General features: G+C 40.7%; 6 protein-coding genes and 1 long non-coding RNA gene across 15 annotated transcripts in view; 5 read left to right on the top strand and 2 right to left on the bottom strand.

Moving 5' to 3' along the window:
• Positions 1 to 9264: 9264 nt before the first annotated feature.
• Positions 9265 to 12694, top strand: gpr182 (G protein-coupled receptor 182). The gene is made up of 2 exons (XM_047369489.1): positions 9265 to 9410; positions 11130 to 12694. The coding sequence occupies exon 2, from the start codon at positions 11133 to 11135 to the stop codon at positions 12219 to 12221; it is 1089 nt and encodes a 362-aa protein (XP_047225445.1). The 5' UTR covers positions 9265 to 9410; positions 11130 to 11132; the 3' UTR covers positions 12222 to 12694.
• Positions 12695 to 14938: 2244 nt separating this feature from the next.
• Positions 14939 to 22933, bottom strand: LOC124870658 (zinc finger and BTB domain-containing protein 39). Its single transcript, XM_047369480.1, has 4 exons — positions 22800 to 22933; positions 20663 to 21913; positions 18496 to 18849; positions 14939 to 17306 (listed from the first exon to the last, which is right to left on the bottom strand). Exons 2-4 carry the CDS (start codon positions 21878 to 21880, stop codon positions 16356 to 16358), a joined length of 2523 nt encoding a protein of 840 aa, XP_047225436.1. The 5' UTR covers positions 21881 to 21913; positions 22800 to 22933; the 3' UTR covers positions 14939 to 16355.
• A 2618-nt stretch (positions 22934 to 25551) lies between these two features.
• Positions 25552 to 74613, bottom strand: agap2 (ArfGAP with GTPase domain, ankyrin repeat and PH domain 2). Of its 5 annotated transcripts, XM_047369095.1 has the most exons (20): positions 60193 to 60693; positions 58462 to 60062; positions 54611 to 54669; positions 47065 to 47152; positions 46795 to 46880; positions 46562 to 46697; positions 44706 to 44840; positions 44432 to 44550; positions 41962 to 42111; positions 41768 to 41845; positions 41398 to 41502; positions 40131 to 40311; positions 37847 to 37972; positions 37609 to 37743; positions 37309 to 37368; positions 36950 to 37101; positions 32198 to 32288; positions 31857 to 32079; positions 30346 to 30610; positions 25552 to 26660 (listed from the first exon to the last, which is right to left on the bottom strand). In XM_047369095.1, exons 2-20 carry the CDS (start codon positions 59537 to 59539, stop codon positions 26454 to 26456), a joined length of 3474 nt encoding a protein of 1157 aa, XP_047225051.1. In that variant the 5' UTR covers positions 59540 to 60062; positions 60193 to 60693; the 3' UTR covers positions 25552 to 26453. The 5 variants fall into 5 exon arrangements, with proteins under 5 accessions (XP_047225051.1, XP_047225073.1, XP_047225080.1 ...); XM_047369117.1 differs by lacking the exons at positions 58462 to 60062; positions 60193 to 60693 and adding an exon at positions 74301 to 74612; XM_047369124.1 differs by lacking the exons at positions 37309 to 37368; positions 58462 to 60062; positions 60193 to 60693 and adding an exon at positions 74301 to 74613.
• On the top strand, positions 32355 to 36502 carry LOC124870447. Of its 3 annotated transcripts, none has more exons than XR_007038777.1 (7): positions 32355 to 32790; positions 33294 to 33568; positions 34788 to 34842; positions 34930 to 35422; positions 35532 to 35596; positions 35785 to 35863; positions 36280 to 36502. It is a non-coding gene; the product is annotated as an uncharacterized LOC124870447 (long non-coding RNA). The 3 variants fall into 3 exon arrangements; XR_007038780.1 differs by lacking the exon at positions 32355 to 32790 and having other exon boundaries at positions 33049 to 33568; positions 34930 to 35192; positions 35270 to 35422; XR_007038778.1 differs by lacking the exon at positions 32355 to 32790 and having other exon boundaries at positions 33097 to 33568; positions 34930 to 35145; positions 35270 to 35422.
• A 1464-nt stretch (positions 74614 to 76077) lies between the features above and the next one.
• Positions 76078 to 83319, top strand: tspan31 (tetraspanin 31). Its single transcript, XM_047379053.1, has 6 exons — positions 76078 to 76253; positions 79025 to 79192; positions 79297 to 79377; positions 79489 to 79629; positions 79858 to 79968; positions 81759 to 83319. The coding sequence occupies exons 1-6, from the start codon at positions 76191 to 76193 to the stop codon at positions 81831 to 81833; spliced, it is 639 nt and encodes a 212-aa protein (XP_047235009.1). The 5' UTR covers positions 76078 to 76190; the 3' UTR covers positions 81834 to 83319.
• A 14245-nt stretch (positions 83320 to 97564) lies between these two features.
• On the top strand, positions 97565 to 118752 carry marchf9 (membrane-associated ring finger (C3HC4) 9). Its single transcript, XM_047378347.1, has 4 exons — positions 97565 to 99038; positions 113991 to 114146; positions 116622 to 116814; positions 117442 to 118752. Exons 1-4 carry the CDS (start codon positions 98706 to 98708, stop codon positions 117771 to 117773), a joined length of 1014 nt encoding a protein of 337 aa, XP_047234303.1. The 5' UTR covers positions 97565 to 98705; the 3' UTR covers positions 117774 to 118752.
• A 6151-nt stretch (positions 118753 to 124903) lies between these two features.
• The window catches only part of LOC124872461 (natural resistance-associated macrophage protein 2-like), a 19885-nt gene continuing 1737 nt past the window's right edge, over positions 124904 to 143051 (top strand). The window contains exons 1-17 of one of the 3 annotated variants that reach the window (XR_007039307.1): positions 124904 to 125276; positions 129966 to 130055; positions 131573 to 131733; positions 131822 to 131944; positions 135929 to 136048; positions 137198 to 137304; positions 137405 to 137475; positions 137592 to 137659; positions 138908 to 139063; positions 139138 to 139296; positions 139385 to 139471; positions 139594 to 139713; positions 139876 to 140025; positions 141284 to 141357; positions 141457 to 141610; positions 142143 to 142333; positions 142462 to 143051. The exon at positions 142462 to 143051 is cut by the window's right edge and continues 1737 nt beyond it. Coding sequence is in view for 2 of the 3 variants with exons in the window: in XM_047372537.1 (XP_047228493.1) it covers positions 125255 to 125276; positions 129966 to 130055; positions 131573 to 131733; positions 131822 to 131944; positions 135929 to 136048; positions 137198 to 137304; positions 137405 to 137475; positions 137592 to 137659; positions 138908 to 139063; positions 139138 to 139296; positions 139385 to 139471; positions 139594 to 139713; positions 139876 to 140025; positions 141284 to 141357; positions 141457 to 141610; positions 142143 to 142250 (1770 nt within the window). In the remaining variant the exon portion in view is untranslated. Of the gene's footprint in view, positions 125277 to 129965; positions 130056 to 131572; positions 131734 to 131821; positions 131945 to 135928; positions 136049 to 137197; positions 137305 to 137404; positions 137476 to 137591; positions 137660 to 138907; positions 139064 to 139137; positions 139297 to 139384; positions 139472 to 139593; positions 139714 to 139875; positions 140026 to 141283; positions 141358 to 141456; positions 141611 to 142142 lie in introns of all 3 variants that reach the window. The other 2 variants (XM_047372537.1, XM_047372661.1) reach the window with 2 other exon arrangements.

The raw sequence follows: 143051 nt of genomic DNA on the forward strand, positions 1-143051 counted from the left end.
GACGGTGTTCTAGAAGTCAAATGCTTCATTCAGATGCAGCGTTGCACACCTAATTTGTGCGGCCATATTTACTTTAGACAGAAGAAACTATCCTTGCAACTCTTACTAAGCAATCAGTCGCACTCATTCTGTTATGAACTTTAACATTTTTAAAATAAGGTCTCATGTTAACATGAACTTACAAAGCATTAATTTATGGAAATATTGGCTGCTGTCTTAAAAGTTTGCCAAATTTGAATGATTCAGACCACAAAACCTGGATACTTTCTGCTTTTCAAAGGTGCTCACACTTGCTGATGATCAGAAGACCCTGGCGACTACCTTTTCACACACTGCTCTATAACGCTTTGGCTTCGTTTCTGTTAAATAAATCACAACAGTCCTTCCACAGGGACTATTAAAAAAGGCTCATGCAAAAACATGTAGGAATTATTGCTGTGTCAATAAAAGCATTTTAATATTTTCTTAAAGAGTTTACTATGATGTTGGAACCTCTGTAGCTCCTGTACAACAGCTTCAGTTATTTTAAAAAGGCTTTCCACAAGATTTAAGAGTGTTTAAATACATTTTTAACAGGTTTTTCTTGAGGCGCTTGATAGGTCAGACACTGATGTTGGATGAGAAGACCTGGCTCACAGTCTCCTCTCTTTGGACGATTTGGTTTGGACTCGGTTCAGACTGTCAAGTTCTTCTACACCAAACTCGCTCATCTATATCTTTCTGGAGCTTGCTCTGGGCAAGGGAAGAGGCCAGTCCCAAACGGGTCCCACAAAGTCAGAAGCCTGAAATTGTCCAAAATATCTTGAAAATTTCAATTCACTTTAACAAAGCCCCACATCATAATCCCCCCTGTACCAAACTTTGCATCAACACAATGCAGTCAGTAATATTTGAGTTAATATCAGTTAAACAAGCTGTGCCTCGAGCCCAGTTTTTGTACCATCTGCAATTTTCTGGCATAATTCTGGCTGGATTTTTGACCAGATTTTTGAGTCTTTTTAAATTGGTAAGTTTCCTGAAACCAGACCCAGTTTTTAACCATAGTCTTTGTATTTCTATAGGGTTAAGCTTAGGGATTTGGGAAGACTGTTTCAGAGGCTTAATGCATTTATGGTTTTTATGATTTAACAAAACCAGTTTGGATCAGCTGTCCTGTGCCTCCAGCTGTGGATTTGAAGTGAAGTTGAAGAAATGTGCACCTTGTGTAAAGCACCAGTACCACTGGCACCTGAACAGGCCCTCAGCATGATGCTGCCACCACTGTGCTTTACATTGTTCTTAGGATGGAAAGTCTTACTTTGACTTAACTAAACATAGTATTTAAAATAACAGCAGTAAAAAAAATAGATATATATCAGAAATTCTGCCGGAGTATGTAAATAAATATCTGTGCACAACTCTACCTTTGTCTGCTTTGACCATCAAACTTTTCCCCAGAAAGGATTTAGTTTGTACATTGGGGCTGTTGGAAATGTTCTGGTTGAAGTGCCGTTGCTTCTGTGTTGGTCAGAACCCTTTCAGTTCATTGCAATATAAAACTGCCTTTGCCTGAAACCAGAGGTCTGCAGCCTGTGGCTCCAGAGCCACCCTTTCAGTTCATTGCACAGGCGCACCAGAGAGACGGGGAAGATGTGCAGCAAGTGACCTGAGACAGGGAATCAAACCCAGGACACCCGCATAGCGCCGCCTCTGGACAAAAAAGAGCTAAGGAGAAGGTGGCTCCTTGGCATGCGAGTGTTGCTGATTCCTGCTCTAGAAAGTGATTCTGACGTAGCGGTTTCCAGTTTATGGCACCCTGATCACTCTAGCCAGTTACCTTTCACCTGATGAAGAGTTAAGATTTTCTTCTGAACTTTCCAACAAGCTTGTTGGGATATGTCAAAGAATGAGTTTCTGCTGACCGTTTCCTTCCCATTTAATCAGAGGAGAGCGGATTTGCTGACAGGTTCCTACTTGTCTCAACAGAAAACAGAAGTGGAGTCAGACAATAGCCTTCGGACAGGATGAGACAATGATGCAGAGGAGTGCTTCAAGGGGTCAGCAGTTGCTGATCTGCAGGGCCAGTGGGAACACTGGGCCCAGGGAGCCTCGTCCTGTTAATCAGGGTGGAGATAACACATGAACGATGTTGGCTGAGTTCCACCCTGATTAACAGGACGAGGCTCCTTGGGCCCGGTGTTCAGTTTTAACCTCAGCTCCCCCCTTAATAGAAGGAGGCCCCTCCGCTCAATCAAGAGGGGCTGCTCCACCATCGTCGTCATTAGATCAGAGGACAAACTACAGATGCCATAAAAGAGTTATTTAGTCCCAGCACCCGAAATGAGTCCAAACTGGAGCGAGCATTGATCTAACCCAGTGATGATGTGCGCATCTGTGTTTAGGTGAAAGACCCCCTCCCTCCTAAGCCCTCGCTCCCTCCCCCAGTCCACTCTGCCTGTCACAACTTCCTGGCATTGTTCTCTCCTGTCATAGATTTGTTCCTCTTCTCTGCAAGCAAACACAGAATCCTACAAGGTCATTGAGAAAAACAGCCCACCATCAGAGAGTTGACGCAAACATAAACAGAACACAGTTTTCTTTCGGTCTGCTTCTTCTGCATCGTAGGTAAAAATCTAAACTTCTAGGCTTGGTTAAAAACTAAACGGTTGAACGTATCTTCTGTAAGATCACCTCTAACTTAGCCGCTTGGTATTTAGTTTTTATCCTTAACTTTCATGATTTATGTTTTACCTTTACTTTGCCTTGCAAAAGTGTACGCACTGAGTGAACATTTTCAGTCTTTGTAAGGATTTTATCTGATTAACCAACACAAAGTGGTTGGAAATTATACATGGTTTTAAATTTAACAAACTCTGGGATCGTGTGTTTTGCGTTTGTATTCAGTCCCCTTCACAGAGATGCCACTAAATAAAATCCATTGCAGTTGCCTTCAGAAGTCACCTATTTAGTAAATGGAATCCATCTGTGTGTCACTTCACCTTTATACAGTGGGGGGAACAAGCATTTGATACACTGCCGATTTTGCAGGTTTTCCCACTTGCAAAGCATGTAGAAGTCTTTAGATTTTATCATAGGTACTCTTCAACTGAGTGGCAGAATCTAAAACAAAAATCCAGAAAATCACACTGTGTGATGTTTAAGTAATTAATTTGCATTTTATTGCATGACATCAGAAAAAAACTTAATATTTGGTACAGAAACCTTTATTTGCAATTACTGATATCAGAAATTTCTTGTAGTTCTTGACGAGGTTTGCACACACTGCAGCAGGGATTCTGTACCACGTCTCCATACAAATCTTCTCTAGATCCTTCAGGTATTGGGTCTGTCGCTAGGCAATACGGACTTTCAGCTCCCGCCAAAGATTTTTGATTGGGTTCAGGTCTGGAGACTAGCTAAGTCACTCCAGGACCTTGAGATGCATTTTACAGAGCTATTCCTTAGTTGCCCTGGCTGTGTGCTTCAGGTCGTTGTCATGCTGGAAGACCCAGCCACGACCCATCTTCAATGCCCTTACTCAGGGAAGGAGGTGGTTTGCTAATACATGCCAATACATGGACTCATCCATCCTCCCCTCAATACTGTCCAGTCGTCCTGTCTCCTTTGCAGAAAAGCATCCCCAAAGAATGATGTTTCCACCTCCATGCTTCACGGTAAGGATGGTGTTTTTGGGGTTTTGGGGTGGTACACATCCTTCTTCCATCCTTCAACGCATGTCCTGGGCCTGGACATGCGTTGGCTGGAGCAGGAGGACCTTGCTTGTGCTGCAGGATTTTAATCCATGGTGGCGTAGTGTGTTACTAATGGTCTTCTTTGAGACTGTGGTCCCAGCTCTCTTCAGGTCATTGACTAGGTCCTGCCTTATAGTTCTGGGCTAATCCCTCACCTCCCTCACGATCATTGATGTCCCATGAGGTGAGATCTTGCGTGGAGCCCCAGACAGAGGGAGATTGACCTTCATCTTGAACTTCTTCCATTTTCTTAGAATAGCTCAAACAGTTGTTGCCTTCTCACCAAGCTGCTTGGCTATTTTCCTGTAGCCCATCCCAGCCTTGTGCAGGTTTACTATTTTATCCCTGATGTCCTCACAGCTCTCTGGTCTTGGCCATTGTGGAAACCTTGGAGTTTATTTGAGTGTGTGGACAGGTGTCTTTTATACAGATGACAAGTTCAAACAGGTGCAGTTAATACAGGTAATGTGTGTAGACCAGGAGGACTTCTTAAAGAAGAACCAACAGGCCTGTGAGAGCTGGGATTCTTACTGGTTGTTAGGTGATCAAATACTTATGTCATGCAATAAAATGCAAATTAATTACTTAAAAATCACACAATTTTCTGGATTTTTGTTTTAGATTCCGTCGCTCACAGTTGAAGGGAACCTATGATAAGAATTAAAGACTTCTACATGCTTTGCAAGTGGGAAAACCTGTGTATCAAATACTTTTTCTCCCCACTGTATAAACCCAGCTGTTCTGTTTCTGGCCACAGAGGTTTCTTAGAGAACATTAGAGAAGAAGCAGCATAATGAAGACCAAGGAATCCGGCAGAAAGGTCAGGGAGGAGGAAATGTTTAAAGCAGGGTTATGTTCTAAAACAATATCAGTATAGTCTTGATAATATCCCAGAGCTCTCTTCTGGACAGACCAACTACAGACCTTCCCAAGACAGTGTTGGTCAGAGAAAGCTATGGTGACTCTGGAGGAGCTGCATAGATCCACAGTTGAAGGTGAGAGAATCTGTTGTGGAAAGGAAAGCCATAAAAAGACTCTCCATAGTTTGACAAAAGGCACGTACGGGACACAGCAAACATGTGGAAGAAGGAACTCTGGTCAAATGAGATGAAATTCAAGCATTTTTAGCCCACATGCGGCTGCACAATGGAGCAGTTGGCAGCACTGTTGCCTTAGGGTTAGGGTTAGGTTGTTACTTTTCAAAGAAAAAGGAGGAAACTGCAGTTGTAGTTCCTTAGTTTTACTGTATTTATGTTACTGCACAGAGGTTTCGGGAAGTATTTACAGAACAACGCAGTAGTCATTAATCATATTAAGTATGATTAATAAGCACTAGAAAAATTTGCATTTCCTGCGAAAATGCAGTGTGAATGGTGTAAACTGAATTTTTTAGCTGATAGCTGGCAGAAACAAGCTGAAATTGACTGCAGAAAATCTGCTGAAATCTGATAAATTAGTAGAAATAGCAGAAACAGCAAAGAAAAACTGTCATCTGATCTGTTTGAGCAGGAAGACTATTAGCTATAAAACAGCTTAACAATCTAAAGTTACATCAAAACTACTTGTTGAAAGAGTTCTTGAAATGCAAGAACTGACAAAAGCTTTAAAAAAGCAGGAAAGAGGTGCCATAGATGAGCTGAAAAACCAGACTGAAGCAAAAATATAGCCTAAGAAGTTGAAGTCAGTGCTAAAATGCATAAAAAATTGCAGAAAGTTCAGAAAAAAATTAACTAAACACAAATACGCTGAAGAAAAACAAAAACAAACAAGAAATTTCCTAATAAACGCAAAAATGTTCTTCAGCTAAGAGAGAAGAGAGGAGAAAGAGAAGCTAAAATGATAACATTAGCATATTGGCTATCACTAGCATGAAGGCTGATATTAATTTAACCCATCTACTATGCAAAAACCAATGTATAAGCTAAAATTAGCAAATATTTTAATGCTTACTACAGCGTATATTCAAAAGTCTATGAAATTGGCGTTTAAAATGATTCACTCTTCAGCATTCACACAATAATAATAGTAATAAAATAGAAAATTTCTGAAGAAATTTAGACGGGGCCTACCTCTTGGCGTGTGCTTCTTGGACCAGAGCCAAATGTTGTGGGGCTGAGGTACAAAACCAAAGCAATAGAACGGTGTGCATCATGATTGAGGGTAGAAGGTTAAGATGTCTATCTAGACCTGTTCTTGTTTCACCAGTAATCATGCGTCCTTGCATTGCTTTGGCATTCGCCAATAAATAAAGAGTCCAGTTTAGAGATGTGTAGTAATAGGTGCCACCAGGCAATGGCATGGGAGTCAAGCCACTCAATGTTCTCCCTTCATTACTGTGGCAGGCGCCAACTAAGGAATGTTGAGACTTTTATTTTGTAAATATCAGTGAGTTTATTTTGAAAGGATAAAGTAGATCCATTTCCATCACAGAGTCCCAGCAATAGTGTTAAGACCAATGCTGCAATTATTGCTGTGTGAAATATGAAGGCGTTTATTTTGTAGGGTATGTCTAGGTGTTGTTTTGAAAGTCCAGTATAGTTGTCCTTTTAGGTCTGGCGTACTTCCACTAGATATAAAGAACCTGTTTGCTATTCTAAAATCATTGTCTATGCTATTATCAGCTTAAAAATCATTAGTGACTATGGAAGGTTGAGGCTTTTATTTTGAAAATTTCACTAAGCCTTATTTTAAAGGGCTGACCTGATCCTATTTACTACACTGGATGAGCTCCAACATTAGTGTGAAGCCCAGTGCTGCAATTTCCTATAGTTTAAAATGTAAAGGCTTTTATTTTGTAGAGCATGTTTTGTCTTTTTTTGAAAATCTAACAGGTTTGTCCTTTCAAGTCTGGGTTATTTCCATTAGTCATATAGAACCTGCTTGCTTGTCTGAAATCATTGTGTATGCTATTATCAGTTTAAAAAATCATTTGTAAATGTGGAAGGTTGATGTTCAGTGTGAAAAAAAGTCTTTTATTTTGTAGAGTATGTGTAGGTCTTATTTTGTAAATTTAGTGTGGTTGTCAGCTATGACTGACTTATTGTGATCACTTATGAAAGCTTCTGGCCTGAGCTCAGCCTCAGAGCCAGTCTCTGTCAGAGGTTACTAAAGTTCACTGGTAGCTGTGTTTTGTTGCTATGGTAACTAATGAGCGCCCAACAACTGCTGTTTCTCACTCGGCACCTCACTTTGTGTCTCATCATGGCCTGGCTTTATAACATGGAGGCGCATGCTCCCGAACTACTGCCCATAACTCGGAAACCGTAAGGGCTATCAACGTCATTCTTGGACCGTTTTTCTCAGAACGGACAGGGGAACAAGAATATTAACACGTTTTTGTTGAAAATATAATAATAAAGGCACAACACTGGGTGAAAACAGAGGGAAAATGGAGAAAAACACAAAAATGCCTGAACATGCGCTCGAACAACATCTAATAACTCGGAAACTATAATGCTATCAATTTGATTCATGCACTGTATTAATCAGCAGGCCATGTTGAACAATCATGGAGCTTCTCAGGTTTCTACAAAAATCTGTCTGGGAGGTGTGACTGTGAAAAAGTGGATCACTTTGACCATTTTTAATCTGAGTGAAGGTGAATTTTTCTCTTTCAAACAAACCTACTTCACGAGAAAACGATAAAAGGTATCCAAATAATTTTTGGACCGTAAGTATCAGCAGGGATCGGTGAACAATCTGGTATATTTTCATGTGTCTACATAAATCAGTGTAGGAGATGTGACAGTGTAGAAAAGTGGTTAATTTTGAAATTTTCAAATTTCATGCGATTTTGGGAAGGACAGTTTTGGTACTCCTAAACAAACCTTTTTTATGACAAAATGATAAAATGTATCAAAATAATTCCTTCACTGTGAGTGCCAGCAAGGTCTGAAGATTAATTGGTGCAAAGCTCATGTCTCTAACTTGAACGGTTTAGGAGCGGCGGCGATTCGAAAACATGTGAGTTTAAGGATTTTTTGCTCTGATTTGTTCTGAAATTCCTATAGGTTTTCCATTCAGGGTGTGTTGACTTTGCGTTGCTCCCGGGCGTCTTGCATGAAATCTGTTAGTCCTACATTAATGAGGGTGACATTTTCTGAATCGCAAAAGAGCATCCTACATTTTGATACATAATTTGTGCCAGTAGAGTGAAAATTGAGCGAGTGAGGAGAGTTTGTTCGTTCTTTCTCAGGTTATTCAAAAACCTAGAGCATACACTCTACCAACTGGCGAATTCCGCCATAGGATTACATTATAAAATGAAAAACGTCAAAAATCTTGCCTAAAATTTGAATCGCAATTGTAGAAGAACCGTAATAGATATCAAAAAGCTGAATCATCTGAAGATAGCTTAATGTCTTGTGAACATTTTAAAAGTTGAATGGTCTAGCTGAAAGTATGCAGAAGTAGTAAGCTGTGAAAAAGCACAAAGTTTTAGCTGAATTTTGCGGAATTGTTATGATTTTTCGTTCATTTCAATGGGCCAAAAATCGGCACAAAAAGCTGAATATTTTAAAAAGTATAAAAAGTATTAATACCAAAAGTCATAGCCGTAATGTAATGTCCTAAATGAGCTGAACATTTTAAAAGTTGAATGGCTGAAATAGCACAAAGTATGAAGGAGGAGATAGGTGCCAAAAAAATGTTAGATATACATAATAATAGTAAAGAGAAACAGGATCTCACACAATTAAGTCTGATTATCAAGACTTGGTACCTGGATCATTCTCAACCACTGTTTTTATAATCAAGATTATTAAAACTTACTGACATACTTAAACAGGTCTACTAATTTATGAAGGTAAAAATAACCAACTGCCAGAAAATATCTAAATCTAATTTACCAGAAAGGAAGGGGTTTAAGAGTTAATATCAGACACAGATGTTTAGAAGAAGAAGTTTCTGTGTTTCTGTCTGTGATGTGAAGCTTTGGATCCGTCTAAATGTGGAGCTTCAGCAATGTCCACACATGAAACCGTTTAAAAAGATGATTATAGATGTAAATCAGACTTGAATAATAATTATCACAACATTATTACCATCTTATAGTATTGTACATTGTATTATTGTCTTAAGATGATAGTCACATGGGTTTATGGCATGCACTTTATTATTTTATTACATTTTTTCTTTCTTACTTCTTTTGTTGTTGGTTTGATTACAAATTTGTGTGAAACTAAGTATGTTTTTTGTGATGAATATGAAGTTATGGGAGAAGGGTGGGGTTATTATAAGTTTATGCTTCTGCCCACTCCTTTGAGCATGTAAATTGCATTGTATATAAGCAAATACTGCTGCTGTTATCTACTGTTACATTGAATAATATTTTGAAATTAATACACTGCAGTTCTTCTAAAGACACAAAATGAAAAGAAAAAGAGGATGAAACAGTCATATCATCAATTTTATTGAGTTTTCCTGGAATTCAGTCCCACTTCTCATCACTAACTGAGGATGTCCTGTCAGCTATCTGTCTGTGTGTGTGTGTGTGTGTGTGTTCACTGGAAGTGGGAGGGCAGAGACTCCTGTCTGCTTGATCCCTCAGATAGTCCACAGCATCAGAGCTGGAAGGACACATCTCATCTGTGAGTTCTCCAGTCAGGGGGGAAAAAACCCTGCAGAACAAAAACAAGGATTCAGGAGGAACCGGTCCAGTAAACCAGCTTCCAGAGCAAGGTAGGATGTGGTGTAGTGTTTGGATCTGAGGGTGGATCTCTGAGAACACCACCTGATTGGTAATCCTCCTACAAGTTCTCGGTTTTAGCTGAGTATATGAAGGAAATTTCCTTGTTATCCTTCATTAAAATGCTTGGAATCAGATTAATCTGCCCATATCCAACCATAACACTGGATTTGTTTTTGTGTTTGAGGTCAGAGCAGCTTGTAAGTTGCTGAAATAGCCAAACCAGCATTTTTTCAATATTTAATCAAATATTTGAGTTGGTAATTTTATTTTTTATATATTGTTTAAATCTAAAAATAATAGTCAATGAAACTGATATTGTTCCAGGCCAGGTTTTGTTTTCAGCAGTAAGAAGTCACACCTGGGAAACATTTAGTCATTTCCAGGGATGGATTTTATTTAGGATTTTATGTGATAGACTAACACAAAGTAAAGTAGGGCTCTGATAACAATCTGCAAATAAAAATCTGAAAAATGTGGCCTGCTCTTGCAATTGACTCTTGAAGAATCGCTTTTTGCTGTCATCACAGCTGCAAGTCTTGTTGGGTATGAATCCACCAGGTTTGCACGTCTAGATGTTTTCCTTTCTTCTTTATAGAATAGCTCAAGCTCAGTGGGCTTATTTGACCATTTCTGAATCCAGGATAATCCCATATTTCTATCTGCATTGATCTTCCAATCAAATGCTTCCCTGTGCCTGCTGAAGAAAAGCACTTCCAAAGCATGATGCTGCCACCACCAGGTTTTATGGAGGGAATGTTATTTTTTAGGATGATGCGTACTGATCGATTTCCACCACACCTAGTGTTTTGCATGTCTGACCAGAGCAACATCTTCCACATCCTCTACATGATATTGAAAAAACTGACAAAAGAGCTTCTTAAAACTTTCTTACAACAACGGCTTTGTTCCAGGAAGCCATAATTTGGTGTACATGACCGGTGGTTGTCCTTTTAACAGATTCTTCAATCTGAGCTATTGATCTCTGCAACTCCTCCAGAGATACCATGGGTCTCCTTGTCAGATTAGGTAAACAGTCAGTTCTGAGGTTATTTGTGGAGTGATACCCTTTCCATTCTCAGGTGATGAACAAAGCTCTGTGAGATGTTCAAAGCTTGGGGTGTAGTTTTATAGCCCAATTGTGCTTGAAACTTCTCCACAACTTCCTCCCTGAACTGTCTGCTGTCTTCCTTGGTCTTCTTGATGCTGTTTGTTCACTGATGTTCTCCAACACTCCTCTAAAGCCTTCCGAGGGCATCTGCATTTATACTGAGAGTAAATTACAAACAGGTAAACTTTATCCGCTAATTGGGTGACTTCTAAAAGCAAAAGGTTGCACTGAACTTTATTTAGGGGTATTAGAATAGAGAGGGTTGATCACAAATGCTCAACTTTTTTGAATTCAATTAGTAAAACTTTTTTCTTCTTTTTCACTGTCACTTTTTGTTGGTATTTCCTGTAAAATCTCAATAAAAATCCCAAATATTTATGGTTTTAATTTGTGAATATGAAAAAGTTGAAGCAGTATGAATACTTCTGTGAAGGTATGATTATCCATACCACACCTTTAAGTCAGGGTTCTGAAATGACCACCCTCCTCCACCTCCTGCGCCTGTTGTTGTGTAACGTCTGAACATTTAATCAGATTAACCCCAAAGTAAACCTAAACTCTGTCCAGATATGAAGCATTTTTCCTCTGCCCTCCCTTTCAGACCATGGCCCTCGAGCACAACCACTCACTGGACTTCTTGAACGGCACACCATGGTTCATTTACGAGTGCACCATCGAGCTGGATGCCAGCTACAGACGCATTGCCCTCTTCCTTATCTACCTGTTCATCTTCATGGTGGGCCTGCTGGAAAACCTCCTGGTTGTCTGGGTTAACTGGCGCCGCCGGCACTCAGCCAATGGTGTGCTCTTCTGCATCATTAACGTGAGCCTGTCAGACCTGATGGTGATTGTGATCCTGCCTTTCTTCATGCTGGAGGTGACCTTGGACAAGGTTTGGTTGTGGGGCGGCTTCCTCTGCAAGGTTACCAACCTCATCTATGTGGTCAACTTCTACAGCAGCTCCTTCTTTCTGGCCTTCATGACCCTGGAGCGCTACCTGTCCCTGACCAGACCGTCTCTGCCAACCCTCCTACCTGTGATGGGCCGGCAGCGCTGGCTGATCTGTGGAGGAATGTGGTTGTTTTCCCTGTTTTTGGCCCTGCTGGAAAATGTCCACGTGGAACTCCTTGAGTGGGACGAACCGGGCTGCTACATGCTGCCTGAGCACAACTTCACTGAGTGGTTTGTGTCCGTGGCCTTCCTCTGTACGATCTTCCAGTTCCTGGGCCCGGCTGCCATCATCATTACCTGCAACGTGTTGATCGCCCGTGCAGTTAAAACCGCCCCGGATGTGGAGGGCCGGCGGGACGTATGGTTGGTCCATGTGTACTCCCTGGTATTCGTGGTGTGCTGGCTGCCCTACCATCTGGTCATGTTGCTTATGATCATAGACGACCTTGACCCCTTCGTGTTTAGCTGTAACACTGTGGAAGTCCTTTACTTCTCCTTCATTGTGGTGCAAGGTCTCTCTCTTTTCCACTGTGTCGCCAATCCAGTCCTCTATAATTTCCTCAGCAAGAGCTTTCGGCGCAACCTCATCAACACTGTCATAAGCTACATCCCAAGGGAGGCACCAGCAGAGCAGGGGGAAGTAGGGCCAAAACCCAACACTCCCAATGGGAGCAAAGAAGGCCCGGGTAAGCAGCGAAGGATGAGCAACGCAAGCACCAGCCAGTCTGATGTTGGATCATAAGAAAGAAGCTCAGATCCTCGTCAGGAATGAGACATTTTGATTAATTTCAGTAAAATCTGGACAAAAGTCTAATTCAGCTGGGCGCTTCAGACTGGCAGAGGCATCTAATGGGCACAACTTCATCTCATATCCTACTTCCTGCTTGTTTTCCCTGCATGAATGTCATCAGTTTTAAGTAGAGCAGGGCAGGAAATATTTGTTTTTTCTACAAAGCTGCTCAGCTCCCACAGGACCTTGGGCCAATAACTAATCTTCCAACAAATGGGAAGAATAGTGCCACACCAGGAATGTGTGTAAACAAATCATCTGCAGAGTCAGTCACTTGCAGCCCATATGTACTTCTAAACTTGTTGCAAACAGAAATGCAGCTGTTTATTTTCAGATCACATCATGACATAGATCACTAAATTCTTATTTAACATTTCTGATGTAGTAATGGTCTGTGTACATGGAATAAAAAAACTTTAAACATTGCCTGTGTCTATTTAGATTGGAAAATCTGGGTTAAACTTCAGCAAAGCTGATATAACTTGAAAAGCTGCTTAAGACATTTTGATGGTTCCTGCTAAATAGTGCGCACCGCCCAGCAACTTAATAAGGGGTTTTGTTGCTGAGATATGTCCAAAAATAGACATGTTGGGCGTTGAAGTTCCTCAGGAACATACTTACATAATGTGGTAATAATTTACCTTTGTTATAAAAAACGTTCTGTAAACTTTAATTGGAAAGGCCAACAGAATCTCTTTTTATGCCATTTAAGTCAATATTGTTCAACCAGGATTTACAGTAAGCAAACTGGCATAAGAATGAGACTTTTACTTTGAAGAGAATCTTTACTTTACTTTGAAAGGGTAACAATTACAATTTTAATTTCTTGTTCAGTTCTGGAGTAGTGCTGAAACTACTTTTGCTATAAAACTACTTTTGAAATGGTGAGGTTATATTTTAGGGAGTATTTGAAAACTTTTATAATAAAGTTTAATTACTACCTTGATCGCTGGTTTAACCTCATTTGTAACAATACCATTTGTACTATCAGTGCAAACAAAATGCAAGACGGGAGCACAGGGGGTATCTGCAGCTGAGTGAGGGAGAGAGAGAGAAATCACTTTTTAAGCGGCCCGAATAAACTGACTTTGCTGCCTGAATTAGGAAAGTGGAATGGTACAGTGTCAACAAGGGTTCGTCCAAACTAAGATGTTTTAGGATTGATTTGGGACCTTTACATTTTCAGAGCTAGTTATTAGTTGTTCTGTTAATTTATTCTTGTGATATGCACAGACTTTTGGTCTTTGTCCACTCAGTTTGGACATATGAAAGTTCCTCACAAAAAATAAAGCAGTCCATAATAGGGAAACTGAATGAGGCAAGAACTGCATGAACTGAGAATGATGAGGAGGGAGAGATAATCACCTTGTTAAATGTGCATTTCTTCTGTTGTATTAGCTTTTAGTTCCAAGTAAAAAATAGTTGGGTTTCTTAGTTAAATGTAGTAATTTTGGCATTACTAAAAGGTATCTGAAACAAAAATCTTATTTTATTTGTAAAAATTTAATTTACATTTAATACGTTCTGTTTTTGGGGAGGATTGTGATTATATTATATGTCTCTGTTTTAGAAAAGTGAGAGACTGATAGAAGAGGAGAGGAGAAAAACAGAAAGAGAATGAAAAATTTGAAGAGTTAAAGATACAGGAGGAAATTAGGCTCATAGAAAGAAGTTGAACTAAGAGGAAAGTGCTAGAAAGAAGAGGAAAGAGACAGACATTACTACTACTGCTATTTATTCATTTTATTACTCTTTGGAAATGCTAACAGTATGGATAGACATTTTCCTGCTATTACAATTGATTTTATATTGTTTAATTATGAATAAATATTTTAAAATAAATGAAACTTTAACTGTACCGATGTTTTCATTATATCTTGGTAACATTTAATTATTTTAATCTCTGAGCTGGAAATGTTCCCGGATTTGACTTTAGACTAACACTAGCATGCTGGATAACGTTAAGACAATCAAGACTGACATTTAAGCAACGTCTATGCTAAAATGCTAGCTTTAGCATGTTAGCTAACATTACCTAACTATCAACTACAACAGCAGCTATCATTAGCTAAATGCTAATTAACCAACATGCTAACACTAATATGCTAATAGTACAAATTATGACAATATTAAGTATATCATCTAATATGCAAACACTAGTATATTAATATTGTAACCAGGTCAAGTTTAGGGAAGAAAACTACATTTGTTTCTGGTTTGAATTAGAATTTAGCTGTTATTTTCAACAGTTCAATTTGTGTCACAATTATGTTTACAAAAAAAAAAATATTTCAGGTGAAAAATGTGTCTCTAAGCAATTCACTGCTCTTTATTCAATGCTATTGGAGGCACCAAAGATGCTGAGCAACATGTTAGGAAGCTTAATGTTTATTTTACAAGTCATTCTACTGATCTTTATAACATTAACTTCAATTTCTGGAATGTTCCAACAGTTTGGATGATAAGAAAGCAGGAAAGAAAAGGGGAAGGGGGTCATCAGTTCATGGTTGGCACAATAGCAGGAAAAGACCAGGCTTTAAAGGCCAGATGTCAGGAGAGAGAGGCTTCGAGCAGCATTTTCCAAATGTTCATCAGCAAAATTCTGATGACGGAAAAGTTTTATGGTGTGGGACACTGTAAAACACGATAAATCAGATAGAACAAAAATGTTCCTAGAAGCATTAACTTTATTCATTTTTAAACGTAGAGATATGGAAAAGTACAAAGGCATAAAAACAATAAATAACTATACATATGAGTTAAGACACGTGTCTCCCACAGAAATGTGTTGATGGGCACTGAAACATGACAGCCCTACAGTATGAACAGGTTTATCATTCAAAACAGAGGCAGTAGCAAAACTGACTTTGCAGCTTTCATTCTGCAAAGTCAGAAAAATACATAAGAAAAGCATTTTCTCATGTTTACTTTGAAATTTAAGAAATTCAACTTTAGAGTGTTTAACAAAAATATGAAAACCGTTCCTTTTGGATGCTACAGTGTGAAGCTACTCTGAGAACAGTGAAATTATCAGTCACTGACAAAGTAAGGCCGGATTTGGGTAAAAACATTAGCTTCCAGTCCACAAACAGACACAAAACCTCCAGGTTGAACCTGATTGGCCTTCTGCATGGTAACATGTTCACCTGTTCAAAAATCTACATCTAACATAGAGCTAGGGGTTTATTGGCATACATAAAAACAAGTTTAAACAGGCACAGGAGAAATTAGATATTCCAGGTGGTTAAACCTCGACTTAAAAGTGCAACTTGACTTTTTCCACAAACATCACAGAATACATGAACAACAACAACGGATCCTCCAAACAAACAATGTAAAGTGTTTCTGATTCTAGCTTATTATTTGTAACTGTCATGTGGTTTACGAATAACTGTTAAATACATTTAATGTTTGTATTTTGGACAACAAAAATCCAAGTAAAGATGTCCTTTTTTATTGTCTGAATGATTGATTTCTCAAAAACCTTCCTAAAATTTATCATCAGGTCAACATTCCATATTTTTCCAGATGCAAGTTCCCAGAGTCCTCATTCCAAGGCCATTTGAAAAAATATATTTAAATACAAAACTTTACTATGAATTTATGGCAGATGTTTGCAAAAATGACAAGGCTTTAAATAGAAAAATGTTTTTGATGGACAACCAAATGCATCAGTGGAAAAACAGATGCACAGATGAATGGACAGATTGCTGGAAAAATGCATGAGACGAATAACTGGACAAACAGAGGGTTAAAATGATGCATGCATGGATAGAAAAATGGATGAATGGACAAATGGATCGAAGGATGGAAGAACTAACGGGTGGATAAACAAACTAACAGATGGACATACACATGTTTCAATGGACAGAGGCAATAAACGGATGGTGGATGCATGACTGGATGGATGGATAGATAAGTGAAAGCAGAGATGGATGGACAAATAGTTGGAGGATGAACAATCGGAGGGATGGAAAAATGGATGAATGGATAAACGCAGTCTTTAGCTGCAGCTGTGATTTATAATAAGTGATGGCAGTTTAGGATGAACCCAGACCCAGAGGGCCTGTCAGGTGAGGGGCCCCCTCAGGTGTCCACGGTCGGCAGCGGCTCTTTGGAGTGGTCATTGTACATGAAGGTCTGCTCGATGTTAAAATTGGGTGGTAGGTGGTCCTTGTGGAGCTCCATGTGGGAGGACACCAGCTTCAGGGTGGAGAAGTAGAGACCGCACACAGTGCAGCGGTACATGAGGGCGCCGGCATGCGTCTTCAGGTGGCAGATCATGGTGGAGCGGCCCCTGAAGAACCGTAGACACACCTTACACTGGTAGGGTTTCTCCCCAGTGTGGATCCGGAGGTGGTAGGTGAACTCCCCTGAGTGGGCGAAGCGTTTGCCGCAGTAGCGACACCGATACCACTTCCCACGGACACTCGATGCTCCAGCAACGCCTTCCTGGCCCGAGCTGCCGTTGGTTAGGCCCCCAGAGGAAAAACTGTGCACTGGCCCCTGGAAGAACTTTTCTGGCATGCTGAAACCAGTCCCCATACCCAAACCCAGGTTAATCTTAGAGAGGCCACCTACGTCCGGTGGAGATGAGGAAGAGGAAGATGGAGGACACTCCAGAGACTGCTCAGCTTTACGCTTGCCTAAACAACCATGCACCCCGAGTCCACCCCCATCACTCAGGGACTCCGTGGTGTGCAGACTGAGGTGGTACTGAAAGGCAGAGGGGGAGCGAAACATCTGTGGGCACAGGAAGCAATGCATCTCCTCCTCTCCTCCCACTATTTTGTGGGCCCCCAGCGCCAACCGCTCCTTCTCTTTAACTGCTGCCTCATCAGCGTGAGTGGTCATGTGCCTGTCCAGCAGGGGTCGCTCTACGAAGCAGCGAGCACAGTGTGGGCAGGTGAAAACAGGCAAAGAGAGGTGGGCGAGGGCGTGCCACAACAGAGAGCACAAGGAAAGCTGAGGGAGGTGACAGACTCCACAGTTCAGGGTCTGCAGACACACGTGGCTCAGCAGGTGGTCTCTGAGAGTCTGCCAAAGACCAAAAACACAAACAGGAGGCTTCAGTCCTTTTCCACACAGAGGTAGAGCCTTAAGATCACTGTATCTTGTCATTTACAGTATCAAACAAAAGTACAACATCATCCACATGTACTTATACCAGAAAACCCCAGATTTCAGTTTTTCATCTGGTTCTTATACCACTTCTAAGATAAAACACCTGATAAATGCTTAAATCTTCAACACTAGCATAAAACAGCCCAGATTATAAGCCCTCCACTGCCGTGCTTAACAGTGGTTTAAGGTATGTGCTAACTCACACTGGCCAGTAAATTAGGTCAAACGTGTCGACATGTTGGTTTGTTCACATGTAACTTTGCTGATTAAGGGTTTCTAACTCGTTCATTTGGTTGTTAATTATTTTGTCATAAACCAACATTTAACAGGATTATAGGGCTAATTCAGATCCAGTGGAACTCTTGGCTTTTTTCACTGTAAAATGACAGACTTCAAACATTTCTGAAACAGCCTTGCCACAGACCTCCCACTTACTGGGTTTACTGGGCCATTTAAACACATAAATAGGTTTCCTCTACCACTATACCCCCTGCCAACAGGACCACCCGCTCCCTTAATAAAGTCACGACATGTAGTAAATTATTAAATGTCTGTATGTGTTCACAAGTTACCAATTTACCGCGGCAGGAGAGGAACTATATTGTTTCCAAATTATGGTGGAGGAACACACCTATTTTGGTCCTGATGTAAGGCTGTGTTGTGCAGATGCACACACAAGGAGCAAGGAGGGGGAGAACATGGAGAAACATCAATGTTCCCCTGGTAGTTTTGTTGGAGGGCCGAGGCAGAGCCCCCTTCCTCTGACAGTCAAGTTAATCTTTTCTCATTTATTTTCTACATAACACTGGAGAGTGCGGAGAGGAGACATCAACCATGGAGGTTTATGCCCTTGTATGGAAGCTCCTATGGGCCAAAACTGTTATTTACCTGCTGCTTCATGGACACACTTCAAATAAAGCTTAAATGCTGTTTTTACCCAGATTGTGCACTCGATGCCAGTTTGATGCCAGCTGGGGCCTGTATGTTATTATCATGTCCCATAATACACTTCCAGAGCAGCTACTTTCTCTGTTCACATCACTGAATACATGTTTCTCCATCAGGTTAGTAACATCAAACTGGCCTGTAATTCCACATTTACCTGGAAGTCCTTGCTGATGGTTTTAGTACACACGGCACACTTCAGCTCTGAGCTCAGACCTTGGCTGCTGCTGAGCAGCGCCCCCTGGGGTATGCTGTAGGTGGAGGCCGTCTGGTGATGGTGACGCAGCAGTTTGCTCTGGCTGCAGAACTCCTGGCGACACATTTCACAGGTGAAGAGCTGAACGCTTACGTGGGAGAGGGAGTGGGCAACAGCGGCAGCCCGGTCAGGGAAAGAGCCCCCGCACAGCCTGCAGAGCCCCAGCTCTGTCAGGTGGCCCTCAGCGTGTCTCTTTACAGCAACCGGGTCTGCAGGGAGCAGCGCTGAGCAGGCTTTACACGACAGTGTGTTCACCTGCAGGAGCAAAACGTTCTGCTCAGTGCACCAATAATTACAGCCAGGAGTCTACATACATTCATTGTTGGTGTTGATGCTGCTATTGTTTAGATTTAGTAGCAATATTCAGATGGTCCGGTCAGAATTGGCATCCAACCCAACCTGCAGCAGGTTGCAACAACTGCGTGATGCTATCACCATATTAAACAGGTTTCTAGGATTTCCTTCTTTCATCTCCGGAACATTGCCAAAATTAGAAATATCCTGTCCAGGAGTGACGCTGAAAAACTAGTCCATGCATTTGTTACTTCAAGGCTGGACTATTGTAATTCTTTACTATCAGGATGTCCACAAAATGCAGTTAAAAGCCTTCAGCTGATTCAAAATGCTGCAGCAAGAGTTCTGATGAAAATTAAAAAGAGAGATCATATTTCTCCTATTTTAGCTTCCCTTCATTGGCTCCTCACATTTAAACCCCTTAATGATCTAGCTCCATCATACATCAGAGATCTGATTGGTCCATATGTTCCTAACAGAGCACTTTGTTCTGAGACTGCAGGTTTACTGGTGGTTCCTAGAGTCTCTAGAAGTAGAATGGGAGGCAGATCCTTTAGTTATCAGGCTCCTCTCCTGTGGAACCAGCTCCCGGTTTTAGTCCGTGAGGCAGACACCCTGTCTACTTTTAAGACTGGGCTTAAAACTTTCCTTTTTGATAAAGCTTATAGTTAGAGTGGCTTAGGTTATCCTGCGCTATCTCTGTAGTTATGATGCTATATGCTTAGGCTGCTGGAGGACATAATGACCACTTACACTCTCTCTCAACAACATAATGTTCACCCTCTACCTATGATCCACATGGCCCTGTCTTTCAATGTTTAACCCTATTTTTCTCCTAGACATAGCTACTGGCTGAGCTTTTACTGGAACTAATTATATGTGCTCTCTTTCAGACTCTAACCTTGAAAACTGGCTCAGAGTTTATCTGTTCTTACTTTCTAGATGAAACGACTAAAGGAGCTACATCCATTAACATTTACTTTTCCTTCCCATAGAAAGTACTCCTGGATCAGTGCTTCTTTGTTGTCTTTGTGTCTCTGCTCTGTTCTCTCAAACCTGCAGTCGGTCGTGGTAGATGGCCGCTCACACTGAGCCTGGTTCTGGTTCTGCTGGAGGTTTCTTCTTGTTAAAAGGGAGTTTTCCCTCTCCACTGTCGCTACATGCATGCTCAGTATGAGGGATTGCTGCAAAGTCAACGTCAGTGACTGTCCACTGTCTCTACATGCTCATCCGGGAGGAGTGAATGCTGCAAGTCACTGACTGGATGCAATCTGCTAGGTTTCCTTAGACAGGAAAACCTTTTATCCAATTTGAATAAATAACTGAATCTGACTGCACTGTTCAATAGTTACAATTAATTGGAATGTATGAACCTGACTTTTGTGAAGAACCTTGAGATGACGTGTTGTGAATTGGCGCTATATAAATAAACTGAATTGAATTGAAAACTAAATGTCAATATTGACCAAAATCCCTGAGAAATGTTTTCGACACCTTGTTCAACCTATGTTGAAGGTAAATGGTTATATCAACTGGTACTAGCAAGGTGTCCCTTTAAAATGGCCCTTTTAAGCCTGTGTGAATTACATAAAATCCACAATAAATTTAAAATTGCGCACACACTTCTTGTTTCTTAAATTTGTTGAACTTGTATAATCTCTCCTGAAAAAACGAGTTTAATTAAAAACCCGAAATTATCCAGACATTAACGTCGGTGAAGAATAGATCCAACATGTTGATCTGAGTTTATCTACTGCTAAGAAACAGTGTTTACCAGGCTGCTTGTCTTCCCTTCGTCTCTGGTACCTCCATTCTCCACACACACCAGATCATCATCATCATCTTCCTCCTCCGTGTAGGTCTCATCATCACTCAGCTCGATGATCTCTCCTGCCAGCTGTCGCCACTGCTCCTCCTCTGTTCCCTCCTCCTCTGCACCGTTACTCTGCAGGTCCTCCATTTCATTTTTACTCTCTCTAGTCTCAACCTCCTCAAACATCAGCGCGGCATCCCTCTTCTTACTAATCATGGCCCCCTCCACTGGTGCCACCTGCAGGCTGTCTAAAGGCTCCCCCGAGGAGGACGTCGGAGCGCAGGCCTCTGCTCCGAGCTGAGCAGAGGAATCTGGGAGGGAGCAGGAGTCGGAAGGTGCAGGATTGCTGCGCTTTGTGCTCTCAGAAAGGATTTGGCAACGTGTCACACAGTCCTCACAGCTCCCTCCTGTCCCTCTGTTGTCCAGGCTCTGCTCAGTTTTCAGCTGGAGCAGAGGGCGGCTGCTTGTTAACAGAGGAGCAGCTTGTAGCTGAAGATCAGCTGCTATCTGCCCGTAGCCAATGTGGGACTGAAAGTCTTCAGCCTTCAAGTCCAGAGTAAGAACTCCCTCATGGACTTCCCGGTCTGTCCTGGCTGTCTTGGGTTGGAACAGAGGTAAGGGAGCTGCAGCAGGTGTCGGAGCAGCAGACTGACCGACTGATGAGGACAGAGAGGAGCAGGAGGCTGCAGGGGAGCACACAGACGAAGCAGAGGCTGCAGAGTTGGCTGTCACTGTTGAGGCAGCACCAACCATCCCTGAATCCAGAGGAAGCTCTCCGTCTTCGCCTGCTTTTGAAGACACAGAAGCCTGCAAGTCAGGGAAAGTGGCATGGCAGGCCCTGACCAGCTCACCAACACCGAGCCTCTCAGCCAGCTCGTACAGCACCCCCACATCGATGAGATCAATCAAAATCTCCCCCGTGTAGACAAACGTCAGCACCTTCTCAAAGTTTCCTGGGGAGACGAACTCCAGCGGAAACACAGGAGAGGATGTGGCTGGAGACCGACTGAACAGGTTGTGAAAGTAAGCTCCTGCGCAGGCCAGAACTGCACGGTGTGCTGCAAAGGTCCGGCTGCCGATCTGCAAGAACGCATCGCAGTACTGACGGGTCTGCCGGCAGCGGTTGAGCTCTGCGAGCAGGTTGGCAGAGTGTCTGGGACCCTTCAGCAGGATCCTCATGCCTGTCGCAAATCCTGCTATCCTACACACCACCTGCAGACAGGAAAAATAGAGAAATATGGAAACAAAGATCGTCCTAAAAGTTCATTTCATTTCTCTCAATAAGGTAATTTGTTATCTAGAATCTTTATGAGCTTTGTTAATTTGTATGATTATGGCTTACAGCTATCAAAAACCTCAAATTCAGTCTCTCAGTCTCTACATAAAAACAACAGCTGGCTGTTTCACAGAGCGTTGTATCCAGGCATATCAATGGAAAGTTGAGTGGAAAGAAAAACTGAAGTAGAAAATTATATAAAAGCAACAGAGATAACCGCAGCCTTGAGAAAATTGTGATGCAAAGCTCACTCGAGAGTTTTTGGGAGATTCACCAGCCTTAAGACTCCAGCTGAACTCAGAGCCTCGAGAGTCACTTCACAGCAGTTCTTTTTTTTCAGCACAGTACTAATACTTGTTGGAAGCCTTTTGCATGAAGTACTGCTTCAATAGAGCCTGGTGTAGAGGCAATCAGTTTGTGGCTCTGCTGTGGTGTCAAGGAAGCATTGAATACTTCATTAGAGGTCTTCAGCTCGTCTGAATTGTTGACGCTCTCATCTTCCTCTAGACATAAGCAACAGTTTCTCAGTGGAGTTAGATCCAGCCAGTGTGCTAGACAATCAAGGAAGACAATACCATGATAATCAAACCCAGTATCTGTTCTTTCAGCAGTGTAGTACCAGGTTCTACTGGAAAATAAAACCAGAATATGAATATTGTGTCTGTTATTGTACTAAACTCTGTCTGTACGCCTTAGCTTGGAATAAAACTAACGGAGCTCAAACACATCCTGACAACTCCGCTTACAAACAGCTAAAACCCGCAGTTTCTTCTCCGTTATTCACGATAATAAAACGCCGCCATCATCATTATCAGGACTCACCCATTAAAAACAGCGTCTAAGCTGAGAAAACTCGCCTGTTTTCTCTTGTTTTCAAACAGACTCTGGTGGTTCTCCACATTAATTACAGCCTGTTTGATGACCAGTCGCATCTTAGTGACGCATGACATTGAGACTGCACACATCGCCCCCTACAGTCTGGAGGCTGCACTGCAGACAAATAACTAAATAAATAGTAGTAGTAGTGTTGTTCATATATTTATTAATTTAGACCATATAAATTTTATTTAGCATTATTTATTCAGTTACATCCAGACCCTTACTATATTTATTATTTTAATTTATAATTATATTTTATTTATATTTGTTTTGCAGAAATTAATATTGTGAAATTTTTTTTTACATTTTAAAAACAGGGAAATTATGAGGCAAAGCTAGAGCAATAGCCAACAAAGCAATAATAAAAAAAAAACATTCTGTTGAACTGAAATTACTTTTTCTTTCTTTTAGGTTTTGCTTCTTTTGAATGGAGTTGGATGTCTTGCTTCGGTTGTCTCCCAATAGTCTCCATATTCCCCGATAAAATACAAAAAGCAAAAGTAAAGTGAGTTGACAAATGAAAAATGTTTTACAAACAATGGGAACTGTGTGCTGTCATGTAAAAATTTAGGACATCATGTGAAGTTCTGGGTTTCTCTAAATTACCATTACAAGTGAGTGCGTGTGTTCATTGTTGTTTGTCCTGTTTATATTTGTGTGGCCCTGCGGTGGACTGGTGACCTGTACCGAGTGAGCCCCACCTCAGGTCTAATGACCGCTGGAGATAGGCACCGACCCTTGCTGCTGCCCTTATTAAGGTGATAAGGGTCACTTGAAGCAGATTGAACATGCAAGAAACTTTCCCACACATAAATACAAAATATGATTAAACATTAAATTTTTTTGGAAATAATAAAACCAACTATTTAACAAGGTGAACAAATTGTTTTCACAGAACTGTTTACCAAAGAAATGGGAAGTACCGCACCTTACAGGGAAGCAAAAACAAACCACAGGGCCTGAGATGCAGATGACTTTTCTTTTCAAAACAGAAGCACAAGATGTGTGATTAACATAGTCACTCAGATTGATTAGAATGATTAGAAGACACATGTTCTAGAATGCTCACATATGACATCTATCCAGGACTTTGGTCAGCCGGGCTTGGCTCATCAGAACTTAAAATCGAGCGGAGACTTCATCATCTGAGACAAAGAAGTTAGAAAAGGAACACAAACACACAACCAGTAAGCACTTCAGAACCTTAGATTCGCTTACTGGCCCGCCTAAAAAAAGCTGGAAAACCAAAAATAAAAATAACGCAGAGGTGAAAAGAATGGACTTTAGATCTCAATACCTTCAGACAGTAGATGGTTTCAACAGACAAAAACAATCAAACAGGCTGAGTGGTTTTGTACTCAGACTTTTACATCAACATTGTGCAGCATAGAGACAGACACTGGGATTCAGGGATGAGGAACAACCTTTTAAAGACAAAGAAGGAAAGATGTTGGACACAGAGGGGAGTTGAAGTCAGCTCCTCTCAGTCTGAGGTCGTGGTTCTCAAACAGAAAGTGCAACTCTCCCTCTGGGTTTAAGGTGGGAGTCTGTCTCAAGTAGAGGACTCTTAGTATCTTGGCTTCTTGTTGAGGACTGATGTCAGGTTGAAGAAGCAGATGGAGAGGTGGATCATTGCTTCATCTGTTGTAATGTAGGAGCTGCTCAGGCCTGTTATGGTGAAGGACAGACTGAGCTGGAAAGCCAAGCTCTAGATTTACTTTCCAACGTTCACCTGTGGACAGGAGATTTGAATCATGACTGAAGGAACGATCTGAAATATGTGTGGTTGAGCTTCCTCTGAAGGGTCACCTGACTGCACCATAGACACAAGATGAGGAGCTCAGAGAGGAGTTGCCGCTTCTCCACATCGATAGGAGTTGTCTTTGGGGTTTGGGGGATCTGGTCATTGTGCACCCTGAAGATTTCCCAGGTACAGGACAGACCCAGAACTCACTGAACGTACTGTAGAACCATTCTGGCTTCAGAACACCCTGGGATGAGGAGCAGCAGGGGGATGTTTGCCTTCCTGAAGCTGTTAGTTCTGCAACTCAACCTCGGTCTGATCAATAATTCATCGTGCACAGTTGGGAGCAAATGCCCTATCTGGCGAGGGTGTGTCCTCTATGTGTGTGTGCAGCGTTGTGACTTTTCCTCCACTGCAGGAACCAGCTGGCAGGTTACAAGGCTCACCAGGAATTAGCATCAAAGCAGTGGCAGAACCACCAGAGGATCGGCAGATTGTTTCTCTCTCATGGAGGTAAGCAGGCTCCTTGCTACTAGAACATTGCATCTATTATGCAAGTAAACTACCTTTCCTTGTCTCTGTGTTTCCTGGATCCTGATCATCTGTCTGCCCACATCGGAGCTAATCCCCATATCTGTCCAATCTCCTCTGACTGCCTCCCTGCCTGTCGCTCAGGTGAGCCCATCTTCCACCCTGTGTCCAAGCCGCACTAACATCAATTCCTCACAAGTTTCATCTGCTTCATCCAGTCCTCCTAGGTTTCATCCTGCAAATAGAGAAGAAACATTATGAAATTCTTGTCAATAAACTTCTTAAAACCACTTGCCACCTCCGTAAAACCGAAGTGACAGATGTAAGAGCAAGTCCATCTCAGAAGGGCTCAAAACCTGCAAAAGTAGAAGCATGAAGGGGACACAATCACAGAATGAAGAAAACAGACAAACAAAACAATTCGGTTATTGCTAATAAAAACTTTTTATTTTTATTTAAGTCATATGGAATTCACAGGATCCACAAAGTGTCCAAACTGCTTCATACTTGACTTTTAAATCAGGGGATCAATACACAACAGTAATATAAATGTGAATAGCATCTTCATGTAGTCTCTCTTCGAACCTGAATAAATGTTTCAACACATGGTTACATACTACATGTTCACATCGGCTCACTGCTTCGTGGAATGTACGGCAATAAGAAATTAAAAAAGACAATGAAAAACAAACCCGACATACTTTTCACAAATCATTTTTACAAAGCTGAGTCCCTTTGGGTGCATCTTTGCGATGTTGTATAGATTTTGCATCTAGGGGTAGGAACACAGACTTCATTTTTTAGATCAAGCTGCATTTTCTCGGCTGAAACTGTTTATTTCGGCTGAACTGACACATACTGGAGGTCAGGGTTTCATCTTTAAAGCCAAAGAAAAAACAAAAATTTGGTCCAGTCACAACAAAAGTTGGAAGAAAGTCGTCGGATGATGAGCGCACTGTCGGCTGACACTGTTCACACCCAAAACCGTTGCTCTTCATCGACAAAGCTGGATTATTGCACTTCATCAGAAGGAAGTGAAACAGAAGCAGACAGACAGCTGGACTAAGAATGACAGAAGACCGCTACAGTTCTACAGGACAGTATTTCAGCAATATGTCAGTGATGGACTCACTGGATGAATATTGCTATCATGTTGTTTGATATGTTGTTCAGTCTTCAGTAACAGTTTTCTTTTCTTTTATCCTTTGCATTTTGTTATTTAGTCCCGTCATGATGTGGCACCACAGTGTGCTCCGCTTTTTAACGGATCTCTAAACTCTGAGCGTCCTCTATAGCTATAGCGGTACCATGATCAGTCCGGGCTATGACACCCACTTCCTGGAGCTGGTTCGACCCAGGCTGGCAGTGCTGGAGCGGCGGGAGAGGATCGGAGTGGCGGCGGTGGGGGACGTCTCATTGGAGCACCCGTGTTGGAGCAAAATATCCATGCAGCCTTTGCTCCCGGTCTTTCTTGCAATCATCATGGGGGTCTGGCCCTGGCTGTCCTTCGCTTTCACGTCGATTCCATACTGTGAGAGAAGAGATGGAGGAGAAAACATTTAACCCTGTTTAAAGATTAAATATTTAACATTAAAAAAAGGTGAGTAGTGCATGCAATACCGTATGACATTTACCCAAGAAATCCAACAAATTAAAATATATTATTTCCTATTTTTCCCTCTCCAGTGGTTTCAGTAGGAGGAGATCAAACCTGTCCAGTTTTTCCTTGATCGGCTCTGACTCGTGTTGGCAGGTAAAACCCTGAAAAATCAGATTTTATTGCTGTTCCACAAATGGTAAATGGACTGAACTTATATAGCGCTTTTCCAGTCATACAGACCGCTCAAAGCGCTTTACACTAGAGCCACATTCACCCAATCGCACTCACTAATGCTCACACATTCATACACCGATACGCAGATCGGTAGGCAACTTGAGGTTAAGTGCCTTGCCCAGGGGCACATCAACATATGGCAGGAGGAAGCTGGAATCAAACCCACAACCTTCTGATTGCAAGACGACTACTCTTCCTACTGAGCCACAGTCGCCTCAAAACTGAAAACACTGTCTTCAGCTTGGTAAGCATAAACTTACATTGATTCAAAAATGACTTTAATCAAGATCCCTGTAGCAGGCTTTTTATCTTTAATGTCAGTTTCTGTTACATTAAACTGTTAAATTAAACTAAAGTTTAAACAACTAGGTTAGTATATGTGCTGGTCCTGGCAGAGAAAAACCAAAACGGCTAAAATCAGAATCGGCAGGTCAGACCTTAATTGGCAGTTGGCAGAAATAAGAAAACCATCGAGCAAACAAGCAAAGATTGGGCCTAGAGACCTACATCTTACCATTTGTTCACAAAACAAAATGGAGAATGCACAACTGGCTCTTTTGCTTGTGTGTGTTGTACCACGTTGTAATTGAAACCCAGCAATCTGCAAGGCAGGTGATCGTAGGGACACAATTAACATAATAAAAAGGTAATAATAAGCAATAAGGAGGCGGTCAAAAGCCAAAACGCTTCCTTCTTTAAGGGGTTTTAATAAAGAATAAAGTTGAAACTGAATCCAACATACATGAGGTAACACCTGTTTGTTCAATACAGAAACTGGGATTTACTTGATAATCTATTAATTTAATAAAGAAGAAACTGTTGTTGTAAGATAAGGTAAGTTTATTTATATAGCGCTTTTCAGTAACGAGACACTCAAAGCGCTGTACATACAAACACAAAGAAAATAAACACAGAAAAACTAATCAAATGATACTACAATCCTTCTAATAAATCTAAAAATCTATGAATCCTTCTGAGAAATCTAACACTCTCTGGCCAACATTACAATGATACAGATAGCATTAATAATCCTTTGGGTTTTACTGGTAAGAGCTGGTTCTAAAACAATCGTTTTAAAGATGTAATGTAATGTTGTAATGTAACAACCAGAGAGTTGTTGCCGTGGTAATTTTCACCTTTTCTGGGGAGCAAAAGGGAGCAGGACCGCATCGGACGACTCCTTTAAACAAAACTTGATCTTCATACAAAACATCGCTGTGCAAAATCTATGAAATGTACATTTTTATTGGTCTACAGTGTTTAACATAGGAGATATGTATGGAAGTAAATATGTGCCATCAGGATTTGAATAAAAAATGCCTCTGAAATTTGAATGTTGTATATTAGTGCTCACTTTTTCAGCGTTAAAATAAATTCAGAATATATTTTTAGCCTAAAAAAAAATTCAGCGTCATTATTTGTACATGGTTGCAATTTTCATTTGTTAAAAAAATTCACATTACTATTTCAAAGTGATCAAATTTTCAATATACGCACTTCTACACAGCCATCATTGAGTCCATCCTCACCTCCTCCATCACCATCTGGTACGCCGCTGCTACAGCCAAGGATAAGGGCAGGCTGCAGCGTGTCATTCGGTCTGCTGAGAAGGTGATTGGCTGCAGTCTACTGTCGCTCCAGGAACTGTACACCTCCAGGACCCTGAAGCGGGCAGTGAAGATTCTGGCTGATCCCTCCCACCCCGGTCACAGACTCTTTGAGACTCTCCCCTCTGGCAGGAGGTTGCGGTCCATCCGGACCAAAACCTCACGCCACAAGAACAGTTTTTTCCCATCTGCCACCAGCATTGTTAACAAAGCCCGGAAACCACATTGACACCCCCCCCCCCCCCCTTTTTTTTTTGCTGACAGGACACCTGTAACTTGTAACTCTATGCGTTACATTAACGCTCAGCTTGGTCTCCTGCTTTACTTGCACACTGATCACCTGCACTGTTGTATTGCTCTCGCATCTTATACTGCTCTATATTTACTCTCACTCACTTAAAACTGTGCACATATATTTATATTATATTGTAGATATGTTTATACTGTTTAATTTGTACTGTATTGCACCGACTACGCCAAAACAAATTCCTTGTATGTCCAAAAACGTACTTGGCAATAAAGCTTTTCTGATTCTGATTCTATTTTTTCTGTTTAATTTTTCAGAGTTAAAAAATTCACCGTATAAACAAGTTAACTTTTCAAAATTCAAATACAATAGTTTCACTGTCCTCAAATTCAACTTGCTCAAATTCGCTGTCTCAAATTCAGTGTCTAACAATTCGCTGTAAAAATGGCAAGGTTACTTCAGGTCACAGACATTAGCAATGGATGTCAGATTCCAACACCCAGCCAATCACATGACGCAACCGTCAAATTGAAGAAATACCAGCATCACCGAGGCTGGCGACCATGGAGGCGAACGCAAACCCTACGGTGTGTTTAATGCTTTCATATTTCTATAGTATATTTTATTTTGCACATGAACTTTGATACATTATCTTAAAGCTTGATTTAAAACACGGGTTTGGGCCGTTGGTTTAGACACTGAATTTGAGACAGCGAATTTGAGGACAGTGAAACTATTGTATTTGAATTTTGAAAAGTTAAATTTTTTTATACGCTGAATTTTTTAACTCTGAAAAATTAAACGGAACAAATAGGTATATTGAAAATTTGATCACTTCCAAATAGTAATGTGAATTTTTTTAACAAATGAAAATTGCAACCATGTACAAATGATGATGCTGAATTTGTTTTTAGGTTAAAAATATATTCTGAATTTATTTTAACACTGAAAAGGTAAGCACTAATATGCAACATTCAAATTTCAGAGGCATTTTTTATTCAAATCCTGATGGCACATATTTACTTCCATAGATATGACTAAAGAGACCAGTAGCTTCTAAGATAGAAAAGAAATTAGCGCTAAAATATAAAAGGAGTGAATTAGACTTTGGGTTTACAAAGTCCTACAGCAATGAGAGACTGTAGGAAAATAGACACAAATGTCCATATTTTCATGTATCCATTTAGTTGTAGAGGAGTAACTTATCTGTTGAAATTCAAATAAATGACAAATATCTTAATTGTGATTGTGTCAAAACTAGAACAGGTATTAAAATAACAAAGCAAGCAGTGAAAGTCTAACTGTTCATGACTCATTTAAACCTTTAATGTTGTTTCTACAGTTTGTCTGTGATGCAGACCTTCAGAGAAGGCTGGACTTTGTCAACCTCGTTGTATAAATGTTAATGTTGTTTAAAGAAGGGAAAATTTGTTCTCCTAAAAATAAATAATTCAAGATATCCAATCTCACATTTAGAGCACTGGACAGTAAAAAAAAAAAAGGCCACAGAACATAAATAAACCCACCCAGACAAGCAGCTGGGTCATGACCACGTCTCCCAGTTGGCAGGCAGCGTGCAGAGCCGTGCGAGTGGGCGACAACGTTGCGGCCAGCTGGGTGTTGATTTGCTCCTTGGTGCTGTGGGCCAGAAGAAGCAGCAGCCGGGGCAGATCCCTCTCGGTCACTGCAGACAGAAGTGATCCTGGCATGCTGTCATCAGAGGCGGGCCGAAGAGGAGCCACAAAGGCACGCTGCTCATACTTCGCTCGGATCCACGACTCCCTTTCCTCTCTGGTGACACAGAAACAGCACAGAACCAGACAGAAACAAATGTAAAAATAAATACATGTAAACAATGTAAAGAGGTAAGGAAAACCTTCGAGTTTAGATAAGTAGGACCTGTAAATTAAAGCACTTTAACAGTTTTGTTCTTTGTCATTTAAAGTGATTTATAAAATGTATTAAATTCTGAATTCTTTCAGCAACAATATCCTCCTGTCCTTGCAGGGTTGTGGGGGGTTGGTGTCTATCTCCAGCAGTAATTCGGCGAGAGGTGGGGTACACCTGGGACAGGTGGCCAGCCCAACACAGGGCAACACAGAGACACCCAACCCTACACTCACTTACACCTGTCGCCCGGCATTTTTTATGGACCATTTAACCTGACAGTCATGTTTTTGGGCTGTGGGAGGAAGCCAGAGTACCTGGAGAGAACTCAGGCATGCAAACTCCGAGCAGAAAGAGCCTGGGCTGGGATTCGAACCCATAAACATTTGTAGAATTAATGTCTGCAGACAACTGACATCATAATAAAACAGCCTCAGACTTATTTATTTAAGTTAATAAAAATAAACATAAAAATTTACTTTACAATTTCAAAAACAACAATGGTCAAAGTCCATCATACTTGCTTTATTGGTTTTCAGATTAAACTTGCCGATTATTTGTGGCTAGTTATTGCAGCATCAGTTAAAAATAAAAGACCGTTTCTACAAAGTTAGGAGTGTGAAATTGTCTAAAATGTCTTGGTATGCTTCTGAAAAACCCCAGACTATATTTCCCTCTGCACCAAACATTTGACACAATGCTCTGAGGCAAGAGGTATTCTCCTAGAAACTACCATACGGGTTTTGCATTTCACTTGGTGGGGTAAGGCTTGGGTGCAGCGGGTTGCACATGAAACCCGTTTCATTAAACTCACTGCGTACTGTTCTTGAGCTAATCTGAAGGCCACATGAAGCCATACGCTGACCCTGCACTGTGACTTTCCGTGGCTCAGTTACGACTGTGTTTCCAGTTACTTCCGCTCTGCTACAACAGCAGCAGCAGAAATGCGGTGGAATATTTAGTTAGAAGAAAATTTAGCAACTGGACCCAACCCATTCAGAAATCAATCTGGGTCAGGAAAAGCAGAATGGAGTTTCTTTAGTACCCACACTAAATACACGTAACCATTTACTACTAAAAGATTTATTTATCAAACTGAAACACTAAATCACTTTAGTTAATAATGAAGTGTTGGTTAGGTTTAACCCACCGCGTTGCGTTGGGTGTGGGTTTGGTTCGGCCCTGGGTGCAGCTCTCCCACACGCTGTTGGCCGTGTGGTTTCCAATGGCAGCCAAAACCTGCGTGAGCTCCCCCGGCCAGTCGTCCAGGTCCAAAGAGCGAACGCGAGACAGATGAGTTCCCAGGTTCCGATGGATCCCAGAGCACTCGATGCAGATGAGGGCCCCCAAATTTAAACTGGCCCAGGTGGGATCTGCCAGGCAATGAGAGGTGAGTCTGGTTGCAGCCCAGGAGAAGTAAAATAACCAGGAAGGTATGCAGGCTATGGATGGTAAATCTGGATTTTTGTGCACAGTAAAACCTGAACTTACTTAATGCTTCACAGTCCACACACAGATTGTTGCCTTTGGTGTTTCGGATGGCCTGCAGTGCCACAGCCTCGCTCTGACTGCTCCTCCGTGCCTGCCCACAGAAAGTATTAATCATTTATATCACACAAGAACATATCTCCTGTTATACACATAACTGGGTAATTTTTTCTTGTTTGCTACAAAAAGGCATTTAAGATCCCCAACTTTTCCACAAAAAACACTGGAGCAAAGTTCTTTAAGATCCTGCAAAGCGCCAAGTTCTTTGGAGTATGCATGCACACTGTTTTTCTTTCCCATGAAAAGTACTCCTGGTCAGGTGCTTCTGTGTTTAGTTGTGTCTCTGTCCTAGAATGAGCTGATGCTTCTGTGCCTCTGTGTATATCTAATCTCCCTGCTTTTCTTTTCTATAGAAGGTACTCATGCTTCAATGTTTTGCTGTGTATGCTCTGTCCTCTCAATCACCCGACCTGTCGTGGCAGATGGTCGCTCATACTGAATTGAACTCTGCTGGAGGTTCCTGTTGAAAGGGAGTGCTCCCTCTCCATGGTTGCTACAAGCTTTCTCAGATTGCAGCAGTCAGGTACTCAATGAAGGTGAGTGGGCTTGGCACTATATGACACTATGTGATTACCCACGAAACATTGGACGTCTGATGGACGTGCAGATCAGGTCTATAATGTCTGTCTGGCCAAGACCAATTCTGGACGTCTCCGTGACGTGCAGACAAGGTCTGCAATTTGGCCGCCTAACGATGACCCCTCTTGTACGTCAATAGGCAGTTAAATGTTTGAACGTCAGACTTTTGGAGGTCATACAGAAGACATCCCAGACAGGGACAGATTTATTATTACATAACATGAATAATTACGAAAATAAATTATTTCAATGTAAACATAATTGAATTATTTATTTATTTATCGACTGTTATTTTTTAATACATTTTATCACATTTTCTTAACTGTTTTATTGTTATTCAATTAATACAGTTAAAATCAATTCAAGATAATTTCTACTGTGGCTGACTCTGCATGGTTATACACTCATGTACAGTAGGTGGCGATATGTACCGATGAAGTTGTTTGCTTTCCGTCATTAGTTAAAAGACGAAGAAGAAGAATTGCATTCAATTCGCGGACTTTGGAGCCACAGCGTTGTAATTTGGACCACTAAACGCCACTCTGATTGGCTCAGGCAGCACGTGATCACGACCCAACCAATCAAGGGCGGCCTTGCTGAGCAGCCCGGCTGCAAAACAAAGGAATAAATAGAAGCTCGCTTCATTTAAAACCTTCTGCTATTCGGTGTTCATGTCTGCTTGAGCTGAAGAAACTGGCCGCGCTCGAATCACTGCAATCCACTCAAAAGTTGAAGGTAAGTGTGATTCTGCTTAGATTGTGTTTCAGGTGTTAACTTTGTTGTCTTAAACTACCAAACCTTGCTGGCTGTATTAGCTTGCACCTCTTCAGCTAACGTTAGCTTAAACGGCTGTTTACATCGTCTCTTCTATTTTCTTGTATTTCTAGTGGTAGATCAGAATCAGAAAAGCTTTATTGCCAAGTACGTTTTTGGACATACAAGGAATTTGTTTTGGCGTAGTCGGTGCAATACAGTACAAATTAAACAGTATAAACATCTCTACAATATAATATAAATATATGTGCACAGTTTTAAGTGAGTGAGAGTAAATATACAGGTCCTTCTCAAAATATTAGCATAAAGTTAATTATTTTCCATAATGTCATGATGAAAATTTAACATTCATATATTTTAGATTCATTGCACACTAACTGAAATATTTCAGGTCTTTTATTGTCCCAATATGGATGATGTTAAGGCAGGTACCAGTTTAGAAAATTATTTATTCAAACTTTTCAGTACGCGGCAAGTCAAGGGAAGTTTATTTATATAGCACATTCCAGCAACATGACAAATCGAAGTGCTTTGCAAGAAACATAAAGTACATTGCAGTAGCATGATCAAGTAAAACAAAGGAAAGTGGAGAAAAGTTGTGCTACAAGCTAAAAACAATGAATGCACTCGATGCTTTAAGGGGAGGAGGCGACTCATTTGTTTATATCTAAAGAATTGGGGTTTTAACCTGTATTTAAAAGAACTCTGTGATTCAGAATTTTTGCAGTTTTCAAAACGTTTGTTCCAGATTAGTGGAGAATAAGAACTGAATACTGCTTTCCCATGTTTTGTTTCGATTCTGGGGATGCAGAGTAGACTTGAACCAGATGAGTGATCTGGCAGGTTGATACTACAACAAATCTTTAATGTATTTTTCTTGCTAAGCAATTCAGGGACTTATAATCTAACCAAAGTATTTTAGAGAATAATGAAAGAGGGCGGTTGCTTATTGCTATATTGCTATATTTTCATTGTCTAGTGGAAGACACATCAGGCCTTGTCCACACATTTCAACCACTTGGATCAGGCCTTTGAGGAGACAAAGAAACATGCCTAATGACCTCATTTTAACTACCGTACGTTCAAATGAAGTTCAGCACCAGTCCACATTTTTTTTTAATGTTTAGACAAACCTAATTTTTAGTTATGCATTTTTAAATCAGTCTTGTCTTTTTGTCAGGTGTTTTCATTCTGGATGTGGAATTTGGTATCCTACCCATAACCACCTTAATAAGGTAAGTGTTGTGACCTCATCCTCCTTTGCACATTGCTTAGTCCTATAAACAATGACTAGATTAACGTAGATTCACATCTGCTTACAGATGACTTTGAGAATGAGAGCATGGCGAAAAGGCAAAAGGGACCTCGATCTACATCATTATTCTGACGGCGAGGATGATCATCGAGACATTGAAAATAATTGCCACAGTGTCCCTGGGAGTCAGAGTAGTAGTTGTAGCAGTAACAACGTGTCTGAGACCACACATAGCTTTATCAGTGACAGTGTTATTGGACAGACACAGCGATGACGCCACCAGGTCCAGAAAAATACAGATGCTGATTACAAAAACGATTAACCAGCTGGGTAGCCTGGTTAATTATTATGGCTATCGCTACATTAGGTAGCAATAGCCATAATAATTAACAGCCGTTTTATTTCAGTGTTCCAGAAAAAGGTGTTAAACTTGCTGATGGAACTTGGCAATCGGCATAAATGAGCACAACCCATCTCTTCAGCCGTACACGTTGAGAGAATGGTGACCATCGAGGATTTAGAGAGAGGAGGAATGTGACCCAAAAGCCTTTGATGCCTTGGTAAGTTTTAGAAGTCTGGAATAAATAAATAGCCCATAGCATAACAAAGTACTCACACACTGTTAGGTTCTCTTGGGAGTGTCATTTACCTGTGCACTTATTCCAACAGGTGCTGCAAATTGCCAGAATCGGAGGAAAGAACACAAAGAACTGTGTCCACAAAGTTCTTGATAGGTATGCTATGCCTCTACACACAATCCTCACAATTCCCTCCAACCGACTAACCATTAGCAAGCCCCTCCCCTCCACCACAACATTCTGTGCACTTTAGTCCCATTTCTCCCATAATAGAAGTTTTCTGACATGTATAATATTATCCTTCATATATTCATATTGATTTATAATTTTGGTTTATTCTTCAGGCTCTTCACCAATTCAATATGAAGGGGAAACAAGGCAAGAGATCTTTGGAGAAGACAAAGGTTTATGGAGCAATAAAAGGTAAGCTGATGTGTTTGCAAACTTTGTAAGTGTTTGAATTGTGCTGGGATTAATTCTAAATGTGTTTTTTAAACTGAAGGTGTGAAAAGTGGTTCAAAATGTACAAGTATTTAAAATTATGCAAATGTGCTAATGTTTACCTTTCGAAGTTTTTTTTCTTTCTGTTATTTAATGTGTCTTAATTATGTCTGTGCAATCCATGTATGTCTTTAGAGCCTCAACAACAGTGTCGTTATGGTGACACGACTAAAGATTCTTAATTGGCAAAACCTAAAATATAAAAGCCAACTGTCATCACAACATTTGCAGAGATGGTTTTGTATTTATCCAGTATTGCTAGGGGAGGCAACAGCAACATTTTTGTGCATTCCAGATTACCTTTTGCATATTACTAATTTGTATTTCTACAAATGCAGATGGAATCATGACTAGTGATGAAGCAGCCACAGAAGACTTCATAAGAATACATGCTGCAGATCATCTCAAACATGTACTGCAAAGAAGTGGAGGACACAAAACCATCACTCAGGACTGATTAGGGCTGTGGAATTTTATATTTTTATTGGATATACTTTTTTGTTTGTAAAAACGGTGTTAATATGAAACTTATTCATCTGTGAGTCCAATTAAAAAAAAGTTGCAAAGGGATGTTCTGTTTTAGCAGGTGTTTCCAGTTATCTGCCGATGGGATAATTGAATAAAGCTATGGGTGGAATGTGGTTAGGAACAGCATGGAAGGAGCATCGCACCGTCTGAAATGAGTTCAAATTTCATGTAGAAAAAACGTATACAGCGATCACATTTGCACTACAATTGGCGGTGCTGAGGACGTCAAAAACTAGACGTCCGGGGAAAAGACGCCGTCTGCACTTTCATGAGACCCAAATTAGAGGTGCAAAAATGACTTGGAAATTACGTTGTTTCGACATCTGCGCAGGGGGCAGAATTCTGACCAAACTGGAAACTATATAATTGGAAGTGAATTGGACCTTTTTGTGTGATACAGTTCCTTGAGACTATAACTGACTGGTTTATAAGTTTCCATTGATTTTACGATCTGTAAATCTGTCTGGAAAGGGATTTTACCTTATTTCTGCCGCTCTCACAGGACTGCAGGCTTGCCAGGATCTGGCTCTCTATAGCTGTCACCCATGAGTCCCTCTCTTCCAGGCTTGGAGCCTCAAAGTGCCATGTTTGGCCAGTGAAGGAAACTATAATAAAGTCTGCATTCTCTTCCTCTGCAAGTAAAAGAAGTAAGATTTATATTACTATTCATATTTATAGTGGGATAATCTGTTGAGCATTTTCAGAAACACAAACAGCACAAAGCATAAGATTGACAGATGAAGAAAGAAACACGTTGGGGTTATTTGGATGAAAACTGGTCCAATGAACACATGCTTTGGATGGATAAAATGGCATGAATCGGCATCCTCATGTGTTACCTGTCTTATTTATGTTTCTCAAGCTACCAAAGCTCTTTAATTTCCACATTTTGCGTTTGGCTGCAGAGCGAGACCGCACAGGAAAAGGGAAAAAGAGAAACAGAGACGGACAGTAAGCTGTCAAGAAATCTTTAAAGAATAACAGCTATTTGATCATCCATTTTTAGACTGCAGAGACAGACAGCAACTCCAGGCTCTAGGAATGAGTTGTTGGTAGTAAAACAATAGCCTCTACAGAGAGCACTCAAGCAGAAAATTCCCCCAAATGTTTGGATAACTTCCCAATAAAAGCAGCATTACCCTCAGCTTGGCCAACAGCGGCATCGCCTTTCTGATTCATGCTCTTCTTCCTCCTGTTCTTCTTCCTGTCGCTCATTGGAGATGCTTGGCCGGGATCTTTTCCGGCAAATGTACCGGCAGTCACTTCAAGGCCATCTAACAATTGGAAAAAAAAAAAAAAAAAGTAATCAAGAACACAGGAAACTATTGTTGTGATGGTAGCAAAGGTTTGAGGTTTAATTTCACGTGGTCCACTTGCCAACACTTTGTGCTTTAGCAGACAGTGATGAAGGGCAGCGTTGAAGTCCTCTCTCGCCACCTTGAGGAGACAAAGCACCGGGCCGGTCGTCAGCAACAGATAGCGTGGAAGGACACAGCTGAGGAACTGACAACCAGAGACAAAATGAAGGGTTAATATACTGCAGATCTTCTGTTTATCAGGTTCATTAACCAACTGTTTCGCGATGAGTAAGACGAGTAGGAATAACACATTTCCCATAGAAAGTACTCCTGGCTTGGTACTTAGGAGTTTATCTGTTTAAGTATTTGACAGTCACAGAGCAATTCCTGCCAATGGATGTGTGTGTTCTTAGTTTTTCTTTCCCACAAAAAATGTTCCTGGCTCAGTGTTCCTGAGTGTAGCTGTTTCTTTCCTGGTATGTAATCACTGTTGGAGTTATTGCTGCCATTAACTTTATAGATTCTTTGTTTTTCAGAGAAACATAGAAAGTTTCCATAGGCTACAGTAAATACATTTGTGTTTAGGTGAGCTTCTTATCTTAATCACACATAAAGTAATGGCTGCCATTAACTTAGAATGTTTTGGTTTTTTTCTCCCATAGAAAGTACCACTGGCTCAGTACTTCTGAGTTTAGCTGTTTCCTTCCAGGACAGAATCACAGAACTTTTCCTGTAATAAACTCTATATACAGGGTTTGGACAATGAAACTGAAACACCTGTCATTTTAGTGTGGGAGGTTTCATGGCTAAATTGGACCAGCCTGGTAGCCAGTCTTCATTGATTGTACATTGCACCAGTAAGAGCAGAGTGTGAAGGTTCAATTAGCAGGGTAAGAGCACAGTTTTACTCAAAATATTGAAATGCACACAACATTATGGGTGACATACCAGAGTTCAAAAGAGGACAAATTGTTGGTGCACGTCTTGCTGGCGCATCTGTGACCAAGACAGCAAGTCTTTGTGATGTATCAAGAGCCACGGTATCCAGGGTAATGTCAGCATACCACCAAGAAGGACGAACCACATCCAACAGGATTAACTGTGGACGCAAGAGGAAGCTGTCTGAAAGGGATGTTCTGGTGCTAACCCGGATTGTATCCAAAAAACATGAAACCACGGCTGCCCAAATCACGGCAGAATTAAATGTGCACCTCAACTCTCCTGTTTCCACCAGAACTGTCCGTCTGGAGCTCCACAGGGTCAATATACACGGCCGGGCTGCTATAGCCAAACCTTTGGTCACTCATGCCAATGCCAAACGTCGGTTTCAATGGTGCAAGGAGTGCAGATCTTGGACTGTGGACAATGTGAAACATGTATTGTTCTCTGATGAGTCCACCTTTACTGTTTTCCCCACATCCAGGAGAGTTACGGTGTGGAGAAGCCCCAAAGAAGCGTACCACCCAGACTGTTGCATGCCCAGAGTGAAGCATGGGGGTGGATCAGTGATGATTCGGGCTGCCATATCATGGCATTCCCTTGGCCCAATACTTGTGCTAGATGGGCGTGTCACTGCCAAGGACTACCGAACCATTCTTGAGGACCATGTGCATCCAATGGTTCAAACATTGTATCCTGAAGGCGGTGCCGTGTATCAGGATGACAATGCACCAATACACACAGCAAGACTGGTGAAAGATTGGTTTGATGAACATGAAAGTGAAGTTGAACATCTCCCATGGCCTGCACAGTCACCAAATCTAAATATTATTGAGCCACTTTGAGGTGTTTTGAAGGAGCGAGTCAGGAAACGTTTTCCTCCACCAGTATCACGTAGTGACCTGGCCACTATCCTGCAAGAAGAATGGCTTAAAATCCCTCTGACCACTGTGCAGGACTTGTATATGTTATTCCCAAGACGAATTGACGCTGTATTGGCCGCAAAAGGAGGCCTTACACCATACTGATAAATTATTGTGGTCTAAAACCAGGTGTTTCAGTTTCATTGTCCAACCCCTGTAGACTGATTTATTTTCCATACAACATTTTTTAAGTTATATTTTCTTTATTCCTTTTAAGGAAAAAGTTAAGAAAAGAAACAAGGAGCTGATTTAAGGTAAAATGTAACATCTAAAAGGTAAAACTCCATAGGGTCTTCAGTCACAAAAGAGAATTTAATAAAATTCTGTTCTCAACAAAAACACAACTATTATGCTGAGTATAATTTTTAATTCTGGTTTATAAGCATCTGTTTAAAACGTAGGCCAATATGGGGAACTGATTCAGCATTTGCAATAAAGAAAACCTGCTGAGAGCCTCAATGACGAGTGAACTCAGTTTGCACGTGCAGGCATTAGGAGTACCTGTGCTGGTGCCATCAGCTGCTGCCGGGTCCTTGCTGAGCCCATTAACTCCAAGTAAAGCAGCTGGGGGCACAGGTGAGGGGCCGGCAGGTGCAACGGCTCTTGGAGGACGTTTCCCGGGAACTTTGACTGTCACACGGAGCAGGTCGATCTCCTTCCCATGAATATTCATTGTGTGGTCCTGAGATGGATGAGATGTTGCACATTTTTACATTTGAGAGACATGTTTAGGTTGTCTGAAATGGTGCATTTAACCCTCCTGAGGACCTGGACATATTTTGTGCTTCTATTTGCATTTTTGCTATTTCCATTCCAGTTGCATAACAACTGGTCAGGATCTGTAGTTTAGTTAAGTTTTAATTTTTTTTCTGCAAGTATCTCATATTCCTTTGAAACTAGTAAGAACATGACTTCCAAACTTTTTACCATAGGTCAAAATCGTCAAGTCAAAAGAACTCGCGGGCCACCAACTGTATTTTTTGTTTTACTATTAAAAATGCAAAAAATTGTAAATCTGCACGGTGGCGCAGTTGGTTGCACTGTTGCTTTACAGCAAGAAGGTCCTGGGTTTGACTCCTGGCCGGGGGTCTTTCTGCATGGAGTTTGCATGTTCTCCCTGTGCATGTGTGGGTTCTCACTGGGTACTCCGGCTTCCTCCCACAGTCCAAAGACATGACCAGTTAGGTTAATTGGTCTCTCTAAATTGGCCTTAGGGTGTGGTTGTTTGTTCTGTATGTCTCTGTGTTGCCCTGCGATGGACTGACTCTGCTTCAGGTAAACACCCCACAATCCTGCGATGCATCTTTATCACTTTCACATGGCTTAACAAATACCACATGACCAACCGCCGTTATTTTCCAGACTGAGTAGAAACCCTGAAGATCTGTTTTAGAAATTGTCCAGGAACTGAAACTCTACAGTTGCTCAGATAAATATATAAACACACAGTATCCTAGATTTCTGTTTATAGCATTTCATTCAACAAATAGGTCCGAAGCTGCTTATTTAAATGGTTTTCTTTATCAATAGAGAAGAAGCTTTTTTTAGGCAGAAACCCTTCTAGCCCTGTGGTATGAGATCCATCAGTGTTGTGTTTGAAATGAGAAGAGCTTGTTTTAGTGGAGCAGCAGAAGAGGAACCTGGAGCTGGACAAACGGAAATGAGAACGTGTCCTCTAACGTGTCGTTACTCCTGTAAATCTGCAGATAAGCTCTCTCTGGGGCTGTTCTTTATGGCTGTATCGATCAGTCCGGGCTGTTTTTCTTACACTGTTGCTGGAGTGATAATACAGCGTGCCACTGTTGGACAGGGTGACATATTTCTTTTTCCACTCCTTGTTCAGAGAATTGCCACTCCTCTTGAACAGGATGCCCTGAGAAAAACAAGACATTAGCAGTTTTAACATGAGACAAATTTAGAGAGAGAACAACAATTCCTTCAAAGCGCTGCAGCTCAGAGCTTCTATATTAATAGAACACCCTGAAGAAGGTTAGAGAAGATGAAACAAAAAGCTGCTGTTTAGACAGACAAATTATCCATTATTGTTCCCTTCTCCTTTCTGAAAAAGTGAACCAGCAGATAATGTTTAGCAGCAGCTTCTCTGAGTTCTGTATTTTTGTTTGTAAAGAAACACAAACCTGTTTGAGGGGGACGCCCCCCCGCACGCCACTCTGGTCCCCCTTCGAATCACCTGGTTTTTTGTCCGTGTCCCGGTTCTGCAACAAACCCAATAAAACATGATTTTTATCCCAACAGAGACAGTCAGGGAAAGCTGGATGGCATGGAAATGAGAGTGAAATGACAGGAGACCAAACCTCCAGGGAGGACTGACCTTAAACAGGGAGGGTCGTCTAGGTATGCCCTTCAGACGCGAGCTGCCCCCCTCCATCTGAGCGGTCCTCAGATCTCTGTGACCCACCACGGGGGTGGAGGGGAGGGAGCAGGCGTAACCGCTACTAGGGCCATTACTGGCCTGAGAAGACTGGTTTGGGGGGAGGGGATCAGGAGGTCAGGGGGTTAAGATGGGAATGGAGATGACAGGAAGGAGATGGAGAGAGGGAGGATGAGTTTGCGACTGCTGTGATGGAGGAAGTGGTAAAACGTGCCTGAGATGGTGTAAAATTTGACTTTGCTTCCCTTTTATTCAAAATCTACGATTCAATAACCAATATTGATCAGATCCACCTTAATATAATTGTATTCTACAGATCTGACTTCATTGCAAAAATGGGCAGCAGAACAACAAAAGGTCCTGGCAGTAACAGAAACGTTGCGTTTTGCAAACTTTGCAGCTTAAGTTGTTGTACTGAAAATAAATTGTTAATATTTAGAATGAGACAGCAGAGTGAGGAATGCATTATATTATTTAAAAGACCTCAATTAGCTTTGTATTCTATGTATGCAAGGTTTTCCTGGTCAGCTAATTTAATAAAAATCAAAGCTTAAACAAAGCTGTTAAAGAGTCCAGCAGAAATCATTTGATTAATCTAATTAGCAAACCAACTGGAATAAACGAGCAGCAAATGAGCTGAAATCATTGCCTCCTTCACTAAGCTGCCATTGTCACTTAGCTTCAAAATGGCCTCACATCACTGCTTAGAATATAACAGCTAAAAGAAAAGGTTTCTGGATCATCAAGAACATTGAAGTTCTGTTTCATTTAAGAAGGCTCAGGATTTACACAAGTGTTCAGGAAGCACCTGAACCATCTCCTACTGAATATCATGTCGCCACCAGCGCAGAGCTGGCACAAACATTGCAACAGGCTCATTTGCATGCAGAGAAAGCCACTTTGGTTCAAGAAAAGCATCAAGGGCACAATGTAATTTTGAGGTTGGACAGCAGAAGACTGGTGCAAAGTAGTTTTCTCTGATTAAACCTCCTCTGGATTGTTTTGAACACCTTAGGAAGAAAAGATGAGGGCTACCATGAGTCCTGTGCAGTGATAACAGTGAAGCATCTCATCCAGTGGACTGGACTTGGATACAGAGTGGGATCAAAATGTCCTGCAAGATCATCTTCCAAAAATACAAGAGCAATATGGTGATCTGTGGATTTTTTTACATGAACTTTAAAACTTCTGGAGCTGTGGTCAGCAAACTCCACAGACCTTAACCCCACTGAGAAGCTGAGGTATGTTCTCTGAAAGTCCTCTGAAAGCTGGAGGAGAAACAGAAGCCAACAAAAACTGGGATCTCCGAGCGCTCAGAAGATAAGAATGGATCATCTCTCAGACATGGCCATCAGCAGAGATTTGGTCCAGACGTTCAGAGTAAAGTACAAAAGGTTATGAAGAAGAATGGTAAAAACTGGAAAATATCTTCTCTACAAATTTGATTGATGTGATGAAATACCTTTGAATTAGATTTTTGTATTTCTTAGTATATAATATACAAGCAATCACAAAAATAACTAAGAACAGCACCTACAGCACTACTGGTCTTATTCGGGTAAGGCTGTTTTTCATGATTCATCAATAAAAAAAGAGAAAGACCAAAAATGGCATCCATGTTTCAAGGCCAAAACCAAAACATAAATGCTGACCTCACACATCTTTCCCCAAAAACATCTTGATGATCCCCAAAATGTTTAAAAAAACATTATTTGGGCTGACAAGAAAAAAAGTGGGGCTTTTATAAGGCTTTTATACATCTGGCATTGAACTACCAATACACTCAAAGATGGGGGTGGTAGTGTCATGGTGTGGGGCTGTTTTGCTGCTTCAGGACATAGACAGCTTGTAAATGGATGGATCCACAAAGTCTGCTTTCTATCAGGAACTCCTAAACAAGGATGTAACCTTAAACTCAAGAACACTGGGATTATGCAGGGTGACAATGATCCAAAGCCTACCAGCAAGTCCAAATAAAAATTATACAATGGTCTAGTCAAAGTCTAGCCTAACGTTTGATTGAGATTCTGTGACATGACCTTTAACAGACCATACACGATGAACAAACCTCCAACGTGGCTTATTTAAGGCAATCTTGCAAAGAAGAGTGGGCCAAAATTCCTCCACAGTGATGAAAAACGTCAGGTTTTAGGTCCAATAGCTTTTTGACATAGGACCAAGTTGGTTGGGTAAGCTTCTTTACCCTTGATAAATCAAATCATCATTTGAAAACTGCTTTTTGTATTTATTTGAGGTTTTATTGGTATTTACATTAATATGGGGAGAAGAAATATGCAAGGGAGTATATACTTTTTACCACCACTCTAAATGCTCAGATCCTGTGGTCAGGTGATGTAATGGGATGAGACTAATGTTAGAAACCACTCTGTAACTGTGGGGGATGTGGTACCTGTCCAGGCAACGACGCTGATCCAGGTGTGGAGCCTCCAGAGTGACTCGGAGAGTTGGGCAGAGATTTACAGGCCAGCAGTGCTGCCTGTTTCTTTTGTGCTACAATCTTCTGGGCAGCTGAAAACCACACAGAGCTCCAAATGAACTGTTTCATCATCAACATCAAGTCTCAGGTTTCTTTATAACATATTTAGAGGGGCTTTATCCACCCAATGAAGCCCTGGATGGATAACTAACTGTACTGAAAGCACTGATGAAATAAGCAAACTCACCTTCTGAAAAGACTCGATCGACGTTGAACCCGTAGGTGGCGCAGGTCTCATAAAACAGCGAGTGTTTTACATCGATACACAGCTGTCTGGCTCTCTGATCCTCGATCACTCGAGGGTTGGTGCTGCTTATCTTATCTGAACATACAGGATGGGCCAGAAGAAATGAGGATTAAAGTGAAATGGTGCTACATACACAGTCAGAATAACGTTAACATAGCTTAGCTCAGCCAGAGGTTAATGACATGTCCATGGTTATTACAAAACACAAATGGCAACTGGAAAATTATAATAAAGTCATGAATAACTTTCAAATTATGAAAGTACTTTACATTAGTAATTTTGTCGTAGTTATATTTATATAGACATTTTAATTATAACATTTCATATTTTGCAGATTTCTCAGACCCATATTAGCTAATTTATGGTACTGAAACAGAAGGTCCCTCTGAGTTGATGGATGGATGGATGAATAGAAATCCAAATATTCCTCCTCTTTTTTTTGTTTCTACATTTTCAGGTGTCAAAACTATACCATATTTATCCAGAATTTTTCTGGCTGTTTGGGAACCCCGATCCGGCTGTGTGGGATCCCTGATCCGGCTGTGTGGGAACCCCGTTTCGGCTGTGTGGGATCCCCGTTTCGGCTGTGTGGGAACCCCGTTTCGGCTGTGTGGGAACCCCGTTTCGGCTGTGTGGGAACCCCGTTTCGGCTGTGGGGGATCCCTGATCCGGCTGTGTGGGATCCCCGATCCGGCTGTGTGGGAACCCCGTTTCGGCTGTGTGGGATCCCCGATCCGGCTGTGTGGGAACCCTGTTTCGGCTGTGTGGGATCCCTGATCTGGCTGTGTGGGAACCCCGTTTCGGCTGTGTGGGATCCCCGATCCGGCTGTGTGGGAACCCCATTTCGGCTGTGTGGGATCCCCGATCCGGCTGTGTGGGAACCCCGTTTCGGCTGTGTGGGAACCCCATTTCGGCTGTGGGGGATCCCCGATCCGGCTGTGTGGGATCCCCGATCCGGCTGTGTGGGAACCCCATTTCGGCTGTGTGGGATCCCCGATCCGGCTGTGTGGGATCCCCGATCCGGCTGTGTGGGAACCCCGTTTCGGCTGTGTGGGAACCCTGATCCGGCTGTGTGGGATCCCCAATCCGGCTGTGTGGGATCCCCGTTCCGGCTGTGTGGGATCCCTGATCCGGCTGTGTGGGAACCCCGTTTCGGCTGTGTGGGATCCCCGATCCGGCTGTGTGGGATCCCCGATCCGGCTGTGTGGGATCCCCGATCCGGCTGTGTGGGATCCCCGTTCCGGCTGTGTGGGATCCCTGATCCGGCTGTGTGGGAACCCCGTTTCGGCTGTGTGGGAACCCTGATCCGGCTGTGTGGGAACCCTGATCCGGCTGTGTGGGATCCCTGATCCGGCTGTGTGGGAACCCTGATCCGGCTGTGCAGGATCCCTGATCATGCCCTGTGGGAACCCTGATCTGACTGTGTGGGAACCTGATCATCTGTTATTTCATGTGAAAATGTATTTTCCTTCTAAATGAAGCCTTCCATCCACTTTACTGGGAAACCATCTGAAAGCAGTGTCAGATTACCTTTAAGTGTTTCCCCACAAGCAAGAATTACTTTAAGGAACTGAAAAACCAACTTTGCTTTAGATGAAAGCTTAGTATTGCACGTTGGATTTAGAATAACTCTGGAACAAAGTGTTCCCTTAGCAGACACAGAACCTGGAATCAAACCAGTCAGTTCTGACTGAAGAACTGTTTATTTGTGCTACATACATCTAGCATTGTGAGTTAAGCCAAGGTTAATCTTGGAATTGTAAACTAACTTCAGGTCATGTGATTTATGAGAGTACCTTGGGTTCCCACAACAATGACTTGGATGTCAGAGCGGTGTGCACTGAGCTGGCTGTAGAGCTGGTAAAGCTCCTGGAAACTGGCTTCATTCTCCAAACTGAAGACCATGATCACTGCATCGACCCAACTGCAGAACTGGAAAACCAAAGCAGGGGGAGACATTAGATCCGTACAGATGATTTAGGTGTTACGGGCCTATGTTAAACACACAAGCACACCACACAAAGAGCACCTGTGCGTCAGGCGCTCCAGCTTCCTCTCGGATCAGTAGTAGATGACTCTGACCGTCCACCAGCACTTCCTTTTTATACCTTCCACCTGAGAGGAGCAAAGGAATTAACAGACAAGTTGTTTAGCAGATCGGGGATGATAACATGATCGCATGTCATGCTGAACAAAGAACACAGACACATCTCTGCAGAGAGCTGTAAAACAGCCAATCAGAGAGCTCTTCACTACTTTTAAAACTGCACAGGTTTAAAAAACAAACCACAGTTTTTACCTTCAGGCTTCTCAATTGCAGCATAACTGCCTGTGATGTATTTGTTCACCAGTGCAGACTTTCCACTTTTCAAGCTGCCTAGAATACCCTGAGAGGGAAGGAAACACAACAAGAAAAGGTTCTTCAGGGTCAATGATGAAGAACATCTCGAACTGAACTGTCAGACTTGATTAAAACCTTTAAATCAGACTTTCAGTTTTTTTTTCACATGTTGATTTTTGTTGGGACCCCAGCTTAGGGGACAACATGATAAGAACTTTTCTGGAACTTTCAAAAGAAGTCGCATTAATTTTGTCTCTTACTGAAGCTCTATTTTTGCTGCTTTATATCATTTACATGGCGTGTGTCAGATCATGGACGCAAGAGTGACACTACTGTGCTAATTACGTTCCCTAATGCAAGGAGGCATCCTGTTTTTAACAGTCTAACTGTAAACCACTCATTACTAAATAATATTATTTATAATTTTAATATTTTCTAATGTACAGGTACAGCTAACTCCAAAAATTAGGATATTGTGAATTAAGTTAACTATTGGAAAGTCATGGTGTCACACTTAATCAGCTAATTAATCCAAAACACCTGCTAAGCCTATAAATAGTCTCCCAGTCTGGGTCAGTAGGCTAAACAATCATGGAGAAGACTGCTGACTGGACAGGTGTCCAGAAGACAGTCATTGATACCCTCCACAAGGAGGGTAAGCCAGAAAAGGTCACTGCTAAAGAAGCTGGTTGTTCACATAGTGCTGTATCCAAGCATATTCATGGAAAGTTGAGTTGAAGGGAAACGTTTGGTAGAAAAAAGGGCACCAGTAACAGAGATAACTGCAGCCTTGAGAAGATTGTCAAGCAAAATCCATTCAGGCTGACACTGGAGTCTGTGCACCAAGAGCCACTATGCACAGATCATTGTACACATGGGCTACAAATGTTGCGTCCTCATGTCAAGCTACTCCTGACAGCGTCAGAAGCATCTTACGTGAGATGAGGAGAAAAAGAACTGAACTGTGGCTCAGTGGTCCAATTAAAGTTTCCATTTCATTTAGAAATCAAGGTCCCAGAGTCTGGAGAAAGAGTGGAGAGGCACAGAATCCACATTGCTTGAGGTCCAGTGAGACGTTTCCACAGTCAGTGATGAATAGGATGCCATGGCATCTGCTTGTTCAGGTCCACTGGGTTTTCTGAAGTGTGGACTCAATACAGCCATCTACCAGAATGTTTTAGAGCACTTCATGTTTCCTTCTGCTGACAAGCTTTATTTTGATGCTGACTTTCAAGCAGAACCTGGTACCAACCCACACTGCCAAAAGCACCAGAAGTTGGTGTTACTGTTACATGGTGTTACTGTGCTTCATTAGCCATCAAACTGTCCTGAGCTGAACACTACAGAGAATCTATGGAGTATTGCCAAGAGGAAGAGGAGAGACACCCAACAATGCAGATGACCTGAAGGCTTCCATTACACCTCAGCAGAACCACAGGCTGATCGCCTCCATGCTACGCTGCACTGATGCAGTAGTTCATGTAAAACGGGCCCCAATCAAGTATTGAGTGCTTAGAAATGAACATACTTCTCTGAAGCTTGACATTTTTTGTTTAAAATATAATTTATTACTTGTTATAGATTTAAATAATATTCTAATTTTATGAAACACTGAATTTTGGGTTTTCATTATCTGTAAGCCTCAATCATCAAAATTACAAGAAAGAAAGGCTTGAAATATTTCGCTCTATGTTATCTATAAAACATATACGTAGATGACAAAATAAATGTGGCAGTCCTCCCTGAGGAGGGTTTTTTCCAAGTAAGACAACGACTGGTCCATCCTAAGGACCATATACCACAACAGCAAAAAGAGCAACCTGGTGTGTGCAATCAAATGTAAGCAAGGCTAAAAATACCTCTGTACTTGGTAAACAAAACAGGAAAGAAAACTCCTGGGGCCAGGACTCCGCAATCTACACCCACCTGAAGCAGAAACAACGGTTCTGAAGATCAATATGTTTATATTTTGGACAGAGGGGACAGGTGATTCAAAAGAGGAAAACCAGGGAAAAGTATTTTCTATCCTTCCATCACAAACCTAAATGTGTGGAAGTTTCTATGGGAACCATGTTAAGCCAAAATTGAGCTTTTCTGTAACAAAAACTCCACGTGGGTTTAGGAGTTTGTGGATTTATACCACTTGCCTACTGTTAAGTATGGTGGAGAATACGTAATGCTTAGGGCCCGTTTTTAATCCAGGGACCCTGGGAGCCTTTTTGGAGTGCATGGCATCACTCTTTACAAAAGTGAAGCATGTTTATTAAATACTGATGTTCGCCAATAAACTGAAAATGGGTAATCTCTGCTTCTTTCGGTAGAATATTGATCCAGAACATCCATCCATCCATAGTCTTTACCCGCTTATTTTTGCAGGGTCACAAAGAGGGGGACTGGTGCCCATTTCCTGCAGGGTTCACCCTGGACATGTTGCCAGTCCACCCCAGAGACACACAGAACAAACAACCATGCACACACACTCATACCTAAGGGCAATATGAAGAGACAAATTAACCTGATAGTTATGTTTTGGACTGTGGGAGGAAACCGGAGTTCCAAGAGAGAACCCACACCGGCATGGGGAGAACATGCAAACTCCACACACAGAGACCTCAAGTGAGATTCATACCCAGGACCTTCTTGCTGCAAGGTGACAGAGATAACAGGGGCTTCACTCTGCACCCTGAAGCAGCAGAAACTTGCATTTTAACGTTTAGATCAGGAGTGACGTTATGTGGAGTTGTTTTTAGCAGTCAGCATTTTACACGCACATGACTGCAGTCTAGACAACCTTCAGTTTGGATTTTACCAGTAATATAACCTGCTGTTTATATGTTACAACAAAACCCACAGAACATTAGAGTCTTCTATAACATCTCACAAGGTTGGTGCACACAGAGAGAGGGGTCATTCTCTCTGGATTATTGGCTTCAGACCTCTTTCATCAAGAGTGAATAAGTCTAGATCAAGTATCTTATTTAGATTTGCTCGTATTGTGACAGTAAACTTTGTTCTGCAAAGTGCCCTTTTTGTCAATACTCAGTCAGTCAGTCAATCATTTTCTACCGCTTCCTCCATAGTGGGTCCAGCAGTCTATGGTCAACATACTTTTGGGAATTATTTTTCTCTTTCTAAATCAGCCTGAAAACTCATAAGATTATTACAGTGAGTTATTTTAATGTCTTCAGAATCACTCTGTGTAACCTTTTTTAAAATGAGTCATTTCCTCCATAATTGTGTTGCACATCTGAGCTGAAAGATGAAATATTTTTCTAACTTTTTGGTCCAGGATGTCCACAAGGTTTGATTCAGGATACTGCATGCGTCTGTTGGTCTCATTATGAAGAGTGAAAATGAGTGCCGGCAATGCTGGGTGCAAAATAAATAAATAAAGTGAATTGTTGTTACTTCCATGGAAACACTCAATATGCAGATATTTGTGTAAAAGCAGCACATAACAAAAATTAAAGTTAAATTTGTCCTTTTAATTATCTTAGTGTGTTCCAATATTTGCAAATATGTTTATGGTCTCTTTGGCATTAAATCACCGAACCCTGAGTTCTACAGAGCCCCAGATTAGGATTCACTGCTCCAGATCATCGAGACTCCTTGGTCTTCTTTAAGGTTCTTTTCGGTTATGTTCTCCCCCCCACCCCCACACAGCTTTTCTCCAGGATTTAGTTCTGGAGGTGGAGATGGTCATGGAACAGGCTGATTTAAACCCAATAAAGACAAATTCTTAGTTTACTGGCAACGTGCACCTGATTTATATTCAGGAAGTCCAGTTATTTTAAAGAGATGCACTCTAACCAGGCTCCTGAGGCATTTTGAAGAGAAACAGACCCACAGCTTCACAGATCCTTCAACTTATTAGCAGTGAGAAAGAGATATTTTTCCTTGTATTCATGCAATAATTTAAACACACCCCACCTGGAATGTTTATTCCCAAAAGGGTAAATTTTGGTCCCATCTGGTCAAAGCACTAAGTTAACGTAAAAGTCTCTTTAACATTTAGCAAACTCCACATGTTTATCATTATTTGCTAAAAAACAAACAAATGGTATGTAGACATCATCTTATGGCTACTAAATGATCTTAGGAGATGTTTGCACGCCTCTTCTAACCTTATTTGTCACAGTTGCTGCTGTTTTAAAGATTTTAATCATTGCTCTCACTGTGGATATGCACAATTACATACTTCCCACATCTGCCTTAATTGAATGGCATGCTCTCTTGTTTTGCCTGTTTTGAAGAGGGGATAGGAGACAGTGGCCTTCTTGGCATGCCATGGATTGCCAGTTAATTCATCACTTACTGATCAACTTAAAATTAATTTAAAAGAACAATTTTTTCTCAATGTGAGATTTGTTTTCTCTAGTGAATAAAATGCACCCAAATTAAAGGCTGAAGTTTTCTATATTTTTCAAGATGAGATTGTAATTCTGCAACAAACTGGGATTTTATTTTAAGTCTTTTACAGCGGATGGTTCTTTGTTTAGAAAGCCATGGATTAGGTTAAAAATTAAAAATAACTTGGACAGGTATTTTAAAGCTGCAGTCAGTACATTTAAACTGTCAAAATATTTGAAGTAATGCTAAAATTTGACTATCTGACCATGTTCTATGACGTGAGGAAGGTAATCTGTGAGAATAATAACTTTACTGTAGTCCCTCACCTGGCCTCTTCAGCTAAACAAATCTGAGACACGTTCCAACAACTTTGACCTGTAGACTTGTGTATTCATTCGGCCGGAGGCATCAGTCAACAGGTTTGTGCACAGTGTGCATGAAAGGGGTCCCGCATCTCAGTTAGCCTGAAGATTTGAAATGGAGCCCAAAACTTCGGCTTCTTTCTACTTCTCAGAGAAAGTTTAGACAGAGTAAAAGTCCTTTGTCAAGTACGAAGTCCATTGCCAAAAAAACATAAAAACGTACTTTGCAGTGGCATGAAAAAAAGATGGACTACAGACTAAAATTAATGAATGCACATGATCCTTTTAGGCCCATATTTTTTTAACATAAAATCAAACATGTCTCTTTGGGGACGAGGCAACTCCTTAGAGTTTTCACCCATTATGCATCTCAATAATGGGAGAATATTCCTTTTAAAACTGGTCCATGTCTGGACCAAGAGTCAAAGATTTCCTAGTGCTCTGTACCTTCCTCCTAACTTCTTCTAGGAGAGCGCAGCTCAGCCCACAGTCTGTTGGAGAGAGGTCTTTTACAGTGAACTGCTTTTCACCGAGGACAGCGAGGTCCTTTACGCTGTCTGTTCCAAGATGGAAAATCCTAATTAATCTTTAACCCTAGTAGAAACTTTTACCAACATGTTTCAGTTAATAGTTTAAATAAAACAATTAAAAGCAAATCAAAACAAATGAGTTTTTAACCTTGATTTAAAGGAACTCAGGGATTCAGCATTTTTGCAGCTTTTTAGAGGTTTGATCCAGATTAGTGGAGCAGAAAAACTGAATACTGCTTCTCCATGTTTGGTTCTGGTTCTGGGGATGCAGAGTACACTTAACCAGAAGACCTGAGTGGTCTGGAAGGTGGATACAACAGCAATAGATCTTTAATGTGTTTTGGTGCTAAGACGTTCAGTGAGTTATAAACTAACAAAGGTATTAAAGGCTATTCTCTGATGTCCAGGAAGCCAGTGGAAGGACTTTAGACCTGGAGTGACATGATCTGCCTGTGTTCAGGGTTTTTTGAGTTTTGAGTTCTGTTACTTCTCTTCACTGTCATGTTCGACAATTGCTTTATTTCAGTTCATTCAGATTTATTAGATTTATTCTGTTGTTAGGTGTGTTGTTACTCTCCTGGTTAGATGTGTTGGTTTATATTTTCCTCATAGATCTGGTTTTCCCTTGTTAATGTTCTTTAGTTAGTTGCTTCAGTTCATTTGGATGTTTTTTCTGTTACCTCCCCGCACTCCCTGCTCATTTGTGTTAATTAGTCACTCTCCCTCAGCATTATTTAGGCTCCTGATTCTTTCCCTAATTAGCTTCCTCAGTTCATTGGTCCATTCCCCACTTCCCTCAGTATTTATCCTCTCTGGGTTTCATTGTTTGCCACTGGTTCCTCCTGATTTCTACCCTGATGCTGCCTATTCCATGCCTGTTGACTTCTTACCTCTGTTGCCCCATGTTCCCAGAGCTGCAGGATTTCATATTGTAGGTTTTCTTTACCATTCATCATTAAACCCGTTCAAACAGTTTTATGCTCCGCTTTGCATTTGCATCCCTTAAAAACACAAACATGACACTCTACTCTCTTAGTTCTAGTGAGGACACATGCAGCAGCGTTCTGGATCAGCTGCGGCTGTCTGATGGACTTTTTAGGCAGACCTGTGAAGACGCTGTTGCAGTAATCAATATGACTAAAGATAAATGCATGGATGAATTTCAAAAGGTCCTGCTGGGACATTTATCATTTAATCCCGGAAATGTTCTTCAGGTGATAGAAAGCTGACTTAGTGATTGTCTTTATGTGGTTCTGAAGGTTCTGGTCTGAGTTCATCACTACACCCAGATTTTGGGTCTGATCTGTGGTTTCTAGCTGTTATTGAAGCTGTGTGCCGACCCCTCAAAAAATAATGACCTCAGTTTTGTTTTTATTCAACTGAAGAAAATTATGACACATCCACACATCGATTTGTTCCCATGCATCTATCTAACGCTTAAATAGGTTCATAGTCACCTGGTGACATTGTAATGTAGAGCTGTGTATCATCTGCGTAGTCATGGTAACTTATCATGTTGTTTGTAATGGTCTGAGCTAGGGGGAGCATGAAGATATTGAATAGGAGGGGTCCTAGGATGGAACCTAGGGGAACCTTACATGTGATTTTTGCTAACTCTGATGTAAAGTTACCTATTGGCACCAGAAAAGTCTGTACTTTGAGTAAGACACAAACCAGCAAAATGCTGTATCAGAAAGACCGACCCAGTTCTGCAGTCGCTCCAGTAATATACCATTATCAACAGATTTCAGTGAGTTATAATGACGATATTCTTTTAAATAACACAAATAATGCTGTAGATTAATGTAGTATGCTATGTTTATAATAGGCCAGTATGGCGCCAGCTTGAATGCTCACCAGATCTGCATTACATGTGATGTCAGTCTGTAGTTTGAACACCAAGATAACTGTGGAAGAGGAGGGAGGGGAGCCAAATGGGTTCATTTTACAAAAAGTCCTCTCTCTCTCTTGGTCTAAAGAAAGGTATGGACTACAGCTTTAACTTACATTGTTAAGAATAGGAAAACTGCTTTACTATGGAACAGTTTTTATAGTGATGTAACATCATTTAAACACAAACAACTCAGTAGACATTATCTGCTGAAATGGTACCTGTTGTGTGGGACTGTACAAAAAAAATAAAAAATAAAAACACTATCTTCTTTACAGTTGTTTCTCTACAATGTTCCTACACAGAATCAGTTTATTATGAACAAACTGGGAACTGAGTGTGATCTATCAGTTGCAGTAATGGGCACTCACCAGTCTCAGCTCCGGAATGGATCGGCTCAGCATCCACTCCTGACTGTTGGCAATATTTACTATAAAGACAGGCAGAGACAAATATTCAGTGAGCTGCAAACACAGGGAGGGATTCATCATGTTGATTATACGCAGTGAGGATGGCAGCCATCTTAACTGCCTATTGGAACGGGTGATAAATCACACATCTGCAATATGGGGTACACGGGTGGTCCTGGAGGTCACTGTAATGAATATAACCTTTCACTCACATCAGGGACTCCAGTAGGGCGCAACCATACTGCTCTTTATCCTTTAAACGAGAGACAGCTGTGTGTTACTGAGGTCTTACTGGGTGGTTTAATTTATCTGCTGCTCAAAATGTTTAAGATTTTCACACTATCTCTCTTCTCGAATAAAATAACATAGGCCTAATTGATAATTATACGTATGCCCTAATAGAACGATCAAAATAACACTGAGTCATTGTAAAGTGGGCAAGCAGAAGTGAAACAGACTATAAAAAGTGTTTGAAACTTCCCCATAACAGAAAAGTGATCTCCTTGTTTTTATTCACAGTAATTACTAGAAGGAAGGAGTTTTTTTTTTTTTTTAGATAGGTTCTGCCGAACATCCAACACATGTGCCAAGATGGAAACGGCCTTTGAGCCCGGGAGTAACCTCCCTGGGTGGATGGCAGATGTGTGAGCCAGGGCTGACCCTCTTTCCAGCCCAGAAAAAGAGAAAGAGCAGATGGAACCCAAGCTGGACCCAAGTGGAGAAACTCCTCCTTACTGTCCTATGACTAAATCTGCTTTCTGGCATCAGAACGTTTCAGAGCTTGGTGATTTTCACCTGTTCTTTCCAAACCATCCTTAATGTTGTTACAGGTATTTAGAAAATGTAAATACTGAATTTAAATACTGCTCAGAAAACTTTGAGTTCGCTTGTCATGGAGAGAGACTATTTGATAAAGTTAAATCATTAATCAACTAAAGATGATCTGAATGTTCATTCTCCACACCCTCACAATCTCCCTTTAGGTTGTTGAATTTCATGTTTATTTGTTTGTGTGTTGTTTATTAAATCATCATTATATTACTGTGACTACTACACCAATTAACCTAACACTTTTGGTTGGGGATTTTTTTTTTTTTACGTGGGAGGAAGATGGAGTACGTTGAGAGAACCCAGGCATGCACAAGGAGAATATGCAGAAAGATCCAGGCCAAGATTTAAACCCCAAGGTGTACCAAAACCCATATGGTGCAAAAACAACTGTCCTCAACAAAGTGACCCAAAATGGCCCCCTGCTGGCCAGCATCTTCTAAAAAGGAATAAACATGACGTATAACTTCAAAACCTACTCATATGACACAAGAAGCTTTGGATGTAGGCCTTTGGACAGCTCTGTATGTGGAGTGATGATGCATCATATGGAACAGCAGATGAAAATAACTCGTTTCTCTGTGGGTGGCCATTGTGGTATTCTGCTACAGTTTGTTTCTACGTTTAATTATGTTTTCACACTACAATACATAATTATACACTCGCTGGCTATTTAATTAAGAAACCATTTTCAATTGCTTATTAACCCAAATAGTAAAGCATCCCATCACAGAGATCAGTGAGAAATGGGCCGACTAATTCAAGATGACTGAAAAACTAGACTGAAAGTAGTTTAAAGAACCCCTTATAAAAATCAAAGTTTGCATACCATCTCTGATTGCAGAGAATGTGATATTTGCACCATGGATGGGACACTAATTTGACTTACTTTCACCCCAGATAACAGAAACTATTAATAAAAACAACATTTTGTGGCCTTTGAGTTTCTGGGTTCAGATCCCAGGCAAGCCCCCAATAATTATCACCTGACTCTTAAGGTACACGTCCAAGCACCACTGAAAAATGTGTGAAACTGATAAAATATGCCCCTTAGCTTCAGCATTTTATAAAGGTGGGGATGCAAACAGATTATCTACTGCAGTTGGAAAAATTTACTGGTCATAATCTTTCTGAGTCAAGTTTTTGTGTGTTTTTTTTTTTTGAGCCAGAATCATTGCAGTGATGTCCAAAGTCAGTCCTCAAATCTCCTGCATGTTTTAGATGTTGCCCCGATTCAGCACACCTTCATCAAATTCATTATTTATTATCAGGTTTCACAAAACTTGGAGAGGAGGTAAATCAGTCATTTGAATCAGCTCTGTTAGGGCAAAGACACATCCAAACCTGCAGGGCGCCAGATCCCGGGGCTGGAGTTGGACACCCTTGATCTACTTGTTGGCAGTGGTTTGGTACCTTAAAGTGAATCCTAATTCTTCCATGTCAGCTCCCAAACAAAGGCCAGAGACACAAAGGCCTCGGTTTCAAGGAAACTGTCTCAATCCAAGAAAGATCCCGTGGGTGTTGACTAGTTTTATCATTTCTTATTCATAATAGTTTTCAATATTTACAAAAAGATGATGGAAAGGTATGGAACAGAAATATTCAGACAGGAGATCTGGGGATTTTGTCAAAAAAAAAGAATAACAGATACAAGGCCTGCTGTACTCTGTGTTATTTGTGTCGTTCCAATACAAACAGTGACTAAAACTGAGTCTGATTATAAATCTGTGGAGATGCCAGACGAATGCAGCCGGTGAAAACAGGCTTTCATGTGATCTGCTGCTGCTGTCTGCCTCTTTGCTAAAAAAAGGGCAATTCCTACCACAAAACACACACACACAGTCTGTCTCATTGTGTCTTTCTAACTGAAAGGCCTTTTTACGGGCGGGTGCTGGAGCCAGAAGTGATTAGACAGTGAGATCCTTCAGCTGCTTCGGTGCACACATTTCCACAGGAAGCCAATTACCTCCACTTCAACCATCCAGCAAACATGTGACCAGTGGCTGACAGTGAAATTTCTGTAAAACCTTGAACTCTCTCGAATACCCTACACCATGTCACACAAACCTCCTCTTCTTCCCTCCACGAGCGGCAGGTCTGGTGGTTGCCATGGCAACACTTCCTCCTGCCTGGAGCATGTGCGTGCATGTGTATGCGTGCATGTAGGGCTAGACTTGTTACTTGTATGTGTGCATGTGAAACAGCGGGAATACACAATGAGTGAATGAATACTTAAAAACCCACGCTTGCTCCGTCTGTAAAAGGCACGCTCTGTTAGACGCTACAGCTGCGTACACAAATCTAAAAATCTATTTAATTCAAATCCTTGAAACGCTACATGTGCTTTTGCTGTGAATTTAAATAAAATCTGACTGCAACAAAGAGGCAGAGAGGGGAGAAAGGAAGCTCCAGCTGCAGAAGGTGCGGTGGGTGGAATATCAAAGATGGGATTAGAAATGTTCTCGATTGGCTGTGGAGTCAACAAATATTCTGTGCCAGTGCAACTGGCTCCTCTCCTCTTTGCCTTCATTATGAGATTTAAACCCACACAGGGAGAAAGCTGCTGAGGTGCATCTGTTTGAGGTGTCAGTGTCAATGTGTGTGCGAGGGCTGATTACCCCTGTAGCGGTGTGAAATCTGCCCCAGCTCTGACGAGAATTAGATTAAGACCGTTCAACACATTCTTTTGTCAATTCTCGCACCAAAGCGTGTTTCGAATATCACTGGGATCCAGCTGCACATGGCGGCAGGAAAATGGCCCTTAGCCACGTGACAGAATTACAGCCTGTAAGCGCCTTCTGTATCGGGTTCTTTAAAAAGATCAACCCCACCCAATTTCAGCCTGTCTTGTTTCAAATGGATGCCTCTGCATCTATGTTCTGATGATGTACGGCAGTAATACCCTGCAGATAAGACTAACGGAGGTTCATGAAGGGTGGGTTTAGAGCCGTAGAGGTGACAGTGATGTGTTTGTGACCTCCTACCTTCTTCCTCACTGGAATCTCTCTGTATGTAGACAGGAGGTGCTGTGGATGTTGGCCCTCCTGCCCCAGAATTGCTCTTTGTGAAAATGCCACTGATGAATTTGAGCATCTTCCTGTCTTTAGCAGAGCCCCGTTGACCCTGCTGCACCGGCTGGCCATCTCTGGCCAGCCCCAGCTCCTCAGAAAGGCTGTTCAGGTCGCTGTTGTCCAGTGTACGGCTTTTACCTTTGCGTGCTGGTTTTGGGACTTGGTTAGCAGGAGCAGGTAGAGAGGCTGATCCCGTCTTCAGCCGATCCTTCCTCGGGATGTCTCTCATCACTGCAGTCACACCACCTCCTATGTCCATAGACACCCCAGTTTGAACCTCAGCACGTAGATCCCTCCAAGCTTCGGGCCGGCTCGCCTCGGCCCATGAGGCCCTGCAGGGGCCTGGCGACCGCGTTGTTACGCGGCAGTCCTTTCGATCGAGGCTTTGGGCCGAGGTAGGGCTACGTTCCCGACCATCCCTGGAGTCACGGCCACGTGTGGCCACGCTGCTGTGAGACTTCAGCAGACTCACAGGCCGCTGTCCTGCTGGACGGATGGGGAGGCTTGTCCTGGTTGGAGTGCAGCTGGGTTCCGCCAGTTCTGTTGGTGGTGTTGTGATCAGTAATGGAGACCGGCATTGCATTGACTCAACTACATCTGAAGACTTTTTTTGCTGAATTGTCCCTCTCTCGGCAGGTAAGGGGATAGAGAGGTTGCGTGGTGGCTTTTCAGGAGCTTTACCTGCATCATCTATGGCATCTCTCTGAGGACTGAGATGTTTTCTCTCTCCATCCTTGAATTCATCAACCTTTGCCTCCTGACCTCTTTGTGGTTCTCCTCTAACCACCCCGGCTCCATTCTCAGCCAGTGCTGGAACTCCAGCTTCAGCCTCAACCTCTTCCCCTGGACTTCTTCCTTGGCTGGACTCCCCCTCCTTCTCCTGGGTGCTTTTCTTGGCCTCCCCTCCATTCTCCTCTACAGCCTCTACCTTCACCAAGGTGAGGGAGATGAGGTAGGTGGTGCGTTGCTGCAGGGCGCCTCCTCCACTCATGTGGTCAGGCTTTAGTGGATTCCCGGTCAATGAATGAAACTGGACAGAAGACCATGAACAAGTTTGCCAGTTTGTTGAGGTATGAAGGATTCCCACAGCACAACGGAGACAAAAAACTTAGATAGAGGAAGAGGAACTTTTTCTTTGGAAGACTCAACAGCAGAGCAACCCTTGGTTTCATCCATCCCCCAAATTCCTGCTTTAAAGTTTCTTTATTTCGGTCCCTGATTTCTTTGCTGATCTTCCTCCATCTTCAATATTTGAACAAAACTCTATCAGCTTACTGCTGGTGCAGCTCAGGCAGCTCTTTTGTTTCTGGAAACAGCCAGTTAAAAGATATCACTGCAGACGCAAACCACTTCTCAGGCACACGTCTTCATCAACATGCCCGATGAATCCTTCTTGATGGCAGGTTTTCATTCAGCCTTTTTTTCATGTGCTGCATCCCATTCTTGAGAGCTGCTGAGTTCATCTTCTTCACTTGCAGCAAAAAGCCTTGATTCAGATCAGAATAACAAGTGCCCTGCAGTGTACGTCATCAAGAACGAGAGGAAGAGCAGCTGTTTTAGTGGACAGTTGAAAATTCATTAGCAGCATGCCACAGAACACACAAACTGTAATGCAGTCAAGCTGAGATCATGGGTGAGTCTCACATGTGTGTGGACAGCAGCATCCGTTCAGAGCGTGCAGCCTCGCTGATGAGGAGGACTGGAGGGGATCATGAGGAGAAGCCAGCAGGAGCCCCGGTGGAAATGTGGAGCTGTCCATTACGCCCCTGCCTCGGACTCCTGGAGCACCTCAGTCCTCCGAGCGCATCAAGCGTTGTTGCTAAGCATGGCAACATAGAGGAGGCGCTGAGGTGAGTCACCTCTCCAAAGCCCTCCACCCGAAGCACTGTCACTCAGATTCAGTGGGTCCGGTACACATCACACACCCACCCTCCTCCTGTCTCTTTTCTCCTCTCCCTCACACTAAGCGTTTCACCAGGAGTCTTCAGTGCCCCTCCCTCAGCAAGCCCCTCCTTGATCCAATATGGAATCCATACAATGCGGAAAGATTCTGCTTCTCCTCTTTGCTTTACCTACCGTTATTTTCTCTCTGACTCTGTTTTCTCCTGCTTCAATCAGACCAGCCCCACTTTTTATTGCTCATCACATCTCCATCTCCTCCCCACATGCCAGGGAGGCGGGAGAAGGGGGGGGTGGGGAGGGTTTGGTTGGCGGGTAACGACTGGTGGTTAAGCAGCGCACCCACACACAGGATGGAAAAGCTGCTAGACGAAGGGACACTGCGGGAAGAAAGATCAGTGACAGGGAGAGGCAAGCAGGCAAGGTTAAGTAGAAATGACAAACAGAAATAAAGGGAAAGGCAGAGTGTGTGTGTTGTTTCTTTGTGCATCAACGCCGCTGCTGCGAGAAAGGTTTCATCATCATCCTTCATCTGTCTTCAGCTGCCTCTCTGTGTTTGTGTGAATAAGTGTGTGTATTCTTCTGCCTGTGGTCCTACGTGGCTCCTCCTTAGTGGGAGGCTTGGCTTATTTGTTGCTAAGGTGTTACAATCTTCCTGGCTATGGTGGCACAATCATCTCCTCCGTGTCCTCCTCTTCCTCCTCATCATCATCCTCCTCCTCTCCCCTCTGCCATCTGTAGACTCTGTATGATAATTTCTCCCAGGGTATAAAAATGGTGTTTGTATCTGTGAGCGTGTGTGCTGCTTCGGTGAATGAAAGAGATTTCCGGTGAGTTTATTGATCTGTAGGCTATTGCTACTATGGTGTGTGTTCATTAGTCAAAGTGGGTAAGCTCCTGGCTCTCAGCGTGAACTGGGCAGTAGTGTGAGACAATGGCAACAATATTAAAACTAAACGATGCACAATAATAAAAAACACACACTGTATAATTCCTCCTATTTTTTGTTTTTTTCACCACCAATTCATGTAAGCCAGTGTATTTTTTACTTTGTGTACAGTGCCTTGTAATAGTATTTATACCCTTTGCGCTTCTTCTCACTTTGTCACCCTACAAACACAGAGTTAAATTACTGTCAGTGGACATGTGTAGATTTGTATTAAACCCATATTTACTGTGATACCCCTAAATAAAGTCCTGCTCAACCTTTGCAGTTGCTTTCAGAAATCATCTAGTAAACAGCTATGTGTAATCTAATGTCAGCAAAATGCAACTATTTTCGGCCCTTGGAACGATGTTTTCATTGAAGTCAAGAAGAGTACAAATTTAGCCCACCAACACTTGCTGTTTTTATGGCGACTTTCACTGACAGGTTCAACTTAACATCGAAGTGTTAGGTAAGTATTTGGTTTTTGTTACCCCATTTTACCTTTATTTTCATTGAATAGTAAACAGGTTCATAAACATCCAGCGACCTTTATGCAGAAGCAGACTTGGGTGCAACCATTCATTGCACTTTCACAAATACAGCAGGCGTTTTAGAAGAAAACGTGACCCAAATTTCATTTTAGTAACTTAAAACACATTAAAAATAGGAAACAATCAATCTAAAAAGATTTGGAAAACAGATGCATTTTTATGAACCCTTTAATGTTTTATTTTTACAATTGTTTACAGATCCAGTTTCTAATAAAACCAAACTGCATTGTTCATTTCATTTAAGTATCGCATTATTTTAGTTTTATTGTTGAGCAGGTACAAATAAATAAATCACATGAAAATTGTCACAATTCTTAAGTATTTGGGGTTTTCAGCATCTGTTATTCTTTCCTATGATTATCATTATTGTTTTTGATTCTTCAGGTGGTGCTTTATTTGTTTAGCTTCTTACTTATTCTAGTATTCTGTTCTTGATGAATTTTAGTTTATGTTCTGTTACATCTGTAAGAGTTTCCTTTGATTAGGTTGTTTTGTTGCATCTCTACTCAGCTTATTCATGTTTTAGTTACTGCCACCGTCATCTTGAAATCAGTTTCATTCATATCACCTGTGCTATGCCAGTCCGTCTCCCTGCCTCACCTGTTTGTTGCATATATGTACTCTTCAGTTCTGTTTGCTCCTTGCTGATTTATAATCTTTTATTCATGCCATATATTCATATCTGCTTCTGCCAGCTCATGCTAAACTGTAAGTTTTCACTTTCTTTTTTTTATTATTAAACTGTTGTACTCATAGGGCTGCACGGTGGCGCAGTTGGTAGCACTGTTGCCTTGCAACAAGAAGGTCCTGGGTTCAATTCCCATCCAGGGGTCTTTCTGCATGGAGTTCGCATGTTCTCCCGTGCATGCGTGGGTTTTCACCGGGTACTCCGGCTTCCTCCCACAGTCCAAAGACATGCCTGTTAGGTTAATTGGTCTCTAAATTGCCCTTAGGTGTATGAATAAGTGTGTGCATGGTTGCTTGTGTGTTGCCCTGCGATGGACTGGTGACCTGTCCAGGGTGTACCCTGCCTCTCGCCCATATACTGCTGGAGATAGGCACCAGCTCCCCCACGACCCACTATGGAATAAGCGGTAGAAAATGACTGTTGTACTCATCATGCTGCTTCTGTCTGCATTTGGGTCCACTTCAAGAGCCCTTCCTTGGCAGAAAATGTCTTTTTTTTTATTTAAAAAATATGTATTTTTGTTCCCCTAACTGCTTTTAACTTGACAAGTTTGGCCTGCATGGCAAAACGTTTAAACAGGACTGCCTCAAAGGTTTCAGAGAACATCAGTGAAGAAGCAGCATTATGAAGACCAAACAACACAGCAGACAGGTCAGGAAGAAAGCTGTGGAGAGGTTTAAAGCAGGGTTAGATTAGAAAACAATATCCTAAGCTTTGATGATCTCACAGAGCTCTGTTCAACCCATCATCTAAACATGAACAAAGGATAGGCCAGCTGCAAACCTACTAAGACAGGGGCGTCTACCAAAACGGACAGACCAAGCAAGGAGAGCATTAATCAGAGAAGACCCATGGAAACTCTGGAGGAGCTGCAGACATCTACAGCTCAGATGTGGGAATCTGTCGAAGGGACAACTATAACTCATGTAAATGTAAATGTTTTGCACCTATTTACAAAACGCTGTGTAACACAACAAACCAATGTTGTACATTGCCCTAAACACACCACCCACATGGTGGTGGCAGCATCATGCTCTGGGGATCCATTTTTAACAGGGACAGGGAAGGTGGTGAGACTTTATTGGAATTTGGAGGGAGCTAAATACAGGACAATCCTGGAAGAAAACCTGTTAGAGGCTGCAAGACTCGAGACTGGGGTGGAGATTCACCTTTCAGAAGGACGACAACCCTGAACATACAGCCAGAACTACAATGGATCTAAGTACATTCATGTGTTAGAACAGTCCAGTCAAAGTACTTTGTGTTTGGCAAATAAAAATGGGAAATAATGCCAGTCTTTTCCCAAGCTGCTAGAGATATTTCCACAAATACTTGCAGCTGTAATTCCAGCCAGAAGTTGGTTTACAAATTCATCACTCAGGGAGGTTAAATACAAATGCACATGCAATTAATTATTTTTGCAAAAATCAAACCATTAATTATTTTCCTTCTGTATCCTTTTATGCACTACTTTGGGTTGTTGTCTATCAAATAAAATCCTAGTAAATTACTTAGAGTTCTTTGGTTGTAATGAGAAAAAATATGATAAGCTAAGGAGGTCTGAATATGGGACAGTACTGAATTAAGCAAGTTGGCATACAGTATATTTTATAAGCCGTCTTCTCAGGATTATACAGCATTTAGCCATCAAATCATCCAAGAACAGTGAAAAATGCACCAGGTGATCCTTATTAATTGTTTTATTTACTGCAGGTAGAAATTCTCAAAATATACAGAGCAAATATTCGGCATTTAAAGAACTCAAAGTAACTAAGAAGAAATCTTCATATTCTTTTAAATGATCAAATAAATATTCTGAAGGTTTTTCTGTAAACTAGATCTTCAAAAATAATTATACAAGAGGAACTGCTGCAACTACGCTCTGTGCAACACCAGACACACTGCAGCAAACATGATTACATACCCATCACTGGAGTTATTACCGGCTGAAGTTCATGTTAATTACTCTCAGGGGGAAAAAAAATAAAATGATGGATGTGAAATATGTCCTAACACACCAGTGCACACCAGCCACAGCCTCCTGCCATCTCCTCATAATACAGGATGTGACAGTCCACCTGCTCAGCCTGGTCCCCGTCCCTCCCACAGTCAGGGAGAGGGCAATAACTGCTCACAATGAATACAAAAGAGCTCTGAAAAACTGCCTTTGGCTCAAGGGGAAAACCTGCGTCCTCAGAGGAACAGAGTTGTGAGTAAACAGAAAGCGTAAGCTGTGTTCCCTTCTATAAAAATCCCCAAACTCTTTCAGGCTAATTATATGTGCATTGCTGCACTGTAAAACTGTCCTTATTGTGACACATCTGTCTAAATAAAACATGCCTACAGGCCATCTCTTGCATCCAAACAAAACTGCCTCCCCAACACACATTTACACATTTGGTTGGGAGCTGTCAGATGGCCAGAAGCCAAGAGCAGTGGTCATGTTGGGTGATTTTTCATTTCTCCTTCACTGTGAGCTGTCTACGCCATATTTCTCCACTCTATCTCTCACTGTGCCGCCATGCTGCAGTGAACCCCACACCATTCAGATTCATATTTAAATCTCTTTATAGCTCCATTGAGCACATCCTCATTTTCTATCTACTAATTTGCTCTTTTTCTCACCCTTCCCTTGACATCCAGCCGCTTGACTACATGCAAGAGAGGGGTTGCTTTCTTTTAGCACCAGTGAACGTTGCACACACAGATCCAGGTCCCAGCAAAGATACTCCCAGCTTTGTTCCTCAGAAGCTGGAGTTTCCTCCTGACACTCAAGCAGTCTAATTAAACAAAAGAAGGTTTTTACACATGCCTTTCACAATGTGTGAACATCAGTCAGATCTTAAATAAACTCAAAGCTTGCCAAATCTGTCCTGGAGCTGACCTTTAGTTCTAGCAGACTAGCAAAACTCCATAAACCTTTAGGAAATCAACTCATTGTTTTGACTTCACCGGCAGTGCATTTGGCTTCCTCAGAACCCAACCAAAGTCGTAAACATTGGGAAAGAAAAATAAAAGCGTGGAACCTGTTGGTTTATTCATGTATCATCTTTTTTGGCATCCTTTTAGGAAATATTTATTACGTACAACTGCTTAAAATGCACAAGTTCAATAAGACCAAACAGAGATGTCATATTACACCAATTTAATTTCCATGGCCCTTATCATCTGAACTTGAAAAGCTTTCATTGCTCTATAAAAGTAATGGCTTTGGACCTGACAATACATCCAATTTGTTTATGTTTTATGAAGCACAGGAGGAGCTTTTTGCTAAGTTTCAGATTTCAAACAAAGTCAAAATCCATTTACCATACCATCCTGTTAGGGGTCACAGGGTAGCTGGGGCCTTTCCCCAACAGTTCAATTCAATTCAATTCAATTCAAAAATACTTTATTAATCCCAAAGGGAAATTAAATGTTGTTGTAGCTCATATTATGAAGGTTTCCTCAAAGAGCCGTTGTAGATGCTGATGGCTGTGGGCAGGAAGGATCTCCTGTAGCGCTCCATCTTTCAGCAGATCTGAAGATGCCTCTGACTGAAGACACTCTGTTGTTGTAGGACAGTCTCATGAAGAGGATGATCAGGGTTCTCCATAATGTTCTTCATTTTATGAAGAATCCGTCTTTCCACAATGATCTCCAGAGGTTCCAGAGGAGTCCCCAGAACAGAGCCAGCCTTTTTTATCAGCTTGTTGAGCTTTTTTAAGTCCCTGGTTCTGATGCTGCTTCCCCAGCAGATGATGGTAGAAGAGATCACACTTTCCACAACAGACTTATAGAAGATATGCAGCATCTTGCTGCAAACACCAAAGGACCTAAGCTTCCTCAAGAAGTACAGTCTGCTCTGTCCCTTCTTGTAGATGGCTTCACAGTTGCATCTCCACTCTAGTCTGTTGTCCAGGTGAACACCGAGGTATTTATACTCCTCCACCACCTCCACTTCTTCTCCCATGATAGTAATAGTTTTTGACTTATTCCTGTTTCTCTTAAAATCTACAATCATCTCCTTTGTTTTAGTCACGTTCAAAATGAGATGATTGTTTCCACACCATGCCACAAAGCGGTCCACCACCTTCCTGTACTCATCTTCTTGTCCATCTCTGATCCGCCCCACGACTGCAGAATCATCCGAGTATTTCTGCAGATGACAGGAGTCTGTCTTGTACTGGAAGTCTGAGGTGTACAGAGTGAAAAGGAATGGTGAGAGTACCGTCCCCTGTGGTGCTCCTGTGCTGCTGACTACCTGGTTAGACTCACAACCCTTCAGTCTCACAAACTGTGGTCTGTTTGAACGAACGGATTAAGTTAACCTAACAGGCATGTGTTTGGACTCCAAGTAGGGGTACAGAAAATCCATGCATACACAGAAAGAACATGCAAAGTCCTCACCAAACGGCCTCAGCCTAGACCTCAGTCTGGACCATGTTGGGATACTGCAACAGCTTTAGCAATTGCACCACTGTGCCTGCCAGATGAACACCTATTTATTTTAGTTTGGTGCATTTAATGTATATGGACAAAGTTTGATATTTCTTTTAAACCTGAGGTTGTAATATTTCTCTTCCATAATCTTCTCATGAATCATTGCGGTTGTGCAAATTTATCTTCGTGAAGCCAGGAGGATTGTAATATCATGATGAGGGTGATTTATTAAAAATAAAACCAACAAACTTGAAAGCACCAGTGGAAAACAAGAAGCAGACATCAAAAACGATGAGAAACACAAGACGAGCAACTGAGAGCTGAAACAACAGGACAACAGAGTTAAAACAGGAATGAGAACGGATAACCAACAGGAGAATCTGGCAAGGAATTGGTTGAACAAAGAAGTATTTAAATGCTGGGTAGATGATTATAGGTACAGGTCCTTCTCAAAATATTAGCATATTGTGATAAAGTTCATTATTTTCCATAATGTCATGATGAAAATTTAACATTCATATATTTTAGATTCATTGCACACTAACTGAAATATTTCAGGTCTTTTATTGTCTTAATACGGATGATTTTGGCATACAGCTCATGAAAACCCAAAATTCCTATCTCACAAAATTAGCATATTTCATCCGACCAATAAAAGAAAAGTGTTTTTAATACAAAAAACGTCAACCTTCAAATAATCATGTACAGTTATGCACTCAATACTTGGTCAGGAATCCTTTGGCAGAAATGACTGCTTCAATGTGGCGTGGCATGGAGGCAATCAGCCTCCATGCCACGCCACATGGAGGCGTGGCATGGAGGCCCAGGATGCTTCGATAGCGGCCTTTAGTTCATCCAGACTGTTGGGTCTTGAGTCTCTCAACGTTCTCTTCACAATATCCCACAGATTCTCTATGGGGTTCAGGTCAGGAGAGTTGGCAGGCCAATTGAGCACAGTGATACCATGGTCAGTAAACCATTTACCAGTGGTTTTGACACTGTGAGCAGGTGCCAGGTGGTGCTGAAAAATGAAATCTTCATCTCCATAAAGCTTTTCAGCAGATGGAAGCATGAAGTGCTCCAAAATCTCCTGATAGCTAGCTGCATTGACCCTGCCCTTGATAAAACACAGTGGACCAACACCAGCAGCTGACACGGCACCCCAGACCATCACTGACTGTGGGTACTTGACACTGGATTTCTGGCATTTTGGCATTTCCTTCTCCCCAGTCTTCCTCCAGACTCTGGCACCTTGATTTCAGAATGACATGCAGAATTTGCTTTCATCCGAAAAAAGTACTTTGGACCACTGAGCAACAGTCCAGTGCTGCTTCTCTGTAGCCCCGGTCAGGCGCTTCTGCCGCTGCTTCTGGTTCAAAAGTGGCTTGACCTGGGGAATGAGGCACCTGTAGCCCATTTCCTGCACACGCCTGTGCACGGTGGCTCTGGATGTTTCTACTCCAGACTCAGTCCACTGCTTCTGCAGGTCCCCCAAGGTCTGGAATCGGCCCTTCTCCAGAATCTTCCTCAGGGTCCGGTCACCTCTTCTCATTGTGCAGCGTTTTCTGCCACACTTTTTCCTTCCCACAGACTTCCCACTGAGGTGCCTTGATACAGCACTCTGGGAACAGCCTATTCGTTCAGAAATTTCTTTCTGTGTCTTACCCTCTTGCTTGAGGGTGTCAATAGTGGCCTTCTGGACAGCAGTCAGGTCGGCAGTCTTACCCATGATTGGGGTTTTGAGTGATGAACCAGGCTGGGAGTTTTAAAGGCCTCAGGAATCTTTTGCAGGTGTTTAGAGTTAACTCCTTGATTCAGATGATTAGGTTCTTAGCTCGTTTAGAGACCCTTTTAATGATATGCTAATTTTGTGAGATAGGAATTTTGGGTTTTCATGAGCTGTATGCCAAAATCATCCGTATTAAGACAATAAAAGACCTGAAATATTTCAGTTAGTGTGCAATGAATCTAAAATATATGAATGTTAAATTTTCATCATGACATTATGGAAAATAATGAACTTTATCACAATATGCTAATATTTTGAGAAGGACCTGTATAATGAATGCACTGCAGCAGTGTTGGGACATGAACTGAGGAACAGATGGATAATAACTACCTAACTGAGGAAAGAGAAAATACCTCCAAAACATAAAAATTGGAACAAGAACAGAGCCAAACCAAAAATTGTGACAAAACCTGCATTTAAAGAGGAGTAAACATGTAAACTCTACATTGTTAGTGAGATCTTTCCCAAGAAATAATTTAAAGAAATGTCATGCTTTTCTTTATTCATCGGTTTTAGTATAGCTGTGCTTTTTATTCTGTCTGTTACATTGCGTTGGGTTATTTGCAGTAAGAACAAAACCCAGGTTGATGTTTTCCTATTATATAAGGTGTTGTTTAGTCCTGTATGTCCTATCCTTAGTTAATAATCTTTACCCAGTGCTTGACTTCTACCAACTAAATTTTGTATATTAAAAAGGGCTTTACATTATCAATAGTGTTCCAGTATTCCTGCCATGCTATATGAATATACTTCTTGATGGGGGTCTTGACTTCTCCTTTGCATGATGGAGTTTCTGTATGTATTGTGTTGCTCTCAGTGATTGGACTAAATTGTTGAATTTTTCATTGGGCCTAGGAATCCAAAAAAAAAAACAACTTTAATCTACAGTTGGAAGAGCATCTGAAATGTTTCCCACAAAATATCTCAGCTTACTTCTGTTTCCATGCTTTGGAAAGGCTTTTGATATTCTTGTTATTACTATTTGACCACTGCAGTGCTAATATTGCTCTATGTTACATTGTGTCAAGTACTAAATGATCATTTGTTCAGTTTTTTACTGCTACATTACATTTTGAAGTTAAAACACTGCTCCAGTGTGTCCTTTTTAGGATCCACAGAATCACCTGCAGATATAGTAGGATTTTTCAAATAATGTTGGTTAACATAAAACTTTACTATCGCCCATAATAGTTTTGAATTGAATCGACCACCTATAGCATGCAGTTACAGTCACTGCATTAAAAGATTGGCACTAGCAAACAAAAAGGCAACACCAATATAAATTCCCCATTCTAAAGAAAATGAAGATTCCTTTGGATAAATTTTGGCCATAAATAAAAGGTGACAGCATAGTCAACAACACACATTATTATGAAAGGCCAGCAGGAAACTCCTGTGGTCACAAAAATGAATAAAACTGTTTAGAAATACAAAATTTGAGGGAGTGCACTGGCCCTCTCACTAATGTGTTAAAATGATTTACAAAGTTGTCGCTGAGTGCAACATTACATCATCTTGCCCTAATAACATCTCCTCATTTATTGTTCTGTGAATTTTAGTTATGTTCACTTTCATGTACAGGTCCTTCTCAAAATATTAGCATATTGTGATAAAGTTCATTATTTTCCATAATGTCATGATGAAAATTTAACATTCATATATTTTAGATTCATTGCACACTAACTGAAATATTTCAGGTCTTTTATTGTCTTAATACGGATGATTTTGGCATACAGCTCATGAAAACCCAAAATTCCTATCTCACAAAATTAGCATATTTCATCCGACCAATAAAAGAAAAGTGTTTTTAATACAAAAAACGTCAACCTTCAAATAATCATGTACAGTTATGCACTCAATACTTGGTCGGGAATACTTTGGCAGAAATGACTGCTTCAATGCGGCGTGGCATGGAGGCAATCAGCCTGTGGCACTGCTGAGGTCTTATGGAGGCCCAGGATGCTTCGATAGCGGCCTTTAGCTCATCCAGAGTGTTGGGTCTTGAGTCTCTCAACGTTCTCTTCACAATATCCCACAGATTCTCTATGGGGTTCAGGTCAGGAGAGTTGGCAGGCCAATTGAGCACAGTGATACAATGGTCAGTAAACCATTTACCAGTGGTTTTGGCACTGTGAGCAGGTGCCAGGTCGTGCTGAAAAATGAAATCTTCATCTCCGTAAAGCTTTTCAGCAGATGGAAGCATGAAGTGCTCCAAAATCTCCTGATAGCTAGCTGCATTGACCCTGCCCTTGATAAAACACAGTGGACCAACACCAGCAGCTGACACGGCACCCCAGACCATCACTGACTGTGGGTACTTGACACTGGACTTCTGGCATTTTGGCATTTCCTTCTCCCCAGTCTTCCTCCAGACTCTGGCACCTTGATTTCCGAATGACATGCAGAATTTGCTTTCATCCGAAAAAAGTACTTTGGACCACTGAGCAACAGTCCAGTGCTGCTTCTCTGTAGCCCCGGTCAGGCGCTTCTGCCGCTGTTTCTGGTTCAAAAGTGGCTTGACCTGGGGAATGCGGCACCTGTAGCCCATTTCCTGCACACGCCTGTGCACGGTGGCTCTGGATGTTTCTACTCCAGACTCAGTCCACTGCTTCCGCAGGTCCCCCAAGGTCTGGAATCGGCCCTTCTCCACAATCTTCCTCAGGGTCCGGTCACCTCTTCTCGTTGTGCAGCATTTTCTGCCACACTTTTTCCTTCCCACAGACTTCCCACTGAGGTGTCTTGATACAGCACTCTGGGAACAGCCTATTCGTTCAGAAATGTCTTTCTGTGTCTTACCCTCTTGCTTGAGGGTGTCAATAGTGGCCTTCTGGACAGCAGTCAGGTCGGCAGTCTTACCCATGATTGGGGTTTTGAGTGATGAACCAGGCTGGGAGTTTTAAAGGCCTCAGGAATCTTTTGCAGGTGTTTAGAGTTAACTAGTTGATTCAGATGATTAGGTTCATAGCTCGTTTAGAGACCCTTTTAATGATATGCTAATTTTGTGAGATAGGAATTTTGGGTTTTCATGAGCTGTATGCCAAAATCATCCATATTAAGACAATAAAAGACCTGAAATATTTCAGTTGGTGTGCAATGAATCTAAAATATATGAATGTTAAATTTTCATCTTGACATTATGGAAAATAATGAACTTTATCACAATATGCTAATATTTTGAGAAGGACCTGTATGTGCAAGCAGCTTGATACATCTTTCTTTTAAATTGAAACTTTTTATGTCATATATTTTTCTTTGATAAAACTTTGATAAAGACCTCAGCGTCTCCCTCCTCTAAGGTAATGTCTGAAACGAAAAAGTGATGTTCAGGTGTTGAAAGTGAAAAGAAATCCTTCTTGTTTTTAAATGTTAAAAAGCTGATTTCCATTTGAACAGCCACACCCAAGCCTGTAGATTCAAGAAATCCCTGGTTTAGAACATGCCTGACATGAAGTTGGCTAAAAGATTTCCAACAGCAACATCATGTCCTAATCTAAAACAATTCAAGAATAGATAAGAAACAAAGTCATTGACATCTATTAGTTTTTAAAAGATTACAAAGTAATTCCTATGGCTAATTACTCTTACAAACTACAGTGAGAGCCATGATCTACAAATGGAGAAAATATGGAGCTGTGGTGAACCTTCACCACAGTGGCTGGCCTACTAAAATTACTCCAAGAGTGCAGCAAAGACTCATCACAAAAACCCAGAACAATGTCCAAAGTACTGCAGACTCAGATGCCTCAGCTAAGGTCCGCGTTCAAGATTTAAAAATAAGAAAGAGACTGGACAAAATTAATATGCCTGGGTGAGACCCAAGGGCAAAACCACTGCTAATGAAAAAGAAGACCCTTAAAAATTTCTGGTAAAGTATTCTATGGCTACACAAGACAGCAGTGTAGCTTTTGGTGGGGTAGTACAATGGTTTGGGGCTTTTTTACTGCATCACAAACTAGATGACTTGACGTAATTAAGGGAATCATACATTCTGCTCTCCAGCAGAAAATTCTAAAAGGGATGTCCAGTCATCAGTTTGTGATCTCAAGCACTTGAGTTAGGCAGCAGGAAAATGATTCAAAGCACACCAGCAAATACACCTTTCAAATGGCTTTTGGCCTAGTCAAAGATCAGCTTTTGAGATCAGATTAAGATGCTTTGGCATGAACTTAAACAGATCATTCATCCTCCAAACCTTCCAATGTGAATGAATTGAAACAGTTCTGCAGAGAAGGGGATGTCTAAATTCATTATTTGAAAACTACATTATGCATCTTGCACGCCAGGTTTGACAAAAACGTAAAAACAGAGGAAATCTGTAAGGATTGAAACACCTTTTCACAAAACTGTAAGGTGCTATAAAAGTTGAAAGTAAGGCATAAATATGTAGCATACATTCATAATAAAGTTCAGCCAGCAAATCTTGCAGTGCAATTATCTTTAAATTAAATAAACAACAATGTATTCTTGCAGGAGTATTTTACTCCTGTTTTCTGGGTTTACTCACAAGCTGACTTGATTTTTATTTCTAAAGCATGTAAAGTCCACATTGGAGTAAACTGGTCTGCTTACACTTCAGTTATAAAGAACTAAACGTTGCAACTAACACTAACTGCAAATTTAATGCAGTGTGTATAATGTATGTACTAAAGTAATATACGTACAGTAAAATCAAGCTCCATCTATGAATTACACATTTGTTAAAACAGACAAATACTGTAAGTGCGATTTTTTTCAGCTTTCCTCTAAGTTTTTATAATTTTAACTTTCGCTTTGAGAATTTCTTTTATCTGTAGGTCACTCGTGTTAGCTCCACGGAAAGAAAATGTGACATTCAGTTCTAAAGAATCCATCTATCTCGCATTTTGTCACTTTAACAAGAAATGTAGGAAGTACCGATGCAAGGATATGATGTAAAACTGATCGGCTTCAAGTAAAAGCCCTACTTGTATGAGAGGAAGTGGCTTTGAGGGCAGTTGCAGATTGGCAGACAGGAAGTAGGCCATACAGCAGGTTTCATCTTACTGCCATGGCGATGGCTGCTAAAGGATGTTGCCATTGGCCTCTCAATGTCTAAAGGACAACTGAAGTCTAATGCCACTGCTTAACAGGTACCAAAAGCTGTTTTTTTGTACTATCGGGGAGGAATGAGAACAAAAGTGAACACCTTAACCTCAGGAAAACAAACCGAGTGATACAGAGACTGACAGGAAGCTGAAAGGAAGATATCAATCACCCACACAGTCTTGTTTCCTTGCACCACACCATGATAGCTGAATAAAAGAGTAACTATGTTGATATATCCATGCCATTTGTTCCTTGTTATTATGTTAAGAAATAAAATTAAATGGAGAATTTTAAAGTTGGAACAGCTCTTTATGTACCTCAACAGGCTGGGATACAGGTAATTATATCTTTCTACACAAACAATAAATGTGAGTCACAGAGACCCACAGAGCTTATTAAAGATGAGCTCACCTTGAATGCTGTGGAGATAAACTTTAAGGCCTGAGCGCAGCTTTTGATCCTCCACCTTTTCAAACTGCTTGAAGAGCCTGTTGATTGCATTCTGGAGGGATTCATACCTCTTGATCTCTGCTTTTATTGCAGAGGAAACAACCGATTTACTGTTGCTGGTCATCCTCATGCACAGATAGGTCGTGAACTGAAGCAAATAAATGCTTTAGCCCATTTGAGCTCTTGACTGCTGGTTCCACATGAAGAACTCGGACTTGAAACAAAGAGACATCAGAAAACGAGGTGAAGGCAACTCAGGGTGTCGCTCTCGCTCTCTCTCTTTCTAGACCACAAAAGTCACATCGTGACAATGTGCTCAGTTTCCTCTGCAGGTCTGAGCTGAACTGAAATCACTTCCCTGTTTAAAACTGTGTTCTTCACTGCACGCCAAGCCTAGCTGCTGCAGTGAATAAGTAGTGAGTTAATTTTGTGAGTGCAGCACAAAATTTAAAAAAAGAAAGAGGACATAGCAACTAAAATCCCCCAGATCGCACAAATTTAACTTTCATGGGAAATAGGCAAACTTTGCTCGCTAAAAAAAACATGAGGGCCACACTGAATTCTGGCATAGAGAACATAGATAAAGAACAGAACTTCTGGAATAATGTTCTTTGAACAGACAAGTCTGAAACTGACACCAGAACAGAGGACCTATTTGGCATAAACAAAATACAGTCAGTCAGTCAGTCAGTCAGTCAGTCAGTCAGTCAGTTAATCAGTCAGTCATTTTCTACCGCTTATTCCATAGTGGGTTGCGGTGAAGCTGGTGCCTATCTCCAGCAGTCTATGGGCGGGAGGTGGGGTGCACCCTGGACAGGTCCCGAGTCTATCGCAGGGCAACAAAAACACACAACCATGCACACACTCATTCACACCTAAGGGTAATGTAGAGAGACCAATTAACCTAACAGTCATGTTTTTGGACTGTGGGAGGAAGCCGGAGTACCTGGAGAGAACCCATACATGCAAACTCCATGCAAAAACAAAGTCGAACCCAGGACCTTCTTGCTGCAAGGTAACAGTGTTACCAAGTGTACCACTGTGCACCCCACACAATATATCAATTATGTATAATTTAGGAACTATGATTAGACTTGTGAATGATGAAGTTTCACGTCTCCACAATGCATTTCTTGAATCCTTTGACTATACCTGCTTATCCTTGCAGGGTCATGGGAGGTCTGGTGCCTGTTCCTTGAGCTGTATTTTATCTAGTGCATGACTTCAACTCATATATTGATTAAAATCTGTCCAAATAAAATGTATGTAATTTGTTACCCCGGTTTTACTGGTTCAAATCTAAATTTCTGGTTTATGACTGTGTAAAAAAGTTTGATGCAAAAAGAAAGTGGCAAAACTGATCACGAATGAAAAGAAGAATTTACAAATCTCCTGGGTCTCCTTTTACATAACAGTTTGCCATAGAAAACCCCATAATGGTTAAACAATTTTCACATAACACCAACACTTATGTCTAAACTGTGTGATTTCTGACAGCAAGCAGCATGCAAAAATAGGCCTACAGACTTCAGAACATGACTTAAAAACTGTGATGAAAAGGTTAGTTAAGTTAAGGTTGAAAAAATCTGGACTTAGACAACCTTTTCAATTATAATATTATAATGATACAGAGAGGCGGTTAGCCGGGGTTACCCGGGTTTGTTGATGCACCCGGCCGCTTGAAACCTCATAGAAGACGGAGGTTTAAAAAAAACTCTGACGTTATGCGTCAGTTTGACGCAACCAGCCACGCCCTCCCCGCTGTTTGAGTCCAGAAGACGTCGGCGCAGCTCAGAGCCGCATAGTAGACATTATTCTTCAGATCATCTGAAAACATTCGTGTTTTTTAACATGGTTTGTGGCGGTTTCACGTGTTCGAAAAACGCCCTCTGTTCTCTGAATGTTGTTTACATGGTGAGTGTTGATACAGATGCTAAGTTTCGGTTCAATGCTATGCAGCAGCCGCTGAATGAAGAGGCGTAATGCTAACCAAAATCTAGCTAGCAGCTAACAGCTATTTTAGCTAACGGGGCCAAATAAAGTAGTGATGATGTTAACAATTTGCACCACATGCATTCTGGTTCTATTACACAATTGAATGGTATGTATTCTACTAGTGTATAAGTATAAACTCCCAGTGTGTGCGTAGTTTGCGTTTCTGGATAGAAACGTAGAGTAGCGACTAACATTAGCAAGTTAGCATTAGCCGTTATGCGAATAAAAGCTACCGTTAGCTACGAGGCCATAGGCTGAGCGACAGTCTGAAGCTCGTATGTTTAAATTGGTTATCTTTACTTCCACTGTGCTAACAGTCACACAGTGTGGTCTAAACCTGATTTAATCTGCTCATGTGCCTGACTTGTTTTCTAAAAGGAGGGTTGTGTTTAGCTAATGAAGCGCAGTAAGGAGTAAGTTTGTTAGCTACATTTTCTACAGAGTTTTATGTCAAAAAGACGCACTCAGATTTAATCTGAAAGGGCATTAAATTAACTTTGAAATGATACCGATAACATACATGCAGGCTAAAGCCTTAAACAGCCGCAGCTTATGAGATGATGGATGTCTGTTTACTGTGACCCAGAATATTCAAAAAGGCTTGATTTGGAAGGTTATGTTTTCATGAAACGTCCAACAAAACGACCTTTGATCAATGGTTTACCTTTAGTGGTTGAAAAATGTCAATCAACTGGCTTTTAATGGTTCTTGATGCAGCTGAACGCCATGTTCATTACTGAAGAAAATGGCATTTTGATGAATATACTGCTTTGGTTTCAACACCTTTAATCGTGTAATTGACTGGTAATCGGTATGTTGGTAACATTTTCAAACGAAGTGTGTGGAAAAGCTAATTATTTTGATTTAAAAGACCAATAATAAATGTTACCATGGTCATGTATAGAGCCGGGGTCCGGTTTTAGATGTCCCACTGGTTCAGCCGAATCACATAATTACAATAGCAGGCTTAATTCAGCTGTGTTGGAGCAGGGACACATCTAAAACAGGCAGGACCCGGACCCTTACGTACTGGAGTTGTATAACCCCGGTGTTTGGGTAGATTTATTTAAGATGGTGCAATATTTTAAAAGATGACTCTCTTAGATCATTTTCATCCCTTCATTGTAACCTGTAATGTCAGCTGAATACTGATTGATAGTAACTTACCTAGGTAATACTACGTGTGTTAGCACCATTTTCAAAGGAATTGTCAGTCATAAAGGATTTATTCTGAAAGAACATTAAAGCAACTTTGAAGTTACACCAAGATCATATGTGTAGGTTGACAATTAAGGCAATTGCAGTGTATTAAATGCTGAAATGTTTAGGGTTACCCATTTCCCCCAAATTATAATAAAACATGTTAAAACCGTTTTTAACCAACATTTTTGAATAGCTACGTTAAATGCCAAGAAATTGACTTGCAGTTCTCATTTTATGAAATGTTTAATCAAATTATACTCATATAGTTTTGTATGTCTAAATATGTGATTTTCTTTGGGAACTGCTTTTAAAAGCCTTTAAATCAAACCAAGATCACATATCTAGGCCATGTTGGATCTTTTACTTTGAATGAAAACATTGGAAAATGTTCCAACCCAAAACAGAAAGTTTGTCAGGAAGAAGGTGACAACGTTTCTACAAGTTGTCTGCAGAAATGAGAGGAACTGTTCCAGATATTTTTTAGGCCAGAAAAGAGTGTGCTGATGTGTCAAATCAGTTGGTTTTGGTAAATGACTTCTTGAAAAAATGTTTGCCAAAATATTATTATGTTATTAAGCATTTAATACACAAAATTCAGACACACTGTAAATCCCACTGCTTGACTGTAATTACGTTTTAGAATGTTGTGTGATTCAAAGCTTCCCTATTTTGATTTTAAAAGCAAACTACCAGTGAAAATGTTATGTTATAAATGTTATATCATGCCATGAAAGGATTTTGTTAAAAAGACTGTAAATAAAAAGAAATGCTGAAGCCCAGCAGCCTCAACATGCATTATTTCCAGGCCAAACTGAATACATATCATAAACTGAAACTGAAACTTGGCCAATTTTAATTGGAGACTATATTTTTAAATCCTGCATGTCTGATATTGCATGCTGTTCTGTGTAACACTTTTAAATGACTGTTATAAATCTGTCTTTGTGTAACTACTGCACATGTTACCAGTATGTACCGAGCTGGATGTCCCTTTTAAACACATTGTATGCATTAAAAAACTCTGACATGTGCTTAACTCAAACATGTTATTGACGACTGAATCACTGGAATGCTCATAGCCGACTGAGTCACTCCTGACGAGTACAAAAGCTGCAAACCTGGTTCTTAATGCAACTTCAGCTAAATGCATAGAGAAATGTTATAGCAAAAAATAACTCGCTGCCATATTATTATTATTATTATTAGAAGGGCATATGTACTGTATATATGTGCAACTGATAAGTAACCAATGAAAGAAGCATAACATGTAACTACAAAGTCAGCTTTTTTGTGAAAGAACACCATGTGAAATATTTGCCACCGTGTCTGAAAGTTTTAATCGATCTGTTTCACAAACATTCAAAAGGTTCCATTAAGCCTGAAATGCTTTATGTAAGACAAGTTGGGAAAATCCGTGGAGTGACTCTGTGCTCAGCTCCAATCATTCCAAGCTGACCGAGTTAACCTCTTTCCTTCTGACTCTCCAGCTGGTTGGGCTCCTGCTCATTGCAGTTGCAGCATGGGGGAAGGGTTTCGGCTTGGTGTCGAGCATCCATATCATCGGCGGCGTCATAGCAGTGGGCGTCTTCTTGCTGCTCATCGCCATCGTAGGACTCATCGGAGCAATACACCACCACCAAGTCATGCTTTTCTTTGTATCCTTTCTGTGGACTGGCATTAACACTCAGACTCAGAGGGTTATGCTAGGTGTAAGTCAGTTATTTGTTGGGGCTGCATTGTTTCTTTAACTATTTCCCAGTACATGGTAATCCTGTTCATTGTTTTCCTGTTCCAATTTGGAGTTTCCTGTTCCTGCTTGGCAATGAACCAAGGACAGCAGGTTAAGCTAACACCCTGTTTGATTTAAATGCATAGAAAACATGATTTATCCCTGTAATAATTAATCCTGAAGCTAAACGGGTATTCTGTTTATCAAATTTCCATTTTCCAGGTGGTTCTTCTCAACTCCACCTGGGGGATGTTGGAGAATAATACCAAGACAGATCTGGAGAGCCAGCTCAACTGCTGCGGGCTGCTGAACGTCTCTAACAGCAGGCCACAGTTTGAAGCAGACTTGGAAAACTGTCGTGCTGTAAGTCTGAAATGGTGTCAAACTGTCCATTCATAGTGCAGGAGCAAAGTATTTATTTTTTACTTTCTACAGAGTAATTCCAGTGTGTTTGTGTTAAAGTGCTTCATTAAACCATTAAGAAATAAGATGCTATAACACCTTAGCTGATAAAATGCCGACTCATCCTGCCAGGAAAACTATATATGGATTATTTTGTTCCTTTTCCGGCTTTTTTTTTTTCCACTCCAGCCATGCAAAAAGCAAGGTGACTGTTCGACCTGTGGGGATAAGATGCTGAATCATGCAACAGAGGCTCTGAAGATCCTTGGAGGCGTCGGGCTCTTCTTCAGCTTCTCAGAGGTGAGAATCTAATTCCCAAACACACGGTGGATGCTGTTTAAGGTTACACCGTATCTGCATTGATGTATGTAATTGGATGAATAGATGTGTACCTGCATCTTGGCCTACTATTAGCTCTAAGATGGTTTTTTTTCCTGCAATGACTGTAAAATAATGTGATGAGTTTGCTTCCTGCCTACAGTGCATCCAGCAAGTATTCACAGCGCTGCATTTTTCCACATTTAGTTATGTTCCAGCTTTATTCCAAATGGTATCAAATTAATCCCCTTGCTCAAACTTCTACACACAATTCCCCATTATGACAAATGTCAAAGATGTTTGCTTGAGATTGTTGCAAATTTATTACGAATAGAAAACTAAGAAATCCCTTTTACATAAGTATTCACAGCGTTTCCCATGAAGCTCAAAATGGAGCTGAGATGCCTACCGTTTCCACTGAGTGTCTGGAGCCGGCCGGCCGTCTAAACTGCGCGATCGGCGGAGAAGGGCCTCAGTAAAGGGGGAGACCAAGAACCCTATGGTCACTCTGTCAGAGCTCCAGCATTCCTTTGTGGAGAGAGGAGACCTTCCAGAAGGACAATTATCTCTGCAGCAATCCACCAATCAGGCCTGGATGGTAGAGTGGCCAGAAGAATGCCATTCCTCTAATAAAAGACACCTGAAGGACAAAGATTGAACTCCTTGGTGTGAATGCCAGGCGTTATGTTTGGAGGAGACCACGCACCACTCATCACGAGACCAATACCATCCCTACATTTGGAAAAATGCTGTAACATAACTGGTTGTGGAAAAAGTGCAACGCTGTAAATGTACCTCAAAGGATTACGTGAGTTTATGTTAAAACAGGCGTTTCCAGTTTTGTTCCAAGATATTTTTTTAAATTGTGAATAATCTCCTAAATTGCTTTTTTTTGTGGTATTTTCTGCTTCTTCTTAGTCTTCTATAGTTGGTTTTAGAGATCATTATACTGAATGTACAATAAACATATTGAATGTATAAAGGACAATATTTTTTCTACAGAGTCTGAATTATCTCTAGAGTCTTTAGCCATTGTCATCTAATTTGCTTGAAGATTAGTTTCTACCATGTGTTCGTAAATGCATCACTCATAACCCGGCGCCTCACTGGAATAGCCTCTCTTCAGGGTTTAGGTATCAGCTGAGCGGGAGCATGGCGGCCTAGAAATGCTGAATTATTAGACAAGTGATTAGTTTAAGATTGAAAATGGCCTTGAATCCAGGAGTGGTTGAGATTTAACAAGGAAGAGACCTTAAAGAACACCGCCTTCTGGAGCAGATCCTGGTAGCGAGAGACGCCAAACTGTTGCCATCGCAATTGTTCTGGTTTTCTGAAAGCTACAGTTTGGCTGAGAGGTAAAAGAAATGAGGAAATTTGACGGTTTAGCCACAGTATAGTACGTATTATCATTGTGTATTTGATATTCAACAAGTAGATCTGGTCTTGTATTTAATGAAGAAGAAATTATTATTAGACAAATGGGTCAGATGATTACCTTTGTTTCCTTCAATAGGCTTTTAGGGAATGCCAGTCAGGAAAAGTCTGGAATTTGATCTGAACTATTTTTAATGTCTGGATAAGCATGGAAGAATATTTGTATCTCCAGACTTCTTTTATCCATCCATCCGTCATAAATTCATAGTGAACTTTTGTATTTCTGCTAAAACGTTCTGTACCTGCCGGTCGTCCAGCATGGACCTCCTGATTTATTGTTCCTCCTGCTGATGAGCGCTTCATCTCAGAGCATTAAAACGTCCGATGTTTGATCACAGATCCTGGGAGTGTGGCTCGCTGTGCGCTACAGGAACCAGAAGGATCCACGAGCAAACCCGAGTGCTTTCCTATAGTCTGTTCCACGCGTCCTTTCTTCAGACACCCTGGTACAACACAGATTACCACACACACACCCAGAGGCAGACATTTAAAGCCACAGCATCCACAACAACACACACGCACAACGGATGAGCGCACTCAGCACCTGGCCGACACTGAGAAACAAAATGTACAACCGTACTGGAGACTCAGAAACTACAACAACCTTCTCAGACCTGGAGACTCGTGCATGAACGGATGACTGGTGACACTGGTGAGTTCTACTGGTTCAGCCTTGATTTGAGTCCCAGAGGTTCTGAATGCAATCTGCTAATAAGAGGTCATGAGAGATTTCTGCATGTGCACCCAGATAAAAATCTCCTCCCACACACCAACCAATGACTCTAGAACTAATAACCTGTATGCACCTTGAAATGTTCCTCTTGTCTCTAGTTTAGTGCCACCATGTAACGGCTAATGTTCCCCTCTGCTCACTGCTGTCAGTGATATGCACCTAACCTGTCCGTTGTGATGAGGAGAAACAAGGCCCTGTATTGGAGTGGTGGTGTAAAGTGGTCCTTGAACCATGTGTAATTATTTTTGCTCCCCACTCGTTGCAGATGTTGGGAGTTTAGAAGATAGATTTTAGGTAACCGTTGCTAGTCATTCAGTTAGTTTCAGGTGTTTGTGAACTGTAACTGAGCCAGCTAACTTATCAGTCAGCGACATTCACATGCCACAGACTGCAGCCTTGATGTTGTACATATTCTTATTTAAAATCCTGTAGCTCAGAAATTTGCAGAAGTAGTCGACCATGCTTCCCTGTGTTTGACCCGTTCCTCTGTGTGGCACAGTGATGATGTGTAGTTTAGATCCTGGTAGTAGAGAAGAGCATTCTGGTACGGGCCGTGACCTTCTCTGCAACTGTAGGAAATCCCACAGTGAAGCGTTTTAATGTGTTTGTTTCAGGAGAAGAAAGAAAAAAGAATTTTAGCCAAAGCGGCTTTTTGAAAATCCGTTTTTTTCCTTTTATTGTGTTAATTGTGATAATGTGCTTCTTGTTGCAATTTTAAAACCTTCGAGAACAACAACAACTCTTTATTAGAGTTCAGTTTGTTTCTGTTGCCATCAGTCTTTGTATTCATCAGTGTTACTCGCTTTGTAAAAATATACAATAATGCTTGTTAAATATTTTTGGAATCTATTTAAGATTAGTGCACATTAAGCAGATGTTGATATAATTTGACATTTCCTGTTGACGGATAATTTTTATTTTTCTCTTATGAACTGATTTTAACTTCAAGGACTAACAAGCTGTAATGAAACGTCTTACTTGAACCCGTCTTCTTTGCTGATGTGGATTTCTTGCTGCTGGTTTGGGTTTCTCGTTGGTGTAAACATTCAGACAGATCTCAACGCCATATATTACCTGTATTCACTTTGAATTTGTGTGCAATTGTTAATGAAATGTATGAATTTTTGAGACTTAATTTTCCAAATAATAAAACTTCAAATTGGAAACCGAGTTCCTTTGTTTTCTCTGTTCACAGCCCCGGAGCTTATTCGCATATCGCCACATTCTAGCTCCAGACTTTAATGCGTTTTATTAGGATTTAATGTGATCGACCAACACAGCGTCGAGTTGTAAAGTGAAAAATTCTCAAACCTGTGGCGTGAATTAGCACAAGTACAGACAACTCTTAATAAAACAGCTGAAGCTCAATCCATTTGGATGGAGAGCAGCTTAAGTCCATAGATTTAGGTCTGGACTTTGACTGGGCCATTCTAATATGTATGTCTAACCCAGTGGTGTCCAGAACCTTTAGGTAAGTAGAGCAAAATAACCATGTTCAAAGACATTCAAAGGCAAAAATAATATGAATTGCTTTTATTTGTTTATTTCTATATTTTATTGGAACAAAGCTTAAAGTCTGATTTTTGTGGATGTTGATCATCTTGGAGATTTTCAGCTAACATAGATGCCTGGATTGAACAGAGCTCTGAGACGTTTCAAGCTTTAGATACTGGTTGGAACCTCTCCCTGCTTTAAACCCCTCTAGAACATCCTCCCTGACCCGTCTGCTGTGTTCCTTGGTCTTCATGAAGTTGTTTGTTCTCCAACGTTCTCTAACAAACCTCTGAGGCCTGAAACAGAACCCCTGGATTTATACTGAAGTTAAATTACACACCGGTGGACTTTATGTAGGGGTGTTGTTGTAAATGTTGGTGGGATACAAATATACGCCACTCTTTTAAGTCTTAATGTGTAAAAAAAAAACCACATACACAAACACTTCTTCCTCCCGTTCACAGTTTCCCACTACTCGGTGTTCGTCTGTCTCTGGGACCTGCAGCTCCAGGGCCACAGGGGTCTCTTTGGACCTTCCACACTGGCTCTTAACTTTTGCTGAAATTATAAACAAATGATGTTTTAAAATATAGAAATAATAAAAGAAAATACCAGTTTTGACCTTCATCAGATGCTGCATCTCTCCTCAGTTTGGAGACTGCAAACGTTTCAAAGCAGCTGTCATTTCTCTGGTATTTCCTGTAGTGTTTTTATGGAATAATTGTATTGAATCTCCACAGAATAACACTAAAAGTACAAGTAATATTTTTAGATTATTATTATTGGGTTGGAAACTATGAGCTTTGTATTTTTACGTCATTTTCCACAAATAACATAACTTAAAAAAATACATCCATCCACAATTTTGCAAATTTTTTCCAAGTGTCATAAAATGGGATTTTAAAACTGGAAACATGGCAAACCGCTGACTATTACCCCCTTTGACCACATGATGGCAGTAGAGGGCATCTGACATTTGCTTTGATGCTGGTTAAAAACCTGCAGAGACACAAAGGATTTATATGCACAGGTGCCTTTTTTCCTTTGACTTTAATCATCCAGAATGATATGATCCCAGCTGAGGTGTGGATGTTATCGACATGCCACGTGTAAAATGAATCTACTCTGTATTCCCTACGATTTACTTTTTAAAAGGCCATTAATCCTTTGAGCTGGGATGGATCCAGGAATGTGTGGAGTCGACAGAAGGAGAGCTCAAGTACACTCTGATAGGGGGATAGAGACGACGACAGGGAAATTATCTTGCTACCTTTCAACTAAGGTTGCTCTGAATAAGGATAAACTGTCACTGAGCTGCCCACACCTTTTATAAAAAGCCTAATCTCTGCCAAACCCTGAAGGATTGTCTGAGTGAAATGTGCTGGCTAATATCTGCGAGTCTTCAGTGTTTCCGGTGGATATGGACCAGCTCTTATCCCCTCTCATGTCAGCATGCCCTACTGAGGGCCCGGTGCCCGTCCACACCTTGTGATGCATGCCCATATGCCGGGTGTATTAGTTTGGAGAAGCTGTGGAGAGTCGCACCAACAGGGATGGCCATCTGTCATTTCACCAATATAGCTTTGGCTCTGGAAGCGCATGAAGACAGGATCTTAAAACATTTGGTCCCCTATAATAAATAGGCTGGTTCCTATAGGTTGAATTAATTATGCATCGCTTGTTATCATGAGGTAAGATAAGGCTGCATTCAAATCCGCAAGGACAAGCAGGATGTTATCTGTGATGAATGGTTGGGTTCCTTACAAAGTATTTAAATATTTCACTGTAGCTGAAGTAGAACTCTGATAACTGTAGTTCACTAACAACACCTGCCTGCAGTAGCTGCTCTATCTGGCTTAAGCTACTGTAGTTAACTAAGAAATCAATAAGTGTGCTGCAAGCTGCGACAATTAACAGAAATTTAAAGTTTAACATATGGAGAGTCCAGATGTTAGATTCACAACATCTTAAATCCATCTAGTTTTCAGACAAGTTGCTAAGTACAGTGCCTTTCAAAAGTATTCCCAGGTCTTGAACATCCATCCATCCATTTTTTATAATAATTTCTTCCACACAGGGTTGCAGGGGAGCTGGTGCCCATCTCCAGCGGTCTAAGGGCGAGAGGCAGGGTACACTCTGGACAGGTCGCCAGCCCAGAGACACACAGGATAAACAACCATGTACACACCATTCACGTCTAATGGCAATTTAGAGAGACCAATTAACCTAACTGGTCATGTTTTTGGACTGTGGGAGGAAGCCGGAGTTCCAGCAGAGAACGCACTCATGCACGTGGAGAACGTGCAAACTCATTGCACAAAGGTTTTTGGCTGGGAGTCAAACCCAGGACCTTCTTGCTGCAAGGCAACCGTGCTACCAACTGCTCCACCATGCAGCCTCAGGCCTTGAACGTATAACCACACAATCTGTTTTAAAGTGATTTTTATGTGATAGACCAGCAGACATAATTGTGAAATTGAAGGAACAGGTAGCAACATTTTATTCCTTTACAAATGAAATTTTGGCTTGTATTTATTTTCACCTTCCCAAAGTCAATACTTTGGATAACTTTGACTTTGCTACAGTTTCAGCTGCTGGTCTTTTTGGATGTGTTTATGCCAACTATGAACTTGTTCTTCCCATTCAGTCTGACTGGATGGAGAGCGCCCTTCCACGTGTTCAAGTCTTGCTAATTTCATTTAAGTCTGGACTTTGACTGGGCCATTCTAACGCCAGGATATGGTTTGATTTAAACCATTACTTTGAAGCTGTGCCCCTAGTTTAAGTGTTTTGCGGCCTTTGACAGGCTTTCATCAAGGATTGTCCTTCAGCTGCATCCATCTTCCCATCAACTCCGTCCAGGTTCCCTGCTGAAGAAAATCATCCCCTCAGCATGATGCTGCCACCATGCAGCAGAAACAAATAAGCATGAGTTCATGAAATGCAACAAAAATCAAATCTAAATTTGAATGTTTATCTGAAGCTTCTCAGGTTGATCTCATAACATTCTTTACCAAATCCTTTTTCAGAGTTTAAGAAAATAAATCTTATATTTTTTTGTGATCGAAACACTAAATTTGAAGAAATTATAAAACAAAATGTATTTTGATTACCTGATGATGGTGTTTGAGTATGATGTTTCAGCTTCTCAGCAGTTTGTGGTTGTGGTATGCGACATTTACTCAAAGTATGTTGCAAATGTATCTTTAAAAAAAGCAACCATTTTCTTTATAATCTAAGGAAAACTTTGGACATTTTCTTACTTTAAAATGGATACCTGTTGTTGATTGTTTACTCATGATGGCAAAACATAGCTGTCTAGAAGAAGGGACAGAACACACTGGACTTTATGAGGAAGCTTAGGTTGGTGTTTGCATCAAGATGCTGCAGATCTTCTATAAGTCTGTTGTGGAAAGTGTGATCTCTTCTGCCATCATCTGCTGGGGAAGCAGCATCAGAACCAGGGACTTAAAAAAGCTCAACAAACTGATAAAAAAGGCTGGTTCTGTTCTGGAGACTCCTCTGGAACCTCAGGAGATCATTGTGGAAAGACGGATTCTTCATAAAATGAAGAACATTATGGAGAACCCTGAGCATCCTCTTCACGAGACTGTCCTACAACAACAGAGTGTCTTCAGTCAGAGGCTTCTTCAGATCTGCTGTAAGACGGAGCGCTACAGGAGATCCTTCCTGCCCACAGCCATCAGCATCTACAACGGCTCTTTGAGGAAACCTTCATAATATGAGCTACAACAACATTTAATTTGCCTTCGGGATTAATAACATTCTTTTGTTTTCAATTAAAAATTTACGCCAAAGAACAATTTAAACATTTCAGACAGGCTAATGTTTTTAATGATAAATAAATAAATATGAAGACGATGTTTATTGTATTAACCGTTATTCCAAATAATTTCTGTAATGCACTACGACATGGTGGATATAAATGTTTGGACCAAATCCCGACTGACTGTGACCCGTTCTTGTCTTTAATACTGTGGATTTGATCCCAGTTTGTTGGCTTCTGTTTCTCCGCCTGCTTTTAAAGACCTGGGGACTGTAATGAAGATCGTCATAACTTGTTTTGAGACACCTTTAAAATATTGATTTGTTTTGAATATTGCATTAAATCAAATAATTACACAATGAGAAACTGAAGTCTTATTATTACAGTTTGTGGTTATGCTTTGGCAGCTTCTTCTCAGCTGGCACTGATGAAGCCCTGTCCTGTGAACAAAAACAAATAAATGGAAAACAAGAAGGAATGGTTTCACCAATCTGAAATTTCTTGTGAAAGATTCATTGTTTTATAACCTATTGTGGTACTGGAAAGGTTCTGGAAGAGTCCATTTATTGATTGAGAAGGGGGAACAGTAAATGGTGCACTTTAGGGTTTATTATTCTAAATTTTTTAGATATTTTCCAGTGTTGGATAATATTTATTAAGTAGAGTGTTGGGATGTTTTAGTCATTTGCTAGATTTTTGTTAATGCATACATATGTTTGATTCCCCTGTTTTATGGTAGGTCTGCTAATTTGAGGGTGTAGTAGGTTGTATCTACACCTGTTCCCTGTTTGGTAAATAAACACCTGCTTGGTCTGCGCCTTATCTCTGCCTCAAGCCTCCCGTTTAATCTAGATGCTAAAGGCCATTCTAACAGAGAAGTTTTGATCCCACTATTCAAGGCAGGGTCCTTCGGTAGAATTAGAAGGAAGCCCGGTCTCTTGGATCAATGAGAAGTAACCCCCACACATGGATTGAATCAGGATATTTCATTTCATTGTTGGCACCACAAAGGACTCATGACAAGTACAATTATTCTCTCCCAGAATCAGAAGGATTTTTATTTAGCTTTGCACCAATCTTCTGTTGTTTGTACTTCCAGAAAAATGCGTGCACCCATACCCACTTGTCAGGTTGAATAAGCTCTGCTCTGGTGGCAACATAATTATTTAGCGCTCCCCCTCATCAGGAGATTGTCCTGAAGCTTTGCTGGACATTCTTGGCCATTTTGAAGCCTTCTTTACTGCAAATCAACTAAGTTTGACGTTCCTGATGATCCAGAAAAAAACAATTCTCTGCATGTTGGTGCAAAAATAACAATTGCACAGTTACACTCTGGAGCTGGGGTCTCTAACTCCAGTCTTAAGAGCCACCACCCTGAAATGTTTAGATGCAACCGTGCCCCAATAAATCTAAATCAAATGGCAGAATTACCTTCTCAGCATGTCCTCAAGTTCTTCAGCAACCTGGTAATGAGCCATTTATTTGATTCAGGTGTGATGGAACAAGGAAACATCTAAAAGTTGCAGGACACTAGAACAGGAGTTGGAGACCCCAGCTCTGCAGACATCTGTCGCTAACACAAGAAGCACATCTGATGTGCTTTTACAGCAGCCATTCTGCTAATTAGATTGATAGAGTGAGTTCAGCCGAACTCTTTCACAGCTTTTCCTGTGCTGATGATATGACTGCACTGAAATCACCATTTTGCACAAAAATAGGGTGAAAACGTTTTTATATAATAAAATCTAATTTTTAAGATAACGAAGATCAAAAAAAACATTTTTGGTCACCGCTAAGAAAGTTTCATGCTGGCAGTTCTAAACAGAAACATATTTCCGCTCCTCTGGCATTAATATGTTATTTACTTGCTTAATTAGATAGAAATTATCTAATTATCTAACAGTTATCTGTTAGACCGGTTAAACTGCAACAATTTTTAACAAACTAAGGTCCTCTTTACTGCCAGTGTTTCAGTTCCTACCATAAACATTTGTTTTCTCACTGGCTTTCCCAGATTAGGTCTGCTTTAATTGTGTGTGTGTGTTCGTTTAATTGTTTCCCCAGGGACGATCGATTTTTCTTAGCTGTTTCTTTTATTACCTTAATGGATAAATCAGGCTGACTTTGTTTTCACTATGTGTTTAATTTTATTTAGTTCTTTAAAGTTGGGTGCTTGTCCACTGTTTTGCTTTTCTACAGTAGCTTGGTTGGTTTAAATGTAGAGAAAACTAAACTGACTTGAACAGAAGCATTTTGCAGACTTTCAACTGCAGCTCTCAGACTGAAGTTGTTCAGGTAACGTCGAATAACTGAACGGAAGCTGAGTTCCTGAGTGAATGAGTTCAGCTCTGTGTTTCACACTGTGCAGAAACAGGAAATATGTTTCGTTTTGTGGCTCCATCCTGCTTGCATCAACACTGTGAACTGGATCAACATGAGAAGATTTAATGGGGCTGTGTCTGAATTCTTCTTGCAGCGTTGCGAGACGAACAGGAAGGTGAATCATTCCCATACGTGAAGAGAGACAAACAGGTCAATAAGGCCTATCAATAATGAAACTAAGCAGAGATGCATGTTGGCAGGCGCCTTCTGGAACAGAGGTGGAGGTTGAAGCAGTTGGTTATATTGTTTAAATACTTTGCCACAACTTTTATGACAAAATATTTTATTTGCAACAAAGGAAAGGGAAAAAATTGAAGATATTTACATCAAATTATGCTCTGATGCTTCTACTAAAATACTGAAATACCAAACCTGCAGTTTGCAAATGCACTCAGAACTCAGAGCCTAATGTTTGGAGACATGTGCTGTGGTCTGATGAAACTAAAATGGTCATTATGGTCCAAATGATCATTATAGCAGCTGTTGTTTTAATGACCATTTGGAGGAAAAAGGTGGACGCTTGCAAGCCTGGGATCATTTTGAAATACGGGGGTGGAAGCATCATGTTGTGTGAGTGATTTGCTTAAGGAGGAACTGGTGCACTTTAAAAAATAGATAGCCTGATTTGGATATAAAATTAAGTGGAAATATTAAAGCAACATCTAAAGACATCAGCCAGGAGGTTAAAGCTTAGGCACAAATGGGTTTTCCAAATGGACAGTGACCCAAAGCATACTGCCAAATTAGTTGTGGTACAAAGTGGCTTAAAGACAACAAAAGTGATCATCACAAAGTCCTGAAGTCTCAGAAAGTTTGTTGGCAGAGCTGAAAAGGTGTGTGCGAGCCAGGTGGCCTGCAAACCTGACCCAGTTACACCGGTTCTGCCAGGCGGAGTGGACCAAAATTCCAGCAAACTATAGTAAGAAGCTAGTGGAAGGAGGTCCAAAACATTTGAACAGAAATCATACAGATTAAAGGGAATTGTTTCTAAATATTAAAGAAATGTAACAAACTTCTGACTTTGAGAAAAGTATTTAAAGAATTTATCTCATTATTCTAGTATTTATTAAGTAGGATTAATTTCTGTAATCCAAACTGATTTAACACAGAAAAAGATTAGTCTGATTCAAAGTTTGACTGTGAGAAGAGAAAAGTTTATCTGTGGCAATAAAGCAAAAACATTTTTAGACAGCACCCATCACAGGTCAAGAAGCACAAACTCAATTAAAATAAAATATCTCCATAAAAAATAAAGACAAAGCAGATAAAGGTAGTGATTATTCAATTCCATTCAAAAATACATCATTAATCCCAAAATCTCAAATGTTTTTATGCAGGGTTGTTGAAAGAGTTGCTGAAGATGCTCATGGATGTGGGCAGGATGGGTCTCGTGTAGTTTTGTGGTTTGCAGCAGATCTGAAGACCAAACGGGTGTTTTTTTGAGTATTCCTCAACTTTCCCAGTCTTCTGTTGCCCATGTCCAGCTTTTCTGGAACATGTTGCAAGCATCAAATCCAAAATGAGTGAAAAGTAGCAAAAAACAATGAAGTTTATCAGTTTAAACGTTAAACATCTTGTATTTGTAGTGAATTCAATTCCTTATAGGTTGAACAGACTTTATTATATTTCACTGAAGCAGGGGAGTTAAAGATGGTTACATCTGAAATATGAGCTGGCACAACCCACAAACAAACTAAGCTTAGGGCCCCCAAACCATCAGGGGCCTCCTATATACTGTATGCTTGAATGTTAGCATGGACTACAGATCTGAACTGTTTGTATTAGTTTATTCAACCTGATTCTCAAACTACACCTAGATTTTGAGTAGTTTTGACATTCATTCAGTGTAGCTAAATCCTCTAATCTAGAAATAAAATTTGTGGGACCAAAACAAAAAGACTGGAAGTCTTTCTGAAGGACATTATGGCCCATCTACTCAGCGTTATTAAAGACTCACTCACTCACTCACTCTAAGGGACTGTGGTTATGTGATGACATAGAAATATAAAGTTGTGTATTATAAGCAGAGATATAATAATAATAATCGGAGGTATGGAGAGCATGTACATAATGAATGAAAGTGGGCAGAGAATATTGAGGAACCACATGTGATCTTTGTTCGCTCATATACTGTATTTAGCAGAACACAAATCCCTTTTGGTCTGAGTTCATCTTGCACTTTAGATTTTTTTTTTTTCAGCTGGAAAAGCACAATGTTAGTTGTAGCTGATGAGTAATATGAAAGAAACATTGATGAGAACATGCAGGACATGAAGAATTAACCAAGAATAAAAGAGACATTGTTAAGAAAATAATGTTGTTCCCCCCAGAACATCAATGTTGCTACCCAAACCCCCCACAGCGTCATCATAGATTACAAAAGGCCTCCCACACAGTATAAACATGTATTACTCACACTACTAAAGCTGTTTATTTCTATAACGTGGAATGCCATTTTTGTGCTGTTGCCTGAAATCTCTCATGAGAACATTGAGAGCTGAATAAACTCATTGCTCCTCTGTTTGAATGGTTGAAGGTCAATGAATAAACTATCAGGCTAATCCCGCAGCCCTTGTTTCTCTCGTGTGAAAATGATTGAGTGCAGCACTGGACATATAACATGGGATATTGGCTGAGACCTGCAACAACAAGACTTTTCTTCAATATAATTTAAATGCCTGAAACAAGCAGAATGTGAGTGATCAATCAGGATCAATGAGGCGGGGGATTTTGTAGGAGGTGTTGCCATGGTGGGGAATACAGAGCAAATAAAAAGCAGGCAGCTGCATCTCTTAAAATGCTAATTAAAGTGACCCTTTGACCCTAGAGTTTTAGGATTTGTTCATTACTGCCCTGCATGGGCTGATACACTAAACACACTGCAGTGAGTGCACTTTTCTAGTATTTCTTCATATTTTTTGTGACTAAGATTTACACAATTTACCATTTTTATTGTTGTTACTTGTTCAGTTCGGCTCAGTTATGGTTGAGGTGCAAACACACACTCCATTTCTGCTACCTGTATGACCCTTTCTCTTTTCCAATGGTTATAATCAGTCTGACAGAGGGAGGTATCCCAATCCTTGTGGTTTTTAGTATAACAATGACCATCAGTGGGCTCTAGATGGACAAACTGTCTACTTTTAAGGCTAGGCTTAAAACTTTCCTTTTTGATAAAGCTTATAGTTAGAGTGGCTTAGGTTATCCTGAGCTATCTCTGTAGTTATGCTGCTATAGGCTTAGGCTGCTGGAGGACATAATGACCGCTTTCACCCTCTTCACTACATTCTCACACTACTCTCCAATTTTGCATTATTTGCTGTTATTTCAGCTTTTAACCTTGTTCTCTCTTTTCTCTTCCTAGAAGCTGCACCTGGCCTGGCTCTGTGTCTACCTGTGACACCTTTCTAGAGAGGGGCATTGTCCAAACTGGCAACAACATAATGCTCACCCTCTACCTATAATCCACATAGCCCTGTCTTTCAATGTTTAACCCTATTTTTCTCCTAGACATAGCTACTGGCTGAGCTTTTACTGTAACTAATTATATGTGCTCTCTTTCAGACTCTAACCTTGAAAACTGGCTCAGAGTTTATCTGTTCTTACTTTCTAGATGAAACGACTAAAGGAGCTACATCCATTAACATTTACTTTTCCTTCCCATAGAAAGTACTCCTGGATCAGTGCTTCTTTGTTTTCTTTGTGTCTCTGCTCTGTTCTCTCAAACCTCCAGTCGGTCGTGGCAGATGGCCGCTCACACTGAGCCTGGTTCTGGTTCTGCTGGAGGTTTCTTCCTGTTATAAGAGAGTTTTTCCTCTCCACTGTCGCTACATGCATGCTCAGTATGAGGGATTGCTGCAAAGTCAACGCCAGTGACTGTCCACTGTCTCTACATGCTCATCTAGGAGGAGTGAATGCTGCAAGTCACTGACTGGATGCAATCTGCTGGGTTTCCTTAGACAGAAAAACTTTTTATCCAATTTGAATAAATAACTGAATCTGACTGCACTGTTCAGTTGTTAGGATTAATTGGAATGTATGAACCTGACTGTTGTGAAGTGCCTTGAGACAACATGTGTTGTGAATTGGCGCTATATAAATAAAACTGAATTGAATTGTTGATAATTGTTTTATATGAACTGCTCTTATTGTTTATACAGAAGCTAAGATACAAAGAAGTCAAGACAAATTTGTGTACCACAGTATTCTTACTCCTTAAACGTTTTCACATTTTGTCACATTATGACTACAAAGTTCATGTGTTTTTGGGGTTTTGACTGTTCTGGAGAGTGTGATCTCTTCTGCCATCATCTGCTGGGGTAGCAGCATCAGAGCCAGGGACTTAAAAAAGCTCAACAAGCTGATAAAAAAGGCTGGTTCTGTTCTGGGGACTCCTCTGGAACCTCTGGAGATCATTGTGCAAAGAAGGATTCTTCATAAAATAAAGAACATTATGGAGAACCCTGAGCATCCTCTTCATGAGACTGTCCTACAACAATAGTGTCTTCAGTCAGAGGCTACTTCAGGCGATCCTTCCTGCCCACAGCAATCAACATCTACAACAGCTCTTGAACATGGAAAGAGGATAGCAAGACTGCAATCTGAAAAGACATGAATGACTATCTAAACTTTAAGGCTGAGCAAGGAGATCTTTAATTAGAGGAGCAGCACAGAGGCCCATTGTAACTGGAGCGGATGTAGAAATCCACAGCTCAGGCGGAAGAATCTGCTGGCAGGACAGCTTTCAGTCATCCACAACCTTAGAGTTTAGGGAAGAGAGACCAAAACAAGTCTTTGTTCCAGCTCACAACAAGTGAAGCATGGCCATGACCCTATGGATCAGGTGTGGTCAGATAAGACCTGGCCTGCAAAACATTATTTCTAGCAAAACACTAACACACTTAACACACCATCCCTACATGGGAAACATGGGGGTGGAGGCATCATGCTGTGTGCATGCTTTCTTCTACAGGAACAACAAAACTAATCTAAAGGACTAATATCTCAGCAGGACCTTGAAAAACTCATTCATGCGTTCATCTTTAGTAGAATTGATTACTGCAACGGTGTCTTCACAGGTCTGTCTAAAACATCAATCAGACAGCTGCAGTTGATCCACTGGCCGTCCTCACTAGAACTAAGAAAGTGGAGCACATCAGCCCGGTTCTAAAGTCCCTACACTGGCTCCCTGTAGCTCAGAGAATAGAGTTTAAAATATTTCTGTTAGTCTATAAATCACTGAATGGCTTAGCACTAAAATACATTACAGACTTGTTGTCAGTGGATCAACCACCCAGACCTCTCAGGTCTTCTGGCTCAAATCTACTCTGCAGAACCAGAACCAGAGCCAAACATGGAGAAACAGCTTTCAGTTCTTATGTTCCACTAATCTGGAATGGCGCCGAAACCCTAAGTTGCTTTAAATCAAGATTAAAAACTTATTTGTTTAGAGTGGCCTTTGACTGGGCCATCTAAACATTATTAGTTAAGTGTTCGGTCCAACTTTCCTTTCATTTTCTTATCCATCATTTTATCATACATTTTTTATCTAATTTATTTTTTTATTATCTTTTTAATAATTACTTTTTTATCCTCTTTAATTATTTAATTACTTTTATGCCACTGCAATGTACTTTTCCTATTATGTCTCTATCTTTTTTTCATGTACAGCACTTTGAACTGTCTAGCTACTGAAATGTGCCTTGAATAAACAGTACAACAATTGTAAACATACAAAGTAAAACATATTCATGTGTTAAAATGGCCCAGTCAAAGTCCGGACCTAAATCCAACTGAGAATCTGTGGTAAGGTGTGAAAACTGATTTTCACAGACATCATAGATTGGGAAAAATGCATCATATCAAAACCACGGCTGAGCAAAAACAACACAAAGACCTATCCAAAATAAGGAAATATATTGATAATCCAGAAGACCTTAGGAAAAATACTCTGTGGACTGATGAAATGAAACATTTCAGAAAAAGAAACTATCATACTGGCAGTCAAACAAGAGTTGGTAGCATGATGGTCTTAGGCTGTTGTGTTGTTTCTGGATGTTCAGGACTTGCCATAATTGATGGAAACAAGAATTCTGCTCTCTACCAGAAAATCCAAAAGGATGATTACCTGGAAGCTCAAGCTTGCTTGGGTCATGGAGCAGGACAATGATCTGAAGCACAACAGCAGGTCTAACTCTGAATGGTGGATGAATGAAGGACCTAGTCTAAATCCGGACTTAAATATGATTAAGATGCTATCTCGTACTCATACTTGTCGAGACACCCAGACGTCCCTCTCCCCACACACCTCCTCCAGCTCCTCCAGGGGGACCCCGAGGCATTCCCAGGCCAGCCGAGAGACATAGTCCCTCCAGCGTGTCCTGGGCCGTCCCCTGGGCCTCCTCCCGGTGGGACGTGCCTGGAACACCTCCAGAGGAAGGCGTCCAGGAGGCATCCGGTACAGATGCCCGAGCCACCTCAACTGGCTCCTCTCGATGTGGAGGAGCAGCAGCTCTACTCCGAGCCCCTCCCGGATGGCCGGGCTCCTCACCCTATCTCTAAGGGAGTGCCCGGCCACCCTACGAAGGAAGCTCATTTCAGCCGCTTGTATCCGGGATCTCGTTCTTTCGGTCATGACCCAAAGTTCATGGCCATAGGTGAGGGTAGGAACATAGACCGACCGGTAAATCGAGAGCTTCGCTTTTCGGCTCAGCTCTCTCTTCACCACAACGGACCGGCACAGCGCCCCCATTACCATGGCAGCCGCACCGATCCGTCTGTCGATCTCCCGCTCCATTCTTCCCTCACTCGTGAACAAGACCCCAAGATACCTGAACTCCTCCACTTGAGGCAGGACCATGTCATCTGCAAAAAGAAGAGACAAAATCCAATAGTCCCCAAACCAGACCCCCTCCAGCCCTTGGCTGCGCCTAGAAATCCTGTCCATAAAAGTTATGAACAAACGGCAGCCCTGCCAGAGTCCAACATGCACCGGCAACATGTCCAACTTAGTGCCAGCAATGTGGACCAAACTCCTGCTCCGCTTGGACAGAGACCGGATGACCCCTTAGATGCTGTCTAATGACTTAAAATAGGCCTTCCGTACATGAAACATTTAAAATGTGGCAAATCAGGTCAGAATTCCTCCACAGGGATGTAAAAGACTTATTGCCAGTTAACAAACAAACAAACAGGCAATTACTTTTTCACACAGAGGCAGATTGCTTTGGGTAATTCTTTCATTCCCTTAATAAATCAAATCATCATTTAAAAACGAGGCTGCACATTTGGTAGCACTGTTGCCTTGGAGCAAGAAGGTCCTGGGTTCAAATCCCGGCTTGGGGTCTTTTATGCATGGACTTTGCATGTTCTCCTTGTACATGCATGGACAGTCCAAAAAACATGACTGTTAGGTCAATGGGTCTCTCCGTCTGTCCTGAGTGTCTTCCTGGGTGTACCCTGCCTCTTGCTCCTGGAGATAGGCAACATCCAGCGACCGTGCAAGGATAAGCGGGTAAAAACAGTGGATGGATGGGTCATTTTGTATTTGCTGTGATTTTTAAATTTGTTTGATGATCTGAAACATGTGAAGGTGGCAAAAGAGCAAAAAGGGGATAAATACTTTTCGTACAGCACCGTTTGAGCTCACAGCAGAGCAGCATTGGGGGTTGGTGGTGGGGGTCTTGGTGCGGTTTGTATTTCGCGGGCTCCCATTTCATGTGGCGTCCACGTCATCAGTGAGGAGGGGGTAGGTGGCAGGGACTTTCAGCACCCTGGACAGCGGTCGGTCAATAATAGAGCCTCCAGCAGAGCTTCTTCTCCCCTGCTCAGCCGGCAGCCCAGCGAGAGGCGCTTTCCCCCACTGGAGGATGGATGGATGACCACAGAGAGAGGATGGCTCGCTGTTTACAGGATGACTGGGAGAGTTCTTCCCCCTCCCTGTTCCGGAAGTAGCGGCTCAATCTCCAAGCCGACCATTTCGAGGAAGAAAACCAGCGCCAGCAGTCTCATCAGCATCACATATCTGTTCCAATAATCACGCTGCGTGATTTCGCCACGAGTCCCCCTTCCTCTCCAGCAGTAAGCTGTCTTTTGTCTCCCTGCGCCTCTCTCTCTTAGACGTGGATCGCTCAGAAACGCTGATGGACATCGAGCTGAGACTGAAAACATGGGGCTCCTGAAGATGCGAACACCGAGGGACGTGTTTTTCATCTCGACGTGGATTGTCGAGGGGAATGGCTCCGGTTCTTCGTGGGTCGACCAGGGTCGCTACAACAAGAAGATGAAATAGGGAGGAAAAATAGTAGAAAAAGAGGGGGGACCATGATCTGACACTGAGAGACAATAAGAAAATAAGAAGATATAATCACATCTAAAGCAAACTTCTATTTCATCTTTCTATTTTCCTTCTTTCTGGATTATGTTTCTTGACAAGAGTCCCAGATGTGACTGTGTGGATGGCATGTCGTTGTTTTTTACACCCCATCCTCTGTTTCCTGGCTCTGTGCTGCTCTCTCTTCCACTAGTCCGCTCTCTCGCAGTCTTCTGCTTCGGGTAGCAAAACATGTAGTCTATTTTGTATATATATAAATATTAGTTGCTGCAAGCCCAGCAGCGTTTCTGGAGGAAAAAAAAAAGAAATAGCAGCAGCGAAGAAAATGGACACCAGTTTGTGATGTTTACTGGGGTGCGGTGGGAAATGCATGTAGACAATGTTTGCTGAGTTGTTTCAGTGATGAATATCGAAAGAGTGAGTCGGCCAGCTGAAAGGGAAAATCTTTCATCCGCATTGGCTTAGACACACATGCCATCAGTAGGGCCAAAGCCTATTGCTCTCAATGTGATAATAAAGGAATAAAAATAATAATAATAATAATAATAATAATAATAATGTTCAAGTATCGGATTCGCATGTTTTTCAATGAACTGAAGGTCCTGGTGTTTATGCGATCCGATTCACGGCAGTCCGGCTCAGACACAGATCGACGCTCCAACGCCATGCGGGGTCTGGGGATGGGCGGCTGCGGCTGGCCGCCTTTCGTCGACTGCCATTCCCGGGACGACGAGGAGGAGTACTACGGCAGCGACCCGAGGCCCCGGAGCCTGGCGTTCGAGGACAAGGAGCCCAAGCTTCAGGTGGGCCTGGACGCCGTGTCCCTAACCAGCACGGCCAGCAGCCTGCGGACCCCCCAGTGCAGGATCTGTTTCCAGGGCCCCGAGCAGGTAAAGACGCGGCTCCTACTGCTGTGTGTTGGTTTTAACACGTCTACTTTTAATAATGCATGATTTTATTCTACCTAACCTACATGTACTTTTTTATTTGTTTTCTGTGATCCTGCAAGAACTCGCCTCTTACGATCATCCTGTCCTACATTCCTCCTTCTAACGCCCACCTACTCCTTACCTACTCGACAAACCCAGGATTTGGCCTTTGTTTCTGACAAGCATTTCGATTTTTAATAGATCAAAAATCACAGATCACCATTTCGCTTCCAGAGCTTGTACACTCTGTGCCGCACAGCTTCAGTTCACAGACAACTATTGTGTTTTTTATCCTTCAACCTCCTCCCCTACTCCTCTAATAACATGATCCGGTTATCTCAATAACACTGTTTTCACAAGTAATCTAGTCAGCGGCAGAGAGGCGGCATGTTTCCCACACAATCTGAAATCTGGCCAGCATGGCAACAAAGAAAGTTAGCCAATTAGGTCTGCTGCGGGATGACAAACAGGGTGAGAGGGACTGAATATACATGAGTCACAATAATCCTCCAAAGTGTTGTTTCTGCATGTGTCACACAGCATGATGAGCAGCCAGGGATCATGTGATGGTCACTCATGTTTATGATGTTGGCTCTAATGTCAAATTATTTTAATACATCAATGTGTGCATAATTGTGAAGTGGGAGGAATTTCTTATTTACAATCTTGAACAAACTGAAATCTTAAAAGTGTGGCGCACGCTTGTATTTTAATACGAAACCCTTTAATAAAATCCAGTGCAACCAATTAATCACCTAACTAGTAAATGCAATCCCCTTTTCAGATAATATCCCAAGCTTTGAGCATCTCATGGAGCACTGGGCAGTCCATCATCTGAAAATGGAAAGCATTTGGCACCACTAAGACACTAAGAACTTACCAAGACAAGGAAGTTGACCTAAACTGACATTAATTCGAGAAGCAACCCAGAGGCCCATGGTAACTATGTAGGAGCTGCGAAAATCCACAGCTGGACGAAAATGTTAACGGGACCACTAGTAGTTTTCCACACATCTGGTCCTTATGGAAAAGTGGCAAGAAGGCATTCTGCTCACTGTTTGCCACAAGCTATCACATCAAACATCTGGAAAAAGGTGCTCTGGTCACACAAAAATAAACGATTTGGCCTACATGCAAAGCACTATGCATAGAGGTAAACTAGAAGTCATAATGGAGATATCATTACTTCAGCAGGGTCACGCTGTGAAGATGTTTGTCTCCAGCAGGAACAGGGAAGCAGGTTGGAGCTTGATTGATCTCAAATCAGGTTATTATAAAAATATATGAAAATAAATAAAAAAGACACTCAACCGCAAGAGCTGAAGTGAAGAGCCCCAAAACAAAATATTCTATTTAAGTCAAGAAGAGTAGCCTGGTTGTTTTATTCTGTTTAGTTAATATTACTGTAATTTAAATTATGGCTAAGAAGTTTCCGAGGATGCAATAAACCTACAGTAATGGGATGCAAACAGAGTAAACAGCATAAAACTACTAGGAACACAACGGTTTTACTGTGAAAACACTAACTCTGCAAACATGCTGTACAGAACAATACAGTTAAAACAATATAACTATTTTTTACAGTGGATAGTTTCACTGTATGGTGTTATTAATGCAAACACTTTCAAAATTGATAAATAACATGAGCATATTGCTTATATTTAAAACAGAAAGGTACTATAATTTCCATCCATTCATTGTCTATACGAGACAATTATTCCTACTGCTGCTGAAATATTATTCTGATTATTACAGTTATCAACAACATTTATTGATTAATATTAGTGTTATAACCAATATTTACTGATATTATATTGTATATATGTCCCTACCCTATCGACACTGTGATAAAATAACCACACTGTTGGTTGTTGACAATTTTTTCAATATTTTCTTTTACAAAAATTTCATGTGTATAAGTTGATCTATTTAACAAAATATTCTATTTTAGCTAAAATATGATTCCACGATTATTCCAGTCGTAATAAATTGTTTGTTTTGTTTTTCTTTATTTGATATATATATATATATATATATATTTTAACATAGGCTTATGCAAAAGTAAAAAATAAACAGCCGCTAAATTAGCAGAATTAGAAGGTGGAGCAGCCTTTTGTCAGTCAGCTGACTGGCAGTGCACAGAAAAACGTGGGAAAGCGGCAGTGCAGAGGTAATCATTGCTCCATACAGCTATAGAAATCTCTTCAAATCAGTTTTTTCGTAAAGCAACACTTTCCCTTCCAGACTTGTTGCTGTGCACTGCCGGGCAGCTTCTTTTAGGCTGCTACATTATGCTCTCAAAAAAACAGGTGAGGTCTTTAGTGGGAAACTAACGAAGCACCACCTGTCACTCTTATTAAAGTAATGCTGTTTGAAAGCTACAGTTAGTAAACTGCATCAAAATGAAAACAACAAACAATAAATGTTAAATGTAACATTATTCCAATAATAGTAATATCATTAGAAACTATAAAGGTATACAGCACATTTAACAGAATTCACAAAGTAACAGTACAAACAGTTAAGAAGAGGAAAAAAAGCAAAAACATCACAATGATAAACAAAATGCCAGTAGCGAGGAATTTAATACAATAAAATACATAAAAAAGCAGATAAATAAAAGCAATCAAACAAACATATTCCAAAGCCAGGTATAACTCAACGTAAACACATGGAAAAAAGCCTGCTTATAATAAACTTGTCTTAAAATGCATTGAAATTATTCTGTAACAGCAATAATCATTAAGCAAAGTTATTTTAGCAGCAGAAACTAGGCTTTTTTGTTTTAAATAATAGCAATAAGACTATTTTATAAATTTAGGTAGAAAGATATAACATAAATAGGGATACAGTGATATTTTAAGTCAGAGTAATCATATTGCCAGATTCTCTCACTGGTCCAAGCCTGCTCCAAGCTCTTATTTTTACTTGGTGTTGTGCACGAGTCTGAAGAAAAACAATAATCAGTGCGCGTCTTTGAACTGTGGCCAAATGTTGGTGGCACCAGATGTGCAGAAACCTGTGCCGCCTGCTTCAGCAGGTAGCTCTGAACACTGAGATAATTAGAAACACTGTAAATCCTGCAGGAGCACAGATGGATATTACCATTTAGTCACTTCTCAAAGATAGCCATACAGTGTTATTACAGCCCATGTGCTAATATATGACATCTGCCCGAGAGTTTGGATTGTGAAACAGTAAATTGTAGAGCCGCAGGACACAGAGTGGAAAACACTTGAGGCTGGCTTTGAATATACAATTCAAGTCGTGTGATGCCACAGACAGGAATCAAGCCCAGATTGCCGTCCCTGCCCACTCACACATATCCCCTTAATAAAAAGGTGCATGTTTTTCAGGCTTCGGGCTCTCTGGCAAGTTGACTCATCGAGCAACGTGGCTCTGAGCTGCCTCTTTTAGCTGCACAGACAAAGAGCGAGCAAACAAAGCACTGAGGGAAAACCCAGAACTGCACTACTACAACATCAGCTCCTCGCTCTCATTTAGCCTTTGTTTCTGCCACCACAGCGTGCCGTTTTCTTGCTGTTTATCTCCTCGGGGCTCAAGGAAGAGGGTGCTCACGTTTGCCATTTCATTCTTATTTTATTATTCAAGTAGGTCACAACAGGGGCTGGGGATCATGTCCCTGTCAGCGGGACAATTACCTACAGACGCAATCGCCTGGCTCTGCGGGCCGCATTGAGCACGAGGCCTTATTAATTGTCTGTCAGAGGTGTCAGCGTGTGCCCTGGATGGTTGTTGGTGGTGATGCTGAGCCTAAACCCGGCTTTCTCTATGTTAACATAAGCTTTTCCAAACCTCTTAATGGAAGCAAAGACAACTGGAGTAAGGTGGAGTGGAGTTTAAGATGCCCTTTTCTGCCAGCAGTGTGTTTCCAGACTAGCGTGCGGTTTGGAGCTCATGCGGGCCACTTCCACACTAAAAAATGTCTGGTCTAAAGGTTGCAGACCTCTCTCTTAGTCATGAAGTGACACACCAAATTAACGCCCTTGTGCTCTATAAAGTGGCCTCAAGGGACAAGCCCATTCTACATCGTGCAGCGTGGGGTTTTTTATGGATGTGTAAGGGTCAGCATTTGTGTTTTTTGCTATTTTGAGGTTGATTCTTTTTTTTGCTGTGGTATTTGGTTTTCACTTTTGGGTCAGCAAATACCACACAAAGCCCACATTGTCTTCCTAATGACTGACAGTTGCTTTTCTCCACTGTTGCATGTTAGAAAACACAGACAAAAACTCAAATGATCAAAGCAGTGATTAAAGATTTTTTCAACATTTTTAGCACCTGAAGAGGAGTGAACAACTTTAAAATAAATGTTATTTTAGTATTACAGCCGCACACTGCAAAAACAGATATAACCCATCAAATGTATTCAGTCAGAAAAAGTCATTTATTTAGAAATAATTAATTTCTCTGGTGCGACAATTTTTGGCAGCACTAATAATTTATATAAAATAAAAGTAAAGTGTGTTTAAATATATTAAACATTTAGCTTGATCCAAGTTTCAAGGAACCTTTGATTAGTCCTGTTTCTCTGGGGTATAAATATGATGCGACATTTCTTAGCCACTCTTCAAAAGAGGAAAGACAAGAAAATATCGCATTCAAGTGAGGCAGATGTGTGTTGAGCTTCCTGAGTCCAGAAACAGCTATAAGAACAGAGCTCCTCTGCACCCTGCCAGTGTCGACAGTCAAAGCAATGAAAAAAAGGTTTAAAATGACTTGAACTGTGACCAGAGGCTGTATTAGTTTAGCCAGGAAGGTTAAAAATGAAATCTTGAAGGTTAAGTTAAAGAACAGCAGTAGAAAATGGCGTCTTGGGCTCACTAGTCTACATTACAAACATTGGATGCCATCTACCGGTCCACCGGGCTTTTAAGAGGCTTGCCAGGGAGACAGTCTGTTCTGTCCTACTATCACAAAAGGTAAACATAAGGAATATGTCAAACTCTACTGGGAATTTAATTAAAACAGGCTTTGGACAGATGAGACACAGATTAAGCTTTTAACTAACAGTCCAAGTAAGATGAATATATGGAAAAGCAGCTGATATGTTTTAAGCAGGGATGTACTGATATGTACATTTGGGCTTTCATTGAAATACGTTATTAATATTGCTGTTATGGCCAATAACTGATATTCACAGATATATTTATTTCTATACTCTCAACACCATACAGCTACAATGCTTCTCTGCTTCAATTAAAAACCCACAATCCTGGGCTGCATCACTATCGCTGTCACTTCACCAAACAAATAGCACATGACCAACCACCACCCTCCCCCGAAATACTTCCCAACAGCAACATGGTGGAAACAAACATCAGTTGGTAATATCAACCCAGTTTTACTTATCAGGCCGATACCAATATGTTAAAAAATGACTAACATTGTCTTATGCCATTGTCAATGCAGACATATTGTGCATCCCTAGTTTTAAGAATGGTGAAGGTTCTCTGAAGCGGTGGGCCTGTTTGTCTCACAACGTCCTGCACACATTGTTAAAGTGCAGGACATCAGGAGCTCAGACAAACCTGGTCATTTTAAAAACCGATGTCCTGGGGTGCACATGGCTCAGTGGTAGACCGGGTTCACCATGGAGGCTATAGTCCTCAATGCACTGGTCCCGGTTTGATCCCCAGGACATTTACTGCGTCTCCGTCCCTTCTTCCTGTCAAACCGCTAATGAATAGAGGCCGCTAGCGCCACAAAACCCATATTGTCCTGGTACTTTATGTATGCCTTTAGATATTTTAAAATATACATCCACTCACTGTCCACTTTGCTACTACCAGATTATAGCATCTTTGGCCTTCAAATGTTTAGTGACATAGATTTAACAAGGTGTCCGAACCGTCCCCAGAGATTTTGTTCCACATCAACACAATAGCATAACACAGTTGCTGCAGATATGTTGGCTGTTCATGATAGAGATTAACGTTTCACCACATCCTAAAGATGATCAAGGGGCCCAAAATTTACCATGAAAACAACCCCTACACTCCACCATCACCAGCAGCCTGTATTGTTGAGAGGAGGCAGGATGGATTCATGCCTTCATGCTGTTTAAACCATACTCTGACCCTACTGTCTAAAATCCACAGCTAAAATCGACACTCCTTGGACCAGGAAACATCTTTCCCATCTGTTATTGTTCAATTTTGGGGAGCCTGGCTGCTTCATTGTATTGATTACAAAGATGTTATTCTGCGTACCTTGGTTGTAACCAGCGGTTGTTGGGGCTACTATTGTTCTTCTACCATTTCGAATCTGCTAAAATTAAATGAAAATAAACAGAAACCAGAAACCAAGACACTGTATAAACGGAACCCCTCTTAAAAAAAAACTATCCATTAATTTGGATTTGGGGATATTTGGGAATATTATCCAACTTATTCCTAGATCATGAAACATTTTGTGAATACTGTCCAGATTTTCTGGTCTCAGTTTTAAATATAAACAAGCAAATGCATCTTAAATGGGATATTATCAACATACCAGGTTTTTCATCTCCAAAAGATTGGAAGATTGGTGGAGGACAACCTGAAGAAATGGACTCTGATGCCAGCACATTTTTCTGCCTTGTCTCCTCAACTACTACAGACAGGAACAGAGATAAATATTCTTATTTAGTTCGGTATTGATTTGGCATTTTCTATACTGTCAAATCACTGAGATGTCATTAGTCGCGCATTTCTAAGTAGTAGTTTTCTGTGTTAGATAGAGAATGTGGTCAGGATTAGAAAGACGGGAATATAATACACTTTTGTGGTAGTGCTGGTTATAAAAGGACATAACTTCTGGAACCTAAATCATACCTGCATATCTGCTCTCAGCATCGCATTTAATCTTTTTCAGAAGCTGACGTTTTTCCTTGATGGTCAGTTGTAGCCCAACCATAACATGGGCTAAGGATTTTCATCCTCCCTTGGTTTGAGGTTACAAGTAAAAAGCACAGCGGGGTGGTTTTTACCTCGGGGTGTTCAGTGGTCGCTTTAAATTTAGATTATTTAGCTAGATTCGGTTTGATTCCTTGTCCATTGGAAACCAATTTGTCTTTAACATGAACCAGTCAAAGCCACAGGTTAAGCTCTGTTTGATCAAAGGTGCAGCCGCAAATAGCCCCATAAGTAGGCAGGTTCTGACATGTCCGAGCTTCAAAAAGACATCTCCACAGGTGCGTGATTGTCCTAACAGACCAAAAAAAAAAGAAATTTAGCTAAGCAGCAAACTAGTTACTTCAAAAAAAAAAAAAATCTCACTCCATGCCCAAACCACTTTGCTGCAGCTGCCACTATCGTACTGGAAGCTGCTAACTCGATCCCCCAGCAGCACCACCAGGAATACGGTGGATAAGAATCAACATTTCACATCATTTTAAATGTAATTATGTTATTAAAAGGCTTGTTTCACTTGAAAGACGAACATTTGTGCTTCCAGATTATAATGATTCGTATTTGGTGATGAGTGTGTGGGGGTTAACAAGTCCCACTATTGTGGTGGGTGACATGTTCCCACATCACAATGAGTTCCCAGTTTATACTGGACCAGTGCCACATCCACCATCCTGCTGTCCCAAATACGGAACAGAACCCCTCATCTGAATATAGACACTAGAAATCTGGATCTTTTGTTTTGGATCAAGCTCTTTTAAGAAGAAGGATTTTGTCAAGATGAAAGATTTCAGAAGCTTTTTTAAATGATTTATGTGATTATTTCAGTACTATTGAAAAACACAAGCCTTGTCTTCTAAAATATTAATATTCTCGTCATTTTAAAGGAAGAAGTCACAGCTTGCTCAGTTTGTTTTTTATTTGATCCGTTTAATAACTGTGAGTTGATCATGGCAGACAAGATGTGACCTTTTATGTGTTGTTTTCTGTTTTTACAAGTTGTTTGGCCTTTCTGTGCAGGAAAAGACTATAAATGGAAAACAATCGTTTAATAACAACACATAATCTCCATGACAGCTCAGATTCTGCCTTATTTTAAGGATTTTAATTTAGTACATTTACAGTGTGAAGATCGTTTGCTTCATTTTACATTGGGGACAGATGTTTACACACAATCATCATTAGCATGATTATTTTGGGCTTTTAATGGTGCATTTGAACAGTTCTTTTTTAAGATGGAAAGATCTTTGAAAACAAGAATTGAATGGACCAGTTTGGATTTATAGTAGATTTTCTCTTATCTCCACGTGGTCAAAATTAAACTGAAATATACTCACACATCTTATTCTGGCCGGATATTTGACCACTCGTCGCAGCAGAACCCGTGGAGCTCATTTAAATTGCTTGGCTTCGTTGACATGGACCTGGTTCTTAATCATAGTCCATCAATTTTATAAATGGGTCGGGCCAACCAGAAGCCTAATGCTAGCCTGCTTTAACCAAGGTTTGAGATCACAGTCTTGGAGGAACGCCCCATTGTATCCATGTTTTAACAAGCTGCTGATTTGAGGTGAAGAAGATTTCGGATGTAGCTCCTCTTCATCCCATTCCTACGACAATAATTTTGTGTTTTACCAGATTCATGGTGAGTGAGTGAGTGAGTGAGTGAGTGAGTGAGTGAGTGAGTGAGTGAGTGAGTGAGTGAGTGAGTGAGTGAGTGAGTGAGTTAGATGCAGTTATAGCAGCTAAAGCTGACTGACCTTTTCTCTGCATGACTGCTGACTGCATAAATTACTTTGAGATAAAATGACTTTTATGTACTCAGACTGAGACAGCTCTTAATTATTTATTTGTAATTATTTCTAATTATTCCTCGTGTTAATGAGAATCAACAGAGACTTTGTAAATCTGTCTGATTGAAGGGAGCAATCAGATTTCTTTGGATGAAAGCATTGGGGAGCAGATACATAAGTTGGTTCCCCCAGTTACTGAAACGAGGGAGCAGTTTATCTGCTTTCTCCAGGTGCCTATGCTCAGCATGATACTACCACCGCCATGCACGGCAGTTGGCGCACTGCTCTTAAGTTTGGAAGTCCCACCTTGTCTTCTTCTAAACACTCTTCTTGTGATTGTGGCCACATACCGAATTTTTTATCTCATCTCACCTCAAAATCTTTTTTTCATTACGGCATTTGGCTTGTCTGTAGGAGCAGCTGCAGATTTTTTATCGTGCTTTCTTGGTCAGAGCCCTCTCATTCCATGGTAAAAATAAACTTTCTTCACAGTGGAGGGCAACACTGGTGTTCTAGCATTTTCCAGTTTATGAGCCTTGGTACTCCCTAAGTTCCTTAACAACCTAACTAATTTACTTCCATTAGTGGAGAGAGTTTGAGTCTAATTAGTTTAATGTTAATACAGCTGGTTCATGCAAAATGATCATGTAAAATGTAAAATGATCCCAAACACAAATCAAAACTGGTTTTGGAATAGATCTGGTAGGCATTCAGTAATGGCCCTCAGTCCTGCATATGAAATGTATGAACTATGCCTAAAAGTCAGGTCTATGCCAGTAAACCAGGCAATTTAAACGAGGTCAACCAATTCTGCCTAGAAGAGTGTTCAAATATCCAGCCAGAATCATCCCAGAAGTTTGTTTATGGCTTCAGAAAAAATATGTGGTTTGTCTGCAACATTTTACTAAATATTAGTGGAGGGATTTGAATGTTTTTGTTAATGTATGTATAATTTTGACCCTGTTTGGATTAAAGACAAACTGCATTAAATTCAAACGAATTCACTCAAACCACATTTTTAAAAGGGGTTGAAGTTGCATATTTTGTATAATCATTCCCCTCCATAAGTTCAATACATCCTGAAAAGCCCATAGTCAACGTGACGTTTATGTGGAGGACTGTATGTAAACTTTTACCTGCAGCTATGCTTACCTGTGTTGAAAAGAGAAACAATTTTAGTTTTAATTAGCCATCAAAACAGCTCTAACTCCTTTGCTTTGGTGTATAAGTTAATGTATATAAATCCTGAAATCCTGAAGTAGGATTATCAATATTTTCCAAGAACAACATATATAACATATATATATACATATATAACTTTGAATCACAGAGCTCATTTTTAACTCTCACTCAACTAAATTCAACTGAATTAAATAAAGTTTATTTATACAGCAACAATTTACACCTAATATCATCCTAAGGCACTTTACAAGAAAAGTGGGTCCAAAATCCAAATTCAGTTTATGTTAGTCTTTCACAAAGCTTTTTATGGCTTGACATTTAGTGACATGTTTCTCCAGGTTGTGTTTCAACCTTTGCAGTTCTGAGTTAAACCAAGGAGCCGGTCTCCTCTGACTGATTACTCTCAGTTTCAGAAGGGCGCCATTGTCTGGTGCAGGGGCCAGCAACTGTTACAAGCCTAAGAACCATTGTTGCCTTCAATCCAGCTAAACAAAGTTTGTTTAAATCCACAAAAGCACCATGACTCTTCAAAATAAGCACCTTCTTTTAATAATACCTACTATTAATTTAATTAGCTTAGGTTATTAAAGACCAAAAATGTTATTTTTGTTTTTAGGTTTATTACATGTTATTTAAACGGAAATTAATTTTCTTAGAAAATAAAGTAAAAATGACTAAAAGGCACATAGCTTGCAACCTACTGACAAAAAATACTTGCTTACACTATTTGTGGAAATGTAATGCATATATTGCATTAAAACACCTAAGAAAAACTGATAAAACTAACATTTTTAATTACCTTTTTATTTTCAAATACTGCTCAATTCTTTGTCATTTTAGCCAAAGTTATTAAGAGCTACAGTGGAGGGACTAAATCTCCTCACATGGGGCTCCGGAGCCGCAAGTTGCAGACCCCTGGTCTAGTGCTATACAGCGGCTCTCAATAGTCTACACACACCAGTTAAAATACCATCCATCCATCCATCCATCCATCCATCCATCCATCATGAGGGCCACAACGGGGCTGGTGCCTTTCTCCAGGGGTCATTGGGCGAGAAGCGAGCTACACCCTGGACAGGACGCCATTCTGTCCGTCATTGGACAACACAGAGACACACAGGACAAACAGCCATGCACACACTCATAAATATGAACAGTTTATAGAGACCAATTCACCTTGATTTGTTTGGACTATGGAGTATCTGGAAAGAACCCATGCATGTACGGGGCAGTGAACCCAGGACCCTTCTTGCTGCATGGCAACAGTTCTACCAACTGTGCCACCTTGTAGCCACATGTGAATCAAAATTCACTAAAAGTGATGGAAGGTATGAACTCAAGAAGAATGAATGCTGAACAGGAACCAGGAGGTGCGTCAGCAAGGTTTTAGTTTAAGGGTTTACACATTGGCATGCCACCACACCATGATGACGTAAACAATCATTTCATGAGATTTTCTGAATAAATTTGAGGTACTTAAATTAGTGGTTTAGTGCAATTAGCATGTACTTTACAATAATAAGATTTCACACTTGAATTTTGCTCTCGATTATTGCGATAAGGTGCTTTGTATTTCCAGTCTGAGGTAATGATATAAATCTGCAACTTTTAAACACTTATGTTATTATTACACACTCTTACACAAACTCATTTGCAGACCTCTCTATGACAACTTGACATTTTAGAAATGCTTGCTTTCATGGGCTTTTTATTTACTGCTTCATATATAGTATGACCTTTTCTGTGTTATCTTCACAATGTCAGCAGGCAAGTTATTTTAATGAGTGGCATGTGGCTCATCTGCCAGACTCTTTTTTTTTTCATGCATTGGGACGCTTACGTGTTTTTATTATAAGTCAGAAGGGCAAATGAGCCAGATGGGAGAACAACAAGAGTGCAGATGATCAGAAAAAGCCTTATTTGTGTCAGTGCAGGTGCAGTATTTTCCTGCCAATAAATGTAATAAGATGCTGGTTCATTTTTTCTGAACCGCCATCTGTAAATTCAGGCTTTTTATATAATCGACCCAGACAGACATGAACAGACGGTAACCTTCTTAAATAACCTTTTTTTTTTTTTAAATCAAAACACTTGGTTAATAAATTGGATCATTGCTAGTTTTATCTAGTATGAAGAGCACTGACTGTCATTTTGTTTAACTAAGAATCAGATGAAGTGCTCTCACACTCCAGTATTAGTTGTCAGAAAACATTATAGTGTCTACATTACGTGACAGAAATAAAAACTCAAATATCCTAAGACACAACTTACATCCTAAACCTATTATCAACATATTAACCTGCTAATTCATATTTTATTATAGTTTAGCCAACCAGTTGAGTTTAAATCAGTTCACCTTAATTAATATCAGTTCAGTTATGTTCAGTTCAACTCAAACCTGTTTAGGTCAATTCACTTTAGTTTAGGGTTACCATTGTCCCATGTTTTCTCCATTTATAGATAATGGTTCTCACTGTCGCTCACTGGAGTCCGAAAGCCTCACAAGAGCCTTTTTAACCCTTTCCAGACTGATAGATGTCAATTACTTCGTCTTGAATTTGTTTTTTAATTTGGGCATGCTGTATTGATTTTTATAATCTTTTTGCTTGCTTCGTGTTGTCAGACAGGTTCTCTTTAATATTTTGATTCTACATGTGTGTCAGCAACCAGGCCTGGCTGTGGCTGAGGTTTTTGCTTAATTCATGATTCAATACTGGGGCTATTACATTTTCATATAGGGAAACATATTTATTTAAACTGTCTTTATCTAATATTATTCTTTGTTTGATTATCTGAAACATTTAAAAATGATAACAAAACAAAAGGAACGAAGAAATCCCTGAAAAATATTTTTTTACAGCACTGTACGTTTTCCTATGTCACTGTGAGTGCCAAATTATTTCTTTTTTAATGTGTTAATCCACCTGTCTGAATGTCTGCTTGTGTTTGTACTATCTGGGAGTTATTGTTCATGCTGAAATATGCTGAAATTGAGTTTTATTGAATCGGTTTCAGAAGCTACTCTCACCTCCACCTGCCTGCCCTGATGCCTCACACACCCTGCCGTTAGTGCAGTGTGTTAAGTTGCCGAATTCACTTCACATCAAGCTGTGTCCATTCATTGACTCTCTTATGATTCATAATGAGTTTTCTCCCACAACAATGCTCTTTTCAAAGCTTTCATTGAGTGGTGCTGGAAATCAAGTGAAAAGAAAAAGTGGCATGGAAGCAAAGCCGTCTGAGGACGTGGGGATCGTGATGCTGAGCGATGGTGACAGCCTGAATGCAGTCATCCTTAATGTGTTGGATGGGCCAACAGGCTTCAGGTGCTGCTGTGGTGTTGAAGAGACAGTTTGATCCTAAAGACTTTCCAACCTGCCTGGCTCTTAAAAATAAACTCCAGCCTTGGTTTTTGTTGTTTGTTACATTTCCATGGTATACTGAAGAACAGTTAAAAACACATCAGATGTTTTTATTAGTAAATGTATTTGAGGAGATAATATTTCCAGTGCTGATGCTCATTCATAATTTGTGTGATTCTCTCGGACATGCTGGAAATCAACCTCTGGACCAAATCCTGACTGATGGTGACCCATTTTGTCTTCTTATACCGCGGACTTGTTTGTTGGCTCCTGCTGCTTTCAGGGAACTGACCACAGATTGTCATTAGGGCTACGATCTGAGATGTTTCAAGTTCATTTCTTCCTCTTTTATAGTGATTTCAGTTGCACTCTTTATCAGCTTTACCTGTGCAACGACTGTACTGAAATAAATGTAGCTGATCATTTGAGTCGAAGTATAACAAAACTTGTTTTTGGTATAAATTATGTTTAAGAAATTAATTATTCAGCATTTAATCACTTACTCAATAATCTAAAAACTATTTGAACAACTACAACAGAAACCACTGAAGTAGCATTTGGAAAGCACAACATTTGTGCCCGTTATGACGTTGTAGCTTAGTTATTCCTTTATGTCATGAATTTAGCTTTTGATAACAAACCAAAGCCATCTGAAAAGCATCACAAGTAGCTAATGTACTGCATCAGAAACTAAAATGAAGTCTGTTTCCATATGGCTGTGTTGTGCACACATTTTGTTATTGCAAACTACTAAGATTTGTTTATACTTATGTATTTTTACTACCTTACTCTGAGAATATTTCAATGTATTTTGATGTATGCCACTTCAATCTTTAAGTGGTTACTAAGCTGTCATTTATTACTAAACTTGTAGTAAAAAAAATATTTATTCCTCAATTTTCTTTATCTACTCGTTTGTGATAGTTGTTCATTAGAGTTTGGCTTTCAGTGTTAAAAATTATGTTATTGGTGCTTTTTCTCCTTTTAAAAAGGCTCGTCTGGATTTAACTATGAGATATGAATCGGTGTGACAAGTTGTTCACAGACCTCCCAACTTGCACGATGAAGCCTGGTAGCTGCTGGCAAGGCGCTGCAGTTTTTGGTAAAAGCAACATGGCCAAATGTGCTCAGTAGTTGTGTACGAAAAAATAACAATCCACTGTTGAAGAATTTTGAAACCTCTCAAATTATTTATGTTACTGGTAAAATAAATAGAAACTCGTTCTTGTTTCCTACCAGAGATCTATTTCAGAGGACTGAAAGGCTAAGCTAAAAAAGAAAAAATTCAACAGCTTCCCTTTTCTTTTCAAACTGTGCAGTAGCCCAAGCTAGCAAAAATAACTGAAGTAATTCCCCGCTCTTTTGAAGGTGTACTAAGTTACGCTGACAAACGAACTGAAGCCATTTCCTGGCCTTTTAAAGGTTTACTACGCTACCAAAAAACTGTCCTTAAATCAGTCACTTACATAGCTCCATATGACTCACAACTCAAATATCAATGGCAAAAATGTTGAATTTAGAGCTGTATGAGATAAGACCCAAACTCCATCTTTTATATTTGCTTTATTTGCTTTCTACAAAAAGCTTTTCCAGACCTGCAGCAAATTTCATGCTTTTTCATTGTAAGAACACTCTGACAATATCTTGTTTACCATATGTGTGCTTCAGGGGGAGCTGCTAAGTCCCTGCCGCTGTGACGGCTCTGTACGCTGCACTCATCAGCCTTGTCTCATCCGATGGATCAGTGAGAGGGGTTCCTGGAGCTGTGAGCTCTGCTACTTCAAGTACCAGGTCCTGGCCATCAGCACCAAGAATCCACTGCAGGTAACACTGAACATTCGGAAACCTGTGCACATATCAGAACTTGAATTTAACAAAACACGTTTTTCCTCAGCTTTGAATAAATCTTGATTCTGACCAGTCAGCAAACCCAGTCCAACGCAATTTTTTAATCAGTGTTCAAGATGTTTGAGGAGAACAAACCTTCATGTGTGGAAACAGTTTGTAAAACAGAAGAAAATACTTCCTGTTAACTGATATTTCTTCAAATTCAAATGGGAAACATTTAGGAAAATAACATTACGTAAAAAGAGCTGACGCTGACCTTTCATAATAATACATGCAACAGCAGAACGATCGGTCTTTGCTGGAACAAATCACAGGCTGTTGCTGTGGAGGACTGTTTGCCATATTGTGCTGACAAATTTTCCCTCTGTGTCACCGTCCGTCTGCTGTCTTTTCAGACACACAGAACAAAACCTATTGGGAAGACGAGTGGTTTGATTTGGATGTGCTGGTTTGAAAATGAGTGGATGTATGTAAATGATGGGAAATTAAATTGCAGAATAAAATTTTGCGACCTTCTGCTTATTTAAAAATCTTCATTTAACATTTCAGATGTTAATATTGCATATTTTATAGGGATTCAGAAGTTTAACATACACAGGACATGTTAAACCCCAGAAAGTTGTTTTATTTATTTAGTTTGAGTTTTCTGAAATTAAAAAAAGTTCAAAATAACATATAATTTTTCTATATGTAACATATCATTCATTCTGCCTAAAATCAACGGTGCTGAAAAGTTTCAAAATGCTCTTCAACTTGCCAGGTCTCTTTGGTCCCTGTTAGTGCTCATGAGTGATTGCAGCTGGTAGCTGCTCTGTGCCAGTATGAAAGCGTTTGCATGGCAGTCCTCATTGGAATGATCAACATGGTAAAATCAGTCCAAGGAGGTCCAGCCAGATCTGAGAAAGAGAAGACTTACAGAAGTAATGAATATCTCTCAAAACCTTAGAAGAATATTTACTGCAGGGCATGCTAGAGCTGTGAGCCTCAGGAACAACCCAAAACCACCGAAGCACAATCTGCCTTGCACTGGAAGCTGCTCGTAGCAAAGTATTACATGAAAGAAAGGCAGAAAAGGTTTTCTTCAGTCAGATGAGACAATACAAAGGTAAAGCATTCAAATTCAACTCATGGTGGTGCTGCAGCAGTATTATGTTCTAGGGTTACTATAAAACAGGAAATAGACATCTAATATATTTAACCAAACTGCACAAATTAATAATATAAAACTCGACATGCAGAAAGGTACATGCGACTGTATTGTACTGGTCACAAAATCAGGTCCATTGGATAATAGCAGGTATACAGGTTAACTGATGGTTAAATGTCAGCAGGCTCCCTGGCTCAGTTGATGTATCCCGTCCTGCTTCAAGCTGACCAACAGCTGGAACAGACCCAAGCGATATCGTAGAAAGGCACTGGTTTGGACTTGGCCCCTGTGGTTTTGGGTCAATTAAAGATGGTGGAGAGTCAGATAGTCTGAAGACATGTGAGCTATGTGCAGATGGACTTTGTTTGATTGAAAGACTATACCAGGGTGCTGGCTCAGGAAGGGTAAGACATGCAGAAGAAGAGAGTTAAGGGCAAATCTGTGCCATCAGGGTCCACTGAATCACTACCAGAGCCAGAAGTCATCTACTTCAGCAGAACATGATATGAGGAGACACACGTCTTCTGTATTTATACCTTCGGCTTACCATATCTTTCCGAAGGCAGCTGCCTCTTCTCTGGGGTAAATGGCAACCTGTGTATGGGACAGTGGACCCACAATTCAACTCTTGCCACTTCTGAAAGCAGGAAAGGGTGTTGTACCTTAGTTCAGATAGCGGACACAAATGTCATGTTGTTCTGTAATGCTTGCTGCACAATATGACAGTTTTCCTTTGGTGTATTCAGTTTTTGGAAACCATAACCTTTATGACTCGTTTGGGCATCTTGTCATGCCCATTGGTTCCAGCCTCAGACCACTGTGACATTAGTACACTTCATATGCCAGGCAAAAGAGGGATGCAACCAACTGGCCTTTTGCAAATCCGCAATGGAACCCTAATTAAACTCAGATTCAATGCAGATAACGCTGTTAAATAAACATCTTCAAATAACCTTCACTTGTTTTAACTCACTGTTGGGTGCATTGGCAACTTTCTGATCTTACTATCTCTGCACTTGTGAAACCACCTCTGTCAGTTCTTACAAGCCTCTCCAGCACCTTACAAACTGAGTTATTTAATATACAACTGCTGTTCTGCATCTGTACCAAATTACACACAAATCGGATCGATCCTTGATAGCACTTTAATTTACTTGTCAAAATATCAGGTCAGCTTAGATCACAAATAGTAAATTTCCTTGCTGTAAACATGTGCTTATTGGATAAATTTGTACCTTCTCTTGAGTAAATGATCTGATCAATTTCTCCCAAGTCTTACACATAGCCTCTCCTCTCTTTTGCAGTGGCAGGCCATCTCCTTGACGGTGATTGAGAAGGTACAGATTGCAGCGATAATCCTGGGTTCCCTGTTCCTCATCGCCAGCATTTCCTGGCTCATCTGGTCCTCTCTCAGCCCCTCTGCCAAGTGGCAACGGCAAGACCTGCTCTTCCAGATCTGCTATGGCATGTACGGCTTCATGGATATCGTCTGCATAGGTAACGGGGGGCATGACGCAAACCTGACACCAAACTGTGCAAACATGTAATCAGTCTCTGGTGTCTCAAATAGCTTTTGCAGCAGGAACTTAGGGACAGAGGGAGAAAGTTTAGGTGACTGAGCCAAGGGCTGCATTACACAAGAACAAGAGTAGCATATAAAACAGGAGCTACAACAGTAATATTAATAAGTGGAGGTTACATTATGCAAGGACAAACTAGTGTGATAAGACAAACAATTTACATTTTGGTGCTTTGCAAAATTACGCAAGTGAGTTGGCAGATGGTGCAAGGGAGGAGACAACAAGCACACTAAAAGCCAAACAAATTTTGATGATGTTGCAGAGTACAAGAGACTGTTTTTAAGGTGTGACCGGGTCAACTGTTCTTGCGTAATTATGAGCTGCCTGAGTCAGACAACGCTGAGAACAGATGGCATGAAATATCAGCGCTGTGATTTTTGCCAACTGTCTATTCTCATCCACAGTTGAGATTGAATATTTCCGCTCATGATGCTGAGAGCATCTACCAGATCTGTTTAGCAAAACATTTGATGTACAGCAGCAAGAATTCAGCAGCTTAAATAAGTTGTCCTTCACTCTGCCTGTGCTTTTTTCTCTCACCCAGGCCTCATCATCCATGAGGGATCATCGGTGTATCGAATATTTAAACGATGGCAGGCTGTCAATCAGCAGTGGAAAGTACTGAACTATGAGAAATCAAAAGACTTGGGCGACCCATTGAGCTCGAGCAGTAAAACTGGTGCCCGCGGCTCTCGCAGTAACCCTCACGGCCTGGCCAGCAGCAGCGGTGGGCGACAGAGCAGGAGGCTAAGAACTATTCTGAACCACCACTGCGGGTACACCATCCTGCACATTCTGAGCCAACTCAGGCCCAATGACCCGCGGATTAGCGCTGCCGCCAACCGGGAGGTGGTGATGAGGGTCACCACTGTATGAAAGGGACCAGGGACAAGCAGAACTGCATCTTTGCCTGATGTGAAACAGTAAAAGGACATATGGACCTCATATGAAAATCTAAGGACTCGTGTAGGCAACAGGAGCCCGCATGGGGCCGAATGGTGCCTGGAGCATCAATAGACTGAAAACACATGAGGATTTCTCCTCTTGTTTCGTACAACAAAAGGAAGCCAGATGCTCCTTTTCAATAATTAAATAACTGATGAAAACAAGGACGAACAAGCATTAAGAGACATCAAACATGAAATATATGATGGCGATGGTGGGAGGCATTGTAAACAGGCTTTATAACCTGAAACAAAACAACAAAATGTTTTTTTCCAACTCAATATCAGGATGCACAGAACATTTTGTTTTGGATTTTATCCTCCTGGTTTGTTTTTATCTCTTCTTTTTCTACTCACTTTGATTTTGTACCGATGTTTGATTTTAGAAGAAACCATTTATGGTAACTTCATACATGCCAAACATTTCCAGACAACTACGTGACGAGTTTAAAATCTCTACAAGCCAACTGATGCTGGTAAATAGACCGAAAGCTGAGAATAAAAACATCCAAGAGGGCAAAAGAACTTTCAAAGAACAATAAATCATTAGTAAAAAAGTTAAAAATATAAAAAAAAAGAAGTGAGAAATATTTGAGTTGTACTTAATCTTTCTGCAATAAAAATACGTATGTACATTTCACAGGGAATTTTGCATGGGTATATAATTTTATTCTTCATCACATAACATAAGCACATGACAAATTTGCTCTATTTCAAATGGTGCTTGCCAAAATAAACACTTTAAAAACATCTGTTTTCATTGCACCACCTTTTTATCAGAATGACAAATGATAGTGTGTTACAGCTATTTCAGCTAAAATACAGGTTGTTGCTGCTGTGGGCTGATTCAGATTTGATAAAAAGTTAACTATTGGATTAAAAATTGGGGTCACTTGATCTCGAACCTCTGAGTCTCATTTCAGTGTCTTTTTTTGACATGCAATGTTTACTTCAATGTATTGCCGTTGAAATGTAGTGAGGTATTACAGTATTTGCAAAAACAAAAAAGAACGGGATCATTCATATATTTTTTTGAACATGTTGTAAATGTTTCTGATAATGGTTCTGTTTTGAGAAGCTTCTTAACTTAACCAGTAGATGGCAGTATTTGCAAGACAATGCCCCTTTAAAACAAAACAATTCTCGTTTTTCTCTGCAGGGGATCAGGAGATACCATCAGATTAAAGTCTGTATTTTTCATCAGGTTTGATAAATGTTCAATTCAATTCAGTTTTATTTATAGGGCGCCGATTCACAACACATGTCGTCTCAAAGCACTTCACAAAGGGTTTTGAATGGTGCGGGGTTGTTGGAGAGGTTAGAATAAACTACTGAGTGTTAGAGTTTGGCCATTTTAGAATGGGTTATGTGTAGGGGTACTAAGTAAAATAAAAACTGATAAAGTTTGTCCATGTAGAGCCCACTGGTGGCCATTGTTATACCAAAAACCACAAGGATTGGGGTTGCAAAGGTAGCAGAAATGGAGGGTGTGTTTGCACCTCAACCATAACTGAGCCGGTTTAGGCTAAACCTGACTCCCCTTTATTCCATCCAACAGGGAGGGAGGAAGACAGAGGTAAAAATAATTGGAGAGTGTTGTTTCCTGTTGCATTGTGTGAAAGGAGGGTCACTTTAAAATGGACTAAGTCAATTCAATCAAATCATACAGATTTCAAGTCAGGTACATACATTCCAATTAATCCTAACCATTGAACAGTTCAGTCAGATTCAGTTATTTATTCAAATTGGATAAAAAGTTTTTCTGTCTAAGGAAACCCAGCAGATTGCATCCAGTCAGTGACTTGCAGCATTCACTCCTCCTGGATGAGCATGTAGAGACAGTGGACAGTCACTGGCGTTGACTTTGCAGCAATCCCTCATACTGAGCATGCATGTAGCGACAGTGGAGAGGAAAAACTCCCTTTTAGCAGGAAGAAACCTCCAACAGAACCAGGCTCAGTGTGAGCAGCCGTCTGCCACGACCGACTGGGGGTTTGAGAGAACAGAGCAGAGACACAACGAGAACAAAGAAGCACTGATCCAGGAGTACTTTCTATGGGAAGGAAAAGTAAATGTTAATGGATGTAGCTCCTTTAGTCGTTTCATCTAGAAAGAAAGAACAGATCAACTCTGAGCCAGTTTTCAAGGTTAGAGTCTGAAAGAGAGCACATATAATTAGTTACAGTAGAAGCTCAGCCAGTAGCTATGTCTAGGAGAAAAATAGGGTTAAACACTGAAAGACAGGGCCATGTGGATCATAGGTAGAGGGTGAACATTAAGTTGTTGAGAGAGAGTGAAAGTGGTCATTATGTCCTCCAGCAGCCTAAGCATATAGCAGCATAACTACAGAGATAGCTCAGGATAACCTAAGCCACTCTAACTATAAGCTTTACCAAAAAGGAAAGTTTTAAGCCTAGCCTTAAAAGTAGACAGGGTGTCTGCCTCACGGACTAAAACTGGGAGCTGGTTCCACAGGAGAGGAGCCTGATAACTAAAGGATCTGCCTCCCATTCTACTTCTAGAGACTCTTTCCCACATACCATGCCATGCACAGTACAACCATCCTTACTAATGGATCTTTGTGTCTGATGAACAGCTCTAACTGTACCAACTAAATCTTACGAATCAGCCTGATAATAGTTTCATGATACCACTGCCCTCTGGTGACCATTCTAAACATCTCAGCTCTTTGTACACCTGCATGTGAGCCAAATTATGCACAATTTGGACCCTTCATCCTGGGTACTGAACTTATTTTTGTCAGTGAGTTTATTTTCTATATTTTCAAAATAAAACATACAATCACTGGCCAGTTTATTGGTTACAGTTTACTGGTACCAGGTTGGACACCCATTTTGCCTTCAGAACTGCCTTGGTTCTTCATGCATTGATTCAACAAGGTGTCAGCAAGATTCCTCAGAGATTTTGGTCCATATTTACCTAAAAGCAGCATCACAAGTTTGCTGCAGATTTGTCGGCTTATTGTGCATAATGCAAATCTCCTGGTCAAACACATTGTAAATATGCTCCATTGGACTGAGATCTGCTAACTGTAGAGGCCATTGAAGTACAGTAAACTCACTGTCATGTTGAAGAAACCAGGTTGAAAGGTTTGGTGACTGTGGTCATGAAGGACATGGTCAGCGATAATATTCAGGTAGGCCATGGTGTTTCAACAATGCTCAGTTAGTAGGAAGGGGTCAAAATTGTGCAAAGCACATATTCCAACAGCATTACACCACCTCTACCAGCCTGAACTGTTGAGACAAGGCAGGATGGCTCAATGGTTGTTGTTTCTGACCATCTAAAAGTTACAGCTGAAACTGAGACTCATTGGATCAGGACAGTTTTTTACAATCTGTTATTGCCTCTTTTTGATTAGGTCTGTGTGAGTTGTAGCCCCAGTGACAGGAGTTGTATCCAGTGTTGTCTTCTGCTGTTAAAATCCATCCATTAAACGTGGCACGGTTGCAAGATGGTCTGACTGCTTCAGAAACCTCTGTTAAAATGGGATTTATAGGTCAGAGGAAGAGAAAATATCCAGTGAGCAGAAATTGCCAAGATGAAAATGTCTTGCTGATATCAGACATCATAGGAGAATGAACATACTGGTCCCCAATTACCTCTTGTTACAAGCTGTATGCAGAATACCATCTCTGATTGCACAACACCTCAAAGGTTGAAGCAAATGCGCTACAGCAGCAGAAGACCACAGTGGGTCCTGCTCCAGTCAGCTAAGAAAACTTAGGCTACAATTCGCACAGGCTCACCAAAACTGGACCCTAACAGGTCTGAAAAACATTGTCTAGTCTGATGAGTCTCAATTTCAGCTGCATCAGTCAGATGGTTGGGTTGAAAACAACATAAAAACATGGATCCACTCTGCTTATATCAATGGTCCAGGCTGGTAGTGGTGAAGTAACGGTTTAGAGATATTTTCTTGGCACACTTTGGGACCCTTAGTACCAGCTGAGCATTGTTTAACCACCACAGCCTGTCTGTGTATTGCTGCTGGACATGTCCTGTATGACCAGTGTACTCATATTTGATGGATACTTCCAGCAGGATAATGGACCACGTCTCAAAGCTCAAATCACCTCAAGCTGGTTTCTGACACATGACAATGAGTCACCAGATCTCAGCCACTTTGGAATGTAGTGGAACAGGAATTTCACCTCATCATTGTTCAGCTGAGAAAATCTGCACCAACAGTATGATGTTATCAAAGTGGCCCACTGTCAAGGTTTACCTCATAAAGTGGCCATTAAGTATAAATAATTTCTCTGGATGAGAATTACAGCATACATATCCATGAGCTCAAAAACTCAAGACCAGGGTGCAGTGCGTGGTGTAGCTGTACAGCGTTCAGAGTCCTCGACGCAGCCACCCGGGGTTTGATTTCTGACCCCGGGACCTTTGCTGCATGTCTAACCCCCCTTCTATCTCTGCCCATTTCCTGTCTGTGTACTTTGAAACAAAGGCCACTAGAGCCGCAAAAATAAAAAAGAACTCAAGACTGGTTCAGGGGGTCTTGAGTTTCAATCCGAGCCACAGCTTTTTTGGGTTTTTTCGTTTTCATGTTCTATCTGTGGGTTTGTAGTTTTTTTGAAGGTACTCCAGTTCCTCCTACTGTCCAAAAGCATGTACACTCTGTAAGGTCAACCAGCCTTTCTATTTATCCTGTTTGTTACACGTTTATCCTGTGATGGACTGGTGTCCTCTGTCTCTTTTTTATTATAACTAGGAACAATGGATAACATGCATTTTTGACCAGATACCAGACAAGGTTTTAAAATTCAACCCCTTCAACAACTGCAAGTATTTTTTAGGGCAATGCATCTCCTTCTTGATGCTTTTTGATAATAAAACTACAAGTCAGAGGTTCAAGTGGAAAAGAGAAGATTACACAAAATGTTTGTCAATCAATCTAGAAGCTGTTAAAACATTTAAATAAAAGCTTTGGCCCCTGGATGATGCAACAGAAATTGTCAGTACGAGTCTCAAAAGTCAGTCCAGCAGTCACTGGTTTTATGCTAATTCTCGCAGAGAGTAAGCCTGGGTTTCTGTTCATATCAGAAGATTATAACCTGCTGCCCAGTGCCCACATTCTGATATATAAACGTTTGTAAGTTATTGCACCACTTTCCCGTTTGAAATTCCTGACGTTTGGAAATGTAAAACGAGGTCAGAGTAACAACAGAGTGAAGGAGAAACAATTAATTCATTGTGTTAATCAGAGGCCTGAATATTTGGTTTCCAAAGTTTGGCAGCACTGTCTATCTGGCTTTAATCTACAACGAGGAGAAATGAGCACAATGGCTGCTCACATCCGTGAATCGTGTGGAATTTGTCGCCCCCTAGTGGTCGCTTCTATTATAATCAGCATCATCAGAACATTCTTTTGTAGGACAGAAAAACACCAATTTTTCTGCTGCAAGAAAGACATCCTGAGGATAGTTATAAATGAAAACATATATAACAATTATAAAGATTGGATTCAACACTAGTTCATGTACAAGATGAACATCAAAAAAATAAATTATGATATCATAGGCCAAACAAATTTAAACGTGACTGTTTTTCGTGACTGTTAACTTGTTCATCAACCAAACTTGGATTGATGAGAGAAGAAAATATCCACCTAGCAATTTTGTGTGGAGGTAAGGACTACCCTCTGCACTGCTGCTTTAACTAACACGCAACTCCAGATCATCACTGAGTGTGGAAATGTGCTGTATTTCTTAACACATCTCTATATGTTTCATTAGGATGGCACCAGAAAAATGTCCCATTATGATCTCTTCAGTCAATGCAGGCTCAGGATTCATCACTGAAACCCATTTTCATCCCCTCTTCCTCAGTCCATCCTCTTTAGTGTACTGGAACCTTGTTTTCTTCTGTTTAGATGCTAATGATGGGTGTAGTTTTTCTTTTCTGGATGTAACTCCCCTTTCTTCCAGCAAATTAACTTATTATTCAGATACTAACAATGACTCCTGTTTCTGTCTTCTATGAGCTAGATGCGACACCTTTGGTAAGGTCTGCAAAGTATTTCTTTTAGAAATGCAGATTAAAGGGGAATTATGTATTTTTTTTATTTTGCTTGATCTGAAAAAAAACTTTGATTACTTGAGTATTACTTATTTATTGATTGAGATATATTTCTGGCTCCTGATTTAAATATTTTGGTGTCATATCTGGGATTTTATTTTCTTTCTACAAAACTAAACCGACCAACTGAACATCCTTGAAGAGTAATAATTTGCAGAAAAAAACATTAAATCAGTGTTTCCAGATTGTATTGGTGTAAAATTTCTTGAAAAAAAAAAATACATACACAAATAATATAATTAATAAAACAAATAAAAGTTGCATAAATGCAAAACGAACAAAAACAAAACCAAGAGGCAGTTTATTGATGGTACTGCTATTACAAATTATATAAGTGGGAAAAACATCTTGCAAAACTCTCTTTTTTAGAGATCTCTCTGTTTATAAAATAAATATTAAAGGTGCGTGTTTTTATTTAGATAATAAATTGTCTGTATTAAATTAACACGGGATGTTTGAAACAGGATTTATTCTTGGTACCAGATTCACACATGATTTTGGGTAAATATGGATGTTGTATAGTAAATATATGACTGTGTTACAGTAATATGTTGCAGTTTCAACCAGTAAAGAAGACAGTTAGGTAACAAACCTCTCCAGTTAATATTTGGAATAATAACCAGCATAGTTATAATAATAGCTGAGGATTTAGACTTTTTGTGTTTTCTTATAGGACTATTTGCAGGAACGTGGTGCACAAAAGCATTCATGGAATGTGGGTGCTGCTCTAAAATGCCTACGTTGACATAAACTTTAATCTTTTCTTTGTGTTTTGCTGAGACTTTTGTTTGAAAGGAGCAAACTAAAGATCGCATTTGACTGACATTCCCTTTCAAAAGTATTCACACCGCTTGAATGGATTGACTGATTGAATGCAGATGAACTGAAAATAACTGATATCAGGGGCATTACGTCTTTATATTCTGACCTGGTCTCAGATGTTAATTTATTAAATGCATCATTATGTTTTAATTATGATTTTTACTTTTCCTTAACAGGAGTAAAAAAAAAAAAAATCTTCTAATCTTCCTTCCACTGATCCAGGATCAGCCCAGTCGGGTTGAGCGTATGAACCGGACCGGGTCACACGGTGGGAACAGGAGAAACTGGCACAGAAAAGTCTGGCCGTCCTGTTTACCTTTGCCCTCCGGCGGTTTCCTCCTCCTTCACCGGTTGGGTAAGTTCAACACCTGCTGATCTACCTGCGCCGCGTCAAGCCAGAGAGTCGCGCATTTCACCGGAGACCGCTCTGAACCTCGGTTCTACTCATGGGAAAGTTCTGACAAACTTACGCGGTACAAGATGTTCTCCTACCGGCGCTCAGGTGAGTTTAATTAAACTCAGTCACACTGAATCGACTGTTCTGTTCTTTACGGGAAATCTTCTTCCTGTTTTTAGTTGATTTTTAAACATTTACAACCGGAATTGATTGGGTGACGAAGTTCACACTGACTTCCAGTAAGATAGTCAGCGGTTTGCTGTCCAGTGCAGAAAATGCGTTTCCATGGCTCCATAAAGCTAGAGTAAATCTTAAACAGTCACATGACAGCGTAATTGTAACTGAGTTGATATTATTGAAGTGTATGAAGAAATGTATTTGTTGCCACTGTATTTGTTATAAGAATATACATTTATTAAACTGAATGCAAAATGACAAAAGATGCAGGTTTTACAGTAACTTGACTCTGTTATGTTTCTGGGATATTTATATATATATATGTGTCAGTTATTTATATAACTGACACATCAAAACCTCAACTTGGAAATTAATGTTCCCTCCGTGACGTCACTGTGTTGAATGAGGGTTCGACACTTCTAAGCCTGTGTAAATGCTACTGAAATAATAAATTCTAATAAAATGTAAGAATCTGATCTGAATGCTTCCTGGGCAAATTAAATAAGAAACTAAAAAGTTTTTGTATTTTAAGCTCAGCAAAGCTTTAGATGGGAGCTCGTACTCGTCGTCTTCCGCTTATCCGGGACCGGGTAGCGGGGGCAGCAGACTCAGCAGAGACGCCCAGACGTCCTTCTCTCCAGACACCTTTCTCCAGTTCCTCCAGGGGGAGCCCAAGGCGTTCCCAGGCCAGCTGAGAGACATAGTCCCTCCAGCGTGTCCTGCGCCGTCCCCTGGGCCTCCTCCCGGTGGGACGTGCCTGGAACACCTCCAGAGGAAGGTGTCCAGGAGGCATCCGGTATAGATGCCCGAGCCACCTCAACTGGCTCCTCTCGATGTGGAGGAGCAGCAGCTCTACTCCGAGTCCCTCCCAGATGGCCGAGCTCCTCACCCTATCTCTAAGGGAGTGCCCGGCCACCCTACGGAGGAAGCTCATTTCAGCCGCTTGTATCCGGGATCTCGTTCTTTCGGTCATGACCCAAAGTTCATGGCCATAGGTGAGGGTAGGAACGTAGACCGACCAGTAAATTGAGAACTTTGCTTTTCGGCTCAGCTCTCTCTTCACCACAACGGACCGGCACAGCGCCCCCATTACTGTGGCAGCCGCACCGATCCGTCTGTCGATCTCCCGCTCCATTCTTCCCTCACTCGTGAACAAGACTCCGAGATACTTAAACTCCTCCACTTGAGGCAGGAACTCCTCTCCAACCTGAAGAGGACAAGCCACCCTTTTCCGGTCCAGAACCATGGCCTTGGACTTGGAGGAGCTGATCCTCATCCCAGCCACTTCGCACTCGGCTGCGAACCACCACAGCGCATGCCGTAGGTCTTGGCTAGAGGGGGCCAGCAGGACCAGGTAATCTGCAGAAAGAAGAGATGAAATCCATTGGTCCCCAAACCAGACCCCCTGTGGCCCTTGGCTGCGCCTAGAAATCCTGTCCATAAAAGTTATGAACAAGACCGGTGACAAAGGGCAGCCCTGCCGGAGTCCAACATGCACCGCGAACAGGTCCTACTTAGTGCCGGCAATGCGAACCAAACTCCTGCTCCGCTCGTACAGGGACCGGATGGCCCCTAATAAAGAGCCACCGATGCCATACTCCTGGAGCACCCCCCACAGGGCATCACGAGGGACACAGTCGAATGCTTTCTCCAGGTCCACAAAACACATGTGGACCGGTTGGGCAAACTCCATGAACCCTCGAGTACCCTGTAGAGGGTATAGAGCTGGTCCAGTGTTCCACGGCCGGGACGAAAACCACACTGTTCCTCCTGAAGCCGAGGTAGATGTGAGCTTATGGTCTTTAATATGTTTTGTTAACCAGATGTTGGCATCAGAAAACTTTAAGCTAATGAAAACAAAATTGGTTGATTTTTTTCTCACTTTTTATTAAAAATGGAAATGCAAGCTGTTTATCACTTTGTGGTGAAAAAAAAAATGGACCAGCCAAATATTAAAAAAATCTTTTTCTCAGTTTAAAGCCATTAAAATGTGTGATGTGTGTTTATCTTATATGTTCTTGTTCATATTTTTATTGTGATGTGAAGATACCTTAGACAACGTTGAGGTGTGCACCTCTTCCTATAGTAACAGTACAGTGCTGTTAAAGGTGTCCGATTTTATTCTCATTTTTGTTTCTTTGTCACTCTTAAATGTTTCACATCATCAAATTAATTATAATATCCGAAAAAGAACCTGTATGACAACATGAAGTAGGCTTAAGGGTCTCAAAAAGTGCTGATAGGTTTTAGTCACAAGTGCAAACCAATGTGCACCGGTAGTCCCTTTAAATTTCAGCCTTTCTCTATGATAAATACAGAAGTGATTTATTTCAACCTCAGATGTGGCCCTGAAATGACAACATGTCTCATTCAAACCTGAAGAGTTCTTCATAAATGCACCAGTTTGGGTAACTTCAGTCTCCCAGAACATTGACGGGAGATGCAGCCACAGCAAGGTGTAGCTGTGAGATCAAGTATGTGGCTATTCTGACAGAAGGAAGAAACAAAACAATTCTTCTCATTTACTTGCCACCTAGCAAGCTCTCAGGATAATTTCATTTAGTAATACACAACTAGAGCTGCAATTCAGACCTGCAAAAATATTCCCAAACCACTGAAACACGTAAAGCGTACACAGCTGATGTTTATATTTAAACTCCTTCCTAAATCACTCAAAACATCTTTAAACACTGAGAACATCAGGCAGTCTAGTTTTTCAGGTGTTACTTTGTCCCTATCTCTCCAGGAAACACATCTTAAGGTGCCACAGTTGACATCTTTCTCTCATGTTTCTCCTACTGTTCTCTGTTGAGGACAGGTCAGCCCTGTCCTTTCTTTTTCAAGCCTTCTTTTTTAATGTCTTGTTGAAAAATGCATATTTCTAGGAAACATGTGACCTTGAAGGCAGAAGATGTTGATCCAAATGTTATGCAGTACATTTTTGAATAACTGCTGCCATCATGGAAGAAGAAGTAAGCTCTGATTTCATCAGAGTCCAGCTTTGAGGCTCATTGACAGATTAGTCGCCTCCTCAGGGCCCACTGTCATACATGCTTTAGATCTATCCCTGTTGCCACGGATGCTGATATAAATGAATGGGGTTCTTCGCAGCTTTATGCAGAACTTAATGGCAAGGTTAGGGACTGCTGGTGTTCTTTCAGAAAATGCCAGGAACCCTACCAGTCCACATTACCACTGTGCCAGTTGCACAGAGAAGTCCAGAGAAGTCATCAAGGACATGAATAATCCCTGCTCCATGAGGTTCATGTACTCGATGCAGTACTTACTGAGTGGCTGGAGATCGTGTTTGTCCAGATCAGACTCAAGCCCTTGTCCTTTAAACACTGAAGTTTCTTTAAATTCCTTCAATTGTTTCTTGATAGCTTGCGCTGCAGAAGCAGAACAATGCGAGTCCCTTTCTACACTTCTTTTCAGGTTTGTCTCAGTTTCACTGGGAAGTTTGGTCCAGAGTGACAGAAATGAGGACTTCACAGATTATTGACCGTGGCTTCAGGAGGATGGCTTTCATCCTTTCATCCAGTGGAACAGATCTTTACACTCTCTGAAACGCTGAAGGGTTCAGTAGACTTTGACTCTGAATCTGAAGACAGCTTTCCACCTTTTCCCCAAAATCATGCTGTGGGAAGTTTCTTAAGCGTTTCATGTGTCTGAGACGCTTCTTCAGGATTTCTTGTCTTTTTAAAACCAAAAAAAAGAGTGTTTCCGCATTCTCAGTACAAAATGGAGCTTCTACCCAGTCCCACCAGAGCTGCTTCTTGTTACTGATCCTGTTTGTGGTGTTGATGGACGCTGGTCTATCGTAGTGGAGATTCGCAGAAAAAGCTGAGCTGAAAGCCAGAACTCTCATGACCCAATGGGCAAGAACTAGCAGGTAAAAGGCTAAAATGAGCTTCCTCCACGGGTTGCAGCTCGAGGTGGAGCCTCTGTTTCTCTCCATCGAAAGGAGTTCATGGTTCAAGACTCAGATCAGACACCTCACTTTTAATCCATCCTGTGGTTTGGGGCTTTGAAATCTAATTGAACTGCAGATCTGAACGAAACCAATAACGTTATATCAACACATAGAGTAGCAGCTGCTCAGTCTTAGCATTACGAAACCCCAACTGTTTCTTTTCTTAAAAATTTACTTATTACTTAATACTTATACTGGTTTGATTTAATAACCTAAATAAGACCAAAATGTTGGGTTTATTTATAGATTACAATGAGTATAACTGTTGCCTTTAAAAGTTCTGGAAATTAAAAATCTAGAAAAACTAAGACAGCAAAACAATCACAAACCAACGTAATCAACAAAAACATATTTAGTATTAAAGCTAATTAACATCCTGATTTGCCACATTTAACTTTGCATGTAGGCTTTTATTTTCTATTATAAGTACAATAACTGGTGACGATTAACAAGGATAAATAATAGTTGTGGAAGTCTTTGCCCAGACAATGTTCTGATCCAGTAATCCAGATCTTTTTACTGACTGAACAGATAAGATGAAAGTGTTTTCCCATGGTTCCTTGTTTGTGCAAGGTTTTGTTTTGTGTCTACAGTGATTTTTTATTAATGGTTTAAATCCAGTTTAATTACACCCTTGCTTCCAGCCAGAAACCCCCTGCCTGAGAACATCCACATTTCCTCTCTGCCTCCCATCGTTCCCCTGGAACAGGAACCAGAACTGTCGGGTCAACAAGGTGAGGATTTTTATTTTAAGGGATACAAATCCTGAACTTATCTTGAAGGTGTGTCACTTCCACTACGTGATACACCTTCAGAGGCTTTCTGGGTTTAACGGGCTCTTTCTTTTTCCTCCAAACCAAATCAAAGCTGTTGATATTTCTGCTCATATTCCCGACTCTAGGACCTTTGGACTTGAGATCGGTGAACTCTGTGGTCTCTTTTAAAAGAAGGTTAAAAACACTTCTTTTTAAATGTGCTTTTCATTAATTTCTCTTAGTTTTTATGCTTTGTTGGCTCTTGGACTGTTGTATTAGTTTATTGTGAAGTACTTTGTGATTTTTGTGTCTTTAGAGGTGCTAAATAAATAAAGTTTTACTTACTTACTTGCAACTTTTTTTGCTCAACTGCTTTGTGTTTTCTGACACTTTTCTAGAAATCATTCCTCCTAGTGTATGCAAGGCCTTGCAGAAGTATTATATTCATATTTTTTTAACCTTTTCACAGTTTACAAGGATTTCACATCATCATCATCACAAAGTAATTCATGCATAGTTGTAAACTGAAGGAGAAGGATTCATGGTTTTATAATTTCCTGCAAGTCAAAAGGTGAAAAGTGGATCGTATGCCCACCCACGGCAACGCAATGTAGAACCACACAAGACAAGACTTGCAAAACTAGCAACTTTCCTGTTTACAGATTCTTCCAACTGAACTGTGGATCACTGCAGTTTCTCCAGAGTTAACGTGGGTCTTTTGGACATGGTAACCCTGGAGGAGCTGCATTGTCCAGCCTGTCAGCTCAGGTGGATGTCCATGTATTGGTAGGTCTGCTGTTGGTCCATCCTCTCTCCGTGTTCAGATGAGGAATTGAAAAGAGCTTGTTAGATGTTCAAAGATTGGGGTACGGTTTTATAATCTAACCCTACTTTTAACTTCTCCACAACCTTCTCCCTGACCTGTCTGCTTTGTTCCTTGGTCTTCATGATGTTGGTTGTTCTTTAAGAAACCTCTGAGGCCTTCAGACAACAGCTGGTTTTAAACTGAAAGTAAATCATGCACAGGTGGACTCTGTTTACTATTACAAGGCATTGTATAATGTCATTCAGCAGGTAATAATGGAATAATTTTCTTCTATCCTCTTGTCTCCTGCTTTGTTTGGCATAACATCCTGCCTACCTCATGCCTGCGTTTGATCCAACACCACAACTTTTCTCACAACCCGAATATATTTATTTTTCTTGTTTTGACTTCATATTACATGTGAGACTGTATGAAATTTTTTTGCATCACACAAGGATAAAAATAAAGCAAAAAAACAGAAAGATCTCAGGAAATAAATACCTGTAAGGCTATGAATATAATAATAACAGGACCAGACACCTAAATGTCATTTTGTGACCAAATAGCTGAAGTCTCTGCATGTTAGTACATTGTCAATATTTAAATGCACTGATTTCCAGCTTATGATTCCTGGACACTTTTTATGTTGCAATGTTGTGTGGACTTTCCAATGAATGTCATGATGTTTCAGCAGATGACTCTGGGAAAAACCAGGAGAAAACAGTAATCCAGACCACACACACTCACAGAGGACCATTTGCACCCTCAGTTTTCATCCAGAAACATAATAATGAACCGGCTCCAACTACGTACTTTGAGCAGAGGGTTCCTGTTCCTGAGGAGGACACTGAGGTGATCTAAAGCTGTACTAGTTCTTTTTGTTTATTCAATTTCAGACTAGTGTTACTGGCTTTACAGCTTGTATTTCTGCCTCCTATAGAGGGCGTTTAGTCTGCGTAAACTCTGGGCTTTCACTGGACCCGGGTTTCTGATGAGTATCGCCTACCTGGACCCGGGAAACATTGAGTCGGACTTGCAGTCAGGATCTAAAGCTGGATTTAAGGTAACAAACATCCTGCTTAGTTTTTGCTTTGGTATTTTAACAAAATCAGAAAAAGGCAGCTAAGCATTCAGTGGTGAAAAGATGGTTAAAGTAAAGTAAAATAACTTTTGCCTATGATTATAGTTTGGTGATCCAAACCAGCCATTTACATCCAGAACATTTAATCAACAATAAATCAGTCACCATCTGAGTCAAAACAAGAATTAAACAGAATTGCAAGATTTTTATTTCTTAAAAATTCAGAAATTTAAACCTATAAATAAAGTGAATTCAGTTAATGTCAAAACACTAAATTTTATTCTTATTTGTCAGATATTTTCTCACGTCTGTGTGGATGATTAGTTTTTTATTAAACACTTGAAAAAACAATTAAATACATCTTTTCTCAGAACACAGGTAAAAGTTGGCATGCTGTAACTGAACTGCTCCTGTTCATATCTAAATTTCTAAGTCCTGCCAGATGTAATAAAGCAAACCTCAGTGCCTGTGACGCTAGCATCTGGGTTTCCACACAATGTTTAATTTAATTAATCTGACGATTACGTTGCAGCAGAGAGATTCCTGTCCAAAAACTTTTACTGAGCATGAGAAAAAAGACAAGAGTCTCAAGGCATCACAATCACTGCTAATAGGAAACCGAAATCTGTTGAGAAATCATGTCAACGGGACTGTACAATTTATTATAATATATTCTGAAGCCTAAAGAAAGCATTAAGAAATGGTGGGACCAGTATAAAATGAGCATCCTGCTGATTTAAAACAACTGCCATATTTCAGTTTTTTACTTTCGGTTAATTAGTGGGAGGCAGACTACACGCTGACTTGATCACAGGGCCAACACTGAGACAAAGTATGGACAGACACACACACACACACACACACACTACCAAGGGCAATTAAGAGTTACAGACTCATCTGTCCACAGAACGTTTTTCTGGTCTCTGTCTACGTTCTCTATGGCTAACCTATGAAGGACTTTTATGGTCACATGCATGAAAAATGGTGAAGTTGTTTTTCTTTCTAAAGTTAAAATTAGTCAGTCATTTTCTACTGCTTATTTTATAGTGGGTCGCGGGGGAGTTGGTGCCTATCTCCAGCAGTCTATGGGCGAGAGGCAGGGTACACCCTGGACAGGTCACCAGTCCATCGCAGGGCAACACACAAACAACCACGCACACACTCATTCATACACCTAAGGGCAATTTAGAGTGACAAATTAACCTAACAGGCATGTCTTTGGACTGTGGGAGGAAGCCGGAGTACCCGGTGAGAACCCACGCATGCACGGGGAGAACATGCAAACTCCATGCAGAAAGACCCCTGGCCGGGAATCAAACCCAGGACCTTCTTGCTGCAAGGCAACAGTGTTGCCAACTGCGCCACTGTGCAGCCCCTGTTAAAATTAGATTTCAAAAAGTCAAAATGCTGACAAAAACATGAAATGTTGATAAAAACTTGAAACTCTGTTTCATGATTAAAGTAATATTTATGAGAGTAAGTTGGAAATAATATATTATTGAAAAGTCAGAATGCTGAAACGTCTGTGTTGTATCTGAGCAGGCTTGGTAAGCAGCTGGATGGCTAAGTATGCCTTCACAAGATCTTTATATGCTAAAAGAGAAATACTTTTTGGTATTAAATCATAGTCTAAGATACTAAATCGTTGTAAGGCATGATTTTCACAAGTCTTTGCAGTAGTATCATTTTGACTTTATTGTGGATAACCTTTTTCAATTTTTTTTCTTCATCATTTAAACTTTTTTTCTTGTAATTTAAACTTTTTCCTCATGATTTCAACTTAAATCTTGAAATAGGTGAGCAACAAAAAATACTTTCTCCTCATTTCTATTTCTCCAAGTCGCAGTAATACTCCGTTGTATGAACTTCAGTCTGGCCTTCATGTTTTTATAAAAGTTAAACCGGTGTAGTTTCTTCCTGCGGCGTGCATGTTCAACCCACCATGAGCAGAAGCCTGCTGTAGGTCCCATGCTGACATCTTAGGGGTTTAGGGGACCTCTTTTAGCATCTTGCCCTCTGCATTCAGATTAAACTTCCTTAGACAGCATCTGCATCGTGGCAGATGTTATGAACTTTCTCTACTTGCAGACTATTATCCATTTTAGGTGGGAAAGAATGTAGGGGTGTCCTAATTTATTTCCCACTTATTTCCCTTTTTTTTATTACCTTTTGCTAAGTTATTTTCTTCAGTATTTATAGTTTGTTCACATTACTTGAACCTCTCTGTATTGATAAAATGTCCAAATATGGTCAAAACCACAATGCACATGAATTGTTTTTTAATTACTGACACCAATGGTAGTTAGTGACATAAATAACACAAACACATCTAACCTAAGGCTCTTTTCTATTAGTATCAGCTCGGCTCAGCTCGGTTTTGCTTGGCTCGGCTCGGCTCAGCTCAGTTCGGTTCATTACCAAGTACCAGTACCTAATGGAAAACCCTAAAAACCGATTCAAGTCGACTCAAGTCAAGCCGAGTAGGCACTAGCAGAAAAGGGGCTTTAGAAACTAAAACAAACTGTATTCCTGCAGCTTGTTCTCTTTGACCAGGTATCTGCAACAATCACTGACAGGTAAAATAAACAACGTTTATAATTTTGTTATTCTTCCATCTCTGCTAGGAAACCATAAGTTTTACTGCAAGTAAAGGATGCTCACAGTGATGGCAGCAGCCTCCCCAACAGTTATGACCAGACCCTCCTGATCCAAACCAATCAGACCCGGATCTGGCTCTGTAATGATCCTCATTAGCCTCCAAACATCCTGTTAGCAAACATGACAGGATGTGCAGTATTAATTTAAATGTTCTGGCTGATCAAGTCACTTTCCCTCACTCTAAAACCAGAACTGTTTTGGTATTTGTCCTTTAGGGCTGTCAATTCTGCAGGTCAGTCTTGCAGCACTGTCTGTCTTGCAGGATTGAGAGAATCTCAGTCCTGTCTAAATATAACTGAAAATGCAGCACAAGTGAACTTTACTCTTTAAAATTAAACTATATCACTGAGTTCAGACGTGCAACAGCTGCTCAGCAGAGAGAGACATGAATGCAGAGTATTTTCTAGAATCTTTTTTTCTCATTTAGGACATTCAGCTAGAAAATCTTTATAGTTAAAAGTCTGCTTTTGCCTACGAAGGAGTGTAAGGGTCAGAAAATGGTGGGTGTTTTTTGTTATTTTTACCATTTCAGAATAAAGTTGAAATAACAAGAATAGAGCCAAAATTAAGATTCCTAGAGAAAAGTTGACATGTTAAGAAAAAAACTCAAATTCCATTTTGTAATTAAAGTCAAAATATTGAGAATAAAGTGGAAATAATATCTTGTAGGAAAGGTGTAGTGCTGAAACTGCCAATTTCTTCCAAAACATTGCATCCACGGGATGTTTATATGCTAAGAGAAAAAATGTCTTTGTTATTAAATGTTATTCTAAAGTAAAACGTTTTAAGCTCATTTTCACAAGACAGGCTGTCCCAGGGATTTATGTCAGTGTCTTTCTGACTTTGTTGATATAATTCTTTCAGTCTTTAATTATTATTTTCTCTTTTTATAATTACCTTTTTTGAATAATTTCAACTTTTTCTCATTATTTCGACTTTTTATCACCATTTTGACTTTTTTTCATTATTTCAACTTTTGACCCTAATTCTCTGTTATTTGCTAAAGATGCAGAAACATAGGAAATGTGGAAATAAACTAAACATGATGATATATTTTCCAGGATGATGCAGTGCGAAGTTATGTTTAAAAGATGTAGATGGTAAAAATGTAGCATAATAAAAGTGAAATTATACATTTATTCTTCATGTCAATAAGAAGAAGGGTTATGGAATGCAATTATAACATTAGTTTTTATGTCATAGACTGTAAATGTTGTATTTTCTCATGTTTAGATGGTTTGATCTACAGCTGCAGGTTCTGTTATGCTACTGGACTAACAGACACTTTCTCTCCTCTCATCCCATCAGCTCCTCTGGGTGCTGCTGTTGGCCACCATCATCGGCCTGCTGCTGCAGCGGCTGGCGGCTCGGCTGGGCGTGGTCACCGGGATGCATCTGGCAGAAGTCTGCAACCGCCAGTACCCCACAGTGAGACATACCCAAACATCCTCAGCCTTAGCTGTTACGCTTAGTGTTTTCATCTGGGGTTTGCATCAGACACAAAGCATCAGCAGGGGGCATGTGAGGAGCTGAGGTATCTGACAGAGAGGTCTAAAAAGGTTTATTGCTTTTCCAGGGCTGCTGACAGAGTCGCTGTAATCCTTGGATTAAAGTTTGAGCCCATGACAGCTGAAGCCTAAAACACCCAAAGTAACTGAATGAAATATCCAGCAGGAGATATTTTTAATTCAGCTTTAAAAATGATCTTCTCTCCTCTTGTATCTGAGGAGGAGACCCAACTGTTGCTGCCCCTGAACAGCCTTTTATACTAGGGCATCTGATACAAAACGAGGGGCAGTCCAAGCGTCCTCCAACCCTTATTAAAAACTAGTTCAAAGTTCAGTTCACCCGGATTAAACCTAAAAAATAAATCTGAACCACATTCATAGTCAAAACACTAGTTGACCATTATACTTTTTAACAAAATAATATCTTAAAAAAATATGTAGATCTTTAAATCATGCACCAATCAACATATTAATTGTCATCATGTAGCGTTTGGTACAAAATAAAAACTAGACAGTTTGTTAGAAGATGATTAAAAATACACAATGATCAGCTCCTATTGTTTAACACATTTTAATGTCTTTTTGCAGCACTAGTGGCCTTTATTTTATAATTTTTCAATAGTAAGCAGATAGGAGATGGTGAAAGAGTGTCCAGGACACATTGCCGGGATTCGATCCAGCGACAGCCTGCGTCCAGGACTAATGTCTCCATACATGGGTCGCACGCTTAAACCCCTACATCAGCAGCGCCACGCCCATCTAACACTTTTTTATCTACATCTGCAGCAAAAAACATTACAAAAACAAGAGCATATTGGGTGCATAATGTAAACATGTAAAATATTAGCCTATCATACATGTAACGTTATCATTTTAAAGCCTTGACCAGATGAGGGAAATATTTCAAGTTGATTAAAATCTCTGCAAAGACTTTTAAAAACAAAAAGTGAAGTCTTGCCTTCCTGTTTACTTCAGGTCTTGGTTTTTATCTCTGTTTTGTGATGCTCCTGAAAGTTGCTGCTTTCATAAATGAACACGACCTGATGACTGTGGTGTCTTCTCCCTGAAGGTGCCTAGAATCATCTTGTGGTTGATGGTGGAGCTGGCGATCATTGGCTCTGACATGCAAGAGGTCATTGGTTGTGCGATCGCGTTCAACCTCCTGTCCTCTGGCAGGTGTAGTATACAGAGACAACATCGCAGGTCGATAGGTGCTGAAAAATAAAAACGGAGCTGCTATGGTTGTTACCATTTCTGCTGTGTGTTTTCACGACAGGATCCCCCTCTGGGCCGGTGTACTCATCACGATCATAGACACCTTTTTTTTCCTTTTCCTGGATAAGTACGGTACGTCACATAACATCTTCAGACATTGTTAAAGCTTTTATCATATTACACTAAAACACAAGTTATACACCAGACCAAGAGGAGTAAGTTAAGTCTTCTTGTATATTTTTCTGCAGGCTTAAGAAGGCTGGAAGCCTTTTTTGGTTTGCTTATTACCATTATGGCCATAACATTTGGATATGAGGTACTGGTTTCAATTTATCAGCCAATCAATTCCATTGAATAAATGTGTAAAAACACAAATTTGTGTTGTTTTCTGTAACTGATCATAAGCCCAGTGTGTTTAAAGTGGTACTTTACCTAACATCCTCATCTGTAGCATGAATCCTCTGTATATTTAATTGCACAACATCCATAAACCTTCTCTGTGGTCTTCCTGTTTTCCTGGCAGCTTCATGTTCAATATCCTTTCTCTAATATAGCCCTCTCCTCTCCACATGTCCAAAACATCTCACCCTCACCTTCCATTCTCTCCAAGGTGCTCAACCTGAGTTATCCCTCTAATAAACTCATTCCTACATCTGTCCCCACATCTTATCGCCACTGAGATGCAAGCATTATTTACAAACTACTCAGAGATCTTACCCAGTACAGATCACTTTTCTTCTGCAGCCAATTGCTTGTTTCTTTTGCCTGTAAGTATCTAATTGTGTCATTTGCATACATCTGACATGTATCTTGGTCCTCATCAGCAGTGTGGGGCTGAATTTTGAACTAACTGTGGCAAGACAATACTCTCTTACAAAGACTAGAAAGCCAAAAGCACAGTAACCAATTCTGCATGTTACATGTACACATAAAAGCTTGTATTAGTGTTTCTATACTGGATATAGTAAGAAATGCTTGTACTCAGGTTATGTTCTTCAGGTACTAAAAAGGAATTCTTTGCAACATCTTTAATGTGGTCTGTGAAAACTAAATTTGAATGAAATGGCTTCTATGAAGCAAATGAATGATGCCTGGGAATGCTGACCTCCCAGGCATCCTGGGAAGTCAGCAGTTGAACAGTGGTTTGACTTGGTCTGAGGGGTTATTTGGCATTGAGGGTCGATTTCATTAACTAAAACCTGCAGAGAGACGCTGCAGTATAGAACTGTGTTATCAGTGTAGCAGTGAACTTCAATGCCATATGTCCTAATAATAAATATATAGGCAACAAAATTTTGGGACCTAAAACTGAGCCTTGTGGTACCCCACTGTTTATTTTATATTTCAATAAACAATTTCCTAAATGTACAAAGACTTTTCTCTCTTAAGTAATTCAAGCTTGTTTCTTTTCTTCTCATTAACAATGCCGCTAATATGCCTCATCCTTCTAAACTTTGTTGCCTTTTAAGTATGATTATGCTGTGAATTCATACTGCTTCTACTGTAAATATGAGAAATATTTGCCCATACTTCTGAAGTTAATGCAGTTTCTCTGCTGCTGCAGTACGTGATGGTGGCTCCTGACCAAGGCCAGCTGCTAAAGGGGATGTTTGTGCCCTACTGTGAGGGCTGCGGGCCCGTTCAGCTCACTCAGGCTGTCGGTGTCGTGGGCGCCGTCATCATGCCTCACAACATCTACCTCCACTCTGCTCTCGTGAAGGTCAGACAGTGACCAAAGTCAGTCTTTAATCAGCCCTGTGAAACCTGTAATCAGTGTCCAAATGTACTTTAAAGTCTCGAGAAGTGGATCGCTCCAAGAAGAAAGAAGTAAAAGAGGCTAACAAATATTTCTTCATCGAGTCGGGTATTGCCCTGTTTGTCTCGTTCCTCATCAATGTGTTTGTGGTCGCCGTCTTTGCTGAGGCGTTCTACCAGCGCTCAAACATTGAGGTGGTGAGTACCTCTGCAGACCTCTCATCATCTAATAACTGCTTCATATCAAGATGTTCTCTTAAATGTTTTTGATGTTTTATTTTATCAGTATAACGTCTGCAACCAGTCAGGCATGCCTTATCCCCAGCTGTTCCCACTGAACAACAAAACTCTGGAGGTTGATATCTACAAAGGGGTGCGTTTTTCATTTTTTCAGTCACGTACAGCAGTACATCAGTACAGTAGGGTCAGTTGTCTTAGTTTGTGTTATGGGCTCTGTTTTATTGACTGTTCTTACTGTGTGCATGTTTGCAATAGGGGGTGGTTCTGGGTTGCTTCTTTGGCCCAGCAGCGCTCTACATATGGGCCATTGGGATTCTTGCAGCAGGTCAGAGCTCCACCATGACTGGAACATACTCTGGCCAGTTTGTCATGGAGGTCAGCTGAGGGGGATGAGGAACACAAACACACAGACATATACAAGATAGATTTACTTTAGATGTCTTCTGGCATCTTTAACACTCCTGTGTAATTTATCATCTAAAGCTGCACCTTGTAAGCGCTTTTGACTTGTTGATGATGCATGATGCTTGTTCTCAGGGTTTCCTGAACCTGCGTTGGTCGCGTTTTGCTCGGGTGTTGCTGACCCGCTCCCTCGCCATCACTCCTACCCTGCTGGTGGCCATTTTCAAGGATGTGCGGCACCTGACGGGCATGAACGACTTCCTCAACGTTCTCCAGAGCATGCAGGTTAGACAGGTTGACTCACACTGGTTCAGCTGGATCCAGTTATCTCTTCTAGGTGTTTTACAATTAAGAGAAAAAGTGAAGTAAATACAGGTAACATTACCTAGGTTTGGATCTTATTGTTGAATTCTTTAATGAATTTAAAATATTAACAGAGGATAACTTGAGTGTATCAATGATTTAAGGAACATAGTTGTCAACAGATTCTCCCACATGAGCTGTGGATCTAAGCAACTCCTCCAGAGTAACCATGGCCTCTTGGCTGCTTCTCCCATTAATGCTCTCTGTGCAGCTGTACCATACTTTACAAATTTAAACAGTGCTCTGATAGAAATCTGAAGCGTGGGACACTGGCTTTTATTTATGGGTGTCAGAGTAAAGGGGGCAGAACAGAAATGGGTAACTTGTTTTTATTTGTAAAAAGTTAAAAAACCTGGCAACACTTTACAGTTATGCACTACTTTGTGTTGGTCTATCTCATAATACCCTAATTAAATGCACTGAGGTTTTGTGGTTGTAATGTGATTTAATGTGAAAAGGTTCAAAGGGTGTGAATGCTTTAGCAAGGCTCTGTATATTATATTTATATTTTCTGACATCATATTTGGAAATGAGCCGTTGCTGCTTCTGGAAAGGAAAAAAGCTGAAAATATGATGGTTTTATACCTGTGAATCTGTGATCCGTGAAGTCCTAGCTTTTGATAAGTTTATTGTGTAAAATATAAAATAATTGTTCCGTTGGTATACATGTTAGAACAGGTATTAACACCAAGAAGGTCCTGGGTTCGAATCTCAGCCTGGGGTCTTTCTGCATGTAGTTTGTACTTTTTCTTTGTGCATGCATGGGTTCTCTCCAGGTACACCAGCTTCCTCCCACAGTTTAAAAACACAACTGTTGGGTTAGTTAGTCTCTTTAAAACTGCCCTTATGAGTGAGTGTATGCCTGCCTGGTTGTCTCTGTGATGGACTGGTGACCTTTAAAACACAATACAAAGAGATTTTCTGACTAAACAATATATGCCAAAGAGGGAAACAAATTATGTATTTTCAGATTTATTTCCCCAATGTGAATTATGACCTGTGTAGCTACAGCGCCGCCCAGTGGGTTCTTTAGGAAATTGATCGGCACCGTACACTGTAAAAAGTGGATAGATAACTTTGTCCTAATTAAAATTAAAAAGTGTCTTTTTACATCAACCACCTGTGCTGGCGAGCCAGATTTTATTCCCACAGAACTCACGCCACTCTTCTTCTCTCCCAGCTTCCATTTGCCCTCATCCCCATCCTGACCTTCACCAGTCTGCCGTCTCTGATGAATGACTTTGCCAATGGACTGTAAGTGGATCGGGACCAACATCGTACCAAGGGTTAAATCATCCGCTGCTCCACCCGTTCGGTGCCCTCCTCATCATACCTGTGCTCGTCTCTCTGCAGGACGTTTAAGATAGGAGGAGGGCTGGTGATCGTGTGCGTGTGCGCCATCAACATGTACTTTGTGGTGGTCTACGTGACTGCTCTGAACAGCGTGTGGCTCTACGTGCTCGCTGCCTTCCTCTCCTTAGCATACCTCACATTTGTGGGCTATTTGGTGAGTGGATTCATTGATTTTCCTGTAAATATAAACTTCTGTTCAGAATGTTACATTTAAAATATTCTGATGACTTCTTAGAGATAGTTTGGTCTGCTTTGCCAGCAGATGTTAACAGTATCATTTATCTTAACCATTTCACCTCATTTTCTGCATCCATAGACAAGAAAGCACATTTGATTTAGTCAATAATTATTTTGCATTAATCAGCTTTCTACATAGATTTTCTCAAATTTTCAAATTTAAATAAATGTCTTTTTACAAAATGTTTTGTATGAATATATCAGCATGTAGTTTATTTTATACTTTTATGCATAGTGGAGATCCTGTAAATAACACTAACATTACATAGTATTTATACTGATTATACTCCCTATATATATATATATATATATATATATATATATATATATATATATATACAAATCAGTGACTACGTGATCACTTTAAACTAGAAATGTGTTCCTCCCCCGTTGTGATCTTCACCTGACAGATATGACCTTTGACCTGTGTGTGTGTTCCTGTGCCGCAGGTGTGGCTGTGTCTGATAGCCCTGGGAGTGTCCTGCTTGGATCCGAGCTCTAAGAGAGAAAACGACTCGACCATCCTGATAGAGGAGCAGCCGGAGTTTGACTCCTGAGTCAGATGAATGCTAAAGTCAACCTTTGGATCATTGGATCAGCTGCTAACAGCAACATGACCCATATCTGGGTCTATTCTGAGGTTTATTGTCGTTTCAGTGGTGATAAAGAATATTTTACTAATCTATATTGTATAATCTCTTTGGTATTGTCTGTATCTTTATTATAACATGAGTCAAAAAGTTAGAGAGTCATTTTCCTTTATTTCAGTGCAACAGAATGGGACAGCTTTGACGTGTCAGTGCATGGACATGGGACTCCTTAGCATGTTGTGCAGGTGTGTTGTCAGAGCTCATTGTGTTGCTTGTTTACAGCACTTTTCAAAAGTAATCAGACCATTTGAACTTTTTTCACATTTTGCCACATTACAACCAAAAACCTGAATTTATTTATTTGGATTTTATGTAAATTGTGCATAATTGTTGTGCATTGCCACACTTTTCAGATTTAAAAAAAAAATTGTTTTATTTAAAACCATGCATCATGTTCCTTTCACTGTACTTTTACACACTACTTTGTGTTCATCTGACACATAAAATCCTACTAAAATACACTGAAGTTGGTGTGGTTGCAACATGACAAAATGTGGAAAAGATAAACGTTTCTGTAATGTACATGTGATCACCAGTGTTCAATGTTTTCCAGCAAATTTTGCATTCTAGCAAGAGGATCAGTGTTATTCACTTTCATTCTTTAAAAACACAGATTCTTTGGATTTTTATAATAACTTGAGTGTTTAGGTGGAGAATTGTGCTCTTCTGTGTTCACTTTTAATCTGACAAAAACAATAGGAAGATCAG

The sequence above is a fragment of the Girardinichthys multiradiatus genome, chromosome 1 (genome assembly GCF_021462225.1).
Source record: "Girardinichthys multiradiatus isolate DD_20200921_A chromosome 1, DD_fGirMul_XY1, whole genome shotgun sequence".
In the NCBI taxonomy this organism is placed as follows: Eukaryota; Metazoa; Chordata; class Actinopteri; order Cyprinodontiformes; family Goodeidae; genus Girardinichthys; species Girardinichthys multiradiatus.

Excerpts from the sequence above, each read along its gene's own strand:
- gpr182 (XM_047369489.1), top strand. The coding sequence starts at position 11,133 with ATGGCCCTCGAGCACAACCACTCACTGGACTTCTTGAACGGCACACCA.
- LOC124870658 (XM_047369480.1), bottom strand. The coding sequence starts at position 21,880 with ATGAGGATCCTGCTGAAGGGTCCCAGACACTCTGCCAACCTGCTCGCA. Across the intron at positions 18,850-20,662 it reads AAGGGAAGACAAGCAGCCTG|GTGAACACACTGTCGTGTAA; the intron begins GTAAACACTGTT and ends TTGCTCCTGCAG. Across the intron at positions 17,307-18,495 it reads CCATCAGCAAGGACTTCCAG|ACTCTCAGAGACCACCTGCT; the intron begins GTAAATGTGGAA and ends GGTCTTTGGCAG.
- agap2 (XM_047369095.1), bottom strand. The coding sequence starts at position 59,539 with ATGAGTGGAGGAGGCGCCCTGCAGCAACGCACCACCTACCTCATCTCC. Across the intron at positions 44,551-44,705 it reads CGATCGAGTCTTTTCAGAAG|CTGCCCAGAAGATTGTAGCA; the intron begins GTGAGTTTGCTT and ends TGTGGTTTTCAG. Across the intron at positions 37,973-40,130 it reads AGCTGATGGCACCAGCACAG|TTCCTCAGCTGTGTCCTTCC; the intron begins GTACTCCTAATG and ends TCTGGTTGTCAG.
- tspan31 (XM_047379053.1), top strand. The coding sequence starts at position 76,191 with ATGGTTTGTGGCGGTTTCACGTGTTCGAAAAACGCCCTCTGTTCTCTG. Across the intron at positions 76,254-79,024 it reads CTCTGAATGTTGTTTACATG|CTGGTTGGGCTCCTGCTCAT; the intron begins GTGAGTGTTGAT and ends CTGACTCTCCAG. Across the intron at positions 79,378-79,488 it reads CAATGAACCAAGGACAGCAG|GTGGTTCTTCTCAACTCCAC; the intron begins GTTAAGCTAACA and ends TCCATTTTCCAG.
- marchf9 (XM_047378347.1), top strand. The coding sequence starts at position 98,706 with ATGTTCAAGTATCGGATTCGCATGTTTTTCAATGAACTGAAGGTCCTG. Across the intron at positions 114,147-116,621 it reads GCACCAAGAATCCACTGCAG|TGGCAGGCCATCTCCTTGAC; the intron begins GTAACACTGAAC and ends TCTCTTTTGCAG. Across the intron at positions 116,815-117,441 it reads CATGGATATCGTCTGCATAG|GCCTCATCATCCATGAGGGA; the intron begins GTAACGGGGGGC and ends TCTCTCACCCAG.